This window comes from Pleuronectes platessa, chromosome 4 (assembly GCF_947347685.1).
Source record: "Pleuronectes platessa chromosome 4, fPlePla1.1, whole genome shotgun sequence".
NCBI classification, from domain to species: domain Eukaryota; kingdom Metazoa; phylum Chordata; class Actinopteri; order Pleuronectiformes; family Pleuronectidae; genus Pleuronectes; species Pleuronectes platessa.
Genome location: NC_070629.1, coordinates 7,943,831 through 8,070,014, shown reverse-complemented (window position 1 = coordinate 8,070,014; position 126,184 = coordinate 7,943,831). Strand labels below are relative to the sequence as shown.

Sequence of the window (126,184 nt, the reverse complement as noted above, 5' to 3'; positions counted from 1 at the left end):
TTGATTTTCTTGGTGTTTTAATTTCATGCATTTTACATTTCATACATTTTGAATTTTTTGACAAGGGCTTTATATATAAAGTTTATTGTTATTAGGGCCCGAGCACCGAACAGAGTGAGACAGGGTGAGGCCCTATTGAAATTGGGCATGGCAAAATGGCTCAACGGTGCCCCGAGAGCCCCCCGGAATGTGTTCCTCGGCTTTCATCAGATCAACTTCAAATTGAGATGAGAGTCATCACAACAAGACGGAGATACTCAAAGATTGATTTTTTTCGTCACACGGTTTGACTGTGGCGTGGGGTCAAAGTTTGATTACACACCATCAAAACAGGATGTTCTGTATCTCGGACATACATGAACCATGAAACCTTTGATGCTGAGCTGTCAACAAACAACTCCACTCCTGCAGTGACAGTGTCAGTGGTCAAAGATCGAGGAATCTTTATGTCTTGCAAAGGTCTCTCTCTCTCCCTTTCTCTCTCTCTCTTTCTCTCAGATTTGTGACATTTCCTCAAACCGTGTAAACATTGAGGTACGGCTAAGGTTCATCCTTCGCCAAAGGAGACGATGTTGTCATGACTCCACTGTGCATTGTCTTATCACCACCAAACTTCCATCTCATGATCAGAGTCCAAGCCTGAACAGCTCCATGTGTCAATATTTCCTCAGGGTCATATCGCCACCTACGGATCAGTGTGAAAATGAAGTTGTTATAACATTGTCCAATTGACACAAAATTGCTCACGCTACATCAGAGCCCCTACTTGAACAGATCTACTGGTCTGAATTTAATAATACTGATGGCGCCATCTACTTGCAACAGGAAATAAGCTTTGTTTTACAACTATCATTCAACTTACATAAAATGTTCACAGTATGATGTGCAATTGATAGCGTTGACCATAATGAGATATTAGCAGGCAATCGACATCAAGTGACGGACGCAGGAAGTGAAGCGTTTATCCTTGCTGCAGTGCCCAAAACGCATGCAACGCTTCAAAATGCATGTGCTCGGGGCCGTTCAGAGCTGCTTTGCAGTCCTAGAAATTGTATTTTATTTTCATTTGTATTTGTACTTCTTATTGTTGTTGAAGGAAAAGTGAGCAATACTTATTTATTTATATAAATATTAATTACCTCTGACTTCCGACGAACAAAGAATCATCTAATGTGACATAACTGACAGTACCATGAATATTTACACCATAACACTACATTTTAATATTATATTTAACAGAAATGTCTGTTTGGAATTGTAGGAATTGGAGTTTCTCAGCTGGATTTGATTTAGTTTAGATATCATTTTTTAAATAATTTATTTAATTTGAATTTGTTTAAGGGCGGGACCAATAGAGATTGTATGGGCTGGTGTTGATACTGATATTAGGGAACAAATTTATTATTATTAAATTATTCAAATACTTGCTGGTGCTGCTACTTTTAAAATTGATTAATCATTTAGGATTAGATTTCCTCCAGTTACTTTAGTATTTTTTTGTACAAGTTCATGTTTACATCTCTGTGCTCATACGTGTGCTTGTGTCTGATATCAGCTTTTCTGATTGTATAATGAGCTTGAATTGTGTGTTCCACTGATGCGGGGGGGGGGGGGGGGGGGGGGGGGCGGCTATATCCATGGTGCAGGGCTTTTACCTGAGGGTGATTACATGCAGGCCTATAGTTGTTCATCAGACCACCCACTGTGTTTTTTACGTATGTGAGTGAGAGCACATATCTGGTTGTGCGTAAGCGGGAGCATGTGTACATGCCAGTTATTATTAGGGCCCGAGCACCGACGGTGGGAGGCCCTATTGATATTCTAATGATTATTATTATTATAATTTTTCAGGCTCAGGTAGTAGTCCATCCTTGTTGTAGATGTCGGAGAAGCTGTGAATCCTAAATGTATGCCACCGTGGAAAATGTATAGGTTTTCCACCTATTTATATGATATGATTGAATATGGCTCTATCAATATACAAATTAAATCCTATTGAGCTAATTTTTCAAGTTATTACCACATATAAATTGAATGGGTTATTATTGGTCTAAAGCAAGTGTTACAATACTTACGTGATAAACCTGATATAAACCTGTTTAAGGGGTTAAGGCTTTTGTTTGCCTATCCACCTGTTAGGATTTGACCCGTGTGCCTTTTCACTTATCTTTTGTGTGTCGTAATTTTTGCAAGTTTTAGCATTAAACACCTTAAAATACCATCTGCCTTCACCCCTTAGTTCACACTTAAGAGTCAAGGTGTTCATCATCATCATCATCATCATCATCTTTACATCATAATGTGGATAGATATTTATTTAAAGTTCTTGTCAACGTGCCTGAAAGACGTTTCACAGTAAGGCTGAGGTTTTTAATGGTGCAGCGATTTAAAAGGTGGAGACCGTGCTAATTTCCCTCTACAAGTAAAAGTCCTGCATTCAAAACCTTGCTGAAGTAATAGTATGTGGAAATGGTCTTAAAAAATGAAAAGTATAGGTTGTTATCGTGCAGCGAATTCTTCTACTACTCCATCTGATAAATATTTAATATCCGATTAATATTTGATATCTGATAAATATTTAATATCAGTGATGTATTCATGTGTATGTTGGATTTTACTGATGTGGAAGTTTCAGAATGATATCTTTTGAACCACTTTATATAGCCTACAGCTGTGAGAGAGACATATTTTTCTATATGCTTAACATTTCATGAGCCCAGAAAAACAGCCAGTTTTCTGCCTTGTATTGCAGCTAATCCCGAGGCTTTTTGAAGAGGAGATACTACCTTGTTTTTAAGTCCAATCAACGCTGGGTCTCAAGACTTTAGTTGTTCCTGATTGAGGCTCCAAACGAGAGGTGCTGTGGTTCTGTCTGCTCTGAATCCAATGATTTGATTTGTGAGGTAACTGAGGCAACTGTCTGTAAACAAAGGTGAGCGTTGTAATGAAGCAACAATCTGAGTGGGTGTTCTCCAGTACACCATTCAAGCAGTGCTTATTGATAGGCAATACTGTATGATGGAAGAAAGGGAAAATCTCTAACAAAAAAAAACTATAAATATTAGCTTGTTTTACAATGGCCACTTACAGGAAAAAAAGATTTCGAAAATTTTGCAATGGCTTCTTCTCAGAGAACATAAAAAAAACCACAAAAATGACTTTTCAATTCTTGAACATTTAACATGAATATTAACCTTGTTCTAATACTGATAACAATTGACAACGCTGGGTGAGCATGAAAGGAGACCAAAGAATAGATGGTCCACGTTGTATTGAGACGCTCTGGAGTAGTGTTGGAAGCAGGTGAGTGAATTGCTTGTCGGATTAACTACAGGTGAATGAGAGACTAAAGAAGAGAGGGTCTTTCTCTCAATTCAGGGGCCTTTTCCTTAAGAGGCTGCATTGAAAATCCAACTGCATGACAGTGGCATGAGTAGACTGTCGCATATAGAAGGCTCCTGCAAACGCAGCACACCTGAACGCAATGTTCACTTTATAAATCACAGTCCACCCGGAAACGTTCGTATGTGGATCTGCCTCCAAGTCCATCCTCCACACGCCTACTTTCAACCATAAATGGTCAATGCAAAGCACCTCATGAATATTAATATTAAATCATCCTGCTGACCAATTGGTTTCCACAGATTCACGGTATCAAGCAATGAGAAGAGGAAGCGAAACTCTCTGAAACTGACATTGAGGTGTTTGTTAGTGAGGTGGAGGTGAAGGGAAAGCGATGTCACTAATAAAGAAAATACACGGAAACACGGCTGCTGCTGCTGTTACAATAGTGAGTGAGAGTGAGTAGGGGAGAACGGGCTAATGTGAGACATCGGGTAATGTGAGATACCCCCTGTAGGCAACGGTAGACATTTGTGGTCATGTGACCATTATGCTTTCAAGCCCCTCTCATTTCCCCCTTGTCATGAAGGAGAAGTAGGTGCTGGTGCTGTGGTAATTATGTTTATTCACAAAAATGTGTTTTTTGCATGTAAAAGTTAATTTTCTTGCTTTGAACTTAATCAACTATCATAACAAATTGATTCAGTTAGAAAAACTTATATCATACATGTGGATGAACTTCCAATATATAAAACCATGTGATTGATTTTTTTTGTTTGTTTTGTTTTGTGTTGTTATTCAGAACATTGAGAGCCACTTCACCATGTCAAATTCCTTGTTTGTACAGCTTACTTGGCCAATTAAACCTGATTCTGATTCTGATTGATGCTAGCTGAAGATTAGCCTGAATTGCTAAGAGATGTTGTTTTTTCTAAAATGTTGGCTGTGGGGTAAAGTGAGACAAATGCTGTGGGGTAAAGTGAGACATGAAGCACAAGTGAAGTTTAGTCTTAAACATATTTTAGAGTAAGATTACATTACATATGTTTTATTAATGTCATAAACATTGTAGAAAAGCCATCATGCCAAGAAACTACACAAGGAAGACAATCTGGCTTCAGTTAACAGCCCCACATATGCATCGCCACTTTCCCGTCTCCAAAATGTTCATACACATGAGTCAGAGTTTGCATGGAAATACAAAATTTTTCCATCAAGTTAGTTTTTATAACTTGAGGGTTATCAAGTTATAAAAACTAATCATGTTATATCTCAGTCTCCACAATCTTGTCTAATACACATCCTTTTTGATAACATTTTCCATCACTCCCTTTGCATGACCCCATCAATGCTGCATCAGGGAGTGTGCTTACTTACCAAAACGTATTTATATGCAATGGAGGTGAATGAGATTTCATATCTGATGCTCAAAATATTGAGGTGAACCCCCGGGACATTTGAGCACGTCCTCACTCTGCAAAATAGAGTGTTTATAAAAATCTCTGTACACAACGTCTGACACGCAAACAATAAAAAGTGAGAGTATATTGTACAAGAGTTTGAGGAGGACTTACTATTGACAAGGAATAATTCTGAACACAGGAAAACAGAACAACCTATTTCAAACAAGCAGGTTAATAAGGGCGCTTCACTAGTATTTCTTATTGATCATCTGCCCTGTCTGTCTATAGTTCATCACGGCGAAAACCAAGAAGCAGTCCAAAACCCAGCAAAACATGACTTTCATAGCACTGCCATACAAGCCAGTAGCAGTAGTAGTATTTACCCCTAGCCTTAGAGTACCCTTAGGTTCTGATGACGCCAAGGTACATTCAAAGACTATCATTGTTATTTTCACTGCAACAACCATTAGATTACAATTCATTTAGCTGACGCTTTTATCCAAAGCAACTTACAATAAGTGTATTCTACCATGAGGGTACAAACCCATTACAACCCGAAGCCAAAGCCTTGCTCATTGTGGGAACTGTTGGGTTTCTCTATAAAGGTCAAGGTGTTGATCTTATTATGTTATGACTTGGCCCTTAAAATTTAACTGAAGTGAATGACTTTTATTATAATTCATTCTTCTTTATGCCATTTTTTTTTTTGTGAAGCACTTCATAACCTTGTTTAAATGGTAAATGGTAAATAGCGCTTTTCTACTCTTGATGACCACTCAAAGCACTTTACAGTACAGTTTTACATTCACCCATTCACACACACATTAATACAGTGCATCTATTTCGCAGCACTTTGTTATTCTAGTTGGGGCCATTTGGGGTTCAGCATCTTGCCCAAGGACACCTCGGCATGAAGATGGGTCAGTGTGAGGGACAGAGCAGGAAGACCAGAGAGCCACAAACAAGTTGTTTTTTAATTAAGTTTCCATTAACAAAAAGTAAAAAGAAAATCTCAAAACCGGTAAAAAGGCAAATTATCCTCGAGCAACAGCTGGCGACCAGTTGACAGCATCACAACAAAAAAACGCCCCCCTCGAGTGAGAGATGGGAACATATATGGTGGCTGGTCAAGCCACTCAAAACAAAGAGGGGGATACACATAGACATGCTAACGTTGAAAACAAACTACAGCCACAACATAAATTCCCCGTATTAGACCATATAATATTAACTAAGGAAAATTAATTAAATATAAATATCAAGCAATAATTAAAGATTTAACAATTACAAATATAGATAAGGCAACAATGTCCTTCCCCATGATGGCAATAGACATAGTGCAGTCCAATTAGGACTCACAGCCATTTAAGGTGCTCTGCTGCAGCTGGGCCTCCTTTTGCTGAATGGCCAGATGACTCCAGAAACAACCCCCCAGGAACTGGTAACTCAAAGAAAACGTAATTAATTATCACAGAAAGAAAATATTTAACAAATAAAAGTATGTCGTATGAAATTAAAATGTGTCCAGTTATTTGTGGGTGCGTGTGCAAAAACAAACAACTAAGCAAATTAGAAATCAAGAAGTTACCACCATGTTACGGAATGTCAGTGTGTGGTTGCTGGTGCGGCCTTCACATACTCCCCCCCCTTCAGAAATCTCGCTGTGACAACGAGAGAGGTAGTCTGCCATCATATTGACTCTGCCCGGGATGTGATGGACTGTGAAGCGGAAGGGTTGCATGGCCAGGTACCATCGTGTAATGCGGCTGTTGGTGTCCTTCATCCTCTGCAACCACTGGAGGGCCTTGTGATCAGTCTGCAGAGTGAACTCCCTCCCCAGGAGATAGTACCTGAAGGAGTCAATAGCCCACTTCATCGCCAGGGCTTCTTTCTCTAATGTAGAGTAACGTACCTCCCTTGGGAACAGCTTACGGCTGATGAAAGCGACGGGGTGTTGGTCCTCTGGTGGTCCCTGCAGTAGGACAGCTCCAAGGCCCCTCTCCGAAGCATCCGTTTGAAGAAAAAAATGTTTCTCAAAGTCAGGACTGTAGAGAACTGGGTTCTTCCCCAGAGACAGATGAATGTCCCGGAATGCTGCTTCTGCCGCCTCTGTCCACTGGACCTGGTTGGGACAACTGGATCCAGTCATATCCGTGAGTGAAGCTGCTTCGGCAGAAAAATTGGGAATGAACCTGTGATAAAAACCGGCCATCCCCAGGAAGGATCTCAACTGCTTCCTGGTCTGAGGCAGGGGACAGGACTCCAGGGCGTGAATCTTGTGGACCTGTGGTTTGATCACCCCATTCCCAATGATGAAACCCAAATATTCAGTCTCAGGTTTGGCAAAAACACACTTTGCCGGGTTAATGGTCAGGCCTGCTATTTGGAGGCATTCCAGAACTTTCTTCAGATGCTGGAGATGCTCCTCCCAAGTAGCACTGTAGATGACAATATCGTCAAGGTAGGCACATGCATATCCCTCACATCCATTCAGCACCCGATCCATGAGCCTTTGAAAAGTTGCAGGGGCACCATGAAGCCCAAAAGGCAAGACTGTAAACTGGAAAAGACCCCAAGGAGTCCGAAAGGCAGTCAGCATCCTAGATGTCCTAGCAAGGGGCACTTGCCAATAGCCCTTGCACAAGTCAATGGTGGTCAGGTATTTTGCTTTGCACAGGTGCTCAATCATGTCATCAATACGTGGTGTTGGGTATGAATCAAACTTCGACACAGAATTAAGGTATCTGAAATCAATACAAAACCTTAATGTGCCATCCCTCTTCGGGACCAAGACTATTGGGTGGCACCACTCACTTTTTGAGCGCTCGATGACCTCCAGAGACAGCATCAGCTCCACTTCCTTTTTCAGGGACCCCAGAAGGCGCTCTGGAATCCTGTAACTCATACGTTTCACTGGAGCTTCAACTTTTAACACAATAACATGTTCAACCATATCTGTGTGACCTGGGTTATCTTGAAATATACAAGGATTACATAAAGATTTCACCTTGTTTCGTTGATTAGCCGACAGATGGCTAAGATCCAGTTCAGTGAGGGATGGTGAGGGGAGGTATTGCTCATCCGCGTCTTCTTCCTCTTTCACAGCTCTTATGAGCAAGACCTCCGCCTTTTTCTCCGGCTTTTCAGCCCACTCCTTGAGGAGGTTCACGTGGAGCACCTTGCTGGACCGTGTTCGCCCTGGGGCTGCAAGCTGGTAGGTTGTGGGTCCAAGTTGTCTCTCTACCTCAAATGACCCTTGCCATTTTGCCAGAAGCTTGCTGTCACTGGTTGGCAACATGAGTAGAACTTTCTGACCCGGGGTAAAGGTCCGCTGCCGTGCTTTCTTATCATACCAAGACTTCTGGTACTTTTGGGCCTCCGCCATGTGCTGCCGGGCAAGTTCAGTCATCTTTTGTAGCCTCTCTCGCATCTGAACAACATAGGAGATGATATTAACATCCGCCTCCCTCCCATGGTCTCCTTCCCAGTCCTCTCTTAGCAAGGTCAGAGGTCCCCTCACTTCATGACCATACAAAAGCTCTAATGGGGAAAACCCCGTGGAAGCCTGGGGTACTTCCCTGTATGCAAAAGGGAGGTAGGGTAGCCATTGATCCCAGTCCGAGCCTGTGTCGTTGACAAACTTACGGAGCATTTGTTTAAGGGTCTGGTTGAACCGCTCCGTCAATCCTGCTCCAACTCTGGAGAATAACTGAATTAGGGACAATGCCACAGTCTTTGCTTTGACCGATTTGAGGGGGAATACTTCAGGATATTTGGTAGCATAATCAGTGATCACCAGCATAAAGCGGTTCCCCGTCTTGCTCCTTTCAAGTGGACCAACCACATCCATACCAAGTCGTTCAAAGGGAATACCGATAATAGGGAGTGGCTGAAGCAGAGCTCTAAAAGGTAATTTTCCAGATGTCTTCTGGCACTGAGGGCAAGTCCTACAAAACTGGGCAACATCTGTCTTAAAACCAGGCCAGTAAAAGTGTCGTCTAATGCAAGCCAGGGTCTTATGTTTCCCTAAGTGGCCCGCCCAGGGAACAGAGTGGCCCAAGACGAGTACTATGTCTCGGGCTGGCTTAGGGACCACTAGCTGCTTGGCTGGTCCATGGTGATGGTAGAGGATACCCTTCTGTAGGAAATACTCCTCTCCAGTACTGTTCTTAGTATTTTGCCACATGGTGACTAAGCTGGGGTCATTTCGCTGCATACGGGCTATGTCGGAAGGTACCTTGAAATCCAGTGGCAAATCTGGAGGTACCTGCTGGTGTTACAACTGTCTGTTGAAATTTGTCCTGCCTTCTTTGCTTGCGTGACTTCCGGGGCTTCTCAGGTCTGATGTCTAGGTCAGCATCACTGGCACTGAGGGCACTGGCACTGAGGGCACTGAGGGTTTCCGAGGGCTCATCAACTAGCTTGGCTTGGGCTCTAGTTACTGTAACATTACAACTTTGGGGTCTGTGTAACAAATCAAACAAGATTGGCAGGTCACTACCCAGCACCACTGGGAAAGGAAGATATTCCGCAACTCCAATGTTTAAAAGGTAGGTTTGTCCTTGAACTTCAATATAAATGTCAGCAGTTGGATAAGCCTTCTCATCCCCATGCACACAGCAGATGAGGACGCTTTCAAGAGTAAAGATAACAGTAGATGGTACAAACTGCCTGTGCACAAGGGTCTGATTACTGCCACTATCAATTAGGGCTCTTAGCAATTTCCCATTAATTTTGACAGTTGTGAACTTCATGGATCGGTTATTGTTATGATTAAGGTCAGATTTACGAGGTAAAACACACATTTGCGTGAGCTTGGGGGGGTTCTTCGGGCACATGGGTTTTATGTGACCTTCCTGGCCGCATAGGTAACAAATAGGAACTTGGCCAACCTGTCTTGTTGGTGTATATGCTGACTGATTCCCCCTCATGGGAACCCTACCTCCATCTGGTATCGCTCCCCGGTGGTATTGAGGGGGTGTGGGCCTGCGAATTTCTCTGGTGGCCTTCCAGGTGGTGTCGCTCCATGGTTGTCCTGTCCGCCGGGCAGCCACATACACATCGGGCAGTGAGGCAGCCTCTGCAGCTGTTGAAGGATCACGTTCCCTGACCCATACCTGAAGCTCAGGGGACAACATACGTAAATACTGCTCCATGATAATAATTTCACCACCATCTTTAATGGTTTTACCAACTGGTTGGATCCACTTCCCGTACAGTTCCTTCAGTCTCACATAAAGCTCCTTGAGTGTTTCACCAGGTTGAACCTGCCTGTGCACAAAACAAAGAGGGGGATACACTTGGCTATGCTAACGTTGAAAACAAACTACCGCCACAACATAAAATCCCTGTATTAGACCATATAATATTAACTAAGGAAAATTAATTAAATATAAATATCAAGCAATAATTAAAGATTTAACAATTACAAATATAGATAAGGCAACAATGTCCTTCCCCATGATGGCAATAGACATAGTGCAGTCCAATTAGGACTCACAGCCATTTAAGGTGGTCTGCTGCAGCTGGGCCTCCTTTTGCTGAATGGCCAGATGACTCCAGAAACAACCCCCCAGGAACTGGTAACTCAAAGAAAAAACGTAATTAATTATCACAGAAAGAAAATATTTAACAAATAAAAGTATGTTGTATGATATCAAAATGTGTCCAGTTATTTGTGGGTGCGTGTGCAAAAACAAACAACTAAGCAAATTAGAAATCAAGAAGTTACCACCATGTTTCGGAATGTCAGTGTGTGGTTGCTGGTGCGGGCGGCCATCACAGTCAGACTGGGGATCGAACTGCCGACCTTCAGGTTGGAGGACGACCACTCTACCCCTCAGCCACAGCCGCCCTTTAGATAAGTGCTTTCATCACAATTCCTTGTTCTTTCCCCTTATTGTAGCCAACCCTCCAGCTTTCCCAGTTTTCACTCATTCCCTATGTCACACCATAGGTCATGTCTTCTGTTTTTATGGTGCCTGTAACCTCTGCCTCTCATTTCAGATCCCCAATCCCTGTGAATGCCTTCCGCATCCTTCCGCATCCTTCCGCTAGGTGTGTAGTAAACTTGAGCCTCTAACTCCAATTATAATTGCCAAATATTATGAGGTTATTACATTGTTTGAACAGGAACAGAACAGTCTTTGTATTTAACAGCACAGCGATATAAAACTGATTCTGACCTTGGTGGGAACAATGGGCAGTACCTGGTCCCTCTCTCTCATCATCACCACCTTTCTGTCTTTTTTTCACAAATTGGCCTTGTGTTATAAGAGTAGCTTGGCTCCTTTAAGAAAGCGCTTCAGTGGGTTTAAGAGAGTGAGTAGTGAATCGAGAGAGAGAGCGTGCAGCAGAGAGAAAGGTGAGGAGACCATGAGCGGAGAAAAGAGAAAATGAAAAGATGTAGAGTGTAATTTGCAGTGTGTTGGAAAATAAATACAGCAGCTTCTCCAGGCAAGAATGGTAAAATGGTAAATGGTTTTGTATTTATTTAGTGCTTTTCTAGTCTTGATGACCACTCAAAGCGCTTTACAGTTTTACATTCACCCATTAACACACACATTTATACAGTGCATCTATTCGCAGCACTTTGTTATTCTATTGGGGGCCATTCAGGGTTTAGCATCTTGCCCAAGGATACTTCGGCATGCAGATGGGTCAGACTGGGGATCGAACTGCCGACCTTCAGGTTGGAGGACGACCCCTCTACCCCTCAGCCACAGCCGCCCCAGAAGAAGTGTAATTTCTCAACTGCTGAAATGTGAAGGGTGTGAAGCAAGAAGATGAATGATGAAAACAGACATCTCCCCTGTAAGTTCCCTGGAGGTCGAGCAGGAAAGGTTAACACTACGTTACCCTATGTATTTACGAGAAGATGATCCACTCCACTGCCAACTCACTCACCCACCGCCCACATACACACAAAGCAAAGACGGTGATTATCAGACAGAGGAGAACATCGTATTTTGGCATTGTACAAGTTATATTTAGTTTTTTTTTCCGTGCGTGTGAATGAAAAGGCTGCAAAGGGAAATTCCTTGAAAACTCTTTACTTGCGTCCAATACACCGCACGACAGCAAGTTGAATGGTTTATATATACTTAACATAACCTTCTCATATGAACAGTGACTGGACCCCATCACAGACACTATATTTCACAGTCATGGTGGTTGCACAAGTATACTTAAATAAACATGTTACCACCCAACAAACGCAAACACACAAAACCCAAAAAACATCAACCAAATATCAGTAAAAACAGCTAAACATTGCCAAATGTTGTGCCCTGAAAAGGGGAGTTGTTAATCAAATGACTCGGACACGGTGTTTCCTCTGCGTCAGCGTGTTCAAGAATGACTTATAATTTACAGAAGCAATTTACACAGTTACAACAGTTTTTTGAATATAAAATACTAAACAGTTCCATACATTTTCTTTCCATTCACTTAAATAGACAGGTAACAATAAATGGAAAAGGCCTATTTAACATACATTATTGGCAATAATAAAATAAAAATATCTTAATCCTTATTATTTACACCCATAAATATAGTAAACATTAACCACACACAAACACATCAGCAACATCATACTTTCTGTTTGTATGTCTGGCTAAGCTAAACATGGTTAACATGCACACAACATCTATATCACTCATGCTACCCACGTGCTGCTCCCTGTCTGCCACTGGAAGAGCGGAGCTACATACACGTGTTAACTAACTGAACAAACACACATTCAACAATCAAAAATAAATCCTATCTTGCAACAAAACAGCTTAATAACATATTCACAGAACATAAACACTCATTTCCTACCTGAAAAGGGGAGTTGTTAATCAAATGACTCGGACACGGTGTTTCCTCTTGGACTATGGGCAGAGAAGGTCTCTGGTTCGTCTCTGGTTCAACTCCACGGAGAGACAACAAAAAGACGAACCTGGATTGATCTGTCCAAAAATCCAAGAGTCTCCCTACCCTGTCTAGTGCCCCTGAGCAAGGCACCTTACTCCCCCAACATCTGCTCCCCGAGCGCCTGTACGCGGCTGCTCACTGCTCTGTGTGTACTGCACAAGATGGGTCAAAAGCAGAGATTAAATTTCCCTACCTGCATGAGTGTGCCTTTGCATGACTGTGCATGTGTTTGGGACGAATAAATGCATCTTAATCTTAATCGTTTCCCTACCAGCGCAACAAGGCGAGAATGACTGTCGTTCTTGGTGTGGGTGGCATTTGTCTTTGGGTGGAAGAGCTGATTTACTTGTGGGTTAAGACGCTGGTTGCATCGTTTTCTATGTTTTGGCCAATGTTCAGCTTGACAGATTTTAGAACAGTAAGTGTCTTTTTTACAGGATGCACATGCTCTGAGTCTTTGGTCTTTTCCATGGACACCACAGTGGGAGCAATGCTGTTGGGACATTCCACTGTTTCCGGTTACTCCATGTCCCGTGGGGGTAACCCTCTCCCGTTTAACGGAACATCATTTTCTTGTCTGGTTCCTCTCAACCTGCAACCTGCGAGAAAGTGTTCGCTGCTACCACATCTGAAGCAATGAGTGCAATATTCACTTCCGCTTTGCTGACAGCCATTACATTTTCTCATGCGTGCACGGTTCGGAGCAGGATACTGGTGCTGTGGTAAGAAGCTTTGTTGATATTGGGATGTATTTCCTCTTCGTCCTGGTCCTGGGGGAGGCCAGTATCTTTGTGGTGCATTCTGGAACTGGGGAGGGGAAATGCATTCGTCCGTCACAGGTGAGGCCAGATACTGTGGCTGTGTGGGGTTAGGCTGTCGAATTGACTCTCTGATTTGTGCAACCTCAGCGCTTAGATTTTTCAATAATGCCATGTCAGAACGCATTTCTTTTAATTCATCTAGTACATCAGACTGGATTTTGCTTGTGTGTTCTGAATTTGGGTTTTTTCCTTTTTTATCTACAGGTATTTCATTAGACTGAGCTGAGTGCACAGTGGTTGGCCGCTGTTGGATAACTTGTTTCTTTTTATTTTGTCTCTCTGCTTCGTTTGCGCAAGCAATGTTGAGTTTCTCGAGTAGCAGCTCATCACTTGTTGCCGTTTGTTGCAGGTACGGTTGGAGGTCGCTCTTAATGCTATCATTTTGCAGGCCTGTTAGAACAGTATGGAGAAACATACTCTGTACGAGGACTGGATCATATCTTAGACCAGATTCTGTTTCCTGTGAGGCAAACAGGATTTTTTGTCTCAAATCTAAGGCACGGATTAGGAAGTTTTGTGGGGTCTCCTTACTATTTTGGACCTCTGAGGTGAGCTGTTTATACAGGTCTGTTGCACCCTTTTCTTGGTAATGGGATCTGAGAATCCTCCTCAAGGTGGGTAAGGTAAGGTTGTTTTTTCCCTCCAGGTAGCTGCGTAACTGCAAGCCTGGTGCGATTGCCCTAATCACTGCATCAACTATTTCTATTTCAGGAAAACCCTTGTTGATGCCTTGCTCGATTTGGTGTGCTAAACTAGAGAAGGTTAGTTTGTCCTTTTGCCCTGGCTCACCAACCTGACCTGATATTTTGAATTCTCTACTCCACTGTAAGGAGTGACGAGGTTGTGGGGTCTGTTGAGCTGAGTCATGTTCTTGTTTAGCATTATTACCTTCCCCACTCACTGGCTTTTTGGCTCCACTGGTGGTTTGAGTTGATCTCTCCTGTTGTGATAATGCTAATGCCAATTGTAGTTTCTCGATCTCTTTTTGCAACCGCTCTCCTTCTGAAGGCTGAACGACTTGCTCTTGTGCTATATTTATATTTTTTGCCTCTGAGGCTGCCTTTTCTGGTGCAGCATTTTGTTCAGCCTGTTGCAGCTCGATAATTTTATCTCTCAAAATCAGTAGCTCTGCCATCCCCTCATCCTCAAGTTTATCCAGCTCTTCTCTATCTAAATGCCTTGTGACATGTAAAATGAGAGAGGAACGATTTTTGCCCGATACCTCTTCAAATACTGAACCAGCAATAGTTAGGAAATCACAAACTTCAATCAACGACTCTCTTGTCAATGTGTACAGAGCACCACCAACTTCTATCTTCAAGTTCTCTCGCTCTGAAGGATCCATTTCAGTCTCTGACCCGTGGACTATGTCGATGTGATGTAGACCTTTCTCCTTGCAGAGTAGACAACGCAGTTCTCCTGGCACCAGTGGTTGACCTCAGATTACATGGAAGTCTCTCTACGCAGTTGTTGATCCACCACACGCTTTTGTCCACCTTGGCTGTAGATGTGAGGGGTTAAATGATGATTGGGGACGTCTATCCAGGACAGCTGGCCCTCATCACATTTATTCCCAGTGGTGCCTCCAAATGTTGTGCCCTGAAAAGGGGAGTTGTTAATCAAATGACTCGGACACGGTGTTTCCTCTGCGTCAGCGTGTTCAAGAATGACACTGTGCCCAGAGCTCCCCTAATCCGGCCTCTGCAGGTATATCCAATCGATCAGCAGATCATTCAATCAGGCTATACTAATCGAGTGCAGATTAACTATTCTCTATCACACACTTGACAAAACTAAAACGGCACCATCTGCTTTTTAACTATCTACCACACAAACACATAACAGTCCCATGAACCATTGTAAAATAGTGTCCGATCGGAGCGACCAGTTCATTGACCGCTACAATACCGAGGTCTTAACCTCAGTGGTAGCTATGGCCATGCATACCTGTGATACCTGTGATTAGATAATATTAATACACAAAACACCAGCAAATACAGAAAAATGCTTCAGTTCACACTGACGACATTATGCATTTCCAAGACAAACTCAACAGGGTCATGCTTTTTTTCAACTGACTTCATAAACATTATGTTAAAAGAAACTCTAACTCATCCACTCATCTCATTTACCAGCCAGTCAAGCTACTCCAGCACTTTTACTTGCCAGTCAAGTTCCCCAAGTTCTTCTGCCTGCCAGCCAAGCGCCACCAGCTCAAGCTTCTTTCAGCCAAGCGATATCTGTCTATGCGCACTCCAACCATGTGACAGTCCTTTACAGATCTGGGACTCAGTAGCAGAAAAGAAGCATGGGAAGCAAATTAAAGTATAAAAATAAAACTTTACTTCAAAAGTCCATTCAGGGATGAGGCAAAATCCAAAGTCATAGATCCAGGCAGAGTCAAAAAGAAGGTAGTCCAAAACACAAAGGAAATAGCTGGAGAGCATGCACACACGGCGGCGACAATGAACAATCTGGCAGAGGGTGAGGGGAAACACAGGGTACAAATAGGGAGTGCTTAATGAGAAACAAGGCACAGGTGCGTGGGGAAACAAACAGAAAGTAAAGCTAGACACAGGACACAAGAACCCGACAACAAAATAAAACAGGAAGTGGATTACAAACAAACAGACCGAACAGATGTTACAGTACCTCCCCCTCAAGGGACGGCTCCAGACGTCCCCGGGTTGGTCCGGGTGACGCGGGTGGAAATCTCGAATCAAAGTCTTAGCAAAAATGTCCCTACAAGGGACCCAGGACCTCTCCTCGGGCCCATAACCCTCCCAGTCCATGAGGTACTGCAGTCCACGGCCCCTGCGGCGGACCGCCAGAAGACGCCTTACTGCGTATGTTGGCCCCCAATCAATGACCTGGGGGGGGGGGAGGGGGTCTGGTGGAGGGAGCCAGCGGACTGGTCCTGACGGGTTTGACCTTGGACACATTGAAGGTCGGATGGACCCTCATTGTCCTGGGGAGCTTGAGCTGCACCGCCACAGGGTTTACCAACTTGGTTATGGTGAACGGACCAACGAATTTTGGAGCTAACTTGCGGGACTCCAGGCGGAGAGGAAGGTCCTGGGTGGACAACCAGACTCTCTGGCCAACCCTGTAGTGCGGAGCTTGTGAACGGTTCTTGTCAGCCACACGCTTGTACCGACTGGAGGTGCGGAGGATAGCCGCTGCCATCTCTAGTAAGATGGCAGCGGCGCACAAAGGCCTGAGCAGATGGCATCGAAATCTCTTCCTCTAGCTCAGGAAACAGGGGTGGTTGATACCCATAAACACACTGGAACGGGGAAAGTCCTGTGGCTGAGACAGGGAGAGAATTATGAGCATACTCAATCCATATTAACTTTTTGCTCCAAAGAGAAGGATCTTGTGACACCACACAGCGGAGTCCTGTCTCCAGCTCCTGGTTGTAGCGTTCCGTCTGGCCGTTCGACTGGGGGTGAAAACCAGAGGAGAGACTGGCTGTGGAACCAATGAGCCTACAAAATTCCTTCCAAAACCTGGAGGCAAACTGGGGTCCCCGGTCCGACACTACATCCTGAGAGAGTCCATGTAAACGAAAAACATGAGTTATCATAACCTCTGCCGTCTCCTTGGCAGAGGGAAGCTTAGGCAGAGGGACAAAATGAGCCATTTTAGAAAATCGGTCAACAATAGTTAGTACGACTGTGTTACCCTCAGAAGGAGGTAGTCCAGTTACAAAGTCGATAGAGATGTGCAACCAGGGTCGCCGGGGAATAGGCAAAGGGTGGAGCAAACCGTGGGGCCGCTGGCGAGAGGTCTTATTCTGGGCGCACACTGGGCATGCAGCAACGAACTCCTGGACATCCTCCTTCAGTGTGGGCCACCAGAAACGTTGTCGGAGGAGACTTATGGAGCGAGCAACCCCTGGATGACAGCTAAAGTAGTAACAGTGTCCTCACTGCAGGACCTGCGGACGGAGAATAGACAGAACAAAGAGACGGTTCTCCGGACAGCCTACCGGGATCTCTGCCCCCTCCAGTGCCTGTCTGACCTTATCGGTAATGCCCCATGTCACAGCTCCAATGACGCACGCTGAAGGCAGGATGGTGGCATGGGTTCCGGGGGTGTCCTCCAGCTCAAATTGGCGGGACAGGGCATCAGCCTTGACGTTCAGAGCCAGGGCGATAGGACAGTGTAAAGTCAAAGCGGTTAAAAAACAGTGCCCACCTGGCTTGACGAGAGTTTAGTCTTTTAGCAGTCCTTATATACTCAAGGTTCTTGTGGTCGGTCCACACCAAAAATGGCTTCTCAGCCCCCAGCCAGTGCCTCCACTCCTCTAGAGCCAACTTCACAGCCAGCAGCTCCCTGTTGCCCACATCATAGTTCCTCTCAGCAGGAGAAAGCTTCCTGGAAAAGAAAGCACAGGGGTGAACCTTGTTGTCCTTGGAACAGCGCTGGGAGAGGACTGCCCCCGCCCCCAACCCAGAGGCGTCGACCTTGACGATAAACTGCAGCTTCGGGTCTGGCAAGGTGAGGATGGGTGCAGAAGAGAACCGCTGCTTAAGAGACCGAAAGGCCTCTTCTTCCTGGAGACTCCATGAAAACCTGGGTCCTGGGGACGTGAGGGCATGGAGAGGGGCTGCAACAGAGCTGTAGTTCCTGATGAAACGTCTGTAGAAATTTGCAAAGCCCAAGAACCTCTGCAGCTGCTTCCTGTCTTTGGGAACAGGCCAATCCATAACTCCACTGACCTTACCAGGGTCCATCTGGATGCTGCCGGTTGCCACAATGAACCCCAGGAAGCTAACAGTTTGCTGATGAAAGTCACACTTTTTAGCCTTAACAAAAAGCTGATTCTCCAGCAGCCGCTGAAGAAGCCGTCGAACATGCTGAACATGCTCCTCCTCTGACTTGGAAAAAATCAAGATGTCATCCAGGTAAATAAACACAAACTTATTTAACATGTCCCTCATAACGTCATTGACCAATGCCTGAAAAACTGCCGGGGCGTTGGTTAAACCAAATGGCATGACCAAATATTCATAGTGGCCGCTAGGGGTGTTAAAGGCCATTTTCCATTCGTCCCCCTCCCGTATGCGAACTAAATGATAAGCATTTCTTAAATCCAGCTTGGAAAAAATGGATGCCCCTTTTAATAGTTCAAAAGCAGAAGAAATGAGTGGAAGAGGGTACCTGTTTTTGACCATGACATTGTTCAGACCTCTGTAGTCGATGCAAGGACGTAGGGATTTGTCCTTCTTACTGACAAAAAAAAATCGACGGATAATCCCAGTAGCCAGGGAGCCTTGAATGTATTTATTCATGGCCTCCGTCTCAGGAGCAGACAAGGAGTAAAGACGACCCTTAGGAAGCGAGGCACCAGGGAGGAGGTCGATAGTACAGTCATAGGGCCGATGGTGGGGTAAGGTAAGTTCTGGGGACAACAACTAACAGAGGCAGACACAAGGCAGGATGAGAGGCAAAATTCACTCCATCCTAAAATCAACCCAGTTGACCAGTCAATGTGAGGGTTGTTTCTCTTGAGCCAAGGCAGGCCCAAAACAAGTGGCACCTGAGGTGAGTCAATGAGCAAAAAGGATATCATCTCAGCGTGGTTACCTGACATCGTGACACTCAAAGCTGGAGTACGGTGAGTAACATGACACAACAGGCGGCCATCCAGGGCGTTGGCCTCCCGGGGAACAGGGAGTGGTTCTGGGATCAGCTTGAGCTGCTTAGCTAGCTCCCGATCCAGGAAGTTCTCATCGGCTCCAGAATCCAAAAACACAGCCAGTTCCAGGGAAACATCAGAAGATCTCAGACAGGCCTGGGTTAATGGTCTGAAGGGACTAGAGGAAGTTTGGCTCACCAATAAACCTCTCCTTATTGATGAGCCCGGTCCTTTTAACGGACAAACCGCCAAGAAATGGCCCAGCTTTCCGCAGTAGAGGCATCTTCCCTCCCTACGGCGGCGCTGACGTTCCTCAGAAGAGAGGGGAGTGCACCCGAGTTGCATGGGTTCCTCCTTCCCACAAGGGGACACTGAGGCGCTGTCCGCTTGCCTCACTGGAACAAAAGAAGGTGCAGGAAACCGGAATGGCGAAGGCTGCCCCCATTGGGCCGGAGGTCTATCGTTGCATCGAGCCTTCTCCATCCTCCTCTCATGGAGTCGATTATCAATCTTTATAGCCAGGGCGACCAGAGAATCGAATTTGGATGGCAGATCGAGTTGGGCCAGGTGGTCTTTAATGTCCTCGGATAGACTGTGCAGGAAAGTGTCACACAATGAATTCTCTCCCCACTCGCTCTCCGACGCCAGGGTGCGGAAGCGTAAAGCATGATCGGCGACTCGACTGCTTCCCTGTCGCAGCAGTCCACGAGCCGCCTCTCTGCCTGGTGTGCGATGATCGAAAACTTTGCGGAGGGCTTCCGCGAACTCCTCGCTGAAACACAGGTGAACGACTTCTTGTCCCACTCTGCGGTAGCCCACTCTCGGGCCCTTCCTGAAAGGTGAGTAATCATAAACGCCACCCGGGAGCTCTCTGAGGGGTAAGAGTGAGGCTGCAGTTCAAAAGTCATTGAGCAGAGTGACAGGAAGGAGCGGCAAGTAGACGGATCACCATCATACCTCTCGATACTAGGGAGACGGGGGCCAGGGTGAACAACAGGATGAGCCTCCCTGGGCTGAGGAGCAGGCTGAGCAGGCGGATCCGAAGCAGTGGTTCTCAGGCTAGCGAGCATCTGTTGCATTTGGTTGGAAAGGTCTTGGAACTGGACTGACAGGGAAGATTGAAACGCGTCCTGTCTGGCTTGCAATTGCTGCACGCCACCCACCAGATAAGACAGCTGCTGCTCATGGTCGTGAAGCAAACTCCCTTGGGCACGGAGAGCCGAGCGAAAAACGTCTTCCTCTGCTGAGTCTGTCATGGCCAGATTGTACTGTGACAGTCCTTTACAGATCTGGGACTCAGTAGCAGAAAAGAAGCATGGGAAGCAAATTAAAGTATAAAAATAAAACTTTACTTCAAAAGTCCATTCAGGGATGAGGCAAAATCCAAAGTAATAGATCCAGGCAGAGTCAAAAAGCAGGTAGTCCAAAACACAAAGGAAATAGCTGGAGAGCATGCACACACGGCGGCAACAATGAACAATCTGGCAGAGGGTGAGGGGAAACACAGGGTACAAATAGGGAGTGCTTAATGAGAAACAAGGTACAGGTATGTGGGGAAACAAACAGGAAGTAAAGCTAGACACAGGACACAAGAACCCGGACAACAAAATAAAACAGGAAGTGGATACAAACAAACAGACTGAACAGATGTTACAAACCAACTGTCTTCAGGTCTGCGCTTATCAACCAAGCCCATTTAGCTTGCTCCTCCTGCTCCCCCTTCCCAACCTGATCAATTATATCAGTACCAGTTAGCCTATATTCCACAAGCCCAACCAGCTCCAGCTTGGCAACAGCAGGCTGGAAACTACGACCGACCAAGATATGCTCTACCCATTAAAGCACCCTCATTTCCAAACTTCATACTATATCCCCCATGAGTTTGCCATGTTAAAGATGGCTCTCAATAACCTTACCACAGGAAGAACCTGAAATGTACAAATCCTAAATTTTATTAGAACACCTTCAACTGAGCTCAGATGATTGGCTGAGCTCAGGTGAAGGCCCTTTCTTATGCTTATGACCCAAAGCCCTTCACCATGGCTCTAGTAATTCACATTATCTTCCACTGAGAGAAATAGAATCTATCCTGAACCTTCCAGGTAACGCAAATAGCTTCAACAAGTTTGCATTAACAGCGAGATCCATGCTGGGTATGTTACAGTCACTAGGTCTAGAAGGGGACGCAGAACTTGCCTGCGCATCACACATTCAACTTTTGATAAAACAAAATTACCGGCTGAATTTGTAGCCAACAATGCAAGATATGCACGTGCGGTTCACCAAAATACCCATTATAATAAAGTAGATTTCTTGCTATGCACCAACAAGAAGCAGATTGCCAGGCATTGGCAGCTCAGGTCGTAAACTTCCGAATGGGCTTCGCTCAATTCCCCCAAAAGAGAACGCAGTCAAGACAAAAAATGGCCATTTCCTCCTCAGCTAGTAGACTCCATGGTGTAAATTCCAAAGCAGCGTGAGGTACATTTCCTCGAGACAAAGTCAAATCTTAATTCAAATTTTCATGTTTCTACTGTCAGTCTCCTGATCATTCTATGACCAATTGTGAAAAACTGAATGCTTAAACTTAAAGGACCCATCGTATGCCCATTTTACTACAGTTGATATTGTTCCTTGGGGTCTTAATGAAATGTCTGTAACATATTTTGGTGAAAATACCACAAGGATCATTTAAAACAGCACCTTTTTACCCTGTCTAAAACAGCCCTCCTCAGATTGACCTGTTTTGAGTGCCCCAGCAGCAGCATCCTTCCACACTGTTGAGTCAATGTTTAGAGGTGTCCCGGGGTCTCCGCCTCGACGATCGGCATGCTTATGCGGCCACTTAGATGTCTGAGGGATAGCAGCATAGAGCTAATGCTAGCTTGCAGCAGCTTAGATCAAGATCTACGCAAGGGCAGCTCACTGGGAGCATTGGAGACTTCCCTGCGGTGTAGCCGGCGAAGCAGCTGTGACACGGTGCAATCCGGGGACGTCCGAGGCAGCAGCGGCTCTGCTGATGCGATGACATAGCGGCTGGGATCAGCTAACGTCGCCTCCTCGGACAGCCCAGATCGCACCGTTTCACCGCCACTTCCCCCATCGCTCTTGCCGCGTGTTAACTCGCTGCTTACCTCGCATGTGCACTTCCTTGTTGCATTGGCATGTGGCCTTCTTGGTGTGTGAGTGTACCACCACCTAGGTATATGAACTGAATGCCAGATTGGCAGGCTGCTTAAAATATACCAATGAACATCGGCCAATGCCATTGGTGAAAGTTAAGTTTATTACCGATGCGCCGATGGCAGTAAACGAGGCGAATATCGGACTCTACCGATGTACGGCTGATACATCGGTGCACCACTATTAGTAATCCCTTGCTTCAACACTCAATTAATATTTATGAAACTGTGATGGTGAACGTTATGATTATCAAAAACCCTGAGTCTATCTGACTATCATGGCTGTGATCTAACTCTTTTTGTGGTCATAATCAAGATTATAGGAATAACATTTATAAAAATGATTTTCAAAGGGTGGCTTTGTGCAATAACTTCAGTGGCTCTTATCTGCATAAGGAGCTTTATTTATTTAATAATCATTCTATTAATTTGTGATTACACTGTATCCCCTGGAGTTTTTGGTTTTCTAACATTAATTCGTTTTCTGATATTTCTAAAAGGTGTTTTGTGGAGATTAGTTAAAGACATAAGATGAATTAATTGGAAATCTTATACAGCATATTTCAAAATGAACTTGTAACAGTAAAACATTTGCTAAAATGAAGATGATGTTGTTGATTTTTCTGCACCAAATATAAACTATATGAGAGTGAATTATGGAGACTCATCTATAAAACAAGTTAATATTTGAGTTACAGAATGTGGGTTCCAGAGGGGAGGCAGTCTCAGTGTCAGATGGAAAGACTTGGGTCCAAAAATATGGCGACGCCTGCGAGCTAGTTCTGGCAGGCAACTCGAGCGGCGCTGCGCCAATCAGGTGTCATACATCATGTGACATAAATCATGTGACATACCTCAATCTCCACAACCATCTTAATACACACCCACCTTATCAGGTGGTCTATTTAACCAGAGAGACATTTCCCATCAACCCCTCTTGCTCGCACTGCTGCTGCAGTATTGCTACCTGTTGCTTCAGTGTCTCAGCCGTTGACCAAGTGACCGTTGTTCCTCCGTGGGTCGTTGTCTCTCTCAATCCGAGTAATTCCTCCTCTGAAGAAGTTCGCTTTATTTCCGAAATTTCGGCTCGGTCCTTCAAGATTCACTACATGTGAATCGGACGTCAAGCGTCTGCGCCACGACTCCCGCGGGCCTCTCAGCGCGCACCACATCCTGGAGGAGCTGCCCACCCGAAGCGTTTAATTCATCGGGTCTGAGCCACGAGTTAGTTTCAACTACTTCTTGACTGAAGGCGGCTCCGCGAGGCCGAACAAACGCTGGTGGCAGCGTCACTGACGGCAGCTTCGCTGACGGATTCTTCCCGGGACATCTCTGCTCTACCAACTTCTCCCTTACCGCGGGATGTTGTCCCTCGGAGGCAGAGGAAGCGCGCCTGGATCCGCTGGGGCTTTCATCCTGTCTCCTCTGCTGAATGAAGTCTGCACTGAACGTTATGAATGAAACAATTCAGGCTGGAATCACACGCCATCTTCCCGGCACGTGATGTAAACAAAATTACGGGACCGGCTCGTGTTATAGTACTTCCTGGTACGTCACTCCAGCAGGATTATGGGAGTTGTAGTCCAGTCTCCAGCCATGGGTCTGAAGCTTCTGTCTCCTGACAACAGTACCTTTCCCAAAGGAATCAAAGGCTAGCAGGTAATATGTTTTGTTATTCCGGAAACTTTCAATTATATAATATAATTTATATGTGGGTGGAGTGGTCTTCCTCCAACCAAGGGTTGGGGTTCAATCTTGTGCAGGGTGCTGGGCCCTCAGGTGGGACCTCATAGATGTTGAATGCAATAATTGTAAATAACTTGTATATATGACTTTCTTATGACTTCTGGCATGCGATGATTTCGCAACGGACGGGCCATGTGCTATATTTATCGCATTGCACATGCCCGAGTTTCAGGGATAGGAAGGGAGCGAGATGGCTCACTCCTCAGCTACTTCCATCAGCACCTCCGGTAAAACAAAGTTTATTACAGCTGCGCGAATAACACGCGCATGAGGTAACTAACGAATGATCGAATATTAAATTCGCGGGCAACTATTTTGTCTTCGGATTGTCAACTACAATCTGGTGCACTTTGAGGAAGTGCACCAGAAAATTCTGGACATCCTTCATTGGATGTGAGAGAGTGGTGGTTTACTGTTGTGTCAAGACACCACAACACTTCTGTGCGCAGCGTTGTCGTAAGGCCTGCATGATTATGGCCAAAATCATAATTACGATTATTTAGATCAATATTAATATCATGATTATTCATACATTTTAGGAACAATATATTTTTATAGCATTTTCATGTTTAAAGGCACAAGAACACTGCTTCACTTCCATGTTGTGCTACAGTCCAGCTAATGTACACATCTTTCATTAGGTCCTGGGCAATCGACTCTCCTGTCGGTTCTTATGGGAAAAAAATGACGTCTGTAAGCATCGACTCTTCATTGCAAATTACAATCAATGCAGTGAATTGTCAGGGACATGTACGGCTCCATTGTTGTGCTTGATCATTGCTCACAGTATTTATTGGACACATGTCTTTGGCCAAATGAAATGCGATCGCATCAGTTATTCCAGTGTGTCTTCGGGAAGGGGATGGATACGCTGTCGCACCATGCATGGTCGTTTATGGTTTTCTCTGTTGACGTTGGACATGGACGGAGATTCAGGGAGGTAATGTTAGTTTTGGCCTTGATGCACTTGTTGTACTATGGTTTGTGGGTCGTTTTTTCAGGTGGTTAAACAAGGTAGTTGTATTGCTATGCGGCGCAAACACAACTCTAAACGCACTCTGGCATGATTTGTTCTTGGTTATCATCACTTGCCCTAAATTCCAAAACTACCATACAACGGTTGATGATCCTTTTCGAAGGACTAGCTCCTCGCCTTCTGCTCCTGATAATTGATTTACCTTTCACACGACACCGTGATTGGCTACTCTCTGTCTCTACTCTCTAAGAAATACCGGAACTGACTGCAGACAAAACGTTGTTCTGGCTACCGCTGCAGGGTGCGTGCATGACAACTCCCATTTTGTTCTCCCTCTGGTGGTTAGCGAATGTTAGTCGAGAAAGCGCTTGATTTGATATGTAGCAAAGCACGCATTTTAAATGTCAATATCGCTGACGATCATGCAATTCGATTAATTGTGCAGCCCTAGTTGTTGTGGCTCCCTTTGTCACTCTGAGGTCCATAGATAGATAGATAGATAGATAGATAGATAGATAGATAGATTACTTTATTCATCCCCGAAGGGAAATTAAGTCGTCATAGCAGCCGGTACATTTGATTACAATAAAATAAATACAATAGAATAAAATATTGAGGTAGAAAGAATAAAAACAGAAACACAAGATAAATAGGTAGATAAGGTGCAGTGGCAGATGATGGTAATAGTACTGATGATATGATGGTAATGTTATTGTTAGATAGTATATAAAAAATTGTATAGTATATATAATATATTTATATATGATAGTAATTATACCAATATAATAGCAGTATATAGTAATAATAGCAGTAACAGTATATATAATAATAGTAAAATATAATAATAATAATAACAGGTACACATGTAAAAATATGTGTATATAGACTTATATATACAAAGAATATACAAAGAGTATGATATAATATATAGTACGGGTATAAATATAAGTATTTGGTGATGCAATAGATAATATAATGTACTATGAGTGTAAGAATATGTAGACAGAGTGTGCAAAAGACAATATTATTGTATAAAATGATGAATTGAGACAGGTATATTTAGTTCAGTGATGGTGGCTCTGACAGAGGTAGATGCGTTGTACAGTCTTATTGCGGTTGGGAGGAACGACCTGTATCGTTCCTTAGAGCAGCGGGGTTGAATGAGTCTATGGCTGAAGCTGCTCCTTAGCCTGTCCAGTGTTTTGTGGAGGGGTGAGACGGATTGTCCATGATTGCCAGCATTTCAGGTGGTTTGCTGGACTTAGAGTGTTAAATTCTGGGGTATAGGTTGCCATGTGCCAAGTTCACAATATATTCTCCTACAGCCAGGGCAGTTGGGGGGAACCTCACCAGGCAGTATATATTCTCCCGCGACAATGTGCCTACAGCAAATGACCACACCACGGGGGTGCATGGTGCGCATCACAGTTTCACAGGTAGCATATTCTCCTGCAGGCATGCGCCATGGAGAATGGCCCCACCGCGGCGGTGAATGGCGCACATAATCAGTTTCACAAGGTAGCATATTCTCCTGCAGGCATGCGCCTATGGAGAATAGCTACACCGCAGTGGCATGGCACACATAACAGGCTCACTAGGTAGCATATTCTCCAGCAGGCATGCGCCTATGGAGAATAGCCACACCGCAGTGGCGTGGAACACATAACAGGCTCACTAGGTAGCATATTCTCCAGCAGGCATGCGCCTATGGAGAATAGCCACACCGCAGTGGCGTGGAACACATAACAGGCTCACTAGGTAGCATATTCTCCAGCAGGCATGCGCTTATGGAGAATAGCCACACCGCAGTGGCGTGGAACACATAACAGGCTCACTAGGTAACAGGCTCACTAGCCAGCAGGCATGCGCCTATGGAGAATAGCCACACCGCAGTGGCATGGAACACATAACAGGCTCACTAGGTAGCATATTCTCCAGCAGGCATGCGCCTATGGAGAATAGCCACACCGCAGTGGCGTGGAACACATAACAGGCTCACTAGGTAACAGGCTCACTAGCCAGCAGGCATGCGCCTATGGAGAATAGCCACACCGCAGTGGCATGGAACACATAACAGGCTCACTAGGTAGCATATTCTCCAGCAGGCATGCGCCTATGGAGAATAGCCACACTGCAGTGGCATGGAACACATAAACAGGCTCACTAGGTAGCATATTCTCCAGCAGGCATGCGCCTATGGAGAATAGCCACACCGCAGTGGCGTGGAACACATAACAGGCTCACTAGGTAGCATATTCGCCAGCAGGCATGCTCCTATGGAGAATAGCCACACCGCAGTGGCGTGGAACACATAACAGGCTCACTAGGTAGCATATTCTCCAGCAGGCATGCGCCTATGGAGAATAGCCACACCGCAGTGGCGTGGAACACATAACAGGCTCACTAGATAGCATATTCTCCAGCAGGCATGCGCCTATGGAGAATAGCCACACCGCAGTGGCGTGGAACACATAACAGGCTCACTAGGTAGCATATTCTCCAGCAGGCATGCGCCTATGGAGAATAGCCACACCGCAGTGGCGTGGAACACATAACAGGCTCACTAGGTAGCATATTCTCCAGCAGGCATGCGCCTATGGAGAATAGCCACACCGCAGTGGCGTGGAACACATAACAGGCTCACTAGGTAGCATATTCTCCAGCAGGCATGCGCTTATGGAGAATAGCCACACCGCAGTGGCGTGGAACACATAACAGGCTCACTAGGTAACAGGCTCACTAGCCAGCAGGCATGCGCCTATGGAGAATAGCCACACCGCAGTGGCATGGAACACATAACAGGCTCACTAGGTAGCATATTCTCCAGCAGGCATGCGCCTATGGAGAATAGCCACACCGCAGTGGCGTGGAACACATAACAGGCTCACTAGGTAACAGGCTCACTAGCCAGCAGGCATGCGCCTATGGAGAATAGCCACACCGCAGTGGCATGGAACACATAACAGGCTCACTAGGTAGCATATTCTCCAGCAGGCATGCGCCTATGGAGAATAGCCACACTGCAGTGGCATGGAACACATAAACAGGCTCACTAGGTAGCATATTCTCCAGCAGGCATGCGCCTATGGAGAATAGCCACACCGCAGTGGCGTGGAACACATAACAGGCTCACTAGGTAGCATATTCGCCAGCAGGCATGCTCCTATGGAGAATAGCCACACCGCAGTGGCGTGGAACACATAACAGGCTCACTAGGTAGCATATTCTCCAGCAGGCATGCGCCTATGGAGAATAGCCACACCGCAGCGGCGTGGAACACATAACAGGCTCACTAGATAGCATATTCTCCAGCAGGCATGCGCCTATGGAGAATAGCCACACCGCAGTGGCGTGGAACACATAACAGGCTCACTAGGTAGCATATTCTCCAGCAGGCATGCGCCTATGGAGAATAGCCACACCGCAGTGGCGTGGAACACATAACAGGCTCACTAGGTAGCATATTCTCCAGCAGGCATGCGCCTATGGAGAATAGCCACACCGCAGTGGCGTGGAACACATAACAGCCTCACTAGGTAGCATATTCTCCAGCAGGCATGCGCTTATGGAGAATAGCCACACCGCAGTGGCGTGGAACACATAACAGGCTCACTAGGTAACAGGCTCACTAGCCAGCAGGCATGCGCCTATGGAGAATAGCCACACCGCAGTGGCATGGAACACATAACAGGCTCACTAGGTAGCATATTCTCCAGCAGGCATGCGCCTATGGAGAATAGCCACACTGCAGTGGCATGGAACACATAAACAGGCTCACTAGGTAGCATATTCTCCAGCAGGCATGCGCCTATGGAGAATAGCCACACCGCAGTGGCGTGGAACACATAACAGGCTCACTAGGTAGCATATTCGCCAGCAGGCATGCTCCTATGGAGAATAGCCACACCGCAGTGGCGTGGAACACATAACAGGCTCACTAGGTAGCATATTCTCCAGCAGGCATGCGCCTATGGAGAATAGCCACACCGCAGTGGCGTGGAACACATAACAGGCTCACTAGATAGCATATTCTCCAGCAGGCATGCGCCTATGGAGAATAGCCACACCGCAGTGGCGTGGAACACATAACAGGCTCACTAGGTAGCATATTCTCCAGCAGGCATGCGCCTATGGAGAATAGCCACACCGCAGTGGCGTGGAACACATAACAGGCTCACTAGGTAGCATATTCTCCAGCAGGCATGCGCCTATGGAGAATAGCCACACCGCAGTGGCGTGGAACACATAACAGGCTCACTAGGTAGCATATTCTCCAGCAGGCATGCGCCTATGGAGAATAGCCACACCGCAGTGGCGTGGAACACATAACAGGCTCACTAGGTAGCATATTCTCCTGCAGGCAGGCGCCTATGGAGAATAGCCACACCGCAGTGGCGTGGAACACATAACAGGCTCACTAGGTAGCATATTCTCCAGCAGGCATGCGCCTATGGAGAATAGCCACACCGCAGTGGCGTGGAACACATAACAGGCTCACTAGGTAACAGGCTCACTAGCCAGCAGGCATGCGCCTATGGAGAATAGCCACACCGCAGTGGCATGGAACACATAACAGGCTCACTAGGTAGCATATTCTCCAGCAGGCATGCGCCTATGGAGAATAGCCACACTGCAGTGGCATGGAACACATAAACAGGCTCACTAGGTAGCATATTCTCCAGCAGGCATGCGCCTATGGAGAATAGCCACACCGCAGTGGCGTGGAACACATAACAGGCTCACTAGGTAGCATATTCTCCAGCAGGCATGCGCCTATGGAGAATAGCCACACCGCAGTGGCGTGGAACACATAACAGGCTCACTAGATAGCATATTCTCCAGCAGGCATGCGCCTATGGAGAATAGCCACACCGCAGTGGCGTGGAACACATAACAGGCTCACTAGGTAGCATATTCTCCAGCAGGCATGCGCCTATGGAGAATAGCCACACCGCAGTGGCGTGGAACACATAACAGGCTCACTAGGTAGCATATTCTCCAGCAGGCATGCGCCTATGGAGAATAGCCACACCGCAGTGGCGTGGAACACATAACAGGCTCACTAGGTAGCATATTCTCCAGCAGGCATGCGCCTATGGAGAATAGCCACACCGCAGTGGCGTGGAACACATAACAGGCTCACTAGGTAGCATATTCTCCTGCAGGCAGGCGCCTATGGAGAATAGCCACACCGCAGTGGCGTGGAACACATAACAGGCTCACTAGGTAGCATATTCTCCTGCAGGCATGCGCCTATGGAGAATAGCCACACCGCAGTGGCATGGAACACATAACAGGCTCACTAGGTAGCATATTCTCAAGCAGGCATGCGCTTATGGAGAAATGGCCACACCGCGGCGGTGAATGGCGCACACATAACAGATACCGATTCATTCGTCAGGCTCCGAATTTGTGCAGTGTTGGGGGGTTACAGTATTAGCTCATCACTCCCATCATTCCTGTGTTAGCATATGGGGAGTGATTAAGTTGGAGCCTAGACACCAAACACAATAAATATCTTAATAAATAAGATAAATAATCAAACGTGAGTAGTCTGACTGAAATGGAGCGAAGCCAGCGAGCTAGTTCTGGCAGGCAAATCGAGCTGCGCTGCTTCAGTCATGTGCCATACATCAGGTGACATAAATCATGTGACATATCAGGTGACATACTTCACTTGCCACAACCAGCCACAGCACTCATCCACTGCATTAGACGGTCTATTTAAGCAGAGGGAAATCCCATCTGTCCAACCATACCCGAGCGTCTTGACCCCATGGTATTCATCCAATTCCTACAGAGCAGTGAATAGATCAAGAACCAATAACCTTATCATGTGTCAATGCTGCTACAATAGAAAATCTATGAATCCTCAATGATGACAGGTAAGACTGTCATTTACCTTGGCTTTATATTTCCTTATTACTGAATTGTTGTCAAGGTGAGTCAGAGTATACGATAACGGAAGCAGTCTAATAGGAAATCTGACAAGGACGCTCATTTAATCCTCTACATGACCTTATCCTCTCTAGTCTTAGAAGAACACATGTTCACAACAAGTCTGATAGATCTTGTTGAGACTTCTGAATTATCATTGCTAAGAATAAATACTGCTTTCTGTTCTTTCTTCTCTATGATCAAACGCTTGCATCCCTCTTCAACCCATCTGACATCACCCTTGCCTACCAACAATGGTTGAAAATGCATGACGAGATCTCCTCAAAGCTTCGCCATCCCTGCCAGAGCTGAGGCCTAACACCTGGATGCTGTCCCCGCACTCCCTAAGATGTGGCACCGCTATGACTGCAACACTCCATCATCAATGCTACTCATGCTATGTTGGACACCACAAGAAGGAATATTAACTCTCAAACATCATCTGCAGCCTTGATGTTTTAATATGTAATCTCCGCTGCACAAATTCTTTGTTGCATGTCAGATCTCGGGATCCATCACGTCTCCGCGTCCGGGTATAGTCACTGGCATGTTTCGGCGCGCCTTCATCCCCTCAAATGGTGACGATACAATGCAAACGATGCCAAGGGATTCATTGCACCCTTGCCGTGGCATACATCTGTTCCTGTCCATCCTGGGAGAGGGATCCCTCACATGTGGCTCTCTCTGAGGTTTCTACATTTTCCCCTGTTTATGGGGGTTTTTTGGTAGTTTTTCCTTACTCTTGTCGAGGGTTAAGGACAGGATGTCGCATTTGTTAAGCCCGATGAAACGAATCATGTTTTGAATATTGGCGATACAAACAAAACATGTGAGTGAATAATTTCTATGTGCTTTGCAGACTGATTCTTTTATTGCATTTCAGGTGGTTTGCTGGGCTTAAAGGTGAAATTCCGATGCATATGTTGCCATGTGCCAAGTTCACTATATTCCCGTATATGGAACCTCACCAGGTAGTATATTCCCCCGCAGACAATTTGGCTACATCGAATGACCACACCACGGCGGTGAATGGCTCACATAACAGGTTCACTAGTTAGCATATTCTCCTGCAGGCTAATGCCCCTACGGAGAATGGCCACACCGCTGCGGTGAATGGCGCACACATAGCAGATACCGATCCATACGTCAGGCTCCGACTATGTGCAGTGTTGGGGGGTTACAAGTATTTGCTCATCACTCCCATCATTACTGTGTAATCATATGGGGGAGTGATTAAGTTGGAGCCTAGACGCCAAACACTAAATCTGTTGTAATAAATATATTACATGATCAAACGTGAGTTGTCTGACAGAAATATGGCGACGCCTGCGAGCTAGTTCTGGCAGGCAACTCGAGCGGCGCTGCGCCAATCAGGTGTCATACATCATGTGACATACATCATGTGACATACCTCAATCTCCACAACCATCTTAATACACACCCACCTTATCAGGTGGTCTATTTAACCAGAGAGACATTTCCCATCAACCCCTCTTGCTCGCACTGCTGCTGCAGTATTGCTACCTGTTGCTTCAGTCCCTCCACCACCCCAGCATCCACCTGTAGGCTCCAACGGGGGTTACAAGTATTTGCTCATCACTCCCATCATTACTGTGTAATCATATGGGGGAGTGATTAAGTTGGAGCCTAGACGCCAAACACTAAATCTGTTGTAATAAATATATTACATGATCAAACGTGAGTTGTCTGACAGAAATGGTTTAATTCTGATAAATGGGGAGAAACTATACTGTTCAGTATCATCCAGGGTTAAATGTGCACAGGCAACAACATACCTATGTTGTTCATACACTCAGATCCGAGCTCAACAGTAAAGTAGTAAATACGATACAAGACATTGAGGAAGAAAATTAGGGTGTATGCGAACACTGCCCCTAACCTTCAGCTGCGTTGGATTTAAGCAGGAGCGAGGGGAAAAGTAGCCTCCTCCTCCAACAGAGCCTGTCAAGCTCTACCAAGAGCCTGGAATCTCCATCAATGGACAATGGAAACTAGATATGGCGCCATCAAACTCTGGAAATATTACTCTGGACTTTGCCCCCTGAATAAGGAGTGTTTAGGTTTTGATTAAAGGCTCTTTGTCTGTTTTACCTGTACCTTTGTTTTCCTTGTGTTTGGATTTATGTTTCTACCTGAGTTCTGTGTTTCATTTTTTATTTTGTAGTTTGTGTTCCTTGTGCGTTTCCGCCTTGACTTCCTCTCTTTGTCCTGTTTCCCACCCTAGTGATTGCCTTCCCCTGACTCTGATGTGTTTCACCTGTGCCCATCTACCCCTGCATCCCCTGTGCATATAATTCTCTGTGCTTCCCTTTGTCGTTCGTCGTCTTCATGGTCGCCTCACCTCACCCACCTCTGTCCTTCATCCTGAGTTCTGTTTTTCCCTGTTGTTGTTTTTCAAAACACTTTTTACAGTTTATCCCTTTTGAGCCTTTTTTCTAGTTTTTTCTGTTTGAGGATTTTGTCAGCCCTGCCTCTAGTTATTGTTTGCTTTTTTGGTTTGTGGATTTTGCCTGAATTAAAGGATTCTTTATGTGACACTTTTTTGGTTCTGCATTTTTGGGTCCTCCTGCTTCCTTAAAAACTGCAGGAGGATTCTGATTTAGGTAAGCGAGCGAGAAAAAGGATGGAAATGACATTTCCACCCTATCTTACATTTGACCTTGGAGTGCATATATAATGTTCATCATTAAAATCAACTTATGTTGCTGAAAGTGCCTCTACTTTTATTAACAATTTAAATTTTGTGGATATGGGCTATACAAATCAAATTTGATTGATTAACCACCAGCTCCTAGAGTCTACATATAGCAGCCAGTCTGACAGAGAGTTATTGTACACCACAGATGCATCACCTTTCCTTGTTTCATCTCTTCACCTCATTTCTCCACTTCAACACACTTGTCATGGATGGCTGCTGTCCACCTTGAGATAATGCATGCCGTGATTTGGTGCAGCCTGCTGTAACATTTTATTTTTTATTTTTTTTATCTCCTGTACTAAAGAATCCCAATGAAAAAGGGTTAGGGTTTCCAGTCCAAATATCTGTCGTTTTATGAATGATTTCAATATGTATTTGTTCACGTGACATGGACGATGTTGAGAAAATGTCACACTAAACAAGCAAAACAAATGAATGCATAAAAAGAGGTGGTGTTATTTGCCCAGAGTAAGAAAATGATTCAGTCACATGACACATTGTCTCGTGTCAATGCAGTCAGACGGTCATTTATCGGTGGTCCCTGTGTTGAACCCCGGAGGTGAGGACCGAGGGCTCGGAGGTGAACGACCCGTCCTCTCCCTGCCGTCTCCAGGTGAAGGGAGACAGTGTAGCCGCTGCCGGTGTTCCAGTTTAACTGGCGGGCATGGCTTCTGGCGACATTCCAGATGTTGAGGCTGTTTTTCAGAGCCGGTGGCAGATTCGTCATTTTCACAAAGCGCCTGTGTGTGAAGTGCGGTGATCTACTGAAGGTCTTGCTGAAATAAAAATCCTACAAAAACCCTTCACGAGTTCATGTGTCCGTGTCAGCATCACGTTGAGACCGCAATAAGCATTTAAATGGTAAAAAAAAAAAAAAATAGTAAAAAAAAACCTTGAACGGGATTCGAAACAACAAGCTGAAACACTATAAGCGTCTAGCCTGATGACGATTTCACTACGCCACCGAGTCGCTGAAATTTGCATCGCGCGTTAGATAAATGTCTCGTTCTTTGCTTTGTCAGCTGTATATCACCAGATGTGCTTTCAGGTAACGCCCATGTCATCTGGTGATAGTCTGAACACAGAATAAACGCTTTAAACGTAATACCAGGCTTTACAAATCTGACGCTCCTCTTCATAGGAGACACAGGGAGCATTGAAGAACACACACGCGTCACCAGCTCCACTCAAAGTGCTTTTGTTTGTCGCTGGTGATCATTACAACGCGCACACACCAAACAACAGGTACACGTAAACATCCCTCACATCAACAAGGCGGAAGCTCGAGCGGTGTTTTCATGAGTTAAGTTGGTGAACGTGCTTCTAATGGACATGTGGAGCTTCACGTGTCCTCCTGTGGCTGCTGGTTAAAGTCAGCGGACGGGATTTTAAAAGATGTTCTCGTTGTTGTCGATGATCAGGTTCTGCCATCGGAGAATGAAAACAACCCAACCGCTCATCACAGAACGGGTGTGTTGGTTTTTCGTAGTTTCTGTAATGCAAGTGTTGTTTATCTGTGTGAAATCAACAGATGATCTGTCCGAAGTGTGTCGAGTGTGTTGTCAACATGACACATGTGTGACGAGGCAAATCTGGAAAAATAAATGTGAAAAAATCCCACCACGGGAATCGATCTACTGTGGTCCACACAAAGCTGACGTCGGGACAACGGCACTACGCACTGCACCACTGATCAGAGTTGTAAACATATACACCTGTATATTTAATTGACTGTGAAGCCTGTGCACATCTTAACATGGGTTATTGTTTCAGGGAACACGCCCAGGTTAACTTGTGACAGTCAAAATGTAACCGTAAACTCAGACTTATCGGTCACACGTCACACATTTGGACACCGCTGCGCCCGTGTGCTTACCACACGCACAACATCATGAAAACGGCTGTATCCTGCGCTCATACAAAGCAGAAGCCACAAAAGAGTTTGCGTGCTTACTATTAGTCTGCGTTTCGTGTGCGTTAAGTTAGTTTTCCAGGTTTGACTCGTCACACATGTGTCATGTTGACAACACACTCGACACACTTCGGACAGATCATCTGTTGATTTCACACAGATAAACAACACTTGCATTACAGAAACTACGAAAAACCAACACACCCGTTCTGTGATGAGCGGTTGGGTTGTTTTCATTCTCTGATGGCAGAACCTGATCATCGACAACAACGAGAACATCTTTTAAAATCCCGTCCGCTGACTTTAACCAGCAGCCACAGGAGGACACGTGAAGCTCCACACGTCCATTAGAAGCACGTTCACCAACTTAACTCATGAAAACACCGCTCGAGCTTCCGCCTTGTTGATGTGAGGGATGTTTACATGTACAGTGCCTTGCATAAGTATTCACCCCCTTTGGACTTTTCTACATTTTGTCATGGTATAACCACAGATTAAAATTTATTTCATCGTGAGTTTATGTAATGGACCAACACAAAATAGTGCATCATTTGGAAGTGGGGGGAAATATTACATGGATTTCACAATTATTTACAAATAAAAATCTGAAAAGTGTTGAGTGCATATGTATTCACCCCTTTTACTATGAAACCCCTAACAAAGATCTGGTGCGACCAATTGCATTCACAAGTCACATTTGCAAGTCACATAATTAGTAAATAGGGTCCACCTGTCTGCAATTTAATCTCAGTATAAATACACCTGTTCTGTGACGGACTCAGAGTTTGTTGGAGATCATTACTGAACAAACAGCATCATGAAGACCAAGGAGCTCACCAAACAGGTCAGGGATAAAGTTGTGGAGAAATATGAAGCAGGGTTAGGTTATAAAAAAATATCCAGAGCTTTGAACATCTCTCTGAGCACCATAAAATCCATCATAAGAAAATGGAAAGAATATGGCACAACCGCAAACCTACCAAGAGGAGGCCGTCCACCCAAACTGAAGAGTCGGACAAGGAGAAAATTTATCAGAGAAGCAACCAGGAGGCCCATGGTTACTCTGGAGGAGTTGCAGAGATCCACAGCTGAGGTGGGAGAATCTGTCCACAGGACAACTATTAGTCGTCTACTCCACAAATCTGGCCTTTATGGAAGTGTGGCAAGAAGAAAGCCATTGTTGAAAGGGATCCATAAAAAATCCCGTTTGGAGTTTGCAAGAAGCCATGTGGGAGACACAGCAAACATGTGGAAGAAGGTGCTCTGGTCAGATGAGACCAAAATTGAACTTTTTGGCCTCAATGCAAAACGCTATGTGTGGCGAAAACCCAACACTGCCCATCACCCTGAGCACACCATCCCAACAGTGAAACATGGTGGTGGTAGCATCATGCTGTGGGGATGCTTCTCTTCAGCAGGTACAGGGGAACTGGTCAGAATAGAGGGAAAGATGGATGGAGCCAAATACAGGGAAATCCTTGAAGAAAATCTGATGCAGTCTGCAAAAGACTTGAGACTGGGGCGGAGGTTCATCTTCCAGCAGGACAATGACCCTAAACATACAGCCAGAGCTACAAAGGAATGGTTTGGATTAAATAATGTTAATGTCTTAAAATGGCCCAGTCAAAGCCCAGACCTCAATCCAATAGAGAATCTATGGCAAGACTTGAAGATTGCGGTTCACAGACGGTCTCCATCCAATCTGACTGAGCTTCATCTTTTTTGCCAAGAAGAATGGACAAACCTTTCCATCTCTAGATGTGCAAAGCTGGTAGAGACATACCCCAAAAGACTTGCAGCTGTAATTGCAGCGAAAGGGGGTTCTACCAAGTATTGACACAGGGGGGTGAATACTTATGCACCCAACAGATGTCAACTTTTTTGTTCTCATTATTGTTTGTGTCACAATAAAATTTATTTTGCACCTCCAAAGTACTATGCATGTTTTGTTGATCAAACGGGAAAAAGTTTATTTAAGTCTATTTGAATTCCAGTTAGTAACAGTACATAATGGGAAAAAGTCCAAGGGGGGTGAATACTTATGCAAGGCACTGTACCTGTTGTTTGGTGTGTGCGCGTTGTAATGATCACCAGCGACAAACAAAAGCACTTCGAGTGGAGCTGGTGACGCGTGTGTGTTCTTCAATGCTCCCTGTGTCTCCTATGAAGAGGAGCGTCAGATTTGTAAAGCCTGGTATTACGTTTAAAGCGTTTATTCTGTGTTCGGACTATCACCAGATGACATGGGCGTTACCTGAAAGCACATCTGGTGATATACAGCTGACAAAGCAAAGAACGAGACATTTATCTAACGCGCGATGCAAATTTCAGCGACTCGGTGACGTAGTGAGATCGTCATCAGGCTAGACGCTTATAGTGTTTCAGCTTGTTGTTTCGAATCCCGTTCAAGGTTTTTTTTTACTATTTTTTTTTTTTTTTACCATTTAAATGCTTATTGGAGTCTCAACGTGATGCTGAGACGGACACATGAACTCGTGAAGGGTTTTTGTAGGATTTTTATTTCAGCAAGTCCTTCAGTAGATCACCGCACTTCACACACAGGCGCTTTGTGAAAATGACGAATCTGCCACCGGCTCTGAAAAACAGCCTCAACATCTGGAATGTCGCCAGAAGCCATGCCCGCCAGTTAAACTGGAACACCTGATCCGCTCTGTCGGTCTGATACCCAGGGTGAAAGTAAGTTCACAGTGGGAGACGGAGGAGGACGGAGCTGGCAGCTCGTCCATGTTATGTTCGGGTTGCTCGTGTTCCTCGTCAGTGCAGACTGGGCTGCGGGTGTTGGAGCATCTGGAACCACGGAGGTCAGTCCCTTCTTCATTTCGACATTTTGTCATGTTTGTCATACATCTGTGGACACACCGGCTTCTCACCATCAGCTTCGTGTTTTACTCGTGTTTTCCGCTTTTCAACTGTGGGAAATTTAAGTTCAAAATAGTGAAAAAAAAGTGCTCGAACTTTTTTAACACAAACTTCACAGCCGCTTTTTGTCTAGAAAAGCTGCGAAATTGTTTTCTTAAACTTTAAGCGCCTCCACGAGGCTTTATGTATTTTTAGTCCCAATATAATTTCTTCATGAATTCTAACCATTCTCTTACACTGTAAATGACACTGAAATGAAATCCTTAATTTAAGATCATGTGTCATTAGGCACCAGACCCACAGGAGAGAAAGGGAGGAAGTAATGTGTCAAAGTGTCAGTGCTAATTTTAAAGCAACAGGTTTCTAGGAGTATGATGGACAGAGTGCCATGGAAACAGCAGTAAAGCAATTCATTAAATAACTGATTGTATGATAAAAACATGTATGAATCGATTTCTTTACAAATTAATCACTATTGATCATGGCCATTATTGTAAAATTGTATAGATATTTTAATCAGACCCTGCAATAAAATTTTATAATTTAAACTGGATTAGAAAATTAGAAAATTATTAATTGCTTTACAAAAACTACAGCTCATTGGTTGGCTGGAGAGCTTCACCCTTCAGTGTTTTGTTGCCATTGAGACCCTATAGGAACATATTCATATGCCTTCATCACAAATTTCGTGATTCGTCTTTCACTATTTAAAATGCCAAATCATGTATACTTATTGTAAGTCGATTTGGATAAAAGTGTCACCTAAATGATATATAATGTTATGTATGTATAAATGTTATTCACGTTTTGAGACACAATCAACTCTTGCACCCACCCTGATTATGTCCTTCCCACATCCATGTCATATATCCACAAATGAGCCGTAAGAGCTGGTCGGAGAGCTTGTTGAATTCTTTGTATGCAGCTTATTTGGATGAGTTGTTTTGATGGTTTGAGAAATGGGAGCATTGCTCTGGAATAACTGACATACCTGTATATATTTGATGTCAACAACAATCTGCATCCTGATAAAGAGAACCATTTTTCGGTGGGGATGTATGTGCACACAGAATTACAGCTGGTATAGTTGCAGGTGGACCTGACCACCAATGCTACAAACAAAGTTACAGGAAAGCAGAAATAAAGAGAACCCATATTCCTTCCCTCACCTTGGATGTGCAACACATTTGCAAAAGACGGCAGAAAAGCAAAAGATGAGTTTGACCCATCACATTGCGCCCACTTATGAAAACAGAATATTTGCAAGCGGGTATGGTTGATTGAGATTCCGCAACAACATGTTTGACCATGATTCTGTATTGCTCATCCCCTAGTCACTTAGGATTTGCAAAAGTAAAGGTGAATGCCCCTTATGTAGATGACCTGAAAATGTCTTTGTTAAAAGTGGTATTTAAAAAAATTCTGCCAAGGTGACAGGTGGTATGTTAAATTAATTTTTGTTTCAAGGTCTTAAGGACATGGCTGTGGTGGCTAAAAACGTGTCTCCTGCTAACAACTCTCTCTGTTATCAGACTAAATGTGTGCTAATGTTAGCTTGCATTAGTATATTCAGTTAATTCAGCTACGTCAGTAATAAAGCGCGGTGAGACGTTTTCTACATGTAAACAATCATCCTCTGATTACATACGAAATACACAAGTAACATTCGTAAATATATCGGCCTACAGACGCCTACCCACTGCAGAGAAGTCAGTTAGATGCAGTCGTCAGCGTTTTGATGCAGGAAGGCCACCGTAGCTCTCCTCAGGCTCAGGAACTGAGGGGTTGAATTGAGGGGTATTCAGTTGGTTACAATATAAATTTCACCACTAGAGGCTCCTCACTTCACCTTTAAAAAATACTCATTTCCCATTGCCAGTAGAAGACATTGACGGACAGACAGTATCCTGGGTTCAGCAGGTAATCTTCCAGAGCACTGGAGATTTTGATGGAAATTCCAGATGAATATTGAGATCTTGTTTCTTGGGAAAGTAGGAGCATGAAGAGCAGTGAAGTATCACATGTGGAGAGAGCAGTATTGGAAGGGACCTCCACCTAGGCTAAACAGACCTACACGTCTTCCTAGCACTTTCACTTTCTCTAGCACAAGGGTCATACATTTGGTCTTGGATCGCTCTCTTTAACTGAATCTACAACAGTTTTGAATGGATTTGAGTTCAGTTCAGTAAAGTACTTTATTGTCCCGACTGGATGAAGTTTTGGCTTGCAGCAGAGCACAGATAAAAACAAAATGCCTCCTTCATCAATATCTTTGTAAGATTGTTCTTAAAGTTACAACTCTATAAGTCAGATTCATGACGTGTTCTTAAAGTGCAGAATTATTCTCACCTGTGTTTTAATATTGATGAATGTCATGTGTTCGTGGGGTGAAAGTGGGTGCTAGCTATTCCTGGCATGCCCATGAATTATAGGATATATGCAATACAATGTATCCTATAATGCTGCAAATGATAACATTATCTGATATCTTAATGATACGATTACTTCAGAAAATATACTTTATTAATTATAAATAGTTTGTTAATAATAATGATAATAACCTGATGCCTTCTACCAGTCTCCTTTTTTTTCTAGGTAACGCTGAAAGAATCACAATGTTGTTCCCCTGGCCAGGTTTAACAACCTGCACTTTAACAAAAACAAGTTTTATAATGAACATAAACAAATATCCTAGAATAAACTCAAGGTAACATGTTAACAAAGTCAGTCACCATGGTTCTTGGATTATGCCATTTATAATCCGTTTCTGTGTAGCCGTGTGTTGAGGGAACAACAGTGATGTTCAGCTGTGAATAATGAGTCGCCTGGTAAACACGTGCTGCCACAGGGGTACATAAAGTTATTCCTTCCACAGAGGTACACTGGCAGTTTTGAGTACAATATGTGAAAATACATATCTGTTACAGTACATATTATACTAGTTGCAGGTGTATTTAAACATTAAAACATTATTTTTATACAATAACAATACATTTATGAACTTGTGTTCTAAAGGGGAACACAGGTGAACAGTAAGAAATATTTATATGGATGATGTATGAATGAATTTTATGAATTAAAATAAGGAACACAGAACAAGTGTAAAAGAAATGAGAGAACTCAGAATGCAATCTAGTTTCTGTGAATCCATTACTTTAACACAGCTTTACACACTTATGTTATGTATATGGGTAATATACGAAATATATATTTAACATTTAAGTTATCTTTTAGCAGTATTAGATTCATAGCATTGATATGATTCACAGAAACCTGATTGATTTGACGAACAGCAACCTGTCTCCTGAACCAGCCTGTACTGAACCTGCAGTGCAATCAGGAGAGACTTGGTTTTCAATTTAAAGAGTTTATTTTTACAGAGTACAGAAAATGCGAATATTTGTAGTCTTTGGCATTTTAGACCCCTGTGTGATGTCATCAGGATTAGAAGGGGGTGGAGCAGAGCGTCGTACAGGAATACCCCCCCGGGGTCTAGACACTGGTGGTGGTTCATTGGTCAATCGTTTGTTTAGATGGTCCATATATGCTCATTGTCTTATTGGACTTCCTAAATGTGACATCCTCTGTCCTTAACCCTCACAAGAGTAAGGAAAAACTACGAAAAACCCTTCTTGAGGGAAAACGTAGAAACCTCAGGAAGAGCCACATGCGAGGGATCACTCTTCCAGGATGGACAGAAGTGCAATGGATGCCACGAGTAACAAGTATGTTTTCAGGCAGTCAGCTTCCACCTTAGTCCGTGATTGGTTGTCATCGGGATCCGGAAGAGGTGATGAGTGTTCTTCCCGGGACTGGAGGAGATTGGGGTGGAGGAGGGGTTGTGTGAGTCGCTGCATTGACACTGCTGAGGAAGAGAAGAGAAGGGATTTTTAAAGTTTGACAGCTGCTGTGCGACTGGCTGAAGAAAACCGGGCAGGCCTGATTGGATGTTTGGGAACGCCCACGAGCAGCTGACAGCATGCAGGTTAAGCCCTCCTGAGGGCGTTCCCGATATTTAGGACCGCCCGCAGTCAGCTGATCTGTATGCGGGTTTAAGTCTTCCTTATTGAACTTACGCTGAGCTCCATGAAAACTTTCCCTAACGCTCAAACTGAGGTTTTTGGCTTTTCTTCAAGGCTTATTTCTCCTTGCTTGAAACTAAGATCGTCAATGACGATAGGAATTTACACACGGACACATAACGTAAGCTGTAAGTTATCAATATGGTAGCAGAGTAACACAACCTCATTAGTTGAATTAACTTAGCACAGATGTAATTTGGATGCTATAGGTTTGTCACTTTAGTAACTGCAAGCAATATCATTGGTTTATTTAAGATCTCTTCAATGATTTTAGAATGACATCCCCAGGAACATTGTCTCATCTGGTTACATCGATGACTTCTGATGATGTAACGGCTTCTTGAATGGCTGTCCCAATTCATAGGGGAAGATTTCAACTAGGGAATCCATTTCAAGGGGCAAGATAACCTTCATCTTGAGATTTGAAATAATGAAATTCTCAGACTGGAGTTGCTTTTAAGTCTTTATAATAATAAGCTCTGCAGAGTTTATACAATAAGTACAGGTGCTCAAAATGGAACAACTGTCTGTAAGTTAAAAAAAGCCAGAACTTATACAAAGAGGCATTACATAATATGAAAAAAATAAGACATGAAAGACATGAGATCATCCTCTGTGTCTTATCTGCTTTGTCCGTCCATACACGGTGCCGGTTGGAAGAAAAACTTCACCAAATAAGGGTTCCATCCTGTCAGGTAGACAGTATCATAGCAGAGAGACACCTAGTCAGGGGATTTCCACAACCTTAGATACTAGTCATTGGAATTTTCCATAACACTATCTTTCTTGTTAAAAATCTATTTAATCATGCCTGCTGCACAATGACAAACATTTATTAGGATTTATAATACATTTTATTTCAAAATTCATGACCTTTTTTGTAATGATTGTGTGTTTTTTCGAGTGGAATTAACAAAATAAGTAGGAGAGTTATTCTTAAGTGTTATTTATTTCAATACCACCAAAATAATTAAAATGTTTTATTGTCATGTGCAAAAAAAACAATGTATCAATGTTCACTTCGTTCCTCTCCCTGGTGCAATAAGTGATTATTTACTAGACATTAGGAGCATAGAAAACATGCACATTATGGCAAAGTTTCCTCTGTTGTTATCAGCTCTTGTGATTAACCTAGTGAATACTAAAGAAGACCATTGTCTCTGGACGAACTGTTGAGTATTTAACAATTTTAAGAGTGGGAAGGTATTCAAATAAATTGGTAAGTAAGTCAGAGTTCTGCTACTATATTTAACTTTAACAAAACAACCTTTTTTATAAATATTTATGAGAAGTGCACTTTTTCTCAATAAAGGCCTGACTCCCAAAATGTCTGTGCATGCCCCTGGTGGGCGATATATCAAATATACTCGATAAATTGCCTTGTTCCACGTGAGATGTATCAAATGACTATATCGCCACCATCGAGTACAAATTCTCACTCAAATGTTTCTCAACTTAACACTACATTATATTGACAATTTGGAGTTGAAAAGTTCGTGCCTCCAAACAAGCTTTTTTCCTGATGATCATAGAGTAGAGCTCATTGCACAAAGGCCGCAAGATGCTCTCATGTCATGGAACTAGTCAGAAACTCGGCAAGAGTGGTTGACCACAGATAAAGGAAGTAATATAATCAAAGCTGTGAGCCTGAATGAGTGGTCAAGACTGCAGTGTTTTGCAAGCTTGTGAAAGTATTTGTGTAGGAATCGAAAATAATAATCATTTTGACTATCAACAATGCTAAACGTATCTGAGACAACAATTAATAATTTGTCACATGCAATTAAAGCTGTGTGCGAGTATTCTATGATTTTTTCATCCAGTTATAAACTGTTAAAGGATCTATGGGTTAGTTTTTTGCATGGCTTTGATCCATTGGGCTTGAGTGCATAAACACCAACTACAGCAGGCGTATGAAGCGTAGGAGGAAGAATGGTAAGTGGAGTAGGGCGTGCAGATAGCAGGAAGACTACAAAACAGCTGGGGCGTTCATCCTCCTAAATAGCTGAATGTGAGGTAAATAGTCATTTCTTGATTCTTGTTGTTCTGGGTTTGTACCCTCATGGTTGAATGCACTTATTGTAAGTCGCTTAGGATAAAAGCTTCAGCTAAATGTAATGTAATTTGTTTATTACTGTTTGATCTGGGGAGACTTATTGCACAAAAGAGCAGTTGCTTAACATTGCAGATCTTTATTCAGCTGCCGTTGAGATTTGCATCTTGAAGAAAACATTAAATGACTTGAATGGGATTTAGGTGAGTTTACTCCAGTTGTCTCTACCATACCTAAGAGTTTTTCTTGCTCCAAATGTTGCATGTCAAATCCAAACATGAACAGTAGGTTAAGTTCCAAATTGAGTCAGAGAGAGGAGACAGAAAAAGCTAAGTTGGAGCTGGAGTAATATTGTATGTGGGTAAAGATGACAGGGGGTCTAGGAAGGATCTGGGTGTGCAATGGCATCAGTCTGGCTTATGAGTACTGCATACATCATGACCAGTGATTCAGGTATTGGAGAGGAGAAATGACCAAACATATGTGGAATGTGTCAAGGCTCTGACTAGACATACTAAATTACGGTTAGCTTCAGTTGATGTTTACACTTCTGTTGGATTAGGAATAGTGTTGGAATAGTGTAAAAATGTGCATGCTAGGTTGAATTGTAATATTCAATAAAGAAAGAAAGCTCACAAGAGCCGCTCATTCCGCTTTGTGAGCAGAAAAATATGTTCTACTTTATCAGGCCAGCTGCAGAGAGCACTGCTGTGGGCGATGACTTGGATGGAGAGGGAACAATTGACATAATTTGACCAGTGTCCTGATTGGAAAGTTGCAATTAGTCAAGAATAAAATCACCAACTACTGTTATAGGAAAGGCCATTGGAAGGTGGACTGACTGGTGTTGCTAATTAGAAATAAAGGAATAAAATCTGACATGAGGTCTGCTGTGCCTGTCAGTACAGACTGTGTCTCTGATGTGATTCCTGCAGTTTTCGATGAATATGCTCCTTTCTTTAGAGCTGGTTTTGTGTCACTGTTAAGAAGTGAAGCTACATTTTCTTCAAAAATCCTGAGGGATGGAGCGGGCTATGACTCTTAAATACCGGTCTCCATTTTGCCTTTATCAGCCCAGTCTGACAGCAATGACCGTTTACTTATTGGTGGGATTGGATTCACAATTTTGTCTATTCTCTTACATAAAATGAGGTAGCTTTTGGAGTGCGGTTCACCTTATCGTGGGCATTGATTTGTCTGTTAGCTTTGATTGGGCTGACACCTTTCCTTCCTTTGTTACTTTGCCACGTTGGCCTGTTGCTTCTAGTGTGAAAGCTCCAGTACATGACCAGAGATCTTGTCAGCCTGCGTGTTCACACATGCAATGGTAAGAGTCAACTGATGGAGGTGGCTGTGGAAATGATTTTGAGGTGCCATGGTGTAACATAGGTGAAGACAGTGGCGGTTGGTGAAAAATATTCTTGTTGGGGCTGTGCTGTGCCATACTCAGTTTTCAGTAACCATCCCACTACGATTTAACAAGAATTACAGGATACAGGTTCTTTTTTAAATAGTAGGTAATTATTTAATTCCAATAGTCAGTCATTCATTTTTAAACAAAAACAGCTAACAGTAAACTGCATACTACACAAAGTAACTTAAAAAACTAAACTTAGAAAACTAAATCAAAATAATATATACAAAAATAATAATTATCAGTCGATTGATAAATATTTTAAATTATTATTAGTTGTTGCCCTTGAGCTCAGTTAGTAAGTAGAGTATGCATCAATAGACTACAGGCTGAGTCTGGTTACTTGTGTTTACTAAGACATCTTATGAGGTAAACTATACACAAAGAAAAACTGGGTCAGGGGAACATGTGTGTGTGTGTGTGTTGTTGCCTGCTGCATGATGAGGTTCAACTTGTGCGCATGAGTGGACGTAGTGTGCATCTCTGTAAACATCCAGTACCTTACGCTGTACCCCACCTGTTGCCCCCTCATCTCAGTAGCCCCGTCATAGGCCTGGGCAATCAGCCTGCTCTCTTGTCACTCAGCCTCTCCAACGACGCTGTTGCAATTGAGTCAGTGTTTGCTTCCTGAAGCGGGATAAACTCGAAAAAACATGTTAATGTACCAAGCACCAACTGGCAGTCGGGTTAAAACATCAGTCTTTTCATCTGCATAGCGAGATTATCGGCATTGTGTACTTCATACAGAATGCAACCTTCAGGAATTGACAGGATGCGCCTTTAAATATGGTAGCTGTCTTGAGAAGCTCCTCCAAGACAGTCTCCAATGAAGCGAGAAAATTGACCATACCCCTGAAAATGCACAGGTTGTCAGAGGAATCTGTCTCATTGTGGCCGAGCAAAGCCAGTTTGAATGCGCCGCAGAATTTGACACATTGAACTTATCCACCTCTTCATTGTGTTTTCTCACTCCAAACCTGTGGCCTTCATCCAGCTGCGCAGCCATGTCAGTTGTGCCTAGCATGGCTATAGCTTCATTGTACTTTCCATGTGGGCCCCTGTAGACTCATGATGTTTCTTTATTTTCTCAGATAGCTGTTTCATATCTCTTCCTCCAGTATCAGTCCATGCTTTATCTGTTCCAGCAGTAATAAAAAGTAAGCATGTAAATCAAAAGACTGCATTTACATGACTGCATCCTGCTTGCCAAGCCAGTGTTACGCCCCGGACACACCGGAGGCAGGAGCTCCGGAAAGCGCCACATAAATATTGTCCGATTGGGCTGTGCACACTGGCAGCCACGCGTGCCCCGGCCGGGTCGCAATCTGCAGCGATGGTTTTGGTATCTGTTCCTTTTTTCCTGCTCGCCGTGAGTAATACTAATACTTTTTCTTCTTTGTTCGGTTCATTGGCGGGTTGCAACTACTGTGTCTTCTTATAATAGATCTACCCATTTCCTTAGTCTATCAAATAAGATGCAGTGCTCAATCATATCAAAAGCTGCACTTAAATTGACCCATGCCAGCATCATAGTTCATTAAAAGGTAATTGGTGACTTTGAGAAGGTCAGTCTCTGTGGTGCTGACGGAAGCCAGATTGGAAGGTTAAAAAAATATGATTTCCTTCCACAGTGGTAAGAAGTTGCTTAGCTAAGAGCAACTTCTAACTAAGACTGGTCTTTTTTAGAATTGGCTGGACACAAGCTGTAATCGGGAAAATAGCCTAGTGATGGTTAACTGTTAAAAATGTATAGTAACCAGAGCCCAATTGTTTCAGTTACGTCAAATAAAAGCCTAGTATTGGATAATATCCATAGGACAGGACGACAACCTCATGTGTTATACTGCATTAACAATATCAATAAGAGAAATCGGGCTAAAGTGGCTAATTGTTTCACGATGTGGGGAATCAACATCAATAAAGGTTGTGAAAGATTTTATATAGACCCTGATAGTTTCTACCTTTCCGAAAAGTGTGTTGAATGTCGTATGTTGTATGTTTAGGCTGTAAACTGATCTTACAACTTTTCAAAGTGTACTAGAGTAAAGGCTATACAAAAGTATAGCGGAAGAATATTCTCCACATTCTTCATTTTCACAGACACATTTTGGGTTGGTGTGGAGCTCGACTTAGTGTTCAAGCTAAGAGTGGATGAGTTTGATAATGGGATATTTGACAGACACCATGAAATGTTTTGGCTGTGGCAAAGAGACACATCTCAAAGTAAGCAGCGCACCATGTCTCTAACAAGGGAGCTGCCGATGTAGCTGAGAACCAGAATGAGACAGAGACAAGGAGACAAGACAGTCAGGACAGTGTGGTGGGACAGGACGAGACAGGTGAAGAACAAAACAAACAAATGATTTAAATGGCATTTGTACAGGAACGATTATGTGCCGAGTTTTTTTATCGCTATCTCTGCTTTCAGCGGCATACTTATTTAAGTCACACCAGAGAAAGTCATGCGGAGTGTTAAGCAGCCAAGTGATATTCAGTCCAATCTGAATTTGTTCACCTCATCTAATTTGTTTCTAGGCATTATAATGTAATTGTTAAAGGGACCCTGAAACTGTAATAGTGTCTTCATGCTCCAAGTTAACAGCCTTCTCTCTCAGTGTCTCTGGTCTGTGCTTGGTGCTAGACATGGAAGGACAAATTAAGAGAATTAATATGCACAGCTTCTGTTCCCTCAAGAGCACCAAATCCGATGAGGCGGTTTGATCAGTCTGACCTTTTTGCAGCTCTGAAAACAGATTAAATTAGACAACACACATTTTCAAGTTAATAGATTGTTGCTCTTGAGGGAACAGAAGCTGTGCATATTAATTCTGAGAAAAGAGACCACATTGTTTAGGTCTCATCATACTGCATTGATTTATTTTTACTATATTTCATTTAATTGAATTGAATTTTTACTTTTTACTTCAAATGTTAAACTAAATGAAAAAAAATTGCCAACTTTATCTTATCTTGCCGTGTTTTAATTGTCAAATATTTGGATTGTCTCTCTTAGCAGTATATACATTTCGCCTGTCAGTTCTCTTGTGATGACATGCTTGAGGTTTTCTTGCCACATTTGACATTTCTATGTTCCTGAGGGAGAGCTGGAATTAGTCTGTCACAGCATCATGCCTTTAGGTGCTACCATTGTAGAAAATAATAAGCACAGTACACATTGCAAAATGTCTATAAGCTGTTGTGACTATAGACATACAACAATGGCTCCTATAGACTGAAATGTGATGCAGTCGCATTACATTTATCATGTGACATGTACTTTAAATACGGCTGGCCATGTCCACATAATGGGACACATTGTGAGATGAATTATATTCTCTTCTTCTTTTTTGAAAAAGGACTGGTTATTCATAGAATGCCTTAATGCATTTATTTTAGACGGTCAATCATCAAGAAAAATCCAGTCTGATCATTGGCAATCAATTTAGTTGAAGTACGTTGTTTTTATATATACCTTGTTTTTCTTCTTCCAGATATAGCCTCAAAGAGTGTCCAATTGAAAGCCACCACACTGAGCTGATTGGATGATTAGTCCGTTATCTGAACATGCAGTCCCCTGAGAGTCAAGATTTCTCTCTGCTCTCTCTTTGCATCAGTCTTTAATTTGTCCTTCCATGTCTAGCACCAAGCTATACATCGGGAGCCATCTACTTTTACTAACAGTAATCAAGTGGCTGAGTACGCAGCAAAGAAGAAAAACAAGGACGCTGGCACTGTTCATACAACTGGCTCTAAATAAGCTTTAATCACAGCGTCGTTTCTCAATTCTTATTTTACTAATTGATTATAGCACTGAATTAGTTTGGATGTATGAGCTTCTCTAATGAGCAGCCAAAGGAAATTAACTGCTTCTTTGTTTTAAGGGCTGGAGTGGGAATATCGAACACACTGGATGACTAGTATTGTATATTTGCTTGCAGAGTCAACCTGGTTTTGTCACAAATATTTGTACAAATTATTCTAATGTAATTTAAATTCAATGCTATCTCCATCACAGTTTTCTGCAGTTCAGAGATGGTTTTTAAATTATAATATTGTTTTAAACAACATAAGTCTTGCAGTATGTTTTTTGGTATCCAACAATCCTTCTACTAAATACGTTCTTCATTTTACTGATGGTCTCTACTAGGGCTCCTAGATTAATCGAAATTTAATCGTGATTACGATTTATGGGGTCAAACGATCTCCAAACTACTATAATCGAGTTGAAACGATTATTTGGCATTTTTTTCGAAAGAGACGTGCATGCGCAATTCAGTCCTTTCCCCAAAGCATTCAGTGGCCCAGCTGACTGGCTCTCACTCTCAAGCAGCAGTAAAGTGAAGGAGGCGAGTTGTGTTTGTGGTGATCGGCGGTGAAAAAAACAGCACGAGTGGAAAAGCAGGGAGGGCAGCAGCACACCATGCAGCGACCGTGCCGCGCACCGCTATTCTCAAGCGCGCTCCCGCCTGGCTGTCCAGACCGGTCAGATCGGACCCGCATTTCTCTGCGCCGGTCAGTCGGTCATAGAGTGTTAGGGTTGCCATCATTAAGGGTTTGAATAACTGGGCACCGATATCCTGGTTTCACGGAGGAATAAGACACGCAGCCGTCCTCGGTGTTTACCGGAACAGGAAGTGATTAAAAAATAAAGCATAGACTTCAGAATTAGGGCACATATCAATAATCGTTTGAATAATTCTGATTTTGATATTGTCCAAAATAATCGTGATTTTGATATTGTCCAAAATAATCGTGATTAGGATTTTTTCAATAATCGAGCAGCCCTAGTCTCTACTTAATCAAGTTGATAAATTTGAATACTTGGAACATTGGATTGTTTCTGAACTTTCGTTTCTTTTTCTCATATTGACTTTATCAGAACTAAAGTAAATGCCAGTCTTACAATATTACATAGATCAATAAATTGTTTTACTCTTCAAACATTTCCCATTATTGATTATGGTGAAATTATTATTTGCCTAATTCACCCATTGTCAGACAAAATAACCACACAGACTCTTTTGCGGAGGAGGAAATGGCTGGTAGTGGTCGACTGCAAGGTGGTGGTTACATCAGTGCAGTTTTTACGAAGATTCTATGATACACCATTGTCTTCTTATTTGGGATTTGTTCTTATGTAAGAACAGAATCTACGCACACTTTACAAACGGAAATGCTTGTGTAAAATAATCAGTGTTTGGTAAATTTTATTTAATTCTTCAGTTGTATAATAAATGTAATATTGTACCATTCTTATCATATAAGACCTTATAAGATTCAGTCCATATTATATATATTTTTAAACACATGAACATGTTTAAGAGGAGAATGTGAGGTCACAAAAAAAGTCACCTATCTTTAGGTTTCACACACTGGTGTTTACCTATTGAATGTGTCACATGATCTAGAGTTTTACAGCCTGTTAATTCTATATTGAAAGTTTATTTCTGTTCTGAGACGAGAGATCACTCAGGAGAAGGTGAGCGCCTCCAGAATGACATTCAAATTTGCCACCCAGGCACAGTATCCTGGAATGACTCCAATGAAATGAATTTGAGAGAAAATATTTCCTCTCATTAAACGCTTACTAGGAAAAATAAAACTTTGAGAGAAATTTTTCTTGTGGTGACTCATTGTTTTTTCCTCTTCAATAGTTCACTGATTTTGTCATTGGTTTAATGTTGATTTCATGCAGATAGACAATTCAAGTTCTTTCTTTTGTAAGAGATGTTTCTAGACAGATACATGCATATGATCACATCACACCTTTTTTATTATTCTCACATCGCCTCCCACATTGATTGGGATTAATTCAAACAATTTAATAATTCATTATTAAGCTCTTCATGGCCAGGCTCCATGATCCTATCATTCCCTATTTACCTCAGTGCAGCTTGCGATCTTTGGATAAGGGTCTTCTGTCACTTCCTGAATATAGGCTGAAAACTATAGGGGGGACAGAGCGTTTGCCATCAGGGCCCCAAGTATCTGGAATGAATTGCCTAAGGAAGTGAGCCTGTCTGAGAAGTTGTTTTCTTTTAGATCTCTGCTAAAGGGGTAACTTCAATAAAGATTTTAATGAATGATAAAAACGATTATTTCATGGTTGGTATTTGAGAGAAATTTAAAGCAGACATGTAGTCCCCAGCCACAGTTTTCCTATCCTCTCCTGCTGTTAAAAATGTGTCTTCATGCTGGGACAGCAGTGAATGACAGGTGTGTTTTAATGTGACCATATGTGTGTGTTGTTCTACCGATGTATTGTCTTCCTGTGTAGTTAAAGGAGACACTGCATGGACATGTGATAATGCAGTTCTTTGACCGTCACTGACAGAGATATTATCGTTTCTCTTAAGAGGTGGTGAAAGAGTGGTGTTTGAATCTTGGGAATGTATAGGGGAAGGACATAAGTCTGCATGGCTTCACTGATGTGTTTACTGTGTTTCATGCACTTAAAGGAAAATTCCAAACCAAAACACCTTTTGTCAGACTCAGTGATTACTTCTTGTCTTCTTTCCTATCTCTGGCCCTGAAAAGGTGGCGCAGATCAGGCCCCACAACACTGGAGCGTTCATGCTCGTGCACGGCACAGAAGAAAAAGAAGAGAGATGATTAGGGGGGGGGGCAGTTGGAGGAAGAGATGATGAATGTGAATGATGCCGGAAGCATTTGCTCCCCACATGGGCTGACATTTCTTGATAATTCCCTCGCATACCCATCAGGGTTGTCAAATGTCTCGCAGACCCCCTAGATGCTGCGTCCCTGTTATCCCAGATCAAACAATGCACCAGATAAATGCGGCCCCTTGGCTCACTGCATTCACCTGGAAATATAGATGTTCCTGACGCCTGTGTCACAACACAGCATCAGGCAACTGCACCACAGCGACACCTTTTGTAATGATTTAATTGAGAACACGCGTTAGGAGGTATAAATTGTGTTTCTCTCCCCTTTTGTTGAAGCAACACAGCATTAGTGTTTCTGATGGAAGATGTGCTCCTCTTCACTTCTCCTCTCCTCCTCTCATCCAGTGATAGCAGTTTGTTGTTGAGTAGTTTTCTGCTGCCTCCAATAATTGTGTTGACCTGTTTGACACCAATACTATGCTGAAGTCTAGTTACTCAACTGAATGGCTTCACTGCTTCTGTGTTTGTACAGTGTGTGTGTAGAAAATAAACACGTGTATTGCTTTAATTGGGATTACCTGCCGTTATTTTAAGACATTAAAACTGTATTGAATAACTGAAAAATACAAAATGTGATGAAAATACTTTGCTTACAATACAATTCTAAAGAAGTGATCTTTGCTGTTTTTAATCCACGTTTTACATAGCCTTGGCTATTACACAGTACTGGCTGTGTATTAGCTGGACTAAATCACAAAGCAGGTCATCATAAATATCACAGAGTGTGTCAAGTTAACATTACATTCAACTCTGATGGCAACGCATTCTTTACATGGCTATAGCAGCATCTAATGTCAGCTACCTCATAGTCGACACAACAACAAAATACCTAAAGCCAAACGGTCAAAGGATTCAGCCACTTAGTCGAGCAGCAAATGTTTGAAAACAATTCAGTATAAAGTGATGAACACAACAAGGTGATGACGAGTTGGGAGCTGGAGTATTTAGCTGAATTTGCAGTGGCTCTGCACTTATTTTTTATTTGTATATGTAAGTTAAGTATACTTTAAACTGTTCACAGTTAATATGTTCAATTTCAACCCCATATTGGCTTTAGTAATACAAAAAAATGATTCTCATTGTTGGCTGTTTTGTGCCATAATGATACTCAACCTTAGCTATACGGCTGTTTTTTTAATCTTTGTATTAGATCTGATCAGTCCTTTAGGCCTGCTGCTAGCTAGAGGATTTTCTAAACTTTCTTATTATTCAGAGTTCTGATAAACTGATTACATCCATCATCGGGTGCATCATTAATACTGTCTTTACATCTCAACCGTCAGAGGAGAGTGTAGTTTGTTCACTAACTTCTTCTGCCCATGATCTTCTCAGCCATATTTAGTCTTCTTAGTACATAGTGATAAGAGAAAATACGTTTCTGTGCGGCTGAATTGAAATTGCATATTCAAGTCGTAACAATGTCATTTACACTATTATTTAAGACTTAATGTCCACTGCTGGAGGTGGCAATACTAGCGGACGTAGCCAAATGATGACGTGCCCGAGGGGACGTAAATGCACGATGAGGACGCTATCAGAGATTGCACCACACCAGCAGTATGGAAGCATTTTCAGTTTTTTCAGTTTTATACGTCTGAGGAAGAGGTCGCAATTGACTTCAAATGTATTGAATTTGGCTGCAATGCTCTTTACCCCTGAGACTCCACAAGTGTTTTGTGAAAGCAAACACTTCACCCAACCCTCCATTTGCATAGTGCTGAGTAGATAATGAGTGAATTTAAATTTTTCGGTGAACTATCCCTTTAGGGCAGCAACCAGGCTAATATTGTCTGCGTCCGTGACCATAGAAAGTACACTGCTGCAGTTGAACGACGTCCCTCTCTCAGCTCACCAGCATTATGACTTATTACATCGTCACATTAAAAAGCTAAAAAGCAAAGCTTAGACAGTTTGTATAGACACACAGGTCCTTACTGACTCATTAGCCAGGAATCATTTAATCTTTTAAAGACTAGAACATAGCTTTCATTTTTCAGAAACCCTGTCAGCGTCAGTAAGGAGCCAGGGATGACGAGCATAGCGACCCAATTGCAAATTAAAATTCAGCAGCACAGAGACGTATTTTCTCTTATCACTATGTACTGAGAAGGCTAAATATGGCTTAGAAGATCATGGCCAGAAGAAGTCAGTGAAGTTTGTTAGAACAAAGGTCTCTCACATTTTCACAATCAGTTATGATTTGAAAATCCTCTAGCTAGCAGCAGATATTAAGGACTGATCAGATCTAATACGGGGGGGGGGTTAGGGTTAGCCACGACAGCCAACAATAAGAACAGTTTTTTTGTATTACTAAAGCCAATATGAGGTTGAAATTTTAAACTGTTAACAGTTTAAAGTATACTTAACTTACATATACAAATATGAATAAGTGCAGATCCACTCTACAGTCTGGAAATTCAGCAAAAATACTCCAGCTCCCAACTCGTCATCACTTTATAATGAATTGTTTTTAAACATTTGCTGCTCGACTAAGTTGCTGAATCCTTCGACCGTTTGGCTTTAGTTATTTTGTTGTTGTTGTTTTTTGCACTCCCTAACCCCACCGTCGTCATAGTGGTGAGTAATAAATCTAGAATTTAAATTTTTTGTTGAACTATCCCTTTAAGGTGCTGTCGAATATGTACACAGTTTGCATATTAATAAACGCAAAGCAGGCTGTTGAACTGGTTTTTGAAATATTTTGATTTAAATACACCTGTAACATTAAAAATAATCGTCAGTGTTGTGTTTAAATGTAGCGTTGTCTGTTTTCACCGAAAATTTGATCACAAAGTTTATAATAATGTTTTTAACAACTTTTAAACTTTTGATCAGCTGATGAACAGCCTATTTGAGTTAAATTGTTGTTTTCAATAAATTGCCTGCTCACAACTTTTGGTCTCTTGTTCCCATTTCTTCTTTTTGCATTTTGAAGCTCTACTTAGAACCTTCCTAAGATCCAACAGTGCAAAATGCAAATTCATGCAATTTTTTAACTGGTCTTAAGATTTTGATCAGGAGTGTATCTTTGGCCCTGTTCAGACCTGGTATCTACATCTCTCTTGAGAGCTCCGAGCACAATTGGACAGTTTGAAGGGAAATTGTAGAATGTCAGAGGAGGTCATCTGAGCGGTCCTTCATTTGTCGCCTAGGACGCATGCATTCACTTTCAAATAATTTTAAGAATGTGGCCACATGTGTCGCAGACCTCCTCTGAATGTGGTCTAAGTGATCAGATCTCAGGATGTATTTGTGTTCGTTCAGACCTGAACTAAGCGCTGACTACGTGTGATCTTTGAAGAATCATCTTGTTTTGAGGGGACAGTTCTAACCACTACGCTGACATTATCTCTTCTCTTTCTGTTTCACAGTGTTGTGTCACTCAAACGATGGAGATACTGGGCGAGGACGGAATGGAGTTGGAGGAAACAGCCACCGCAGAAGCCCTAACAAACACAAGCATAGATGCTTTCACCAATGTCACAAACATTACATTTTCCCCCTATTATCAGCACTCTCTCTATGTGGCTGCCAGCTACATTTTGGCGTACTTCTTCATCTTCCTGGTCTGCATGGTTGGGAACATCCTGGTGTGTCTGATTGTACTGGAAAACCGTCGTATGCGTACGGTTACGAACCTCTTCATCCTCAACCTGGCTATCAGTGACCTGCTGGTGGGCATCTTCTGCATTCCTTCAACACTGGTCGACAATCTCCTCACAGGTGAATACCCTGCCGTAGGTCATTATCTCTTCCATAGCACCACACTAATGAATAGGAGGTTATGGCTGTGCAGTCAGCCTGGTTACAGAATGGAGAAGGTAGTGAGTTGTGACAGTAAATGCAGCCCCTTGGCTAAGGTGACCAGATTTCTGAAATGAAAATCGGGGACATTTTCAATGCGGCGGTGAAAAATCATTACATATTATCATTATGAAATAATAAATGGGGACAAGTACTTTTTCATGTATTTTAACCAGCTTTTATTACACAAAAGGTCAGAGGTGCCATTAGGGGGCAAAAAGTTAGGAAAATTCTGAGGGCCCGTGGCCGTGACTGACAGGGGCCCTGAAAAAATATTAGAACATTAGTTATGTTAATAAAAAAACATCATTAATGGATTTTAATAGAAAATCAAATTTATAATTAAACAAACACTTTATCAGTATGCAGAATGTTTCCTGTATGTCTTCACAGTGTTATATTATCACAGCTCAGTGTCAGTAGATATTGTAAAGTTAGTTGGACTATAAGATAATTGAAGCCTTCACAGGTAGAGGTGTGGTTACAGAAACTGCACATGGTTGGCGTTGCCTGTGTGTGATGGTGGGTCCCTCATTCATCCACCTCCGCCTCAGGAGCCTGGGTAGAATAAGAGCAGAGAACATGAGAAAAACTGCAAGAACAGAGCCAATAGTAATAGGCTACTGTATTAAAATCAAAACCTACATTTATAAAGTGCACCCACAAAAGTCACTCATCGGGGGACAGTTCCAGTATAGAAATTGGGCTCATATATTATCTGTTTCTCCACCTATCTCCTCTCCTCTCTCACTTTGTCTCTCTGTCTCTCACTCTCCCTCATTCCCACTTTCTCTCCCTCCCTCTCCTTACCTGATTTGCATATTTCTCAGAAGAATGTATTTTCTTCTGGATGGCTCTGTCTTTGGCCAGCATCTCCATAAACTTATCACAAGGGAGGTTGATGTTTGTCTTTACAATAAGTATGGCCTTGATGGAAGGAACAGTGAACCTATTTCTGCTGTCTGTCCAGCAGAAATAGGTTCACCAGTACCAATAGGTACTGGTGCATTACTGCCGGGTAAGCACATGACAACAGACACTAATCTTGCCAGGTTAGTGTGCGGGATGTCATTTTCTTTGAAATGAGTAAATACTGTGCTCCATCTCTGACTGAGTGGTGTCTCAATCTCTCTCCATTTCAAGAGTGATTCCCCCTTTAGGAACTCTTGCAGGGCAGAAACCTCATCAAACAAATCATCTTCTTTGATTTTCACATTGGGGCACTTTTCCTGCAGTGTGGCTGTTGCCTTCTGGATCTCTTCGCGCAGAGGTTTCTTTTTTAAAAGGAGACAGTGCAAGTCATTTAAATTCTCTGTATGCTTTCCCCAAGCTTGCAAGTAGTTCACAGCCGTTGTGAAGAAAGACTGAGTTGTATTGAGAAAGTTTTCTCTAGTAATTGCTGCATTTTCCACGAGCTCTCCCAGTAGTCCTCTGGCCAGTACTGGAATGAAGCTGTCGTCACGTCTTGCTGTCAATTTTATCTCCACCTCTCTCAGGATTGCAGCTGACTCCACAGCACAGCGGTCCTGGCCTTCAAGCTTCTTGATTGTTTCACTAAATATGGCCAGGTTTCCATGGGCAAAGGCAAGCCACAGTTCAGTCAGTGGATCTTCAAACATTCTTCGCAAGACAACAGGGCATTTCTCTTCAGAAAGAAAAAAGGCTTTAAGTGGTGCATAAATTTTAAGCACTCTTTCTAGAGCAGGGAGCATGGACAGCCAGCGAACGTTGCTGTGTCCTAAGATTTTTTGATACTCTTGGCCAACAAATTCACAAAAGCTCTTCAATCTTTCCACTCTAACAGTGTAAATATGAAAATACCCGAATATCTTTGTGAGCAGGTACTCTACATCGATGGGAAGGGTATCCATAGCTGTTCTGGTTGCATTATGGATGATGTGGGCAGGACAACCCAGGCCAATCACCTCCCGCTGCAGTGCATTTTTCACTTTGGTGTGGACGTTGATTCTCCCCACCCTATTCAGCCCGCCAAAGTTGGTGTTTGTATTGTCGGCAGAGAATGCCACTACTTTATTTTCCAGGGAGAATTTTTCAATCACCACCATGATCTCAGCTGCAAGTTCCTCTGCCTTTTCTCCTTTAAGTTCAACAAAATCAAGCAATTTTGTTTCTATGGACATGCTGCCATCATTTGCTTTGCAATACCTGACGATTAATGGCAGCAGCTTCAAATGTCCATGATTGGATGAATCAATGGACAGGGAAACAAATTCAACCTGCTCTAGGTCCTGTCTTACCATATTGGTTGCCCATGGTACGAAGACGTTATTCACTATGGCTTCACCTTTGGTCCGGCCACAGGAAAACTTTGGCTCATAAAGCTTCTTTGTCAGTTGTGCTGTGCAGTCCATAGATCGGTAACTATGATTGTGTTTCATAGTGTGGTACGCCAAGATGCCCTCCTGCACAGCTAACTCGAACTCCTTTTGGGAAGGCTCTGTCTTCTTATAGAATGTGGTGATAGTGGGCGTAAGAGCATTGGCAGTCAGACCTTTTTTATGTTTTTTTGTCTGCTGATGCTCCACCACAGAATATCTCCCCCCACTGGCAATTGAAAAAGAAGACTGGCAAAGGGTGCAGTGGACCACTGTGTCGTCTTGGCCTGGGCGACAGGGGCGTATAAATGGAAATTCTTTCTGGATTTGTTCTGTAAAATGGCATTTGCGCTTCTTTGAAAGAGCCATCTTCTCCTCTACTCTTTTTGCCTCTCGTCTGTTCTCTTCTCCTTCAATGCTTTTCTTTTCTTCACCCTTCTTTCTTCTCTCCTTAGCTTCCCTCTGTTGTTTACTTCTTTATTTCTGCCTTTCCACACTATTCTCCTGCTCTTTTCCTCTTCTCTCCTTCACTCTGTTGTTTACTTCTTTATTTCACCTTTACTAAAAACAGTGACATATAAAACAGTGACTCAGGGCATCAGCTAATCAAATGGTCTGCATTTATAACTACTACAGTCATTGATTACCCACACAGCGCGAAACAAAACAGCAGCCTAACACACACAACTATCAACCATTGACTTATTATTAATTAATTAATTATTAATTAATAATATCATCATTATTATTATTTTAACAGTCTCAGGTCACTATGCCTACAGGAAAATTATATGCTAACAAAGCAGTTCCACCTCCCCCTCTTCCAAAACAGAGCCACATACAATGTCATCACCTGGTAATCTCATGCTAACGTTACCATTACAGCTTCACTTATGACAGATATGAAAACATTGTCATAATGTTAACGTTCACTGACTTTTATAACGTTACGTTAGGTCTTCAGTTCAGATAAACAATCATACTTATTTTAACGTTACATCACTTCTCTCACACACACACACACACACACACACACACACACACACACACACACACACACACACACACAGCCAAGTCTACTGCCAATTCACACAAAATAAATAAGTTCATACACAACATACCATTTATGACCGCTGATCTTCTCTTTTTCCTTTTTGCCGCCTCTAGATTGTTGTTGTTGACGCTGCTGCGTCTGGTCGTGCGTCTTGATAACATCTGTACGTCATACGACGTCTTCTCTGGTGATGCGTTAAATGACTACAGTAATAACTGGTGTTTGAGTCTGCGCGGATTTTTCCCCCATTCAGTGTCAAAATCGGGGACATTTCCGGGGACAGCTTTGACCGGGGACAGATCACCGAAAACGGGGACTGTCCCCGGAAATCGGGGACGTCTGGTCACACTGCCCTTGGCCCACTGCATTCACCTGCAAACAGAGAGGTTCCTGACGCCTGTGTCACAACACACACACAGCATCAGGCATCTGCACCACAGCAACACCTTTGTAAATGATTTACTGGAGAACACGTGTTAGGAGGTATAAATTGTGTTTCTCTCCCCTTTTGTTGAAGCAACACAACATTAGTGTTTCTGATGGAAGATGTGCTCCTCTTCAATTCTCCTCTCCTCCTCTCATCCAGTGATAGCAGTTTATTGTTGAGTAGTTATCTGATGCCTACAATAATTGTGTTGACCTGTTTGACACCAATACTATGCTGAAGTCTAGTTACATACCTGACTTGCTTCACTGCTTCTGTGTTTGTACAGTATGTGTGTAGAAAATGGTGTTTTGCTTTTATTAGGATTACCTGCCGTTATTTTAAGACATCAAAACTGTATTGAATAACTAAAAATACAAAAATGTGATATTTCTTACAATACAATTCTAAAGAAGTGATCTTTACTGTTTTCAATCAACGTTTTTACATAGCATTGGCTATTACACAGTACTGGCTGTGTATTAGCTGGACTAAATCACAAAGCAGATCATCATAAATATCACAGAGTGTGTCAAGTTAACACTACACTCAACTCTGATGGCAACGCATTCTTTACATGGCTATAGCAGCATCTAATGTCAGCTACCTCATAGTCGACACAACAACAAAATGCCTAAAGCCAAACGGTCAAAGGATTCAGCCGCTCTCTCGAATAACATTTTCCTAGAATTTGACACATGTAGATGACAATACAGCCAAAGCTGACAAATTACAGTTTGGTTTTCTCAGTGTGGAACTGCTGTATACATATATTCTAGGCAGTGAACATCTTATATCGCTGTAGTGGTTCAGTGGGCAGTCTATGTGCCTATACTAGAATCCCATTAACTATAAACTCAGTTTAAGGATAAGTCTGTTGATGCTGAAACATTTTCTGACTTTCAGCAAATCCCAATTAAATTCACATAAACAACTGATTTGAATATGCATTCGCGCTCTTTAGATGTTAGGATACACAATTAGACATTTCAAAATCATTACTTCTCCTCCAGAAGAGAAGAACTCAAAAAAACAGTGGTCACACAAAGTCTCACCTCACTTTCATACTTAACTGCTTTTGACTTATGCTTATTTTCCTTTTTTTGGACTTCTACTCCTTATCCATCTCTCACACCTAGTTAATATAGTGCATTTTCTCAACCAATTAGATTACAATTTCTATCTGCCAAACTTATCATGTTTGATGACCTGACATTAACCAATTACATAACAAATACACATAATCATAGCACCATCTCCTAGCAACAAGATGCCCGCCTCAACAGGATGAAACGTATAACTCCTTCATGCACTGTGCAAATGCATGACTCATACCAAGCCATGTCAACCAACCTCCAGCAATTTCATTGCAGCCGCAGAGCACAACCGTGGGGAGTTCGACCATCTCTGCTGGCAGCTTTAATGGAAAAAATGTATTGCTTCACCTTTCTTACCAACTCTCTAGCTATTGCGACTGTGTAAATTAAGTTGGCTCACTAACTGACTTCCTTGTTGAGCCAAGCAGCTCCTCCTACTGGCTCTTCCATGTGCCAGGGAGGTTTGCCTGGTATGTGAGTTTCGGGGGTCTTGCTGCTGCTCTGCCTGTCTTAAGCTTTCCATGTAGGCACATGGAAGGATAACGAGGTGTGTTCTCTCTGTCTTAGCCTTTCCACGTATGCACGTGGAAAAGCTAAGACAGAGCCATACCGACAAATGAACTTATGCAGATAAAAATTAAGATTTCTTTGAAAGTGGTCTTGACTGAACTGATGTCGTCTCGAAGAGAATCCATCTGTGCCCGACGTGAGGTTACCAGCCACAAAACTACAATCTCTCAATTTACCTCAATAGATTGATTCACTCACTTATAGATTTGTTTTCATTAATGTTACCACAGTTTAACATATCATCTTCCATCATCAGCCAAATTATCACCTTTCCTCTTCTGTAAATCCAGAAGTTTTCTGTCCATTCATCAACGAATCTTGCAGTCTTAGCCTCACTACTCTAAATAAATGATTTACATGTGGGTTCTACAGATCATGTTTTTGTCTTTGTTCCCACTAACAACACAAACAATTCAGGCCTCAACACTTAATCTATTATGGAAGAACACTAATAATTTCACAGTATTATCAGAGGTGGAGGTTATCGTCCATTTCAATTACCTCCTTATAGAAAGGACCAAACGAGAGCCTGAGGACGCTGCCTGTTAGCAAGCTCCTGCGTCTCACTTTCAGTGATATGAACTCAATTAAAAATGAAATAAAAATTGATCGCCGAAAGGCCAAAGATAAAGGACATGAATGCTACAGGAAGTTGAATTGTTTTCTAATAATTTCTTTAGCTGGAGGAGATTCTAACCACTAATGGTGTCAATGGCATGGTCACTGAAAAAAATCCAAGTTTTATAAAACACATAACTTCAAGACAAAAAAGAGCAGAACCAAGCTTGAAAAGGAGCTACCCCATAAGATAATATCATTTCTACAAGACAACAGGATCTTTCACAAGGACAGTGTTTACAGAGGGATAAGTGGATGGGATTGAATGAAGCCTTTCAGTTTCTCTCCATTGATTTAGTTCCCTCCGTCGTTGTGAGAAACATAAGGTTAGAGATGACACAAACACTCAAAAATATGGCACCCCATTACCATATAATGATGGTTGTTATAATGGAATACACAACATACAATCAAGAAAACAACAATGTTGTCTAAAAAGACAACACTTATTTATTAATGTATTTTTTTTAAACTGTCGTCCCTGTTATTTTTTTGGTGTCTGTTCTATTATCGTTGTGTCGTATATTATATTATCATTAGACACATTCAGTCAAAAAAGAAAAAGAAAATGTAGGATAAAATTGATAGAATAATTAATTGGAGAGAGGATATTACTAAAATGGTGAATCAACAGCTCAGAAATAGACTGAGATTAAAATCAGAGAATTAGATTATTGATGTGTATGTTTGGAGTCTGTGGAATATAGTGCTGCCATCAACAAAGTAAATCATCATCCAGTGATATGCTTGTATATATATATATACATTCATACACTTTAACGGGTTGATTGGTCACGGGTAAAAAACATCAAGGATGACAAAATTCTGGTGTTAAAAGAACCTCTGTGTTACAGTATAGTATAAAAGTAAGATGGTACCGTCCACTACTCCATACCATTGAATGCTTTAGTTCCAACACACAGTACTAGAAGATATAGGGGACAACAGCTGACTGCTAAAACCCACAAACCCCTTACAACACAAAATAGCTTCTAAATAGCTCTAGTGTGTTTGAGTATTTCTACCTTTTGGGAAAAGGGGAATACCACAGTCCCTTTGCACAATTTTTAGAGTTGTGTTGTACCAATGTGATTTTTGTTGAGAAATTCACATGTCAGACTGGTTGTTATAATGAAAATAATAATAATAATCTTCAATTGTACTTATATACTGGCCTACTCAGGTCTTTCAGCCTTTTAATCACAATAACTTAACAAAGCCAAACCTGAAGGTACACTGAGGCTAATCTGACTGGCAACTGCTATTATTGCTATAATATTAGAACTGATTTAACATAACTATTGAGAAGTGGTGCACCGATGTATCGGCCGTACATCGGTAGCGGCCGATATTCGCCTAGTTTACTGCCATCGGCGCATCGGTAATAAACTTGACTTTAACTTATGGCACTGGCCGATGTTAATTGGTATTGTAACGTCCATGCCACAGACGACACGGAACTTCTTCTCTTATTTGTCACTTTATTAAAGTCAACACGAACATGTCACACTCCTTGTTCCTTCTCCGACACTCCTCACATCAACAACCGTCTTTGATACTTTCTTCCTCATTCACCCCTGACCCTCAACAAACCAGCCAATGAGAACCTGTCATCCCACACAACCCCACCCCATTGGTCTAGAACTGTCACATGCCCCACCCCGACCTGTTCACTGACCCTCAGGACATCTCAAAACTCCTTTAACACGGTGTCTTAACTGAACAAAAGTCATAACAAAACATGAGGATAAACCCAGTCCTCGAAACAGGTCAATCTGAGGAGGGCTGTTTTAGACAGGGTAAAAAGGGTGCTGTTTTAAATGATCATTGTGGTATTGTGGTAAAATGGGCATAATATGTCTCCTTTAAATAAAGTTTAGTTAAACTAAAGTTGTTTCATAAATCTGATTGAATTTGTGCTCATTAAAAGATAAGAGTGATAAAGGCTGAAATAATTTAAAATAGTGCTTTTAAATAATTATTTAATTATTTTCCTGGCACAAAAGGGTGAATGAATAACAACAAAAACAAAATAAACAAATATTGGTATCGGCTATCGGCTAGATTGTTGTTTTAAACATCGGTATCGGTCAGGATCTCCATATCGGTGCATCCCTACTGTACGAGAAATCCATACTACCCTCACATTAACATCACAGGAATATAAAAGGAATATAAAAAAATCAGAATCTAATTAAACTAGTGTAGGGGAGAGCGGGGTAATGTGAGACATCGGGAAATGTGAGACACCCCCTGTATCTAGGCAACGGTACACATTTGTGGTCATGTGACCATTATGTTTTCAAGCCCCTCCCATTCCCCCCTTGCCATGAAGGCGAAGTTTGTGCTGGTGCTGTTGAAAGTATGTCATTAACGTTACCACAGTTTAGAATATCATCTTCCATCATCAGCCAAATTATCACCTTTCCTCTTCTGTAAATCCAGAAGTTTTCTGTCCATTCATCAACGAATCTTGCAGTTTTAGCCTCACTACTCTAAATAAATGATTTACATGTGGGTTCTACAGATCATGTTTTTGTCTTTGTTCCCACTAACAACACAAACAATTCAGGCCTCAACACTTAATCTATTATGGAAGAACACTAATAATTTCACAGTATTATCAGAGGTGGAGGTTATCGTCCATTTCAATTACCTCCTTATAGAAAGGACCAAACGAGAGCCTGAGGACGCTGCCTGTTAGCAAGCTCCTGCGTCTCACTTTCAGTGATATGAACTCAATTAAAAATGAAATAAAAATTGATCGCCGAAAGGCCAAAGATAAAGGACATGAATGCTACAGGAAGTTGAATTGTTTTCTAATAATTTCTTTAGCTGGAGGAGATTCTAACCACTAATGGTGTCAATGGCATGGTCACTGAAAAAAATCCAAGTTTTATAAAACACATAACTTCAAGACAAAAAAGAGCAGAACCAAGCTTGAAAAGGAGCTACCCCATAAGATAATATCATTTCTACAAGACAACAGGATCTTTCACAAGGACAGTGTTTACAGAGGGATAAGTGGATGGGATTGAATGAAGCCTTTCAGTTTCTCTCCATTGATTTAGTTCCCTCCGTCGTTGTGAGAAACATAAGGTTAGAGATGACACAAACACTCAAAAATATGGCACCCCATTACCATATAATGATGGTTGTTATAATGGAATACACAACATACAATCAAGAAAACAACAATGTTGTCTAAAAAGACAACACTTATTTATTAATGTATTTTTTTTAAACTGTCGTCCCTGTTATTTTTTTGGTGTCTGTTCTATTATCGTTGTGTCGTATATTATATTATCATTAGACACATTCAGTCAAAAAAGAAAAAGAAAATGTAGGATAAAATTGATAGAATAATTAATTGGAGAGAGGATATTACTAAAATGGTGAATCAACAGCTCAGAAATAGACTGAGATTAAAATCAGAGAATTAGATTATTGATGTGTATGTTTGGAGTCTGTGGAATATAGTGCTGCCATCAACAAAGTAAATCATCATCCAGTTATATGCTTGTATATATATATATACATTCATACACTTTAACGGGTTGATTGGTCACGGGTAAAAGACATCAAGGATGACAAAATTCTGGTGTTAAAAGAACCTCTGTGTTACAGTATAGTATAAAAGTAAGATGGTACCGTCCACTACTCCATACCATTAAATGCTTTAGTTCCAACACACAGTACTAGAAGATATAGGGGACAACAGCTGACTGCTAAAACCCACAAACCCCTTACAACACAAAATAGCTTCTAAATAGCTCTAGTGTGTTTGAGTATTTCTACCTTTTGGGAAAAGGGGAATACCACAGTCCCTTTGCACAATTTTTAGAGTTGTGTTGTACCAATGTGATTTTTGTTGAGAAATTCACATGTCAGACTGGTTGTTATAATGAAAATAATAATAATAATCTTCAATTGTACTTATATACTGGCCTAATCAGGTCTTTCAGCCTTTTAATCACAATAACTTAACAAAGCCAAACCTGAAGGTACACTGAGGCTAATCTGACTGGCAACTGCTATTATTGCTATAATATTAGAACTGATTTAACATAACTATTGAGAAGTGGTGCACCGATGTATCGGCCGTACATCGGTAGCGGCCGATATTCGCCTAGTTTACTGCCATCGGCGCATCGGTAATAAACTTGACTTTCACTTATGGCACTGGCCGATGTTAATTGGTATTGTAACGTCCATGCCACAGACGACACGGAACTTCTTCTCTTATTTGTCACTTTATTAAAGTCAACACGAACATGTCACACTCCTTGTTCCTTCTCCGACACTCCTCACATCAACAACCGTCTTTGATACTTTCTTCCTCATTCACCCCTGACCCTCAACAAACCAGCCAATGAGAACCTGTCATCCCACACAACCCCACCCCATTGGTCTAGAACTGTCACATGCCCCACCCCGACCTGTTCACTGACCCTCAGGACATCTCAAAACTCCTTTAACACGGTGTCTTAACTGAACAAAAGTCATAACAAAACATCAGCATAAACCCAGTCCTCGAAACAGGTCAATCTGAGGAGGGCTGTTTTAGACAGGGTAAAAAGGGTGCTGTTTTAAATGATCCTTGTGGTATTGTGGTAAAATGGGCATAATATGTCTCCTTTAAATAAAGTTTAGTTAAACTAAAGTTGTTTCATAAATCTGATTGAATTTGTGCTCATTAAAAGATAAGAGTGATAAAGGCTGAAATAATTTAAAATAGTGCTTTTAAATAATTATTTAATTATTTTCCTGGCACAAAAGGGTGAATGAATAACAACAAAAACAAAATAAACAAATATTGGTATCGGCTATCGGCTAGATTGTTGTTTTAAACATCGGTATCGGTCAGGATCTCCATATCGGTGCATCCCTACTGTACGAGAAATCCATACTACCCTCACATTAACATCACAGGAATATAAAAGGAATATAAAAAAATCAGAATCTAATTAAACTAGTATAGGGGAGAGCGGGGTAATGTGAGACATCGGGAAATGTGAGACACCCCCTGTATCTAGGCAACGGTACACATTTGTGGTCATGTGACCATTATGTTTTCAAGCCCCTCCCATTCCCCCCTTGCCATGAAGGCGAAGTTTGTGCTGGTGCTGTTGAAAGTATGTTTTTTCAGAAAAATTAGTTTTTTGCATGTAAAAGTATTTTTTTTTGCTTTGAACTTAATCAACTGTTGTGTCAAAACAAATTGATTCAGGTAGAAAAACTTATATCATACATGTTGATGAACTTCCAACATGTAAAACCATGTGATTGATGCTTGCTGAAGATTAGCCTGAATTGCTAAGAGATGTTTTTTCTAAAACGGTGGCTGTGGGGTAAAGTGAGACATGAAGCACAAGTTAAGTTTAGTCTTAAACATATTTTAGTGTAATATTACATTACATATGTTTTATGTTTAATGTCATAAACATTGTAGAAAAGCCATCATGCCAAGAAACTACACCAGGAAGAAAACCTGGGGCCAAACACCCCTCGCAGAGATGGAGAGTGCAGCCGCTGAGGTCATGCAAGGAAAGAAGTCCTTAAGAAAAGCTAGAAGGGATAGAAATATTGACAAGACAACCCTCAAAAGATTCATAAAGAAAAAAGAGAAAGGGAAAGTAAAATCAGTAGCATGGGGTGCAGTAGCTGAGGCAAAGAGAATATTCACAGATGAGATGGAGGAGGAGCTTACCAAACACTTGAAACAACTAGCTGACCAGTTCCATGGCCTTGCTCCAGTTAAGTGCCGTGAACTGGCATTTGAATACGCAGAGAAAAACAATATCCCTGTCTCTGCCAATTGGACAGAGAAACAATGTGCAGGTAAGCTAGGGTGTGCAAGAGATCACATGAATCATAATAATCATAAATTGACCAATCCCCATGATTCTGTTACTAGTCCGATATTAGTTTTGGAATGTGTGGTTGTCAGTGTAGCTGTCAGAATTTTAACTACTACAACATGTGTTGTTATGGAAGTTTTAAAGTGGAAAAAGTAAGTGGACCACTGGTAAAGTGAGACACAAGACCACTTTTTTTAAAACAATCATATTTTCACTGCCCTTTGTCCTAAAGACATTCTGATCATTTCCATTGCTAGGAAACATCCTGAATTAATGGGAAATGTGTTAATTTCACTGATATATCGTTTTAGATCGCCTAGAGGGGAGCAAATGTAAAAATAAAGTGTAAAGACAGGCAGAAATATATTATATGTGAGAAAATGTTCAGTGAATAGATTGCACATGAACCGTTGATATTGCACTGACAGATGAATATAGCACAGTGAATATTGCACTGTTGAGACTTAAAGTGTTAAAAGCACTGCACTAGTTCCTTAAAGCAGTGGGGGGTCTAGAACCTCTGAGACACTCTTATAAAAGTATCTCCAGATTTTTCCACTATATATTATTATTATTCGTCCATTACATGTAGTCTTTTGTACATGTCAAAAACTTTCTAACATATTTCTCTTGTGATTTGTCCTCACATAATTAAGTAGACATGAATGACTATGTCATATTATAGTAAGGGACATATTGTGTAAGGGGGATGGGGGCTCCTAGAATATTTTATATAATGTAGGGGCTCCTTGTCTTTCTTACAGATCATAAAGCATACCTGTTATGAGGCAGTGGCTTGTTTAATTAACTGTCGTTTTCTAATCACCACGTTCAATATTATTATTTTTGGGGTTATTGTAGGTTATTGTAGTTATTTTTCCTCTGCCATCTCCTGGGGGAAATATTAGCTAAATGCTCCCCTATGAGAGATGTGACAGTCAATCAAAACAACACAGAATTGGCCTGAGAAAATGCTTATAGTGACTGTAATTTCACTGCATTAGCTTTCAGCCTGAGTACCGCTCTATTCAGCATTTGTCACTTTTTTTCAACAGGCTGGCCCTTTTCCAACACCATGTGCAAGATGAGCGGCTTTGTGCAGGGCGTGTCGGTGTCTGCATCCGTTTTTACCCTGGTGGCCATTGCTGTGGAGAGGTCAGTGAGTTCTCAGTCTGATACTTGACATCACTTCGAATTGTTGCTAAGGTGAAAGGCAATGCTTTTGTCATCCACGACAGGTTTCGCTGTATAGTGTACCCTCTACAACCCAAGCCAACTGTACTTGTAGCCAAGGCAGCCATCATCTTTATCTGGGTATTGGCAGTGGGGATTATGTGTCCAGCTGCTATGGCACTGACTGTGGAGAAGTTTCCTTTCCACTACTTGGTGTACAATGACGACTTCAACCACACGCTCCCTGTGTACAGCTGCTATGAAGACTTTGAAAACCCAAAGATGAGAAAGGTCTACACGGCAGTTCTGTTCGCTAATGTCTACTTGGTGCCCCTCACCGTCATCACCCTGATGTACACAAGCATTGGAGTCAAACTGTGTTCCTCCATGGTTGCAAACAGAGAGCCACAGCTTGACAATGCAGTCCAGGTGGGAGGTAGAAGGGGTGGCCAGCCAATGATATTACAGAAAAAGATCAAGGTGATAAAGATGCTCACCCTGGTGGCGCTGCTGTTCATGCTGTCCTGGTTGCCCCTTTGGACCCTGATGATGATGACGGACTATGCAGGCTTGAACAGGGACCAGCTTGACCTTCTGACCAGCTACATCTTCCCCTTCGCTCACTGGCTGGCTTTCTCCAACTCCAGCATCAACCCCATCATCTATGGCTACTACAATGAAAACTTTAGGAGAGGCTTCCAGGCCGTGTGCAAGTCCAGGCCCCTCTGTTGCTTCATAGAGTGCCAGATTGGGAGGAGGGTCTCCAGGTTGGACAGGAAAGGAAGGTCTGGGCTGGCTGCCTGTGGGGGCACAGACTTCAGAGAGGACAATAGCAATCGCAACCACCTCGTGTTGGGGCCGAGAAATCGATTCCATAATGACAACAAGGTGAATGACACAGCAGAGGTGAATAGGAGTGCAAGAGGGCAATGTGAGATGGTCCAGTCAGAGAGAAATCATTCAAATCAAGGATTAGAAATGGTACCTTTACCCATGAAAGGCAGTAATAAAGAATCCGAGAGGATCAGTTCACTGGCAGTGACAGTGTATCACGCGTGGGAACACTCACACCGCTAAACAAAAAACAAAAAATTCGTAGAGGCAACTATAAATTATGTGATTTCACTAGAAACGATGGCAACACATCACAATCGTAGTTCAAGGCAGTGCAACTTTATTGGAACACTTATAATTGCCTATTCCCTTGCTTTGCCAATCTGGAACATCTTTAATGGCTTCACGAGAGGTTCCACTCCGTCCATTAAGGTTACGGTCGTCTGGCCCAATATTTCTAAAGGTTAGCACAACATCTTATTCACCTTTACCACTGTCGGCTTTCAAGTACAGTTCTAAGAGGGCACTGAAATACAAGCCTCGTGAAACTCCGAAAATCCAACCCTTGACTTTACACGTTAGTATTTTAAAGCTAAGAGCTTCAAGTGCCAAGTTCAGTTAAATAAAGCTACAAATCTGCAACTTATATGATTAACATAAATGAAGGCCCTCATTACTGCTCTCCTCTACCTGCTAGCAAAATGAGTGAACAGGCCAAAGGAACTTTTTTAAAGGTCAAACCATTGTTGAGTTACAAAAGCCCAAGATCGGATGGGGTGAATGCAGTGGTGGCATGCCTTCTTACTTCTGTGTACTGCTTTTATTTGAAGCATAGAAATGAATGTAAGCAGTAGGTTAACTTTGAACCCTATGAAGAAACAAATGTATGTGTGGAATCATCAAATATGAAGTTATTTTAACAGTTATTACATTGTTAATGGCAAAGTCAAAAGTGAATTACCAGGATTTGCAATTTCAATACTACAGAGCTCCTGAATTTTGTTTATCTTTTGCATACAAGCTATAATCTTGTGGGAACAAGTTATGTCGAAAGATGTTAGTGTTTAAATGAGAAGAAAACTCAGCTGAACTTATTATACTATCTAATGAAATTGTTCTTGCACAGAGACACAGAATTATCCGGATTCATTTGCACCACATACTGAAGGACAAAAAGCTCAGCAGACGATAGGAATATGTTTCATTCATAATACTTGAGCATAAACCATAACTTTAGATTATGGTGACCTCATTCTGCAGTTATGAGTGCAACCAAAACATACGTCTATAAACGTCTTTGTGTATACATGATCTCAGTTTATTCAGCCTTTCTCTTCATAACAAAAGGTTAATTGACCTGAAGTATTTAGATGATAACATTTCACAGACAGGTAATTTGTTATTATTTCCAGCATGCCTGCTTTACCACTCTTGCAGCTACATTACAACTATATACCTTCATTTCTATTGTACGGGTAGATTGGTAATGGAACAATCATATAGTTAATGATTCTATAGCAAAATAGTATGATAAAAACTGTGATATTTTACGTCAAGCTTTTACTGAAAAACTGTGCCTTCAAACAATAACACGTACATCCACAACATTGCAAATAGACAACCACAAAACTAATGGTCAAATACCTCAATATCCAGCAGTCTACACAATCAATAACCTCCGCCTTGATGACTGATTTAATAAAATCACAGACACTTCAGTATTCAAGTTAGCCAGTGCGTAAATAAGATAAAGCAAGACTTTATTTATCAATCCAAAAGTGATGAGCTACAGTCTCAATACTCTCAATTCATATTAAATCAAACTAAAAAATGTGACATTCAGTAATGTGTTACGGCTGAAGAGCGTTCATCCTCAGGAGCTTGTCTTTGCAAAATCACCCAGTTTAGCTGCATGTTTCCAGCTGTAATGATGCCCTATACTGGGCTTGATCAGCACTGTGAGTGTGCTCTGTAAACCAGACACACTGGCTTTGGAACTTTTACTTCATTAAAAAAAAAGTGTCCAGTGCTGCTGTAAAGAGTCTTGACAAGTGATTCAGCACATACCCCTCCTACATTTTCATTTAGCTGACGCTTTTATCCAAAGCGACTCACAATATCTGCATTCAACAATGAGGGTACATACCCACAACAACAAGAATCAAGTAGTTTCATTTTCTTTGAGGAAAAAAAATCTTGACAGCCACCAGTAAGGGTTGTCAACAATTACACTTTCACATGTAACAGCCACGTGTTTCTTTTCTTTAGCCTGCCCTGACTGTGAACTGACAGACATACAGCCAGAAGGGATCACCACAAAGGACAAGTCAATCGAACCAAGTTATTTTCTTTCGTCAAAGAAATACCGCCAGAATCTTTTTGCGTTTATGACTAGTATCACTGGCTGGAGGTTCCCCAGCCCTGGTTTGAAAGTCTCCAGGAAGACGTTTACTATGTGCCATCAAGTGTTCAAAAGTTTCTCACTGTCTCGCCTTCACCCAACTACTAGGTTGGTATAAATGTTGAATTGAACAGAAAGGCATTTGGTTGTGGAAATCTCACTGTACCTAGGCATGAAAGAAGTTTGTCCGTTTATATAAGAATACAGTCCCTGACAAAAGTCTTGTCATTTATCCATTTTGTAGAAACAACAGCTTATAACCTGACTTTTAATTAATCCATTGGTTTTAGAAATGGCTCATATGATAGCTAAAACCCTCCCAAATTATTTTAATATACTAACAAAAATTTGCTTCACTGAAGAAAGATTGATCATTTAATGAACACAGAAAGGTCAGATTTTGGCAAGACAAAAGTTTTGTCGCCTACAGAGAGTAATGTGAAAATTTGACAAATAATTTACTTCAAATATACAAATATGTTGCATAACATCAGTGAATTAAGTAGTGGTGCTGTGAGATCCATATTTAATTTCTTGTATGACTTCCATGAGCTTAAAGGAATTTATCCATGCGGTTCGACAATGATTCATACAATTTATTGATGAAGTCATCAGGAATAGCAAAGAAAGCTGTCTTACATGCCTCCCAGAGTTCATCAAGATTCTTTGGTTTCGTCTTCCATGCTTCCTCTTTCATTCTACCCCAGACATTCTCACTGATGTTCATGTCTGGTGACTTGGCTGGCCATTCCTGGTGCACCTTGATCTTCTTCGCCTTGAGGAACTTTGATATATAGATGGAAGTATGCGATGGAGCACCATCCTGCTGCAAAATTTGACCCCTTTTATGGTTGGGAATGTAAGAAGTAGCTAATACTTCTTGATATTTTAGGCTAGTGATATTGCCTTCCAACCTGCAAATATTTTCCGCACCCCCATACTGGATGTAACCCCAGACCATGATTTTTCCGCCACCAAACTTAACTGTTTTCTGGGTGAATCTCGGATCCATGTGGGCTCCAGTAGGTCTCCTGCAATATTTGCGGCGGCTGTGATGTAATTCAACCGAAGATTCATCTGAGAAATCCACCTTCTGCCACTTTTCCAGCGTCCATCCTTTTAGCAGGCTGTGGGCCTTTGCAAATGCCACACGTTTTTTTAATTGTCTTTTGTTTAGTACTGGTTTCTGGGCTCTGATTCAACCATGGAAGCCATTTCGAGACAGAATTCTACAAACTGTCCTGGTTGACACAGGGACTTGAGGTGACCAGGCCTGGTGGAGCTCTGCTGCAGTGGGAAAGGGGCTGGCCTTGGATTTTCGAGCCAACAAACGGTCCTCCCGAGCAGTTGTCTTGCGGGGTCTGCCTGACCTGGGCTTGTCAAAAACATCTCCAGTCTCTTCAAATCTTTTTCTTATTCTTTTTACTTGACGTTGAGACACATTGAAGGTGTCAGCCACCTCAGCAGTGGATCTGGTCTTCAACCTCTTGATAATCAACGCTTTGGTCTCAGGGTGAATCTTAGGCATGTTGTCAGAGGTCAAGTTGCAGTTGATGTGAAGGTCTGGTGTACTGGGGTTCTTTTTATACACACCCACTAATTGATTGATCAATTATTGATCACAGGTGAGGCTGTAATCTAGGATTGGGTGCATCATATGACAAGGTGACAAAACTTTTGTCTTTGCAAAAACTGACTCAGTGGGCTTTACCAAGCTATGAACGTCAGAATGCTTTTCAGCAGTTTCGTTTGGCACCAAAACATTATTTCAAAAGCTGTTGAGATTGAAATTAGATCAACTTGTATCCAAGCGACAAGACTTTTGTCAAGGACTGTAGACGGTGAGACATTCCAGCCTTAATAAGATAGACTCTTCAATGTTGGGAATAGTGTTGAAAGTTTTCTCAAGATTGTAAAATAATCACTGTAGAAATGCAGTAAAACTCTTTTTAAAAGATTTTGGAAAAGTTAACAAATCAAGTAGTACTATTCAGTAGGTAAAACAATTTGCTTTCAGCATTAAAAACAATTCTAAGGGCAAGGCCATTGATGCTTTGATTTTGACAATGTATTTTACATACCTCCTGCTTATGAGTAGCATTTTTGCCAACTTTAGGATGTTTTTGATTATTAATTAGAATATGTAATAATATTTCCAGGATAAGAACAATACTCAAGAACATTGTGTTTGAATTGGAAGAAGGACAATGAGGACCTCTTGGGAACTCAATGTGCCTGATAAAACCCCTGCATAGTTTATGATTAAAGAACACACAGGAAGTTGGCATGGCGACTGTTCCCCTGGAAATATCATGATGTCAGTAGTAATCAGTGTTGGGACTAACGCGTTACTTTGTAGCGCGTTACTGTAATTCCACTACTTTTAGCGGTAACGAGCATGTAACGAAGTATTTTTTTTAATCGAGTAGCGCAGTTACAATTTCTGAAATTTAAATGAGTTCGTTACTCGCGTTACTCTCTTTTGAGAAAACTGAACACTTGCAGACAAGAACACAAGTGAACCAGATCCCCGAAAGATGGTCGAGACTTAAACTGATGTTCTGGTCGTTTATTTGAGCCGTCCTTGTAACACCGTACACCTTAATACAACTTTGAACAACTTAGAAACACCTTAAATCAACCGTGGACACCGTAAGACATTGTGCTTCTTCGGAGGGTTGCTAAAAACATAAACCTTTTCCGTAGCGCTGTTGTAATCATCACAGGATGTCCGCGACTCTACCGGAACCGTTTCAAAATAAAATCATGTAACATTTTCACAATAAAATGACAGAAGTAACTTAAAAGTTACTTTGCCTAGTAACTAATTACTTTTGATATACAGTAACTGGTGAAGTAATTCAATTACTTTTAAAAGAAGTAACTAGTAACTGTAACTAAGTACTAATTTTCAGTAACTTGCCCAACTCTGGTAGTAATGTAGTCTCAGGTGTTATCTCTGCAGTACTGTTGTGCCAGTTGGCCTACAGGCGGTGAACTTACTATCTCAATACATTCACTACACGCACTACACATTCAAAAACACTGTGGAGGGACACAGGTGTTCACTTGGCTGAAATAAAATGTTCTTAAAAGCCATAAGTTATTGAAAAGAAAGCATAATTATGTAATTGAAAATCAATTATTATTTTACATATTAAAGATATTATAAGTGTTTTCTTGTTTTCTGTTAAAGAGTTAAGTAACTGTCTGCTCTAAATCTTGTGTTGACTTGAGATAGACATCATGTTTACACAGCAGCCATTTTCGTCTGCAACCACACTACTGAGAAGCTCAGGTTTATAAGTCAAACAAAAACTGGAGCTCCTCACCCTGACAGAGGAAAATGGCCGCCATGTCAATATGGCCTACTGTATATTGTATATATAAAGAGAGTTTTATTTATGACTCTGATGTAAAAAAAGTATTTTCATAAAAAACTGATGAGAATATACTTAGAACAAAGCTAGTTTACAAGTAAATACAGTGCAGTGTTTCTATGCGACTAAAAAAGTTGCTATCATTCAAAAGACCTTAAACACAATTATAAGTTATATATCCACAAACATACAGAATCTGCTTTGTATAGATACATCTACAAGGGCCACAACCAAAGAGATGGAGATGACAACAGAAGCATTTCCTTGAGATGTATGTTAAAGTGGGAATCTTTGGGGTGTGTTCTAGTGCATCTTTATTGCAGTCTCTGGTGTGGTGTAACGTGTCAATCTTGTGCTTGATATCCCTATCACTAGTGTGTAGTTCTGTCCTGTTCGGTAAAGCCCAATAGTTGTTTGCTGTTGTAATTACTTGAATGTGTTGCTGTCACAAGCAGATGCTCCACATTATTGTCAGTGAAAGAATTCTGTGGTGACACCTCAGGAGAACAATGTTGCTACTGTATATTTGTGGCTTGCAATGATAAATTGTCCTGAATGTTGTTGTCTTTTAAGCTTTTGACCCAGTGATTCTGTTTCTATTCATGTACTAGAGTTTGACTTATATGAACTGTTAAAGATAAGGATATTATTGAATTGAAGATGTTTTTTTTTTTCTCATCTTCATCTTCAACTTTTTATTATATTGATATATGCTAGTGTGAGAAATTTGCACGGAAGAAGGAAAACTCTGCTCAGATGAGCCGTAACCTCAAAGCAAGATTGATTTCCTGTTTAAACTTGAAAGATGGAAGATGATTTTTAAACTGTGACTCCAACAGCTCCTTGGCGTACACGAGTCGCCTTATCAATCTGCTTATCACAATAAATGAGAAATTTAGAATTTCAAGTGATTTTTGCTCCTGAGGGAAGGCTGCACATTTAAACTCTTATTCATGGTAAAAGAATGAACGGCAAATCATTAAAACCAATCATGTGGTTACACAATGCACTAGCAATACATCTATATGTTTTTTGCAAAGGATAAAGTGATTTATAACATGTTTTCATATTTAATGTGTCCATTATCTGCAGTGCATGTTTTATTTTTGTTGTGGGATGTTACCAATAAATGTTTCACCTCTAGGCCCATGTTTTTCTGTGTAATATTAACATACTGAGGCAGTGCAGGGGCCTGTAGTACGAAGCAGGATTTGTGCTTATCAGGTTTAGTCTCCAGACCTGTGAAGCTCATTTACTTCATAACGGGGTAAATCTCCATGGTAACTCATGCTGAACGGCTAACCTGTTCCGGAGCAGGTTAAATTGGAGATAATAGATCAACCTGTTTAAAAGCTCTTTACTTATGAGAGTTACTAATATTGATGTGCTGGGTGTGTTAGCAGCGGGATTACCAGACATAGACTATACTTTTATTCTTTCCTTTAAGTGAGTTTATCGTATGAAATTTAATATTTTTTTGTAATAAGGGGTAGATTGTTACAGATTTACCTTGTTACAGCCTCCACACTTCTATTTACATTTAAACAACAGGTAGGCTCTGTAGTTGGTGAACCACTCCTGTGTCTGAAATGTCAGACAACTAAACCAGAGGCTCCCTGATCAGCTGTTAACATCACTGTAGCCACGGTGACAATGGCCAAGGTTCTGATGTAGTTTCGAGAATAACACAAATACTGTGCAAATACTGATGGAGGAAATGAACATCTCATTTTTCCATTTCAAACTGAAGCGGGTAGCCGCAAAGTTAGTGTCCTCTGGCACAGTACTTCCAACTATCTTATGTACCTGTTATATTATTACATATCTATTTCTCCTATTGTATCTATCTATTTTATTCATAAAATAATGTTTACTATTGTGAATTTATGTTGTGATATAGTTACACTATATATAGTATACTATTCAGTATACTACTATGAAGTTGCACACAATTTGGACAATGCCAAGGTTTTCGCACTAGTTCCCACATCGCAACACAGCATCCCTCGTTCTCATATCCCTGTCAAACTTCTTTCTGCGGGATATGTGTTCATTCGTCAGGATGCTCATCGCAGGCCATTTCAACGTCCCTATGACGGTCCATTTCGTGTCATTGATGCTGGCCCCAAAGCTTTTATCGTGGACTTTGTCGGTAAACCAGAACATGTATTTGTGGACCGGCTGAAACCTGCCCACTTGGACCTTACTCAACCTAGTGAGGTAGCTAAGCCTCCACGGCGGGGCTGCCTCCTGCTCAACCCCTGGGCCACCGCACAGCCCTTGGTGTTCCTCCAGTTAAGCCCCCGACTACATCCCCTACTCCCGTTTTTTTAAGGAGCCGTGCAGGTCGGGTGATTCGAGCCCCAACGTATTAACTTTGTGTGTGAATCCTGGGGGGCGTATGTAGGGGACAGGTGATAGAAAGAATTCACCAGACTAATTACACTAATTGATTGCACTGTGGTTTGCACACTTACACACCCGGTAAGAAGCTGAGGGGTTACCAAGGTAACAAGTGCACTTGGGGTCGTTAAAAGCGGATGATTTGGTGGCGCCCCGGAATTTCTCTGTTGGTGAATTGTTTGTCAAAATAAACGCATGCAGAGAGACGCACAAAACGAGAAGATCTCCGGACTACGTTATTCCCTCAACTCCTACAGGTGTATAATATTGTCATATTCTCAGCATTTTTATGTTGGGGTAGAGTCCAGAGTGCTGACCGTTACACAAAGACTCTGAGGCCTGTAGAGCATTCCAAAAGCCAGCCTAAAAGTTACTCTGGAGGGGAGACATCTCCCCCCCCCCCCCCCGGAAGGGGGCTACACCTCACAGGTGATAAAAAGCACTGCAGTTCAGAGATCGCTGCTTTTTTCCCTGCACTGACGATTCAACAAGACCTCTCCAGGTCCCTCCAGAGGATCCAGTTGCTAACGGGAGCAACCACAGACGTTTGTTTTATTTTCATTTTTCTTTCGTTTTTATCTTAAGTCGACGCTTTCTATTTTTGTTACTTTGACTTGAAAAGATCGGCACAGGAAGTTTCACTCGCAGGCCGAGATCACTGACTTTGTTTCCACATGATCTACGAACAACTCCGCCACAGTTGTTATCCCTGCAGACGGACGAAGTTCATTCCGTCAAAGAGCATGAGGAAAATCCGCTCCTTTTCAGTCCAGCGCTGATCTCCATTGTCACCAATCGAACCACCGGAGCACCGCTTGAGACACCACGAAATTCACTGGTGTTGTGCAATAATGCTAAAAAGGTGATTACCATAGAATGGTGTGAATTTAGGCATTTAATAAATTTAGTTATCAAAATAAAATATAAAACATTCATATTTAAAATAATAAAGGGGACATATTATGAAACATCCACTTTTGTAGTGCTTCTACACGTTAATGTGGGTATCTGGCATGTCTACCGTCCCAAAAACTCTGGGAAAACCAACTCCCGCGATTTGTTGTGGTTCCTCTATGTAAGAAATTATACGATAGAGTGCGTCGAATGGGAATACGACCAGAATTGAGGTCACAGTCGGTCTACATGGCATTGTGGCCCGTACAGATTTGCCTGTGACGAACGTAACTAACATTTAACTTTCAACTAACTTATAAATACAATATCACAGCATATACCAAACTTATAAACACACACAGAATCGAATAAACAGTCTTGCTTAGTCTAATATAATTATTAAGCCCAGATTCGTGGTAAATGGAAAAGAGAAGTTGCAGTCCAGCTCCCAATTCTGTGACGTCTCCTGGCTTTGTGTAAGGTCCCTGCCTTAGCGGTTCTGTGAGCGGTGGAGCTCCGTTGCTTGTTGAATCTTACCTACAGGACATTGAGTCGCTGCTAGGAGTTTGGAAAAGCTTGATTTGAGAGGAGGTTTCCTTGAGAAGATGAGCTGGAAAGCTGCACCTCTGACCTCCGGTTGTTGGTTAGGAAGAGAAGAAAGCTGGAGCAGCACACACACACAGAGATACACCATTACATGTGTGTTCTAAGTTGTGATAAGTGCTGCTGCTGTGGTTGTCTTTGAAATATTGGAGTTTTGTTAAATGAAGAGTCATTGAATAACATTAACTTTATTACCCCTTTAATAAATCCTTTTGTGATTAAAGTATCTGTATCTTGTGATTATTTGTTCATATGTATGTGAATACAGCTGGATTATTATAGCCTGTGCTCGAACTTAAAACCCTTCATTGTTTTATATAATCATTAAATATTGAGATTGGTGCCCTGTCAACGATAAATAGTAATTACAGAATGTATTATTCTTAACTGATAATTATATTGTTTTCATTAATTATTTAATTATTCTTAATTGATAACCGTATCATTTCTAATTAATTTGTTTATTATTCTTAATTTATTTATTATTATTTTTAATAAATAATTATTTTGATAATCATATTTCATGATTATTAATAATTAGCCAACGTCAAGTCTACAACATTTATTTAAATATGTATTTTTTAATTTCTATTTTATTAAATGTAATACTGTCACATGTTCCCTTCTCTACCTCGTTTTACTACCTGCTGCGAGGACAATTTTGAATTTCATGGGATCAAGAAAGTTTATCTTTTCATATCTTACTGCATCTGATTCTCATCCTATTGTAAATGATCTTATCCTATGTTCTTATCCAATCTTATATTATCTTAATGGGAATATTTAGAAATGTTGAATTCATGTGCTGTAATGATTCGGATACTAAAAGTGAGGAACCAGCTGATAGAACCAACCACCTTTGTGAACAAAACTGGAGCAGGATATTCCACAGTGTTAGGTTTGTGTTTTGTTGCTGTTACATTGCATATGTCGTAATATATTTGTGTAATCTGTCCATGTCATGGTAAAAAGCTATTCACACAAGGTGGTTCAGGTGCAGTGCTTTCTGAGGGAAGGAAGAAAACCACAACACGCTTAACATAGGCACTTTAAAATCTACCTTTCATGTAATTAAGTAGTGTAACCAACGGAGTGACATTAATGATGTGTTTGATGACATGTTACTTTATTTAAGCAGGTGGGGGATGTTCATTATGTTCTGATGCAGGACCCTTTTACCTGGGGCCCCAAAGTCCTTTGAACAATCCTGCAGATTAGAAAACCTCACAAGCAGTGAAGTTGCAGATTGCAACCAACTGAACGTGCCCTGACTTCTCCCTTTCCAAGAGTGAAGGAGAACCTACAGAGGCTTTCCGTCGAATTTAAAAGGTATAAGCTCAATTTCATTTTCCATAGTGGGTGACCAGACTCTGGGGAACTGTGTACCTATAAAGTAAGCTAATGAAAACCCAAAGCTTTTCAGTGTCGGGTGAATATACACTAATTTAAACCTGGTGCCGCAGGTATTACCCTGATTACTTACAGTATTTCATTTAAATTAATTTAGTGGATTTATTCCTTAATTTCCTGCCTGTTGTTTGGCTGATACATTATTTGAAATCAACAAAAGTAGTTGAAACTGCAGTATGGGAACATGGAACCATATCTACAGCATCCATTTAATCTCAAACTATAGAAAATATCTTCGACATTTTGCCTTCTGCTCTTTGTGTGGTAGATGCAATTGAGAGGACTGAAGGGTTTATTATAGAGGTCTGCAAAGTAGAACGATAATAATGCTGTTTGAATCTACAGTAACACTAATTAAGCTAACTAAGCTGTCATTTCTGAATCCACAACTCGCAATCTGCTGTGAGCTGAAAGTCGAAATGAGTTCATATTGCTCTGTGAATATAGGATGTTTCTAGGCAGCAAAAAGCAAAGACAGGTTTTTGTTTGTGGTTTAAGAGAATTTCATAGTAGCTTACTTCAGTGACTTAACGTTTGTTTAATGTTTCTCTCTACTGGATACAATGGATGCTTACAATACATGTCCACATTTCTCAGCTCAGTAAAAAGCTGCGTAAAATCTATTTTAATGACAGGAAAATGTAATTAAAAAGAAATAACCCTACATAAACATCCTAGTCTCAGATAAAGCCTGCAGGACTTCTGGTAAGATCTCTTTGTTCCATATGCTGGCACTATTGTTTTAGTGAAAGCAGTTCTACAGTGAATGTCCCTGAACCTGTCTATCTGCAACAAACTCCTGCGCATGTTCAACCAGTCTGTTGTTGCAAGTATCCATTTTTACGCTGTGCTGTGCTGGGGAGGCAGCATAGAGAAGAGGGATGTGGGGCGACTGGACAGGCTGGTGAGGAAGGCGGGAGCTGTTGTTGGCACCAAGCTGGACTGCCTCACAAAAGTGGCGGAGAGTAGGACCCGGAGCAGGCTGCTAACTATCTTGGACAATGAACACCACCAACTACACAGAACTCTCAACGGACAGAGGAATATGTTCAATGGCAGACTTCTGTCACGGTCATGCTCATCTGACAGGCTTAGAAGGTCCTTTGTCCCCAGGACCATTCGGCTTCATAACGCCAAGCAGAAGGAGCGGTGACACTGACACAATCACATCATTGCATCCTGTACCATAGGGTCCGACCCATTCATGTATCTGTATCTGCAATGTTCTACCTATGTATATGTGTTGTATGTATGTATGTTGGTTAAGTGTTTAAGTGTATAAGCTACTGGATGACCTAAATTTCCCACGGGATTAATAAAGTATCCATCTATCTATCTATCTAACCTGTGTCAAGAGAGGAAAAAGTGACTGCATAGACAATCTCCTCTTAAGTCTTTCTGTTGTCACTGTAGCAGCAGAACTGAATTGAGGCAATAAGACTCAGAAAAAGTGTTTAGATGAAAACACTGTTGTCTGTGGGTTAGGTTTAGGGTTAACCTTAACTTTTTCCCCCTTCATAGATAATTTGTCCTGATAGAAGCAAAACATTTACAAAGTTTCAGAACACAGGGAAGATTTTAAGCAAAACAAAATGTTTGGTCTGGGGATACAGAAACAGTATGGTAGTAATACACAAGTCAAAAAGCATTTATTTCATAAAGAGAATTTCACGATTAATGGTATTACAGGTAAACCACAAATGCTACTTCACTCTGATTCAGTAATAATATAAAATTTCTCTCTAAAGCAACAGAGCAGAACTCAATTTTTTTTTGTCTTTGTACAATGTACCAGCTAAAAGGTGCTAATTCATAGAATTCTAAAGAGAAAAAATATATAAACATGTCTAAAAGTACTGGGACAAATTGCTCTTCAAAAGCTCTATTTAATTGCATCACAATAAGCTTGTTCTAGACATTTGACTACATGCTAAGAGACAGCACTGGGCTATGCACAGAGGTTTGAGACATGTGCTAGAACTCAATAGCATTTGACTAAGCTTTGGTTCCAGTTATCTCTCAGCCTGTCCTGGTCAATCTAACGTATTTCTTATCAATGGCAGATGCTCAACTCAAACTGAGAAGACAAGCGATGTAACATTAAGAATAAAAAAAACTCTGAATGGAAAATATAGTTAAAGGATTGAATCTGTTTCCTGGTTCGGCTATAGCATAACTACTCACCATTTCTTTCCAGCTTTTTGTATTTTATTTTCATCAAGAAGCACTTTGTAATGTTCATAGAGTCAACACAGATCACAGACGTCATAAACAAGAAGAAGAAAGATCAGACAGTAACAGACATGTTTAATAGAAGGTGCCATTCGTCTAACATCAGCTGACCTCTTAGTGTCAGCTCAACCCATAAATATGTTCAAGCCCATTCTCGTAGATGCATATGAACCCCCACACACAATCAATCAAATAAATTCAAAAGAAACATTTAGGAACAACAGAGGAAAAGTACGATTCCACCAGACCACTAACGTCTTGGTTATTTAATGGTGACCTTCATTATTGACCCTGCAGGCCACCGCTGTGATCAGCGCTGCTCCCTTTCCGCTTCCGTCCTCTGACTTGTGGAAAGTCACCTGACACTGCGGAGCCAAATCCTGCAACGTTTCTTGCATGACACTGGAGAAACTTCAGGAGAAATGAGAGCGAAAAAGAGAAGAAACAAGATTTACATGAAAATTTCCCTCGGTGCTCAGATGCAGATTTTTATGTAGCACTAGATAAATATGACATATATGTTCCTAATCCTGAAACTATTGAGTTATACTGCTTTAGGCCGAGATTGCAGGGGGAACTCCCATCTTGCACTGAGCACTTTTCTCTCTCCATCTGGCAACTTACTTAGAGATCCAATACTTTACCCCTTTTTTACAAAGTATATATAGATCTCTCAGTTCCCCTTAACATGTTTCTGTATAGTTATGAGATATTTTCCTTTTATCAGAAGGCATCACTTTGAGCAGGGATGCCTTAAAAACCAGCTTCCTTTTTGTAACCATATTCTTTATAGGACTGTGACTTTATACTGTAATATAATATATATTATATACTACTGTTGAATTTAAATGTGTCAGCTTCATTGTATTCAGCCAGTTTTCTGTGTTTCTATGGTTCTCTACATCTAATCATAACATGGCAGCTGTTACACATTTCCATTGCAATATGCATTTGAAACTTTGCAGAGGTTATTGCTTATCCACATCAACACTATCTGGTTTTTGGATATGTGCTTCCATGGAAACTGTGCAACATTGTGTTTAATTGCATGTTACATCAGTCTGATACCATGGCTTTTACCTTTTGCTATTCACGGTAGGTTAAAAGACGACTGCAGGAGTTGCAAGAGGAGTTGACATGTATGATCAACCCAGGGCTGGACCCCAGATAGTGTGAATACCAATCAGTGGAAACTGGGTAGGCCTGAAACCTAGCTCTAGGAGTGTCAATCAACCTGGAGCCCCATATCGGGCTCAAAATTTGTATGGTTTATTGGACCATAATTACTACTTACTGAGGGTGTGTCTTATAAAGGGTGCCATCCACTCCCACGGTGATGGAGAGCTGATTCAAGTTGCGGTTCTGTCGTATCTTGTCGACCACAGCGGCTAAACCAGCACCACAGAGTTGAGCCGCACGCCGCGCCACCACACTACACACCTCCTTCACCACAACGCTGTCGTCACACGTGGAGCTGGTGAGACCCAGGTGCTGCAGAATTGACCGGACCTGTCGCATTGCCAGACGGTCTCTTTGGGGTCAGAGAAAATAACAGGTGTTATACATGTGAAATAGATGTGCTACTTCCAGCACCAGCTAAGATGACAGTGACTACATCCATTCTACAAACTTTTGGAATGAAAATAATTGAATGATGATCTCTGTTCAAACTGTTAGTGAATCCGAATCAGTTTTAATTCCCGTTCATACTAGCACACCTGAAAATGCATATCACGTGATCACAAAACATATACTGGGCATGTACGTATTAGTGTAAACAAGAAGGCAAGAATGTGCCAGAGTACACAGGAAGCATTTGGATATTAGTTGCAGAATTGTCACAGATTGCCCAAAGAATATCTCATCTCCTACCATATGCGCCGATATATGTATCTGCCAGTGGGTGCTCAAAAAAGTTGCATACCCCAACTCAACCCAAGTTGGGGGGGGGAGTAATCGGTACAGGCTAATAGCGGATTACTCCCCACTGCTGAGGGGAGACTTACACATGGAGAGGAGAAAGAACTGAGCTGAGCTGCTACTTCACATGAAAAGGTTTGTTACGTGCCGTGTTTTGTTTTTCTCTCTCCTCCTCCAAGTGGGTGCTCTAGAAGCACCACCACTGCCACAGCTGAGTCCTCTCTGGAATCAGGGTGTGGCCAATAAACCCTGAGCAGAGCGTCAGCTGTCGCCAGTGGGCCAAGAGGCAGTTTGGAGAAGTCGCGTGTGGACGTCCTGTGTGCATTATTGGTGTTCCGGTTTGGAGGTGTTTGGCACATTCCTTTTGAAGTGATGGACATTGCTCTTTGAAAGGTGTTCTTCTGTGTTTCTTTTTCCCCTTCCGTTTTGGGAAGGGCGTTTTGTGTTCACCATATAGTAGGTTAATAAAATACTTGTTTCTTTTAAAATGCATCCCACTGTTTTCTTGTTTTTGGCCCAGGTTATTTTCTCATACCATAGATGTCTTAGGGACGTAACAAGGTTCAAGTGGGGTATTTTATGTTTGTGTATTTTGGAATACATGTTAATAAAGGAAGGTAGGCAGTGACCCTCTCTTTCGTCTTGCTGTTTTTGGTAGACACCTAGAAAAGAAACTCAGCCATTCGTAAATTCAGATTCATGTTGATCATGTAAAAACTGCTCAAGAGAGACTTTTCTATTCGTTTCAAGTTTTAATTCGTCAGAGTTAACTTGACTCTGATGTAGACTAGCAACGGTGATGTTGTTGTTGCTTTTTTGTACTGTACTTCTCATTTTTTACTGCAGCTCAGACAAAAGTCAGATACGTTTGTACAGAAAATAAAATCTTTTTATCTATTCAATAAGATCACAGTTGGAAATTAATAATATCACAATACCAAATGTCTGAAACATGCAAGTTTGTACAGTTTGGACTTTTACAAAAATATTTAAAGCATGCTGACAAATGTGTCATACAGTAAGGTATCATTAGTAGAAAGTAAGTGCAAGTCATTTTTTGACCAAGCCTTATTCATGTACGCTTCACAGTACTTACAAGATGATTTCTAGCTGCAAAGACTCAATACACAATAAAGGGAGGATTAGGGAACTATAAATATCCCATTAGTGTTTTTATGGACACAGAGTTGGATGAGTCAACTGCTGTTAAAGTAGATTTTTAACAGAAGGATCTAAGGCACAATTTCCTTTTGATTACATTGATATATGCATCTCAGATGTTCCAGCAAAAATGTGGAAAGTAACTTCTGTCTGCAGCTGAAGCACAGCTGGATAGTAATGACTACTGTGTTGTGTCTGATCTCATGTTGAAGAGTGACTGTCTACAAAAAGTCAGCACGGAAATAACAACTTTAAACAAACACTACACCACCCATACAACCCCGTAATTGTGTGGACAACAGTAAAATCAGACCAATGCTGAGGCTGATGGTGAATAAGGTGTCATGATTGACCTGGAACACCTATATTGTTTGTGTTCAGTGGGGGGAAACCTTAGACTCTTGTGATAGAAGAAAGCAATCAGAATTTAAACAGTGTACCGTGAACAAAAGGCAGGGTGTTGGCCTGTTTAGAAAAGAAGATTCTCTTGGTCAACGCATTTCAAATACCAACGATAGGGTGATGGATGGCGCAGGCTAAAGAGATAGTTCACCAAAAAAATTCACTCTACTCCCCAGTATACCAATGGGTGATTTGTTTGAGTCCACAAAACACTTTCAAGGGTAAACACTGTTGCAGCCAAATCCAATAGGATTAAAGTAACATAAAAAAAAGGGAGGGGAGGAGAGACTCTGAAGGTAGAAGAGTCTGTAACACACACCTTTCAATCTGTGACAGGAACTTTGTCTCGAAGATGCCCCGGGTCTTGAGTCGCTCAGACAGTTGGCCTCTGAACAACAGCCCCTTCTCAGTAAAATCCATTAACACGTTTCTCACTATCTCCCCCAGGTACATGCCACTGATCATCTTCTCATACCTGCCAGAGGAAAACACACAAAGTCAACACTTTCCATAGCCACACACTAATAATAGGAGGAAAAAAAGACGGAATTTAGGTCTTCCTGATAAAACATTATATTATATACATAAATGTCATCAATAGCAATATAACAAAAGTTATAGATCAATATATTGCTAATGCAATGTGTAAGCAAAGTGAGAAGGTATATCACATAGTTGATCTACCTCAATGTTTTTCTGTTAATCGAGTACTTGTCTGTCTCTGCTCATTAAGAGGAGTTTTAAACCACAGCCTTCCCTCTGAGCAATATTCTGTCTAAAAAAAATCAAACAATTATGTGATTTTTTGTATAATTATCAATATTGACTGATCTGAAAAGGTTTATTTTGAGGTCCTTTTTGGCCATATCGACCAGCCCTAACATGAATCAAAATACAAACAAATCTTTACATGCAGAAAAGTTGTTGAAAGTGGGTTTAACTTGAGTAAATTATCAGGATGTGGGAAGGGGGGAATAAATAACACCAGATGGTATCAGCCCCTCTCATCAATTTATTCCCCAACGTGTGATAGGGACAACAGACATTCTAGACAAGATGCTTACAAAAAAAATATATAATGTGTCAAGTCAATAAAAGACCATCTATAAATACTTAAATCTAGACGTTTAAACGTCAACCACACAATGAGTTACTGAAATTATTTTCCACATATCAGATAGAGGCATGTCTGTTCGGTCAATGGCCGCTTACTTATACACAGACATACACTGACCCCGATCTGACCCCATAAAGAAACGCACCGTTTCTCAGATATAAAGTCAGTGAGTTTTAAAGTAATCATTATTTATTTGTAGTTGGATACCAAAAAGAGCGACACCTCAACCAACTACATAATAGAGTAATACTCTGCTTTTACATCAGTATATGTGTTATTATACAAAATGATAATCCAATGATGTAATACACAATAATGACAGTTAAAAGACACATCTCCGTAATAAAATGTTATAATACTGCTTACAAGCTCACAACTGCTCACATATAAATTGAAATGTTTAACCTTATATAACCTGCTGTTTTCATTCTAAGTTACAAATACAGATACAAATATTTCATCCCTATTTTTTTGTTAGCACTGTGATAAAAGTATTAATTATGATATTTTCCAAGACAGTTGTCACATCAAGAACATATAACAGCTTTCAAGTTCCTATCCATGCTACACATACAACTTGTTTTGTTACCACAAGGGGTAAAAAAGCTGTCCAAAGTGTTCTCTGTCTCGTGCCTCCTTGTGGCCCTCTCTCCCTCTCAGTCTGGCATTGACACCAACTCTTATTTAGTTCATACTGCCTTTGTGGCTCCACGTTTGTGCTGCTTTATATTTTCAAAGTGTTGAAACTGCATTTTATAGAAACATATTACAATAGATTTCCTTTATCAGAAATAACCCATCCCTTACCTCTGTTTACCCGGATTGTTGGTGCACTCGTCGACAATATGATCAAACTGGGTGCAGAAGTCATCAAGTTCACCATTGTCACCAAATGCTCCCCACTCCACGTTGACACACATACGACCTACATCCCCATCCACCAATTCAATGTTGTGCATTTCCTCCATGTAGCAGGTGTTGGTGCCTGTGCCTATGTGGACATATATTACAAGAACTGTCATGCAATGTAAAACAGAAAGAGCTTTCTTCCAGAGAGAAAACATGTGTACTTTAAAGATAGAATACCCCTCAGTGTTAGCTTAAACTATACAAAGGTAACTGGGAACTTTACCTTTGACCACTGAAATGTAATCCCTTTAACTTTGAGTCCAAGAGACAACTGATCAAATGTTCAAGAAATTTCCTCAAGTTGATGTTGAGATACCACATTCAAGAGGCCAAAAACATGTTTTTTGGGCCACTGTGACTTTCACCTTTGACCATCGAAATCTATTCAATTTATCCTTGAGTCCAATTGAATATGTGTGCCAAATTTGAAGAAATTCCCTTGAGATGTTCCTGAGATGTGTTTGAGAGGTCAAGTGACCTTATCCTATGATCACTAAATACTAATCATGTCATCCATGAATCAAAGTGAATTTGCCCGATGTAATAAAATTCCCAATGGGCAGTTCTGATATATCAAATTAACAGGAACGTGAGATCACTGTGACCTAGATCTTTGATCTCCAGGCCCCCAAATCGATTCAGTCCAAGTGAATGTTTGATCCAAATTTAAAGACATCCCTTCAAGCTGATCTCAAGATATCATGTTCAAGATAAACACAACATACTTAGTAAGGCTACTGTGAACTTTTGGTTTGAACTTCGTCTACCAAAAGGAAATCCATGTTCAAGTTAATGTTTGTGCCAAATGTGAAAGGAGTCCCTCAAGGTATTGGGGAGATATCACATTAACGAGGCTAAACTCTCCTTTGTAAGGTCCCAGTGACGTTGATCTTTTAACACCAAATTCTATTCAGTCCATCCTTGAGTTTGAGTGAATATTCGTACCAAATTTGAAGAAATTCTCCTGTGCGGTACAGCGGCATAAAAATGGCACAAAGAGTTAGAGAGATAGACTTCCAGAGAGGAAAGTGGGGAATAGAAGACTTACCTACGATGAGTCCCACCTCACATTTGGGGTCTTCATAGCCACAGGTCATCATGGTTCCCACTGTGTCATTAACCACCGCCACAAAGTTCAAGTCAAATTCCTGGAGGCAGTGACAACAAATTAATTTACAACCCCTTAGTTCTGTTACAAACAAATTAACAACACCAGAGCTGTGTGGTTGTGGGCTGGTGTTTTGTAGTTAATAGTGTCTGTTCACATCTGACAGAACTTCTAATTTAGAGCTTCACACATTTGATTAATGATGAAATAAGAGTTTGGTTATTCTTACAGTCTTTAAACAATATAAAACCAGGTCGGAATTATGTCATCATGATGTTACTATAATATGTGACAGGGATCACAATGGATTTCCCCTTCCACATCAGTTTGATATAAATTCACTGCTTAAAAGTTAAGGGAACACTTAAATCACACATCAGATCTTGATGAATGAATTATTCAAGTGGAAAATCTTTACTGATGTAAATTGTATAATTGTTGAGAACAAAATGATGTAAGTCAATGGAAACCAAAATCATTAACCCATTGAGGGCTGGATTCAAAACCACACCAAAATTCAAAGTAAGAACTTTATATCACATGCTGATTCAACTTGCGCGAATTTCATCACAGCAACTCATAATGTGACTCAGAAGGGTGTATGGCCGCCATTTGTCTGGGCATGCTCCTGATGAGTCGGTGCATGGTGTCCTGGAGAATCTCCTCCCAGACCTGGATCTGGTTACGGTACATTGCGGTGTCAGATACACTGATACATAACCTTGCTATAGGTGCTCAATTGGATTTACAGTTGGTCAGGGGGAACAAGAGGAACAGTCAATGGACGTGGCATCCTGGAGAAGCTGGACTACCTGTGCAACCTGATTGGGCTGCAGGTATAGTATAATGCTCCCAGTAGTGACAAGGACAGAAGAATCAGTCAGGAAGGTCAAGGAAAGAGCAATTGTCTGTGGCCACCACATGCAAATTATTCCCTTTTGGGGGTTGTCTTGCTTTTGCCTCTCCATTGCACCGGTTGTTACTTTCATTTGCACCACAGCCGATGAAATTGATTCACAATCATTAGTGCTTCCTAAATTGACAGATTGATAACCCCGAAATTTAACTAACTTGTATATCTTTTAACTCACTTTATACTTTGACAATTAAGTGTTTTTAGTAGTTTATTTGCATCAAGATGTGGAAAGTGAAATCTGATTTAATCCCTGTGATAGTAGGAGCATAAGGGGCTGTTAGTGGAGAGTGTCTCCAGCTGATCGCAGGTTCAACATCTGAAGCCTCTGTTCAGAAGAGTGCAGTCCTAGGAACAGCTAAGATCCTGCACAGATTTACCTTCCAACTACCAGGCCTCTGACAGAGGACCTGGGTTAGAGGAAAACGCGAGAGAGATTTTTTATATACAGTATATATATATATATATATATATATATTGACACTCCCTCTCTCTTTCCATTACAAATCATTAAGCCGACGCTATTATTCAAAGCGACTTACAATAAGTGCATTCAACCATGAGGGTACAAACCCGGAACAGCAAGACTCATATACTGGAACAGCAATCCCACTGCAATTTCTCTATTATGTTAAGGTTGTTTGTTACTTGTCATTGTGTGGATTCTTTTTTATTATATTCTTCGACTCTCGATCTTTACAGCCCACATTTATCATAAACGCTCAGAGAATGTATTTGTGTTATGACTGTAATTACCTGTCGTCTGCGGACAGCATCTTTAAGTAACATAACGACATCTTCTCCCACACAGCCACTGGCTTTGAAGCCCTTTGTCCACCTCAAAAGAATCCCCTGAACAAATAAAAGTGTTAATTGATGGGTGTGTGTGCGCACAAAGAATAACTGCATCCAACTACACTGGAGACATGTGGATGACTCTGCAACAGGGGTTGTCATTTTCTTTTTAGATATAGGTTAATAGTTATAAGTAAAGATAAACAAGCCTTGAAAAATATAATAAAACAATAGTTAAATGTAGCAAGTCTGATTAAGAAGTAAAATAAAGAATTAAATAGTGATAGTAATAGTACTAACAAATGAATAATACATAATAATTGTATGGAAGGCCTAATGCAGACAGTTACAGTTTCATCCAAGTTAATGACATTCATGTGCATATACATACATACGATTGCTAGTTGTACACTCAATGAATATTGAATCCAATAATACCTGATCCAGTTTGCTTTGATGGCAAGGGAAAGAGAATGTAAATCCCAGAGGTAAGGATGCTCCTCTCATGCCCATGTACTCAAGAAAGTCAGCGATGCACTTCACAATGTGGCTGAAAAGCTGACGAACAAGAGAAAGAATGTACAAAAACTCATAGAAACATTCGAAGGCTACATTGTACCATCTCCGAGACAAACTATTCAGCCATTCACATTGTGTAGCGGAGAGAAAATCTTGCTTCAACAAATGACTCATTAGTCCTGTGAGCTGAGTAGAGCATTGCAAGATAGGGTATTTTATAACATTTTCATTGATTTCTCAGAGAACGTCTTGATGACATGGATTTTTCTGAAAATATCCAGGTATGTTTAGGGAACTGATATTTATGAGTTTATAAAATTTGCTGCTGATCCAAATCAATAGCCAGATCTAGTGAATTTCAATGTTCATAGGGGGACTGCATTGGTGGAGGTATGTGCTTTCTGAGTGCCATTTTTCTTGGAAATTGACAAGATTATGCCTTTATTATTAATATTATTATCTCACAATGTTTAAGAAGATGAAAGAAAATCCCCGAATCCTCCCAATGATACTGATCTATACTGCAGAACAATTTGTGGCACTCATTAAATAATTTTTTGTGAAATCCTGCTTTATAAATAAACAAACCTTCGAGGACATAATGAAAACTTGAACTGAATATATTTGATTAATATATCTCTACTTCCTAGTATGTATGCATCAGTGTCTGACATTCAGTGAGATGATTCAACCTCTCATGACCGAGGTTCTTCAGTTTCTTCTTTCAGTTTCACTGATCACTTATTGCATTTCATACTAAATTAAGTCAACCCCTGCTGAAGTTTTACCTCTTCCCCTGTGCCTTGCATGGTCTCCTGTGGAATACTGTAGATCTTGTGGTGCATGTCCACGTTGTGTCTCTTTCCACTTTGCATTCGCACCAGCAGCACCCGAAAGCTTGAACCTCCGAGGTCCAAAGCCAAGAAGTCTCCATGCTCTGGTGAGGACAATAAAAAGAAGATTTAAGAAAGCACACACAAAGAATTGTACACAAGAGAAATTTCAATAGAAACCGGAAAATTCATTTATCTCTCAAAGTTACCGGTTCCATCTGGCGTTGATCTGACATAGGTGGGCAGCATCTTGACGCTTCCCTGCTCATGGTTTTGTTTTGATAGGCCTCGCACCATCTCCTCACTCATGCGTTTCTTCACCTGCAGCAACTGTTCACGGCTCAAACGTAAGGTGTCAAGGACCCGCTGACGCTCCGCATGCTGAGCAGCAAGACGGTAAGCTACTGCTGTTACCATGGCAGCACCCTTCCCACTGCCATCCTGTGACTGCAAAAAACGTACATCACAGTCTGGCACAAGTCTTCGCACCATCTTGTTGAGCCTCCTGGAAAACCTGGGGGGGGGGGGGGGGAGGGAAATTACATTTATTTTAACCTGTGATGTTTAGTTAACACTGTTTTCCTAAAAAAAAAACTCAACGAAGGTGCTTATTTATACCATGTTATTTCACATTCAATCCTCCAGAGGAATATACAACACATCAGTATGTGATACCATATGTCTCATTGTCTGTGTTCAACAGACAAAAACTGATGACTACAGTGACATCAGTGAACAGAATGAATTTAAAGTAGTCGGGAGATGTTCCGTCTAATTTTTATGAAGGTTTCAGAAAATACATACGTATGGAAATCAGCAATATGTACACTATAAATACACAAATACAGAAAGCTAACTCACCCACAGACCTCAGCAAATGGACAACAAAAAAAGTCTATCACGTAAAAAATTAATTCAAAGTAAATTAAATGCAAAGGTTGTTTTGAAATTTGAAAATAAATACGACCTGGAGCAACAGAAAAATGTAATGGATTTAATAAAAAAAAGGGATGATTGTTTCAATCAGAGAAAGCTTTGTATTTTAATTGTCTATGTCAAAGAAAATAGGAATGTTGCGGTCGTGTGAGTGGACATGATATCCTCAGGTCCCAAGACCTAAAGTACATGAAAATGAACAAAATCCATATCGACTTCTAGATTTAAGCCGAAAACCATTAAGTGATTCATACTAGGCCTATACGAGATTAGGAAAACATGAGATATGTGATAACCTTGTTGAATTTTGCAATGATGTGACATGCAATAAATAAGAGAGAGGAGAAAGAGAGCGAGCGGGACGGCTGATTAATGTGCACGCTGCTCTGAAGAAAGATTTAACTCATTAAGAAAAGTATCGATCATTATGTGATGATCAGTGTTGATATTGCGGTGTCATTTCAAACAAATCAAAATCAGTCAGAGCCATCAGCTGAGTCTGTGTGAGAGGAATCCATCTGATTGGCCAAATATTTTGACATTCAGAGTGTAAATGCATAGTGAAAAGAACACCATTTGATCGCAGTTCAAGCAGTCTTTTGCAGTACATATATTGCGCATGTTGATTTCACGATGGCGATACATTTTCTATATATTGCGCAGACCTAAAACGGTGGTGAGTTCTATGTAGATAGACACCTCAGGACGAATCCACATTAAGAGTTGTACAAAACATGAAGGGACTTCAGATGAATGTCCCAAGTGTTTTTATAAATTATATTAACTTGGTCACTAATGAGTAGAATCAAACGAGGGATTATTCTTTTTCTCACTTGGGAATGTTGAACAGTAAATTAAGCCATAAATTTAAATCAGTGTTTCCCACACAATTATTATTCTATGGCAGTAGCGCGGGTGAAGGTAACCAGACAAGAAGGCCACTCAAATACGCAACAAATTCAGAGTGACAGGTACACAGACTAAAGAGTGAAAGATAAGTTCTCAGTTTACAGATATTACTGCATTGATGCCACAACTACAGATGATCGTCTCTGTGCTTCTATCAACCCTCAGTGCGAAACAGGAAATGCAAATGAATGTGTTGAACTCTGACTGTAATAATGGCAAGCAGATCATCAAAAACAATTATGCAACAGGTTTAAAGATAGGCAGCAGAAATATCTCAATGCAAAAATGTATCTAACGACAATTTTGCTCAAACTAAAGGGCCTCTAAATGTTTTCATCTCCAAACGATTTTTATGTTTTTTTTTTTAAATAACTAAATCAAAATAGATAAATAATGATTTTGTGGCATTCCTATGACCAAACATACACAGAACAAATAATAAATACAGATGTATATACACTGAATCGTATGAAATCACACGATAACAGCTGATGTTTGTATTCCACTCAGCTCTTCCACTGAAATGCATTCTGTTCTGCAATCACTATATACCCGGACTGAAAAATACTGAGCCCCATTGCTTAAGTGAACTGTATATTTGCATTTGTAACTGTAATGGAAAATATCACTGACCAGTGTCTAAGGTATTGGAAATTCCCTTACTAGGTGTCTCACTGCTGTGATGCTGTCTATCTGACAGGATGGAACCCTTATTTGGTGATGTTTTTCTTTGAATTGGTACCAGGGACGGTAGGTTGAGGTTTCTCTTCTAACTGGTACCGGGGACGGAAGGACACAGCAGATAAGACAGAGGATGATCTCATGTCTTTCATGTCTTCTTTTTTTTTTTTCATATCATGTCTTATGAAACGCCTTTTTGTATAAGTTCTGGCTTCTGTGAACTTGCAGCCAGTTGTTCCATCCTGAGCACCCATGCTTGTTGTGTATACTCTGCAGAGCTTACTATTATAAAGACTCAATGGCAACTCCAGTCTGAGAATTTCATTATTTCAAATCTCAAGATGAATTTCCATCACAATTTGGCGTCACGAACAGGATCCCTTGAAAGATCGTCTGTACCCTAGAAGTCTTCGGTGGCTGGCCACCCGGGAGAGAAATCTTCTGCCTCTACCTCTAACATTTAAGAGACAAGAGGACCGAAGTGACTGGGGTTCTGGACCTTCTTCACAGGAATCCAAAGACCTCTCTTTGGTCATCTTAAATCTGGTGAGATGTTGAAATTCAGATTTTCACGACTGTTTAGATGATTTCTCAAAACCGAAGTCAAACATAAGAAATAATACATTTAAAGGGTTTTATTTGGAACGGGTGTATTAGTCATTCTCTCTGGATTATTGTGGATTATTAATGTTAATCTGACCAGTCCTCATGGCAATCATCCTAGTTGAAAGCATTTTTCCTGTTTTGCCGGAGAAATAAACAAGGATTCGTGGAGACGTCCACGTCTTAAATTGAGTGTTCAAGGGAAATTGCAAGATGTGTGCGATTTCCTACACTTAATTGATAAGGTTGGGTAATAAGAGTGTTAAAGGGAAATTGCAAGATGTGCGCGATTTCATACCCAGAAAGTCCAAATGGTGGGCTTTATGGTTGCAGTGAGTGAGGACGGGAAAGTGTTTTTTTTCCCCAATATGGTCCAGAGACTTTGCTGCTCCTCATAACGGGTCCTTCAGTGTCGATTTTTTTTTTTTTTACTTTTAAGAGAGAAACTCCTCGAGAAAAAGGAAGAATAAAAAAGCAACAAAAAAAAATAACATAAAAAAGAGGCAGAGTGTAGGGACAGAACACAAACATTTAAACAGATGGCTACGGTTGACAAGAAGGAAACTGAGAATATTGAAAAGAAAGTTGAAAAGAATGTTGACAAGTAATCATATAGATCTCTGTATTCTCCTTTTGAAAGGGTGTGGCAGTCCTCTTCTCAACGCCTGCCTTTCTCCTCACCAACGACAAAACCCTCCTCCACAAGAAATGCAGAGACCAGACTCCACCAATCAACACTCAGGCCCATCTCAGACACCATCCACCGCTCTCCCAGTCTATGGAGACGGGGCAGCGGGAGGACTGAATGATGACGCCACCTCTTCCTCATCTTTAGGCCCCACTGACTTTGCAAAGATGTGTCCGCACTGGTGGGGAGATCTTCGTCTGACTTCAACAGACTGGGATAATGCGGGTAATGCAGCATACGTCAACGCTCTCAACACACTCCTCAACGCCCTGAGGACCGCCTTCCCCAATAAAATTGACATGTCCAAAATAACGGGGTGAAAACAAAAACTAGACGACATCGTAGGAGATTTCCTCACAAGTCTAACTGTCCTGTTTAATCAACACAGCGACATGATGAGGCTGTGTCTACTCTTTCAAGGCCAAGCAGACAAGATACCATTGAGAACAGAGCCAACTTCACTGAACCAGGAAGAGGGGGGCGCGGACGTGGGAGAAGCTTCTCTCGACGACCCCAAATTCCCAAAGATGAGTGTTTCATCTGCAGAGAAAAAGGACACTGGGCAAGGAACTGCCCCAACGGCGAAGGGTCGGGGAGACAAGAACTTTCACTGCCGACTGAACTTGATAAGAAAGTGAGGAGGGGGCAGACGGGGAGGAGACGTCCAGCCTACCCGCCGAGGATCAGAGAAGGGAAGTGAAACACACACACAGAAGCTCCAACACAGACACACATACACCAGATTACACACAACTTTGTGGTTCTTATGTTAAGTACAATAGTGATGCTTTTAAGAAAATGCCTCAACTCCAGGTTAACGGTCACAAAGCTTAATTTCATGGTTTACTCTGGTGCAGGTTATTCTGTGGTTAGGATGTCAGATTTGCCCACATCTTCTGAGATGAGTGGTCGCTTTATATTCTTTCAAATGAAGTTAGACAAATATCCCATTAGGTTTGAAATGTTTTTTCTGTTGTCTACCTGTTGCCCAATTAATCTATTAGGAAGAGATTTGATGATTATGTTAGGCCTCAATTTAGTATCCTCCCCTGATGGAGTGACGGTTACACACAATTCTTCTTCACCCACCTTCACAATGTCACAGACCACACATGAGCAGCTGTTTGTATATCAGTGGCTACTTCATATAAATGCCTTCACTGATCTGCTCTCCACGTCACACTCTTATCATCCCTTTTTCGGATTTCATGCAAACTGATTCATTGCATTGCACTTCACATGTGACAGACATAGCAGATCACATTTATGAATATCTGTTTTGGCCTTTTTCTGATGATTCTCTGAAAGTGTCCAATATTTTTTGTACTGGTTCCAGAAGTGCAGCTTTCGTCTCGCTCACCGACCAGCAGCTGGCATTGTTTCGCGTCTCGAATTCCAGCCCTCACATCTCTCTCTCCCAGTTTCATGATGACCAGTGGCAAGACTTAGGCCCATTTGTCAGATCATGCCAGGCTGTCGTTGATTGGCAACCCACAACCACGCCTGACGTAATGTATTCCCCCAGTCTGAGTGCATTTGATCTAAAAATGTCTCCAACCTTCTATTCTCCAGCCACATGCTCATTTGTTGTGACTGAAAATCACCGTCATTCTTATGCGATGTTGTCCAGCCCCTCTGATGTTTCTCCTCTACTTTCAGATCTGCCTGAAACATTGTAGGTAAAGGACAAATCTGAAGTGGGCCTCATCAGAAACTGTGATCCATTCAAAATCACTCCAAAATCTGATTATAGACCATGTAAACAACAATATCCACTCAGACAAGAAGCAGTGGAGGGTATACGTCCTGTTTCTGAATCTTTTTTGCAGGCTGGTGAAAATGTCCCCTTCCCTGATTCACTGGGTAGCACTCCAGTGTTCCCCGTTACGAAATTAGAGACAAAAGCCTCAGAGGCTCACTATTCGTGTTATCCATGATCTCCTTGATTATTGTTTTGCCCATTATTTTGTCAAGACACACTCCTAGAAAAGCTTCTGATGATCTAACGAACTCCTCTTTTCTTACAGTGTTCTCTCAGACCTGTCCAGCACATGCAAATTTACTAGACACAAGAAAAGTGATTCAGGTCCCCTGGATCTGTAACTTATTCCCCATCCCTCCCTAACTGGACACTGACAGTACAGATGACTCTGATGACGATACTCAAATTTAGTTTTATTTTACTCTTTTTATTTTTCATTTTCATTTTTATGTTATTTTCTCCCTCCAGCTTGCTTATGTGTTTCTTAGTGGTTTCACTAGACAAAAACAGCTACTGCAATTATCCTTTCAACTTCATATTTTCTGATGCCTTAATTTGAAGCTCTGTGAATTTTTAAGGTTAATGTAAATTACTTTATGAAGTTTGTACATACTTAATAATATATACATACCACTTCTGTCCGTCCTGGGTGAGTAATCCCTGACATGTGGCTCTCTCTAAGGTTTCAACTTATTTATTTATTTTTACCCTGTGAAAAGTTTTTTTTTTTTGAGTAGTTCTCTTCCTTACGCCTTATGAGGGTTAAGGGCAGAAGATGTCACACCATGTTAAAGGCCTATGAGACAAATTGTGATTTGGGTTAGGGTTAGGTTTCACTGGATATATTTTAAACCTTAGATATACTATATGTTGATAATTAACGTTTTATTACATTTTAATATCAGTTTATTTTGCCAATCAATACAGTGTTACATTTTGATAATTGCTAATGTGATGATGATTTTAGTTTGACCTGATTTTCTTCCATTTTCATTTGAAATGCTTGCTCAATTACAGGAAAATGACTTTTTTTTCTTTCCACAAAAACAGCAGCGGCTACCTATTGTGGCCTCATCGCCAGTGACTCTGTATGTAGGATTGCAGACTCTACGATTTTCTTCTATGATTTGATGTTTGTTACTGGTGCTGATTATGATGTTTCTTGATCTTGATTTTTCATTAGTGATTTTTATTGATGATCAAATTGGGGAGTGTAATGGAAAATATCACTGACCAGTGTCTAAGGTATTGGAAATCCCCTTACTAGGTGTCTCACTGCTAGGATGGAACCCTTATTTGGTGATGTTTTTCTTTTAATTGGTACCAGGGACGGTAGGGTGAGGTTTTTCTTCGAACTGGTACCGGGGACGGAAGGACACAGCAGATAAGACAGAGGATGATCTCATGTCTTTCATGTCTTCTTTTTTTTTTCTTCATATCATGTCTTATGAAATGCCTTTTTGTATAAGTTCTGGCTTCTGTGAACTTGAAGCCAGCTGTTCCATCCTGAGCACCCGTGCTTGTTGTGTATACTCTGCAGAGCTTACTATTATAAAGACTCAATGGCAACTCCAGTCTGAGAATTTCATTATTTCAAATCTCAAGATGAATTTCCATCACATAACATAAACCAAAACACATGTGAGGGTGTTCATGATTACTTACTCTTGATGGTTCTTGTAAACAGAGCCATCTACTCCAATAGTAGTACGCAGCTTCTCAGCCGCTTTGTTATCCCGGATTTGCCGCAGCACTGCTGCTAGCGAGGCAGCACACAAGTGTGCGGCCCGTGTCGACACTATCTGACACACTCTCTGAGTGGTGATGCAGTCCTCAACCGATGGGTCTAGACCCATGCCCCGAAGCACCTCTTCAGCACTTGTCAGACCTTCCTCATCTCTGCAGGAGAAAACAAATAATCACTACACCTCGGTGGGATCCAAAACACGTTATGTTGTTAAGAAAATTAATTACTGGATTTCTGACAAACAATATACAGGATACAGATGTGTTTGTAGTACTCAGATCTGAAAACAGCTCTGCTCATTCATAGTGCAAGATTAATGCACACTGCAAATTTTGCAGAGAAATGTAAACCTTTACAATGTAAGCAACCAAAAGCTGATGTACAGTACCTTTAGGGTGACAGTCACTACTTTTTGTATGATAACAAAACACTACTGAAAAATGGAAAAAATGACCACTTCTGATAACAACAACCTTATGTGTAACCTTACTTTACCCTTGAAAAGATAATCATAGAACAAAGCCACGGGAAGCATTTTAAGGGAAGGTTGCAAACATAATCTCAGTACCGTCTAATACCATCACCCTCTAATCAAAGATGTACAGCCCCCTGCTACCAGCGACCCTGGAAAGCAATTCAAATTTCTAATTTCTATTTCTAACACACCTAATCGGCTGTAGTAACATGGTAACAAAGAGTTTTTCCAGTAAACAAACATAAAAACTAACTTGTCGTTGTCAATAGTATAGATGTATCTGGTGTTGAAGCTTCCGGTGGTGAGGAGCTCTTTTGTAGTCTTGCCCTGGAACAGCAGCTGCTCTTTGGCCATCCTCACCATGATGAGACGGACCAGTTCTCCCAGGTACATGCCACTGATCATCTTCTCAAACCTGCAAACCGACACAAAAAAGTGAAAGAAAACTATATAAAAATGCATTCATATTTACAGAACATACAAAACTGACCTATATCAAAGCACATGTGACTGATGTTTTAGCAAGGTCCAAAATTTGACAATACCTGTACAAAGATATAATCTGTGAGACTGCGACAGTTAAAAAGTGTGAAATGATCTTAACATTAAACAGTGCTGTATTTAGCGGTTTTAGATACATCTAAAAGCTGAAATACTTTTGTTCTTGTTTTTCAAACATTTTCACATTTCACTGTCCGCCATAACAGTTGAACAATAAGTATGTAAACAATTTCAATCAGAATATTTAGAGTAAATGCTATTTATTATTTGTATGGCTGACTAACTCATATCCTGGCATAAATAAGTCACTTTTTTTGTAACAGTCATAATTTTTTTTTTTTTTAAAGATTTTTTTTGGCATTTTTATGCTTTATTGATAGTGTAGAGACAGAGTTGAAATGGGGCAGAGAGGGGAGTGACATGCAGAGAACGACCGTGGGCTGGAATTGAACCTGGGTCCGCTGCTGGGGGGACGCCCTACCAACTGAGCTAAGGGCGCCCCCAGTCATAATTTTTTAACACTGACGAGTGTCGGTCGAGGGAAAATGTCCAGTGTGTTTCATTACTCAACACAGCGACCGTCTATTGACCCTTTTAAAAATAATGCCCTGACGTCCAGCCAGCTTTGGCTGCAGCTGTTGGGTAGCAGGTGGCAGGAGCTTCAGTCACAACGATGGCTCAGCTGCCTAGTGTTTCATGACATCCACCTTAAAACCTTTGGGAGATGAAAAGCACATTTGGGCTATTCATTTCATGACCGTGACGCTCATGCCATCAGAATGATAAGTAAGGACAAACAGAACAGTGACTCTTTCTTTGGTCACTGAGAGTATCAATGCAGGGCGTCATTGGCGCACTGCTTATATTGAGGTTCGTAGATGAGCTGGAGCTAATCGCAGCTGACGTTGTGCAAGAGATGGGGAACAACCTGGAAAGGTCACCAGCCTATCATAGGGCAAACATACAGCAGTCAGCATTCACCACATTCTCATCTTTGACATACACTATGAGAAGGCCAGAATCATTTTTGGGGTTGCTTGATCTCAACATAATTGATCAGCTATGGGAGATTTCTGGGCGGGTGAGGGAGTGATGGGTTGAGAGGCAGTTTGTTATTATTTATTTCACATTCATTTACAATACCAACAAAACCTCCAGAGAATTCAGGCGAAGGACGTACAAATTTCAGGCTCTCCCTCCGACATTTGCGTTCACAAATGCACCTCCTCAGGAGAAACTCCAGAGAATATCTGGAGTTCAGTGCATGTCTAGATCATATACGAACAACTCTGGCCTCTCACTAAGCGAGATTCATTATGAGTGATGTTCCCATGGAAACTTTCCATGGGAATATTCAGCTCGGGAATTTGGGGAATTTTGAAAAAAAAATATATACGCAAGTTAAACGCTGAGCAATAAAAACATCATTCAAAACTCTATTTTAAAGATGTATGGAATGCAGCACACGCTGCACGTTGAATTTCAACCCTGCACTGTGCATCTCTCCATCACTTGCGCAGATAATTCCCAGCATCCTGCAATCTACAGCAGGGCTATTGAGGCCTGCTGTAGTGTGCAGGACTAGTGAGGTAAGTTTCCATGATATTACTGGGGGAAATATATTAACATGCTGATTGAGGATTGTTCATCTGTCCATCTAGCCTCTTTCTATTCATTTATCCATCAATTGTAAAATATTTTTAAAGACGATTCCAATTGTTTGGCCAACTATTTATATCTCTGGCATTGCATTAGTGTTTTTTTTACATGCTTTTTTCTAGGGATGCACCGATATGGAAATTCTTGGCCGATACCGATATTTAAAATAACAATCTGGCCGATAGCCGATACCGATATTTGTTTATTTTCTTTTTGTTGTTATTCATTCACCCTTTTGTGCCAGAAAAATAATTAAATCATTATTTAAAAAGCACTATTCATCACTCTTATCTTTTAATGAGCACAAATTGAATCAGATTTATGAAACAATCTCTGATTTAACTAAACTTTATTTAACAGAGACATATTAGGCCCATTTTACCGCAAGTTGAAATGGTTCCTTGGGATCTTAATGAAATGTCTGTAACATATTTTGGTCAAAATACCACAAGGATAATTTAAAACAGCACCTTTTACCCTGTCTAAAACAGCCCTGTTAAAGTATCATTATAGAGAACGCTCTTCTCATTGATTTACGGTAGCAGTATTGCCCGTTTATTAGATGTGTTACGGCTTCTGTTTGTATAACGTATGTTGTCAATTCCCTTGTTACCTGTGCATGAGACGGATGAATAGAGCCGGTGCACATGAGAATAAAGTACTTAAACAGACGCTACGCTCATACTTTTTACGCCAAGTTACACTGGGCGAGTCAAGATAACTTAACAAGCCCTCCTCAGTTTTACCTGTTTTTAGTGTCGGGCAGAAATCACATCGCGTAAACACCCACCGTGGCCCTTCGCGATGCTTGTTTTAATTAAACAGTCGGATTCCCCTGGTCCGCACCAGTTCTCAGTCAGCTGCTAGGCGCCAGCCGGAGGGTTCCCCCAGCGGTCGCCGTAGCTGAGAAGGGCCCGACACGCGTCCAGAGTGGCCGCCGCTGACAGCGTACCCAGTCCCCTCCCCGCCTTCCGCGCCGGCGCCGTGAGGTGCCACCGGTTGAGGACCTCCCGGTGCCGCACACTGAGCCTCCGCGGCGCGGAGAGGAGGGCGACGGAGCGACTGCTCCCCCAGCCGCGGCACGTGCCCAGCGGTTTTACCACAAATATGAACATCGGCCAATGATATCGGTGAAAGTCAAGTTTATTACCGATAAGCCGATATCAGTAAACGAGGCGAATATCGGCCGCTACCGATGTTCGGCCGATATATCGTTGCATCCCTACTTTTTTCTCATCTTATTCTACAGAACAATGCCACATGCACTATCTCATGTGTGGAGACATTTCACCCCAGCCAATGTAGAAGGAAAGGCTGTGTACATTTGCAAATACGATGCAAAGACCTATGTTAAGTGACACAAAGATGCAGAAGCATATAGTCAAGTGCCCAAAGTTTCCTCAGGGCTCAAATCAGCCTATGACAAAACAAATGTATATATTTATGTCTGTATATGACAAGGTAAATACAGTTAGTATAAATTACCCACACAATTTCCTGTTAATTCCCATTAATTCCCATGGAAAGTTTCCAACTTTGAATATTTCCGGAATTTTGCAACCCTAGTGATCCTCCACAAAATATTGTATATTATTAAAATATGTTTTGTGAACCAATCACAGGTAGACAGCTCTAAATACAAGTGTGAATGCACTCAGAACGGATATAGATCCAATATGGGCCACATGTATCTGTATTCTTTCAGCAGGTGACACACAGTGACATTGGACACATCTGTAAACTCAGACTGGATAAAAACAACATTATTTGGTCTTAACTTATACAAATGACATTTGTGTTAATTAGCATGCAGTGCGGGGAAGTGAGATCCGATCACAAGTGGTCACAGTAGACACATTGAGGACGCATTTTTAATGGCAAATGTGAAAACAAGTACTTAATGCTGGCCACCTGTGATTGGATCTCTCAGGACGGATGTTAAAACCTGTGATGTATGTATCTGAAAAAAAATTACATAAGTAGAATTAAATAAATAAACACAGGAATAAATTACTAAATACATAAATAACACTTATTCTAGATAATTAGTAAGTCTAATAATATATAAATAATCATTATGTGGCATCAGCATCTTCTGCTTTTCTATTGCTTTTGTGAATTGATAGCCTTAAACTCTGTCAGGGGTTTAGGGAACATAGTAATTACACACACATAATGGTGAAGGTACATACTGTAGACCAGAGGTCTTCAACAGGGGGTCCGTGACCCCTAGGGGGTCCGCGGAGGTACTGCAGGGGGGTCGCGAAATGTTTGGTTGATTAGAATTTTTTAATGTAAAAAAATTTTCTAACCAATTTTTTCCACAAATTTAAATGTCTTTAAATACACATTAACATGCATCCGACATATTGAGAGGCTGATTTGACCCTCTGCCTGACAGCCTCCATCCGTCCAAGATTAGATAAGTTGTGTGCTACCCATCAGGGTCAGACATCTCACTGATGTGGGAGTATGTGTGTCATCTAGAGATGGCTTGAGGATTCACTATCTCTTCTACATGTATGTTTAAAATTAAAACATGAATCTGTGAATTACTTTAATAGCTCAGTGTTGTATGCAAGATGTATGTTTATAAATGGCAGTGGCATGGCCACCCTGTACCTAGCACATGTTTAAATTAAAAACATGACTATATGAGCCTGTGTTATATTTGAATAGCTTAGTATTGAATGCACAATGACAGGGTAGCTATGTTTATATATGGCACTAGGCCCAGCTTAATATAAAAAACAATTTTATACAATTTATATAGTAGGGGGTCCCTGCTCCATCTCTCCACCAGTTTTGGGTCCTTGGCCTGAAAAACGTTGAAGACCCCTGCTGTAGACACACTCCCTATTGAGTACAGGAAAATATGATAACTAATATTGAGAGTGTTATTCCTGTGTGTTTTAATCAAGCATGGCTCTGGAACATCTGTCCCTGGAGAAATGTAGAAGGAGAAACAGAGATTATCAACAACAAAAAAACGGAGAGAGAAAATCAGTAGACAGCCATGATTAAAAGAAGAATTTTGAAGACAAGAGAAATAAAGATGGAGACAGTAAGTTAAGGAAGGAATATAACGCAAACAGAAGATTTGACTGAAAGAGAACAGATGAAAAGGAAAAAGAATCGGAAGCAAAGCCAATACTGGCTTCTGAACAAAATCAGGCAATTTGGTCTGAAATACAAAACCCTATGGCCAAAGGAATCCAAAGTCAAAAGGATATACACACTCAAATGTAAATAAAACATGATATTCATTGTTTTGTTTGTTTTAATTTTGTAATCGGTTGATTCAATGTATTTGAGAGCTAAAATGACTACATCTTTAAGTTTTTGTCACCACCGTCAGATATGGATCAACTCTGTTGGGTTTATGTCGCCTCCGTCATTAATATTTTTATGATATTTCAGAAATATATTCCCTATTTTTGAGGGATTGTTGGTCATATGTGAAAATGTAATCTGTCTCCTAACATGAAGAGCTTTCTAATAGAGGTCTGTCTGTAGAGGACTTACTGAGGCCATAACCACTCTGAGAGATATTATATGTTTAACCAAGTTAGATGAGACACTCACAGCTGTTTTCCAGGGTTCAGAGAGCCTGCATCGATTTCTCGGTCAATGTCAGTGCGCAGGTCCTCCAAGGCACCATCATCTCCAAAAGCACCCCACTCTGTATTAACACACATCCGCCCCTCATCACCATCCAGCACATCAAGGTTCCTCATCTGTTCCATGTAGCAGGCATTGGTCCCCGTTCCTGTTGAGGGAAAGGATGATACCACAACAATAACAATTACTAAGTTCTCAGGGATGACAAAACATATAAATGCAGTGTCTTAATCCAGTGTCACTGTTACCCTCTCCAAGCAAACTCCATTAAAAGAGTCACTGCTTAACTTGCTGGGTGAAATGCAGACGAGAGAGAACTTGGTAACGGGGCTCGATTACTTCAGTGTGTGTTACTTTGAACCCTTCGTTTTCAACAACAGGGACAGTCGCATATCAGCTGCTATAAAAAAAACACCCATGTTGCTTGTTATTGCTTTGACAAGGTCTGAATTATTTGCAAGAGGCAACTTAAATGCCGCGTGAAGCAGGGTTTGCACGGAACGCGTTTCTTCCTTGTCTCGCCAATGATAATGTTATTCCTTAAGTCAGTGGGACATCACTATCATCACTATGGTCATGCCATTTCAAACGAGTCTGTATGTTAAATATGCTACCAGCTACATATCAGATAGCAGCTTCACAATGTCGGCTTTTATACGATCCACTTGTCTTTGCAGGTAGTCATTATAGTTGACTGAGACATTGAAGTGTTCCCACACAGGGGACTTAAATGATGAGGGAGGGTCTTTTGACACAAACCCAAACTACAGCACTGGTCCTTCGCTAATGTTGTCCCTCGAAATTTGGGACCAATATGCTCACAAATTAGTTCCAAACGTGGGCTTTCTGCATTGCATACCGAACCGATGTGTTTTGAAACTTGCACAAACTCATAGCTTAAAGCAATCACAGTGATCAAGCGGAACATAACGTAGAAGATAAACCAAAAATACGGCGTCCCCACTCACCCTCTATCCAACCACCCGCCCCCCTGGAAGTTCCAGTTAATTCTTTATTTTATTATTTTATTTTTTAATATAGCGCCAGATCTCAACATAAATCATTTCAAGGTTACCTTTCCTATAAAACAGGTCTATAGCTTGCTCTTTTATTAAACAAACTAAATGGCCTTATGTTATTTATCTTATTTACATGAAGGCATGTCATTTCTGTCTCTACATGGTTGCACGTTTATATTTCTCCTCTGCTCTCTGTATCGTGCACAGCGGAGTTCCATCCAGATGCGCGCACACAGACACGTGTGCGCACACACGGGTGAGCAACCTCCCACCAGCTGACAGAGAGCATCTATCTGAAACATGTCGTATGAACCACCTGAGAAGCAGTTAAAAATATCCGCATTTTTAAACGCTCCCAGGTGGATGATGGTGATGGTGTTGGTGAAGATGGGAACACCCACTCTCCTGCGAGTAGCAGCCGGAGTAGCACTCCTGCTCCGGGTCCAAGTACAGAGAAGAGCCCAAGTAGGGCTGAACGATTAATTGCATTTGCGATAAAATCGCGATATGATAAAACGCGATTTTCTAATCGCAACGTGCGCGATTAAAACGTGCGAAAGAGAGTAGGGCTCTGGGATGCTCTCCTCACCCGCAGCAAGAATGCCGCGGGACCACAAAACTCCTCCGATCCAGAAGATAGCGAAGCAAGCCTGCATCACCTACAGGGTCCCAAAGTCTTCGGCCGACGTGTCGGACACACAGAGCGAGCTCATCTCGCCGGTGACCACGGTGCGGGCGGCAGACCTGAAAATCGCTCCCCGGAAAAGCAAGCCGAGCTCCGGGGCGGCGCGGCTCCAGAGCCCCCCGGTCACCTACATGTACATCTGCGAGACGGAGGTGTTCAGCATGGGGGTGTTCCTGCTGAGGCCCGGCGCCTCTATACTGCTGCACGACCACCCAGACATGAACGGGAATCTACGGAGCTACTGATCTGCAAGCTGCCCTTCCAGCGCATCCAGCTGGCCCGCCGCATCCGCGGACACAGAGCTTAAACTGCTGCTGCTTCACTTACTATAACAACGCCGCATTCCTACACTTATAAAATGCAATTCAATGTGGAAGTAATCCAAGAATTCAGAATACGTTACTCAGATTAGTTAATGTAACGGAATACGTTACAGATTACATTTTAGGCATGTATTCTATATTCTGTAACGGAATACGTTTTGAAAGTATCCTTCCCAACACTGGCAATGTTACCGACTTGGGAGCAGTAACATATCTATAATTTAAAAAATGTTTTTCTCAAGATGGTAAATTTTGCACATAGGTTTTAAAAAGTGCATGGCTTGTGTTTATACTTACAATGACTTTGATTAAATTACTTAAATGCACACCGATTTGTTGTTCTTGTTTCTGTAATGAGAAGTTAAATAAAAATGTGGGAAAGAATATTGTACAGTATATGTATCTAATATTGTGTTGGTCATATTTAAATCATTCATTACGGGGGTTTTTTGGGGGGGGAAAAGAGGATCAAATAAAAAAAATCGCATATTAAATCGCAATCGCAATATTTTGGGGAAAAATCGCAATTAGATTATTTTCCCAAATCGTTCAGCCCTAAGCCCAAGTGCTGCACGCCCTGCCCCAGACAAGTATCTGTTCAGTCACCACCGGATGACAGGTTTTGACCCAGCTTGGCTGTCATAGGGGAAATGTACAAGACTGATCTTGGTAAGTATTACACCGGACGCCGAAGCGCCGCGCCGCGCATTTCTCAAGTGGGCAGGTGTCTGGCTGTTCACATGGGACGCGCATTTCTTAAGCCTATTTTGGTGTATTTTGGGCATATTCGATTAGTGTATGGCTCATTTGCATATTCAAATTCATTTTCAAAGAAAATGTTGTACTTTTCATGGGCACTTTCATTGTGTAAAGTTAAATTTTGATAGGAGTAAAGGAAAAAAACAGCCCCATTGGGGTGTATTGTTGCCTGGCCTTATTGGCACACATTGATGAGAATTAAACATATTTCCTCAACTAGGATTTCTTAGGACTTTTGGTATGTTGTTCTGGACACCTCAAAGAAATGATATATGCTGAATTTTTTTTTTTTTTTACAATTAGTCGGTCATAAAACGCTACTTTGCCTGGACTATTCGTGTAGACGCGATAAACATAAGTACTGGATCAAAAAGCATCCGGAGCTGCACACTTTGTGGATAATTCTAGTTAAGTTCAATGTACAGTTCAGAAATTCAATGTAAAGTTCAAAATCATTAAAAGAAACACATTAACATCATGATTCCTTTAAGTTTTTGTGTCCGTGCCCCCCCCCCCCCGGGAAACACTGCATATAAACTATAACCCCGGCTCATATCCTATGTGACCTTCTTCTGGCCAAATTAATATGCTAACAAATAAACAATAAATACGAATACCAATGAATAACAACTCATTACACATTGTATCATAACCAAAATAATACTATTCTTCTTAGACTTATTCATGGCTCTGACAATAATATTAGAGCATAATCCTGTAGAGCACATGTGTCAAACTCAAGGCCCAATCCTCAATTACTCTGGAGAAACTGCAGATAGAGCCATAAGCAATTAATGAAACTTATTTTATTACTTTTATTTATTTATTTATGAATTATTTATTTCATAATTAATGTTGTTTTATCGGCAATACTCTATAGGCCTTGTTAGTTTTAGGTTCAATATGTGTACTAAGGTTCTTTCAATAAGTTTTCAATAAACGTTGAACCCGTCTGGCCCTTGACTCGTAGTAATTTTTTAATTTCAGCCCACTGTGTATTTGAGTTTGACACCCCTGCTGTAGAGCCTTCCAAAGAGCAATGAACTTTTAATTCTTAAGAATATTCAGTCTGAAATTTTAATATATAATAATACCCTGAACAAATAAATCATAAATAAACCACCCACAACCAAAACAATAAATAAAAAGGACTCTGGCTTCGTTAATAAACATTTTTTTCATTATATTTAATACAGCCTCATAAACTCTCGAGCGGCGGACTGTCATGGTAACACTGTATTTTGTTTGTATAAAGTGGACTTATCGGAGGGTTCACAATTACGAGCTGTAATCCTGTTATCTCTGCCTCACAGTGTGTGTCCCTCTGTGTGAGTGAGGGGGGGGCCTGTGTGTATGTATAAACCCCACCTCGCTCCCAGTCTGGGCAGTCTGGGAGTATAAACACAACTTTCTCGCCTATACGAAGATGATTAAAAAAAATAAGGAATAATAATTAGATAATCGCACCGTTTCGCCCAGTTGCACTGTCCCCAGACAGGGGCAGTGACACACAGACAAATGTTGGGCAGTCCCTCTGTTGCTCACTGGGTAAAATTAGCCTTAATGCTCACATTTGCTGAGCTTCACCAGTTACACAATATTAGGAAAACATGTGATGTCGTTGTTGAAGATTGCGATGACAATATGACCTGCGATAAATGATCTTTTAATAAAAATGATTGAACTAATTAAGAAAAGTATCGATCATTATGTGATTATCAGTGATGATATTTTGGCGTAATTTCAAACGAATCAACTTTTAAAATGTAGCGAGTCAGAGACGCCAGCTTTGTGTCGTTACTTTTACCTCAGGTTCATAAATAAGCTACGCAAGTACTGACTAAGCTCGACCCGGGAAAAACGTGATCACTAGAATTTAGTCGGGAGGAGGCAGAGCGAGATTCGACAGAGCCGCCTCGCATCTCTCTATTCTTTCTCTATTCTATTCTAAAACTGCCAATGATCTGAATGTCTTTTATTTACTATCTAGGGCAGCAAGGCTCCAAATGAATGGACTATTATATTAACATGCAGAGCTTGAATGCATGGCACATGGAACACCATTTATTGCAGTTCAAACAGTCTTTTGCGATAAGTATATTGCGCATGTGGATATCACGATAAAAATTAATTTTTCTTTATATCTTGCAGCCCTAGTCACCATCATTATATGATTCATATTCACAGACTAAACTCACCTACAATGAGGCCAATTTCACAGTGATGGTCCTCGTAGCCACAGGTCATCATGGTTCCCACTGTGTCATTAACCACTGCCACGATGTCAATGTCAAAGTCCTGCCATGACATATAAAATCAGCACAGATGTGACGTACTGCCAGTCGACCAAGGCACATCATTTGAACATCTGGACATGATACACCTCTAACCATGTTTCATTTATGTATCTAAACTACAGCTTTAACATAAAGACAGAAGTACCCAAATAGTTATCTTTATCAGCAGCACATACTTTATTAGGTTATAAAATAAAAAAAATAAAAAATAATAATGGCAAATTATTAACGCATTATACCGCGTTTTCTTTCAATTTTACTTCTATTCAAGCAGGTAACCTGTTATTGACAGCACAAGGAGAAATCTGACTTTTTTGGAATGTTATTTTTTTAGGATGTTTTCTTATCAAGTATACAGTAGGTCAACGTGTTTCTGTGTCCTCTATTATTTTTAGCTCTGCTCCGAAGTCAACCCAACTTTTTTTGATATGGTTAAACTTTTTGAACTAACTCGTGTGTTTTTGCCTGAATTCAAACCTTCCTGTCAAATATGCAGTTTATCTAATCTTTCTAGTGTCATTTGTATCCAAAAACATCTGTTCTCTCACTTTGTTCACATTTCAAAATGTACAAAGATTGGAACATATTTGAAACTATCATTTGTACAATTACCCCTCGTTTTTTGATGGATTTCCTCAGAAGGCTGACCACATCTTTTCCCTCCACTCCACTGGACTTGAAGCCTTTGGTCCAAGACATCAAAACACTCTGCAAATATGAAATAAAGACAATCAAAATCCTCATATTTCATTTTAACCTAATCATGTGGTGTCATAATAATTGATTAGTAACCCACTAATATTTAATTGCGGTGAAATGGTTGTGTGAATCCACTTCAAAGCTATTTCCCGTTTCCTGCGAAATGTAAACCAGCCCAAAATAGCTGCACTCTAAATGTAAATTAATTGGGTTGACATGTAAACATAAATTAATATGCAGATATTTTTAAGGTGAAAACTCCCTGCAAAAGGCAATTGACAAATTTCTCACTGCCAGTATTATGGGACACATATTCCAGTTATTTCTGCAAAGGACAAACTGCAATAGGAATGGATGGAAATTTGATTGACCTGAAGTGGGCCACTATATCTGTTAAGCAAGACTGTCTTAGAAAATAAGTTTATTATTTCGGGCTGAAACACACCGGCACTGGCCATAACTACAGAGAGGGACTGAGAATGAGCTGCTTGCTGCAGCACTGATGGTATTATGATGGCAATTCCAGATTCCGATATCTACAATTGAATTCTGACTAGTCGTAATCCAAGTTCATGACGTCTTAAATTAACCTAAATTCAAGACACCTTATATTAAATTTGAGCTGGGATGGCGCAACCCTGACACCTGGAGTTTGCCTCGACTTCCATTAGAGGTAATGGAACATCAGACAGCATTAACAAGTCCATGGAGGTGGTAGATTTCAATGCTGTAATATTTAGCATGGGATGAATGAGAATGAGTTTGTTCTTTATCTTAAATTCACGTAGAGAGACAGAGGTGAGGAGTTGAAGATTTCCTGTATCTGTCTTTGCGGCAGCGGAGCTGAACCAATCTGCTGAAGGAAGTGCTCCACTGTCTGTCCATTAACAATCACAAGCAACCTCTACACCACCACTTCAAAAGAGTCCAGTTTGCAGCCAATGACGGAGCCAGCCTTCTTTATCTGTTTGTTAAGTCTGTTGGTGTCACCGCCTCCGCTGTTGCTCCCCTTGTAGACCAAAGCAAAGTACAGTGCACTGGCTACAACAGACTGATTTTTCAAGATTTCCAACATCTTTCTGCACACGTGGAAAGATCTCCGCTTCCTCAGGAAATAGAGTCTGCTTATCCCTTTCTTGTACACAGCGTCAGCATTGGTTTTCAAATACAGACCGTTGTTGATGTGGACCCCCAAGTACTTGTTATCCTCCTCTGTGCCAACATCCTCTCCCAGTATAATCAGTGGCTGTGAAACCGTCCTCTTCCTCCCATCACTTACACACCTAACCACTGCAGAGTCATCAGATATTTTGCAAGTGGCATGACTTGGAGTTTTAATGAAAGTCAGAGGTGTACAATGTGAAGAGGAAGGAGGTCAGACAGTCACTAATCCAGGAGATGGTGGATGTGTCCACCTCATAAGCACTGCCTGGATGGTGTTGAACGAATTGGATGAATCAAAGAATGTGATTCTCACAGTGCAATTAGTTTGATCCAGATGTGAGTGGCTCAATGCAGCAGGTAATAATTGCATCATCCACTATCAGATGAGGCTGGTAGGGGAGCTGTAGAGAGTCCAGTGAGATTTCATCTGTGGTCTGAGGATGGCCAGGACCTGGCTCTCTAGTACACAAGATGTGGGGGTATCAGGTCATAGTCGTTGATCTATAAATTGTGCTTGAAATATGGTCAGATCTTCATTAGGGGTTATATTAATGGAAGAAAAAAAAACATATTTCAACCGGACACACAAATCATTGTATCCTCCTAGTACATACGGAAGGTGGCTGCACCTATTCAGGCATTGATTCACCCTAAGAGCAAGCAGAAGCGGAAAAAATAGCCCACGATCACCTAAAGCATAGGTTACTAATAGGTGGACTATGGTCTGGAAACAGACTTTCCATACGGACCTAGACCAGTTATAAAGGTAGTAAATCCTGGCAGCACATGCTAGAGTTTACTTCTCTCACTGAACAAGAGAAAGTGGGAACAAGGAGAAAAGGAGTGTTAAAGCTCTTTAATTGTTAATATTTGTAATTAGGAAAAAAGAAGAAGGGGGGAAACTGAAACTATATCTTTTTATTTCTAAAATTAAGCGCAGTTTTATGATGGCTTTCTCAAAAGTTCTGTATTTTTGTTTCACTGCTTTGTGTTCACTATCATGCTCCCTCTTTTCATTCGGCCTTTATGTGTCGACCCCCGCTGCTCTGCCTGTCTCTCTCCTCGTTGAGTGGAGTGAAGCAACAGTTGTCAAAAGTTAGATGTGTTTGCGGATTGACCTCAGAGAACCAATCCCACCAGACATCCTAAGAGTAATAAAAGGAACTGAAGCAACGCTGTCCAAACTCTCCCCTGGATGTTGTTTAGGTTAGAAATACGGCTACGTACGCAACTTGTGTGATGTTTTTGCTTCCAAAAGAGGTTTTGAGCAGATACTCAATCTAAGATTAAACTTACTTTTTCCACGAACAGTGTAAATGTTTGAGGGATCTATTCAATAAAGACACAGAATTGCTTATTATTTGCTTATGTACATTTTCTTATCTACATATTTATGTAGATAATGATCAGATCACATTTTCTGACGGATTAATTCAGACAGGGTTTGGATTCTTTTTGTTGACACTATGTCGGATTACACTCACCAGGGTTTACACAGATTTTAAGTTTAAATGATAATGAAAGTTTTTCTTGTGCTTCAAATATTACTTGAATTCAAGAGAATACCTTCTCCATCACTTACCTCATCCAACTTGGTCTGCTGACAGGGAAAAGAGAAGGTGAAGCCCAGAGGCAGCTTTTTTTCCTTTATGCCCATCTTTTCCAGGAAATTAGACAGACAATCAGCTATGTGATCAAATAACTGCAGAAGAGAGAAAACGTCACTTTTGTATTTAACATCAATATAGTAGTAAGTAATAATTATCTATTTCATTGTGTGTGTTACTTTAACACTTTGGTTTCCAGGATTTTCATTGGAGAAATGCATTTTTACTAGGGCTTGGCAATAATTTTTTTAATTTTTACCCTCGGTTACGATTAATTAACAATTATTTCCATTTTTTTTTTTTTAAACATTGTCCACATATTTTTTTTGCAGAAGGGGAGGGCCTGCAATCCTCTCCCAAAGAAATTTGAAATGTCAAAAAAATTATAAGGTGCATTGCGGCACATTACTCTCTGCTCTTTTCTAATCACTCACACTTTATAATAACCTGCTGAATTCTTATTCATGTTGATCGATAAACGGCGTTTATCGATCACTTTGCTCACTTTGCTCACTTTGCTCACTTTGCTCACTTTAACCCTGACTGTCCATGTCACGTTACATGGTGTGTGTGGCAGGTAAACTGAAACAAACACAAATCAAATTTCAAATACTGTACGTGTCATAATAACTTCCGATAGTGTTGGTGTGTATTGTCAATGTGTAAAGTGTGCGCAGGTCAACAGGAGAGTGTGGAGGGAGGACAGTATGATCAAAATTAACCTGAGCAAGATTAAGTCGTTGAGCCCAGACGCTTGGCAAATCATTTCTGCTTTTTGGAAATCACAGGGCATTTGTATTCAGCTGATGGATTTTGTAGGTGTACGTTTTAGTAGCATTTGTATTACTTACATTTTAATAATTCATTAAAGGTTAATTTATTTCCACTGGTAATGTTCTAAGAGCCTATACTTGCACATACCTAAAATAAAACCTGATCAATCAATTAGCTATTCTTTGTCTAACCTTGTCTTAAAAGGATGCTGAAAAAATAGTTCATTCATTTAGTGGATTGGGTGACGGTAATTCTTTATTATCATAATATCCCAGTAAGTCTATGAAAAGCCTCTAGTTTATCCAAAATGCTGAAACAGGAGTTCTGACTGGAAGTAGACGAATGGATCATATTACTTCAGTTTTACCTTCCCTGCATTTACTCCCTGTAAAATTCCGAATAGAGGGAAAAATCCTGCTTCTTACAACAAAGCTTTCAAAGATCAATCCCTCACAGTACGGCATTATCAAGATAGATCACTTGGCTCTCTAAAGGCAGACTCACTTGTGGCTCCTAGAGTCAGTAACAAAGGGATGGGAGATCGAGCACTCAGCTATCATGCTCCTATCCTATGGAACCAGCTCCCAGTTTGGGCTCGGGAGGCAGACACCATCTCTACAAAATGTCCCTTTTGATAAAGTTTTCTCTTCTCTCAACCCAACCGATAGAGAGACATGCCCCTCCAACCTATATCTATAATGTTTTCACTTTGTTTGTCCAGGATGTATACTTTGACAACTACTGCATGTCTGTACGAACTGGAAGAGTCTGTTGCTCTTATGGAGTTTTTATCAATTTTTTCCACCTTATATATTTATCAATATTTCTAGAGGTATTTAACAAGTTTTATAATATTTATGTGTTTCATTTATATTTTCTTATTAGAAAGAGGGCTGTCATGACTCTTACCTCAGACCCGTTGCCTCTCATGAGGTGTTCAGGGATGGCATAAATTTGATTTTCCATCTCCACCTTTTGTTTGCCATCAGCCATGACTTTGACCAAGAGCACTCGGAAGTTGGATCCACCAAGGTCAAGGGACAGGAATTCACCTTGTTCTTTTATGAAACAAAAGGATCAATGCATAAATACTTACATTTTTAAGCTATAAAAGTTTCAACCCAATTTCTCATCTGGCCACAACTCAGTCACTGAAAAACATTAAAGAGCAATGAGCCGTATCTCTTCATTGTTTTGCTTCTCAGAGCTGCTTCTAATCTGACTGCGGTTTCAGTAGAGAGCTCAGCTGGCCTTCATCTCTAAGGTGAAACAAAACCCTTTTATAACACTTTTTATAGAGGTAGATACCTTTAGAGGTTACGCTACAGTTAGCTGCCTGAATGGGTGAATTAATTGCTGCAACTCAGGTTGAAGGTGTCCACTTTATAAATTAGTCGCTGTTATGAGAGGGCCATTACCTGTTCCATCAGGGGTTGAGCGCACAAATGTGGGCAGCATCTTGACAGCAGCTGTGGGGTTGGTGTCTCTACACAAGCCTTTGTCCATCTCTCGTCGAAATCGTATTGACAAATCCATCAAAGTCTCATCTGAGAGCTGAAGATGATGCAGGTATTTATCCACCTAGACCATTTTGGAAAGGAGAACCCATTATATTACTAACTCATACATTTGAGAACCGAGTAAATAATTCAAACAGTGAATGTGTTGTCGCTTTATTTTATAGATTACATTCAAATTGCACATTTAGAAGGTTTAGAGTTTAAGAGAGAAGAGAGAAGAGAAGATACATTTATTGGTCCCACATGCACACACACACGACATGCAAATGGGGGAAATTTGTTCTCTGCTTTTGTCCCATCTGGTGAACACAGGAGGACACACAGAGCAGTGGGCAGCCATGCACAGCGCCCGGGGAGCAGGTGTTGGGGGAGTAAGGTGCCTTGCTCAGGAGCACTTAGACAGTGGGGTGGGGTAGGCACTTAGACAGTGGGGAACAGATCCAGGTGTTGTCCGTCAAGGTATGTTTTTGTGTTGTCACTCCGTGGAGTCGAACCAGAGACCACCGTTGGATTCTCTGCCCATAGTCCAACTTTCTGCCACTAGTCCACCGCCTCTCCAAGTGCCTTAAGTACATGCAGTTGTTTAATATCAAGTTTAAAATATTGTAAATCTGGGGTTAATGTGGAGCATAAACACAAAACTCACACGCAGAACTGATCTTCATAAAAACCTGCTGAATTAATATTTATTGCTTCGTTCTCCAACAATGAAGTTAAAACACTGAGTTGCGTCCAAACTGATGTATTTGGAAATAATCAATGGTGTCGGATCATGACTCTGGATCATTCCGCTCCCTTTAACACTGATGTCCTGCCTGTGCATGTCACGTTACATATTGTGTTGTGTGGCAGGTTTAAACGTATGTGTCTCATAAACTCTAGAGAGAATCAAACAACACAAGGTAAATGTCAGTACTGTATGTTTCCTAATAACTTGTGATCAATGATGGTGTTTATTCTTATAGTTTAAAGCGAGCGCAGGTCAGCGACGGAGTGAGGAGGAAGTTCCGACAGGAGACTCAGACACAGGACGACTGGACCTTTAATGTGTATCTGTCCTGATCCTGAAGCAGCGCTGGTTATAATTATTCAAAGGTGGAAACCCACAAAAACAATTAACGGCACAGCGCTATTCTCATCATCATTGGCTGTTCGTGTTGACTGTCAAAACATGGATGGAATAAGTTATATCGATGTTGAATCGACCATGTCTCATGTTTCTATCGAGGAAAACTTATATGTGGATAATTATCTTTATCGTTTTATCACCCAGCCCTACAGGAATCACGTGAATGCATAGTACATGCCATGGAACACCATTTATCTCAGTTCAAGCTGTCTTCTGCTATACGTATATCGCGCATGATGATGATGAAGCAATTCGAAAATACAGGCCGAATACTTAATAAAACTGTTCATTAGTAGTAAATGACCATAACTGATCATCAAATTAATTGTTATCATTTCTGTACCCTGGTTCTGTGCATGCTGTCCAGACCAGGAATAATTAGGAAGATTCACAGAGGGCCCTGCCAGTTGTAAGGCTACAAGGGCCAGTGACAGCATCACTAAATACAAGACCTTTATAAATAGATGATCACACATAAGCTTTGAGCAGTAAGCTAACTTATCCATGACTAACTATGCGTCACCCCTGATCTCTGAGGTATGATGATGTTTAACGCCATTGCATAGTTTGGATTATAATCATAGACTGTACAACCAGATGTGAGAGGATGAACGCAAGGAAGAGTAGAAAAGAAAAGTAAGAGAAAAGATGCAGAAATAAAATAGAAGAGGTGGAGCTGAATAAGACCAGAGTTGACAAGAAAAGCTTAATGAACTCACAAATTGCTAATGCCAAATTCTGCATCTTGTTGAAAACAAGTTTGATTGATGCTCAGTGAAGGTACATAAAAGCCAGAATTTGATGATGATTAGATAGTTATGCATTGCAGTTACAGTCTCATATAAAAGCAAAATGGTACGTTTCAATGGCACCTGAGTGTTGATTAGAGTATCCTCTAAGCTGCATCTGTCTGTGGGTTTTTAGTTGCAAGAAGTTAAAAAGAGGCAGAACCAAACACCAGTCATGAGCCCATAACTGTTGAATATGAAGATTACAATATCACTCTTATTAATAAACAAATGCTTAACTGTGTTAAAGTCTTTCTGCTTTGGTTTAACTGCTAACATATAACGCAAACAATAAGTGGTCTATGCAGAAGCTCAAAAAAGGAAAAATATTATTTGCATTTTTATTTATTCCCTCTTATTATCTATATTCGAGAAAAAAAAAAAAACACCTGGCTACAGACACAGAGACCATGGACAGCTCCACAACCTGAGTGAGAAGGCGCACAGCCCCACCAAATCCAGCCCAGACCCCCAGGGAGCCAGTCACAGCTCAACTAAGTCTGCTTGCAGTGTTAAATTTTGATTTTGTCATACATGTTGGGACCACAAAAACGTTTAGCGGCTCTGTTAGTAATTTACTGCTCTTTTTTGTCTCTATCATTCCTGCTGCGCACTGCACCAATCACATCAAGTCAAACCGAGTGCGGCGCCATCTCCTCCAGTTTTCAATACATTGACTAAGTATACAATGTCTGTTGTTTTTACGAAGTTTGAGCTTGCACGTGTCTGATCACACAATTTGTGTGTGTGTGTGTGTTAGCATGTGCGCGAGTGAGTGTGGGTCTTTGCTGTTACTTTTCCCTCAGGTTCTGGGACTATCATAAATAAGCTACGCAATTGTTTCATATAATCAATCAGCTTTCTATCTATTCTCTACTCCAACAACGATTCATTAACGGAAAAACCTGTCAACAATCTGTGTAATGGCCGTTTTACTTCGTTCCACATGATCAAAAGCCACTTATATTCAGCCTGCGGAGTGTTTGTTAGGTCTGACTCCTGTCCAACATATACAGCGGGTAAAATAAGTATTGAGCACGTCGCCATTTTTCTCAGTAAATATATTTCTAAAAGATGCTATTGACATAAAGTTTTCCCCATAACGTCCCAAGTAATCCATACATACAAAGAAAACCAGACAAAAACTGTACAAAAGCCTTTGTTGGTTGTTGGTAATGACAGCTTCAATACGCCACCTGTATGGAGATACTAGTCGAATGCATTGCTCAGACGTGATTTTGGCCTATTCTTCCACACAAACAGTCTTCAAATCTTGAAGATTCCGTGGGCTTCTTCTATGAACTCTGATCTTAGGTTCTTTCCATAGATTTTCTATTAGATTCAAGTAAGGTGATTGGCTGAGCTTTTCTAGCAGCTTTATTTTCTTTTTTCTGAAACCAATTGAGACTTTCCTTGGCTGTCTGTTTGGGATCATTTTCTTCCTGAAATGTCAACCTTCGTTTCATCTTCATCATCCTGGTAGATGGCAGCAGATTTTTATCAAGAATGTCTCGGTACATTCTTCCATTCACCCTTCCTTCAATTATAAAAAATATGAAGTTTGCCAGTATGCTGAAAAACGGTCCCACATCATGATGTTCCCACATACAAACCTCACTCTTGGTATGGTATTTATGGGATGATGTGCAGTGCCTTTTGACCTCCAAACATGGTTAGTATTATGGGATCCAAAGAGTTCAATTTTTTTCGTCTCATCTGACCAGACTATATTCTCCCAGTATTTCAAAGCCTTCTCTAAATTTGGTGCAGCAAACTTTAAACAAGCTTCAACATGCTTTTTCTTCAGCAATGGAGTCTTGCGTGGTGTGAGCGTGCATACAGTGGTCCTTGGCTCTTGGACATCTCTTCTGTTAATTCTTTTTACTCCTGTCAGAAATCTTGCAAGGAGCGCCTGGTCGTTTATGGTGAAATTATGTTATTTCCACTTCTGGATTATGGCCCCAACAGTGCTCACTGGAACATTCAGAAGTTTAGAAATCCTTCCGTAACCAATAACATCAGTATGGTTTGCAACAACAAGGTTGCGAAGGTCTTGAGAGCGCTCTTTGCTTTTACCCATCATGAGACGTTTCTTGTGTGTCACCTTTGCAATGATACACCTTTTTATAGGCCATCAGTTGGGACTAAACCAGCTGATATTAATTTGCACTGACAAGGGGGAGGATAGATTTCAGCTGTTGTCTTGGCTTTCCATGCCTTTTTGCACCTCCCTTTCTTCATGTGTTCAAGACTTAGTCCCTGTTTCATTTCATTTTGTATGGATTACTTGGGTTCTTTCTGACATCTCGTGAAATGTAGCGCCAGATCTCAACATAAAGCCTTTTAAGGTTACCTTTCCTATAAAACAGGTCTATAGCTTGCTTTTTTATTAAACAAACTGAATGGCCTTATGTTATTTACCTTCTATACACAAAGGCATGTCATTTCTGTCTCTACGTGGTCGCGCGTTTAGATTCCTCCTCTGCTCTCTGTATCGCGCACGGCGGAGTTCCATCCAGATGCGCGCGCACACAGACACATGCGCACACACACAGGTGAGCAATCTCCAACCAGCGGACAGAGAGCACCCATCTGAGAACATGTTGTATGAACCACCTGAGAAGCAGTTAGGGTTAGGGTTAGGGTCCCAGGTGGTAACACCAACTCTCCTGCGAGTAGCAGCCGGAATAGCTCTCTTGCTCAGGGTCCAAGTACAGAAATAGTGGCCCTGCTTACAATCAACATAAACAACACTGCAGGTGTATAGTTAACTTAACACTTACCTCTGGTGGTAACACACTCTCTCATCTAGTACCTCATACTCGAATTGACACAACAAAAAAAAGCCTAAAGCTTAATTGTCAAAAGTGTGGCTGTATTTCATGTGAAAGGAATCTAGACACAGGGACAAACAGTCAATGTTTGAGAACAATTAATTTAGGACCTGACAACCAACGCATGGATATTGTCTTAATAAAAGGTTAATATTGTAATATGTAATAATATGTAATAAAATGTAATAAACATCGAGTCAACGTGTATAAAATGTCAAAATGTTTGGTGTGAAAATATCATGTTGACTCTTATGCATGGGCTGCATGACGTCCTGTGTAAGGTCTTCTAAATGTTAAAACACACACACACACACACACACACACACACACACACACACACACACACACACACACACACACACACACACACACACACACACACACACACACACACACACACACACACACACACACACACACACACACACACGATATTACAGTGCTGCGGTTACAGGTGACAGGTAAATGAGGGCGGTTGTGTTGACTGAGTTAGAGTTGACGTGGAACATGATTCAAAAAGGAAGTCAGCCTGTAAATGTGTTCCTGGCGGCGGGCAGGCAACCAGTGGGAGCCTGCCTGCACCCAACACATCCAAACCAACCAGCCGAGGGTTTGACACCAGTACTCACCTTAAGCGCCTGGTCGTCGTGGAGCTCGGTGCAGTAGTTAGCCAGCAGGCTGGAGGCTAGCATGTTAGTAACTGATGTGGGACGACTTTTCGCCCTGCTCGTCTTCCTGCTTACGACCTGAAGAGGACAAAGACGACTTCCTCTGACAATAATAAACACTAAATCAATTATACAGTCAGCCTCCGCTCGGGTTCTTCTCCACAACTCGTAGCTTCCTAATGAACAACTGTTGCTGTAAGTGCTGTCGCCCTGTTGAGAAACTTCCAGCTTCCTTAACTTGGTCGCACGATGACGTCACCACAACTTCTGGGCGCTGATTGGCTGCAGGGAAGGCGCGGTGTGGATATGGAGGAGGCTGCACTGAATGACCTTAGAATACTAAATATGAATTTACTCCTCTGTGAACCATGTACTATTTAGTTGACAGTTTGTAAAGAAACTATTGGTTTAACTATTTACCCTTCTCTTTAACACATTCATTTTCAATTTACTCTTGTTGCTTTATTGATTTAGTGACTTCGCAGATTATGATGTTGGACACAATATGATCCATAAATATATGCTGCTATTTGTTACCACCCAACGGTAACATTAGATTGTAGTTAAGGTTTGCTCCATCTCAGACAGCTACAACATAAAATACTCATTATGTCTAACTTAATTTGTAAGAGTAATTTTCTAAAGATAAATATAACATCGTATCCAAGAAAGTGGATTTTCTTAGCTGTAACTTTTTTGGAAAATTTTTGGTACAGTATTTGTTGTAATGCTACCCCTACTTTGCTTCAACATTTAAAACAAAATGTAGTGGTATGCAATATCTGATTTTAAAGGGTTCCCATTAAGTACTTACCAAAAAAATTGCAAATAAATGAAAAGATAAATGAAAATGCTTGTATTATAGTTACATATTTTATTATTTGTCTTATTTATATTCTTATTTATTATTTAATTTGTTCCTTTTTTTACTTACGAATTTATTTTGTCAGGCTTTTACTTTTTGGCTTTTTGGCATGCTGTGAAGGACCCGGTCTACGCAGCCGAAGTCAGCATCCAACAGGCGCATCGAATACCGGAACAAAATGAGGCAGTGTGGTTAACATTTTGCGTCACCAGCTTTCCGCCGTTACAGCCGTCGCCTAGCAACAAAGCTACGGACGAAAATGTTGATAAAAACTTGTTCAGTTAAGTGCTAACATTAAAAAAATTATTCTCCTGACTTTTTTACCTTGCTTTTTGCAGCCATTATACCAAAACCTGGATGGAAACACCAATTGTAGACTTGTAGGACCTTTGCAAAGCTGTTAAGGACACAGCATGTGGCATATTAGAAACTCAAGATTTCAGACCAGTTATAATTCCAACAACCTTAATGAAGGGAAGAGGACATTGCTGATGGATATTTAATCTTAAAAAATTCTATGCACACTGTACCATTACCTTAAGGCACAGAAAAAATACCCAACAATCAAATCTGACAATCTTTTTTCTTCTCACAAGTTTACCCTTTTCTGACAAAAGGCTTGTCATTAGCACAAGTGTTGCTATTATCTTAATAAATGTGAAGGAATTTTGGCTATCCTCACACGTTTGCTATTTAAGGAGCACAGAGCCCATCCCATCCACACATTATCCCCTCTCTTCTAGCAAAACCAAAGCCAGGTTATTGATAAAGGGCAAAGTAGCTGTAATTCTCTATAAAAAAATATTTTTATGATTTGGCCCTTATCATAAAATAAACTGAATTGAATACCGTTTATTTTAGTTCATTCATCTTTTTGCCATTGATTTTTTTTTGTGAAGCACATTGTTACCTTGTTTAGATCAGTGTTATACAAATAAAGTTATAATATTATATTATGATATGCGATATCCGGGTGAACCTAACCTCACATCTTTCACAATAAGGAGCAAAGTATTATATAGGAAAATACGAGGAGTACAAACATACTCCTCGTCCTCATACTGACCATCAGTCACATCACCCCCGTTCTACATCAACTCCACTGGCTTCCTATTAAACACCGCATAGACTATAAAATCCTCCTCCATACATTTAAGGCCATCCATAACCTCGCTCCTCCATACCTTTCTGACCTCCTCCATATCAATGTCCCTACCCGGTCGCTCAGGGCTGCTACCTCCATCAGCCTGACCGTCCCCCGAGCCCATCTGTCCAACATGGGATCTAGAGCCTTCAGCCGCTCTGCCCCTCACCTCTGGAACTCCCTCCCCCCTGACATCAGGAACATTGACCCAAATTCAATCGCTCTTTTTAAATCTAGCATCAAAACCCACCTGTTTAGGTAGGCGTATAACTTTTAATGTTCCTGTCTGCTGAAGTTGTTGTTCTGCTGCTGCTCTGCTTTGTGCATTTAAAAAAATGTGAATTAACTGTATTTTTGACTGTTGTACGGCGACCTTGAGTATCTTGAAAGGCTCCTTAAAAATATAATGTATTATTATTATTATTATTATATTATCCAGAATAAAAGAAACATAATTACAGCTGCTAAATGCACAAAAGACAGGTGTCAAAAAATCTCTGATGTGTGAATGTGTAAGTTACGGAGCGCCCCTCGTGACATTTGGGGAAAACATTTATTGAATCCAATGAATAACAAGTGTTCAGTTAAACTTAACTATTGTGACATACATTTTCATCCGGTTATTTATCCATCATACATACAAATTACCATATAATGAATTTATGAGGAACTAGCAGTTGGGTAAAGAGTTTTTTTTTTTTTTTTTTTTTTTTGAATGTGTTTATTATTTTCCAGAATGAAAAAGGAACACAGGACAAACAAAAATGAAAAGGATAAGAAAAAAAGACCCACCCCAAACTAACAGGATCAGCACATCCTAGTAAAGAATTAACAGAAGCCAC

The 126,184-nt window shown here is 41.2% G+C and overlaps 2 protein-coding genes and 2 long non-coding RNA genes across 5 annotated transcripts; 2 read left to right on the top strand and 2 right to left on the bottom strand.

Annotated features, from left to right (window-relative positions):
* Nucleotides 1-38,298: 38,298 nt before the first annotated feature.
* Nucleotides 38,299-77,409, top strand: npffr1l2 (neuropeptide FF receptor 1 like 2). Its single transcript, XM_053420551.1, has 4 exons — nucleotides 38,299-38,421; nucleotides 56,086-56,437; nucleotides 69,534-69,633; nucleotides 69,717-77,409. Exons 1-4 carry the CDS (start codon nucleotides 38,350-38,352, stop codon nucleotides 70,726-70,728), a joined length of 1,536 nt encoding a protein of 511 aa, XP_053276526.1. The 5' UTR covers nucleotides 38,299-38,349; the 3' UTR covers nucleotides 70,729-77,409.
* LOC128438138 (uncharacterized) lies at nucleotides 58,820-62,560 on the bottom strand. Its single transcript, XR_008338297.1, has 3 exons — nucleotides 62,501-62,560; nucleotides 59,976-60,280; nucleotides 58,820-59,415 (listed from the first exon to the last, which is right to left on the bottom strand). It is a non-coding gene; the product is annotated as an uncharacterized LOC128438138 (long non-coding RNA).
* A 5,799-nt stretch (nucleotides 77,410-83,208) lies between the features above and the next one.
* On the bottom strand, nucleotides 83,209-123,593 carry hk2 (hexokinase 2). 2 transcript variants are annotated; one of them, XM_053420549.1, is made up of 19 exons: nucleotides 123,295-123,593; nucleotides 117,813-117,975; nucleotides 117,304-117,452; nucleotides 115,596-115,715; nucleotides 115,310-115,342; nucleotides 112,763-112,858; nucleotides 112,052-112,151; nucleotides 107,032-107,215; nucleotides 101,540-101,701; nucleotides 100,730-100,963; nucleotides 93,695-93,999; nucleotides 93,441-93,589; nucleotides 92,572-92,691; nucleotides 92,095-92,190; nucleotides 90,366-90,465; nucleotides 89,216-89,399; nucleotides 87,611-87,766; nucleotides 85,103-85,339; nucleotides 83,209-84,219 (listed from the first exon to the last, which is right to left on the bottom strand). In XM_053420549.1, exons 1-19 carry the CDS (start codon nucleotides 123,355-123,357, stop codon nucleotides 84,075-84,077), a joined length of 2,796 nt encoding a protein of 931 aa, XP_053276524.1. In that variant the 5' UTR covers nucleotides 123,358-123,593; the 3' UTR covers nucleotides 83,209-84,074. The 2 variants fall into 2 exon arrangements, with proteins under 2 accessions (XP_053276524.1, XP_053276525.1); XM_053420550.1 differs by lacking the exon at nucleotides 115,310-115,342 and having other exon boundaries at nucleotides 123,295-123,592.
* Nucleotides 96,231-99,020, top strand: LOC128438135 (uncharacterized). Its single transcript, XR_008338296.1, has 2 exons — nucleotides 96,231-96,557; nucleotides 97,255-99,020. It is a non-coding gene; the product is annotated as an uncharacterized LOC128438135 (long non-coding RNA).
* Nucleotides 123,594-126,184: the final 2,591 nt, after the last annotated feature.

Bases quoted from the DNA above. Each gene is read 5' to 3' on its own strand.
- npffr1l2 (XM_053420551.1), top strand. From the start codon at position 38,350: ATGTTCGGGTTGCTCGTGTTCCTCGTCAGTGCAGACTGGGCTGCGGGT. The intron at 38,422-56,085 runs GTCAGTCCCTTC...TCTGTTTCACAG, and splicing joins GAGCATCTGGAACCACGGAG to TGTTGTGTCACTCAAACGAT. The intron at 56,438-69,533 runs GTGAATACCCTG...TTTTTTCAACAG, and splicing joins GGTCGACAATCTCCTCACAG to GCTGGCCCTTTTCCAACACC.
- hk2 (XM_053420549.1), bottom strand. From the start codon at position 123,357: ATGCTAGCCTCCAGCCTGCTGGCTAACTACTGCACCGAGCTCCACGAC. The intron at 92,191-92,571 runs GTATTATTGGAT...TTATTTGTTCAG, and splicing joins ATCAAAGCAAACTGGATCAG to GGGATTCTTTTGAGGTGGAC. The intron at 87,767-89,215 runs GTAAGGGATGGG...TTCCTCTGGCAG, and splicing joins AACAATCCGGGTAAACAGAG to GTATGAGAAGATGATCAGTG.